Source organism: Trichomycterus rosablanca, chromosome 20, assembly GCF_030014385.1.
Source record: "Trichomycterus rosablanca isolate fTriRos1 chromosome 20, fTriRos1.hap1, whole genome shotgun sequence".
Lineage (NCBI taxonomy): Eukaryota > Metazoa > Chordata > Actinopteri > Siluriformes > Trichomycteridae > Trichomycterus > Trichomycterus rosablanca.
The window spans coordinates 14,645,511-14,789,689 of record NC_086007.1 but is presented as its reverse complement, the minus strand read 5'-3'; the positions used below and the strand labels follow the sequence as shown (position 1 = coordinate 14,789,689).

General features: G+C 41.3%; 2 protein-coding genes across 2 annotated transcripts; both read right to left on the bottom strand.

The window, feature by feature from the left end:
* Positions 1-35,704: 35,704 nt before the first annotated feature.
* rpa1 (replication protein A1) lies at positions 35,705-116,787 on the bottom strand. The gene is made up of 17 exons (XM_063016404.1): positions 116,617-116,787; positions 113,849-113,896; positions 111,453-111,531; positions 109,095-109,203; positions 108,918-109,006; positions 106,382-106,456; positions 102,912-103,029; positions 102,725-102,827; positions 102,574-102,642; positions 100,159-100,351; positions 99,539-99,675; positions 95,148-95,296; positions 71,981-72,110; positions 53,059-53,235; positions 49,367-49,474; positions 47,795-47,881; positions 35,705-36,340 (listed from the first exon to the last, which is right to left on the bottom strand). The coding sequence occupies exons 1-17, from the start codon at positions 116,647-116,649 to the stop codon at positions 36,236-36,238; spliced, it is 1,809 nt and encodes a 602-aa protein (XP_062872474.1). The 5' UTR covers positions 116,650-116,787; the 3' UTR covers positions 35,705-36,235.
* A 4,856-nt stretch (positions 116,788-121,643) lies between these two features.
* Positions 121,644-140,302, bottom strand: serpinf2b (serpin peptidase inhibitor, clade F (alpha-2 antiplasmin, pigment epithelium derived factor), member 2b). Its single transcript, XM_063016469.1, has 10 exons — positions 140,180-140,302; positions 134,546-134,654; positions 133,087-133,189; positions 131,992-132,063; positions 131,631-131,907; positions 129,896-130,039; positions 126,440-126,628; positions 125,465-125,607; positions 123,885-124,089; positions 121,644-122,188 (listed from the first exon to the last, which is right to left on the bottom strand). The coding sequence occupies exons 3-10, from the start codon at positions 133,141-133,143 to the stop codon at positions 121,842-121,844; spliced, it is 1,434 nt and encodes a 477-aa protein (XP_062872539.1). The 5' UTR covers positions 133,144-133,189; positions 134,546-134,654; positions 140,180-140,302; the 3' UTR covers positions 121,644-121,841.
* Positions 140,303-144,179: the final 3,877 nt, after the last annotated feature.

Below are 144,179 nucleotides of genomic sequence, written 5' to 3'. Positions count from 1 at the left end.
TCTCATTTCAAACTGGCATAGTGTACATGGAGCTAAGACATTAGGACCAACCTTGGCTACACTAGCTGAACCAGCCATGTCTAGCACACACTGCATTATGCTCTATAATAAATACATTCCAGGTTAAATATACATCACTGCACTGGGACGTCAGCCATAATGGCAGTGAAGATAAAGAAAGATTATTGCATTGCTTTCTAGTGCGCTGCTGGGAAGCAAACAGGTAAGTAAGAAAAATTGTAGCAGACAGTTATGGGCCATTTCGAAAACTGATTCCTTCAAAGCAAGAGGTTGCAAGGTTAGGAGATTAATTCGATGTCATGTCCGATTGTGTTTGTGAATTCTTTGACGTAGCTGCTGGACCTGAAAGCAAACACAGCAATAAGATTGTCAGCAAGCAGCCCCTTTATTTATCTGACTCCAACTTTGCTTATATTCATGATTCTTTCATCTATTCCAGTTCTCTGTTCTGCCCAGCCAAGCTTTCAGTTCCCATCACCTCTCCAATCATACAGCCTTTACTTAGGACACAGTCCATTGAAAAGCCATCTAATGCCATAATCAATTACAGCTGAATCAATAGCACTTGGCTAGTAAGAGCAAAGGGTGACAGAGTGCTCATTGAGTTGTCAATCAGACACTTACTCTGATCTCTGGGTCTATTCTGTCCTGCTGTTAGACACTCAGAGCTCTTACATTTTTTTAAATACATTTAGGAAAAGACTAATAATCGAATCATTATTTACAAAGATAAATAAATACATTTAATAGATGTAATAAATACAATGTACACTTAAAGTCAAAAGTTTAAATAAACTTGGCAAGTAAGCAGAATTTCGGTTATTTCAATCTTCTTGTCAAAGAATCCTTGTCAATATATACTGTAAATAATGTGTATACGTTTATTGTAAGTTTTCTGAAAATATGGCATTCTGCAACTTGATTATTGATTTAAATGTTTTTTTTTCTTGTGATATTCACAAAAGTACGATGTAATCACCAAAATCATACATTACAACATTTAAATTAGCATTAATTAATTAATTATTATTATTTATTAGGATTTTAACGTCATGTTTTACACACTTTGATTTCATTCATAACAGAAACGGTAGATTCATCAGTTCACAAGTTTATTGTCAAACACAGTCATGGACAATTTTGTATCTCCAATTCACCTCACTTGAATGTCTTTGGACCATGGGATGAAACCGGAGCTCCTGGAGGAAACCCACACAGACACGGGGAGAACATGCAAACTTCACACAGAAAGCACCCAGATTGCCCCACCTGGGGATGGAACCCGGGACCTTCTTGCTGTGAGGCGACAGTGCTACCCACTGAGCCACTGTGCCACCCTAAATTAGCATTAAAACATCTCTGCACAGATGTTTAAAAAACTGACCAAGGCGGTGAAGCAGGATCATCAATACATACAAGGGACATACAAAAAAAACTGTCACCTTATGCTAAGAGGAAATTTATAGAATAAAAACTGTACATTATAATACTGGAACACAGGTGTCAATGTCCACAGTCGGTCAAACTTCACATCAATGTGGTCTTAAAGGATGCCGTGCAAGAAAGAAATTCCCAATTCCCCCTACTTAAGGCTAATCTAAACTAGTTGCTGATTACATGGACAAATAAAGGACATTCTGGCACCCAGGTGGTGCAGTGGGATATTCCGCTAGCACACCAGCGGCGAGATTCTAAACTCCTCGGTTGGAAACCCATAGGCTGGGTGCCATCTAGCGGACATAATTGGCAGTGGCACTTATCAGGGCACGTCTCTGCTAGGGCAGGATGACCGGACTATGTGGGTGGGGTCTTCAAACGCCATCTAAGAGGTGTCTGTGCAGAGTGCATAGGTGAAAAAGGGTTCCGCTAAAAGTTGCGCACAGGTCGGAGGAGGCGTGAGCAGCAAATGCCCACCTCGACTGCAATCAGGGATCCCCCAGCAGTGGAAGACAAATTGACTATGCTAAATTGTGGAGAAAATGGGAGAAAATGCATCAATAAATAGAAAAAAAGACATTCTGAGGGAGATTTTCTGGTCACACGAAATAAAAATGTTTAGAGGACAAAAAATTAGACTTACCCAACATCACTGTACTTAGTGTCAAGCATGGTGATAGTTGTATGCTCTGTGGCAATTCTGCTTAAAGTGAATAAAATGAAGAGGAAAGTTTATCTCAAAACTTTTAAATCTAGCATATGATTAGATGTTTTAAACTGGTTTAATAATGGCCTTTGGAATGATCTTCCCAAGGTCCTGTTCTCAACCCTGTACATAATATGTAGACTACACTGAAACTCAGCTAGTTTATGTACATCCCATAAGTGTTTGATGGGGTTGAGGTCAGGGCTCTATCAAGGCCAATCAAGCTCTTTCACACACAAACACAGTTTCACAATTTCTATAGCAGCCTTTCAGTTGACCCTAAATATGGCCAGATAGAGTTCTGCCAAATTCCTGATTCAAAATAGGCTGCCAGATTATTAAAAAATAATTATTTCAGATAATGCAATGTTCACAGTCAAACAGCAGTGTGCTTAACACCACGTTATCTGGCAGTGCATGATGATCCCTCACTTGTGTGTGGAAGCTCAGCTATGGAACAAAAATTTATATAAGTATACAATTGACAATTCATGTGTTACCAGTCCTTCAGGGGCATTTTTGAATTTTTGAGTAAGAGTCATTTTGGCTGAGCTGGGCTGTTGTTGCTTCCAGACATTTTCACTTCACAGTAACAGTGCTCAAGTCAACCAGAGCAGCTCTGGAAATGAGATGAACTGACCTGTGAAATAATCTTACCCCAGGACAAGTTTGAAATTTAACATGACTCATTCTACTGCCAATCCTTCATTACTGATACTGCATGCCTGTATGCTCAATTTTATGCAACTGTAAGCTTTAAGTGTCAAATATTCAAACTCTCTAGTTAGAAGTGGTGTCTACATCGTGTCTGACCATGTAAGGCATTTTAAACGACAAGTTTAATAATTAAAAGTGGCTTTTTGCATAAGGCAAAGTAAATTAATCAGCTGCAGAATAACAAATAAAGTCATAACAGAGATCTATGTCTCTGATAACAAAAGAAAGTCTGGTTACAAAGATGTCAGACTCATTTATCAGTAAACCCTATAAAACACTCAGTAATTGAAGACTGTTCCATCTGTATCAGGGATTTATTGCAGTGTGTATATTCACAAACCTGGGCTGTACCACAGTGACAAAAGATGAGAAGCTGAAACATGATTTACAGCCCAGAGCAGAACTCATAGTAAACTCTCAATACATCAAGATAATTGTCCGCTGTCTTTCAGGTTATAGCATGGCTATGTAGCATAAAAATGACTATTTTTGGAATTAAGACACTTTATAAAGTAAAATTCTGGGACCACTTAAACGGTAATGTAATATATGACATACTGTATATGCCCCTATATCAATAATAGATTTTTCACATATTTTACCTGTAAGGTGATATATTGTTATAACATACATGTATCCTCTGGCTATATGTAATATATGTAGATATAAGTTTATAACATAAATGAAATACCCATAATAAAATGTGTGTATGTACATACAGTATATTTAACATATCTATAGGTTTTGTTTTTATATGGTATTAATATGTTGTATCCATATATGTTAGCATATTTATTTAATTTATATATGCAATTTTATTAACATAAAAGGCTGGATACCAGCAGGCACGGTGGCTCGGTGGGTAGCACTGTCGCCTCACAGCAAGAAGGTCCTGGGTTCGATCCCCAGGCGGGGTGGTCCGGGTTCTTTCTGTACGGAGTTTGCAAGGTCTCCCTGTGTCTGTGTGGGTTTCCTCCGGGAGCTCCGGTTTCCTCTCACAACCCAAAACATGCAGCCAGGTTAATTGGAGACATCGAATTGCCCTATAGATGAATGTGTGTGTGTGTAGAAAATGTATGTGTGTATGGACTGGCACCCCATCCAGAGTTTTACTGTGTGCCTTGCGCCCATTAAAAAGCTGGGATAGGGTACAGCACCCCACCCCACCATCGCCGTGACCCTAACTGGATGCCAGCATATGATTTTTCTCATTTTCTTTTTTTTTTCTTTCCTTTCCTTCCAATTTCTGCCCGTCAATCATTCTCTCACTAATGCTGGTCCCTGCTCCTGATTATGGAGGATGAGGCTGCTCCACGCCCCCTCCCACACGTGCACAGCAATCAAACATCTTATCACCTACACTTGACGAGTGTAGTGCAGTACAGCGCTGTGTACGGAGAGCCACACGCACTCCTTTCCCATCTCCGTGCAGGCGCCACCAACCAGCCAGCAGAGGTCGTAATTGCACTAGTCTGAGAGAGAGTCCCCATCCGGCTCAATCCCGCCCCTTATCTGAACAACAGGCTAATCGTATTTATATGGCCGTATGTATTTATATACATGTATACACACACACACATATATATACACACACACACACACACATATATATATATATATATATATATATATATATATATATATATATATATATACAGTGTATCACAAAAGTGAGTACACCCCTCACATTTCTGCAAATATTTCATTATATCTTTTCATGGGACAACACTATAGACATGAAACTTGGATATAACTTAGAGTAGTCAGTGTACAGCTTGTATAGCAGTGTAGATTTACTGTCTTCTGAAAATAACTCAACACACAGCCATTAATGTCTAAATGGCTGGCAACATAAGTGAGTACACCCCACAGTGAACATGTCCAAATTGTGCCCAAAGTGTCAATATTTTGTGTGACCACCATTATTATCCAGCACTGCCTTAACCCTCCTGGGCATGGAATTCACCAGAGCTGCACAGGTTGCTACTGGAATCCTCTTCCACTCCTCCATGATGACATCACGGAGCTGGTGGATGTTAGACACCTTGAACTCCTCCACCTTCCACTTGAGGATGCGCCACAGGTGCTCAATTGGGTTTAGTCCATCACCTTTACCTTCAGCTTCCTCAGCAAGGCAGTTGTCATCTTGGAGGTTGTGTTTGGGGTCGTTATCCTGTTGGAAAACTGCCATGAGGCCCAGTTTTCGAAGGGAGGGGATCATGCTCTGTTTCAGAATGTCACAGTACATGTTGGAATTCATGTTTCCCTCAATGAACTGCAGCTCCCCAGTGCCAGCAACACTCATGCAGCCCAAGACCATGATGCTACCACCACCATGCTTGACTGTAGGCAAGATACAGTTGTCTTGGTACTTCTCACCAGGGCGCCGCCACACATGCTGGACACCATCTGAGCCAAACAAGTTTATCTTGGTCTCGTCAGACCACAGGGCATTCCAGTAATCCATGTTCTTGGACTGCTTGTCTTCAGCAAACTGTTTGCGGGCTTTCTTGTGCGTCAGCTTCCTTCTGGGATGACGACCATGCAGACCGAGTTGATGCAGTATGTTGCGTATGGTCTGAGCACTGACAGGCTGACCTCCCACGTCTTCAACCTCTGCAGCAATGCTGGCAGCATTCATGTGTCTATTTTTTAAAGCCAACCTCTGGATATGACGCCGAACACGTGGACTCAACTTCTTTGGTCGACCCTGGCGAAGCCTGTTCCGAGTGGAACCTGTCCTGGAAAACCGCTGTATGACCTTGGCCACCATGCTGTAGCTCAGTTTCAGGGTGTTAGCAATCTTCTTATAGCCCAGGCCATCTTTGTGGAGAGCAACAATTCTATTTCTCACATCCTCAGAGAGTTCTTTGCCATGAGGTGCCATGTTGAATATCCAGTGGCCAGTATGAGAGAATTGTACCCAAAACACCAAATTTAACAGCCCTCCTCCCCATTTACACCTGGGACCTTGACACATGACACCAGGGAGGGACAACGACACATTTGGGCACAATTTGGACATGTTCACTGTGGGGTGTACTCACTTATGTTGCCAGCTATTTAGACATTAATGGCTGTGTGTTGAGTTATTTTCAGAAGACAGTAAATCTACACTGCTATACAAGCTGTACACTGACTACTCTAAGTTATATCCAAGTTTCATGTCTATAGTGTTGTCCCATGAAAAGATATAATGAAATATTTGCAGAAATGTGAGGGGTGTACTCACTTTTGTGATACACGATACACTGTATATATATATATATATGCGTGTGTGTGTATGTATATACTGTATGTGTGTGTGTATACAGTACATGTATATAAATATGTGTGTATATATACTGTATAAATGTTTTTACTTTATTAACCGTATAATTTGTTTTGTAAACTAAACTTAACAAGCTATTCAAAATGTGCTCGATTTTTCTAGACCTCAGAGCAGTATTAATCGAGTTATTATGACTTTCGTACATACTGTACAAGAGCATAGATATTTCTATGGGCCACACATATATGTCAATATATAAAATTGTTCCAATTTCTAATAGGTTTCATATATAGTTTGCACAAATATGTACATATATTTTATATATGAAAATTTTATATATGTACATGTATTACGTTTGCGTATGGGCAGTTTGGCATGTTTTCTCTGTCTGTGTACATTTCCTCTGCATATATCTGGTTTGTTTATGCTCAGTGCAGATTGTCCTCCATCTAGCGGCCACATGATACTGACGTATAAAAGGGGTTAACTAGGTTGCCCTCCTTAAGAGCTTGAAAGCTCAGAGAGGCAGTTGCTGTCACACTGCCCGAAACAACACACTCACCACAGTGAAGCCTGGCATACGCCTCCACTAAAACAACACACTCGCTGTATCAAAAGTGACACATCCTAAGCATAACAGTCATGTATGCCTGCCATGTTTCAGACAGAATGATGGCAGTGATGGTACACCAGCTGGACAGGCTCAACTGACAGGCTTAAATCACCGGTTTAATGCCTTCCAGTTTCCAGCAGAGAATGCTGTAGGTCACCAATCAGCCAATTTAGGGTGAGAAGTAAAGACATTAAGATGAACTAACAAACATTAAAGATCTGAGTGCCTGTGGCTGTAGTGGCCTACTCATTGTCTTATCTGCTTCTTCCCAGACCGTCTTGCATTTTCTGAAGCGCTTATGTACAGAACTGGTGGCTTTCTGGTAATTAGATTGTGTCTTGAGTTGAGCTGTGTTGCTGTCTTCATTTATCTTCCTAATGTTTTTCACAAACGCTTGCCCCTGTTTTTCTGGCATTGCTGCTGCATTTGCTCAGTTTGCAAACATTAGCAATGCTGGTCTGTAAATAACATTCCAGAATGTATATATTTGACAAAATTAACACAATTACCTTGATTACATTTACACCAATCATTAAAAAGACATTTGGAATTATTGGGTACTGGCGTTCTGAAGTAAAAAGACAATCATTTGAAACACTTCAGGTGTGTTTATGCTTTAAAACGATTAAAACGAACCCCGGTGTGATTGCTCTGTGTGCTCTGTGTGGTCGTTACAGTAAGTGTGAAAGCTTCCTTTTGCACCGAATAAGCGTTCTGAGACCATTTAACTCTGGGTCTCTGTCCTCTTCTAAACACATTCTCATGCAATTTATTTCAGATATACACACAATACCAAAGCCATCTAAACAAACCAAACACAGGACATGATGTCACAAGATGAGACACCAAAGACACAGAGAAAAAACAGAGTACCTTCTTTGATATGTTAAGTGGAAGAATTTCTAGTGCTGTTTTGGCTCCTTTATCCATTTTACCAGCTCTTGCTGTGTTTACAGTTGATAGCAATACCATCAGGTATACACAACCCCGATCAGTGCATACACAATTGTAATACATGTACATATACTGATCAGCCATAACATTAAAACCACCTCTTTGTTTCTACACTCACTGTCCATTTTATTAGTCTATCTGTTTCTCTGCATGCTTCGTTAGCCCCCTTTCATGCTGTTCTTCAATGGTCAGGACTCTCCCAGAACCACTACAGAGCAGGTATTATTTGGGTGGTGGATCATTCTCAGCACATGGTGGTGGTGTGTTAGTGTGTGTTGTGCTGGTATATGTGGATAAAACACAGCAGTGCCGAAGGAGCTTTTAAACACCTCACTGTCACTGCTAGACTGAGAATAGTCCACCAACCAAAAATATATCCAGCCAACAGCTCCCTGTGGGCAGCATCCTTTGACCACTGATGAAGGTCTAGAATATGACCAACTCAAACAGCAGCAATAGATGAGCGATCATCTCTGACTTTACATCTACATGGTGGACCAACTAGGTAGGAGTGTCTAATAGAGTGGACAGTGAGTGGACATTGTATTTAAAAACTCCAGCAGTGCTGCTATGTCTGATCCACTCATACCAGCACACCACACACTAACACACCACCACCATGTCAGTGTCACTGCAGTGCTGAGAATCATCCACCACCTAAATATTACCTGTTCTGTGGTGGTCCTGTGTGGGTCCTGATTATTAAAGAACAGGGTGAAAGCAGGCTAAAAAAGTATGTAGAGAAACAGATGGACTACAGTCAGTAATTGTAGAACTACAAAGTGCTTCTAAATGGTAAGTGGAGCTGGAAAATGGACAGTGAGTGTAGAAACAATGAGGTGGTTTTAATGTTATGGCTGATCAGTGTATGTCATATATTACATTTCTGTATAAGCCCAGCATAATGCATTGTTCTGTCAACTGTTCTGTCAACTGTCATGTCACTTTTTCACTAGTTTTGGTTTGATTGTAAATTTGTGATAGTGAACACTAAGCACACCAGGACTAAAATGTAACAAAGTATCGTTTTCTTTTTTTGTCTGAACAAGCTAAACAAACTATGAGTATAAACACACCTTCAATGGGGCACAAATTTCCTGAAAGTAAGAAAAAAAAAACATTCAAGATCTCAGCTGAAATGAAAGCAATGTTTGAGTCATTACATGAAAATGGACCTCTAGGAATTCTTACAATATATTTCTGCAACAATCAGCTTTGGTCAGCCTGCCGGTTTTCTACCCAACATATTGTTTTCTCATAAGTGGCTTCTGAGATTCACCAGGGTGTGATTTACAGGCCTAGGCTGGTGTCATTTTTTAAAAGTTATCCTGGTTTAAGCCAGATAGTGCTTTTTATCAAGCAGCATTGAGACAAATTTCCTTTTATTGCAGGAGAAAGTTAGCCTGTTACCATTACTGAATGATTGGAACACTTACTTGTTGTGAAAAGTCCTTATTTCATTATAGAGGTTATGGTTGACTACAGCTGAAAGTTGTATTACATCCAATAGGACAGTTGTAGCCTATCGGTTAAGGTACTGGACTAGTGAGCAGAAGGTTCCTGGTTCAAACCCCACCACTGCCAGGTTGCTACTGTTGGGCCCTTGAGCAAGACCCTTAACCCTCAATTGCTTAAGACTGTAAGTCACTTTGGATAAAAACTTCTGCTAAATGCCTAAAATGTAAATGTAATGCAATAGTAGTCCATTTTGGTTTGACAGACTCCAGATTTGCATCTTTACACATGTACAGCCCTCCTCTTCTCGTCCTTGCTTCCCGCACGGGCGTCTCTTCTGCCAATTAGGGTCCTTACACAGCGTATGAAGACCCACCCACCAGTATATAGTCCGGTCCCCAACCTGCGGATACAGTGGCCAATTTGTATCTGCTGCAGGCACTGCCAATTATTCCCGCCAGATGGCGCCCAGCCGACCGGTGGCAACGCCGAGCCTCGAACCAGGGAGTTCAGAAACTCGGTTCTGGTGCATCAGCGGAATATCCCGCTGCGCCACCTGGGCGCTTAACAACAGTTTTTACTGAATTAGAAGGGTCATGTTCCAAAGTTAATTAGCATTACAAAGCTTTCTAAACCATTAAATTAAAAATTAATTCTTACCAAATTAAAAATTAGTTGCTGTTAAATTAGTTGCTGTATTTTTAAGATTTTAAATGGCAATAAACTAAAATAAAATAAACTAAAAACCACAAATTGTAAACATTTAATTGGACAAAAAGTATGTTTTAATCCTGCTATGCATTCACTTTTGGGCCCCTGAACAAGGCCCTTAACCCTGTCTGCTCCATGGGCACCGTACAATGGTTTCCAAACAAGCTGAGATATGCTGGAAAAAATGTCATTGTACTGTTCATCTGTATCTGTATATATGACATAACTAATGGTAAAAATCTCAGTTATCAGCAGCAGAATATTGTTGTGTACTCAAACATGGTAATTCCAAAGATACAATTCCAAGCTAAAGTACTATATTTTTAAATAATTTATAATAATAATAATAGTAATAATAATAAGTGGATTCATAGGGAAAGCTTTGGACAGACAAAAATGCTTGAGTGTGTAGTAGACTTTGGAAAATTTTAATTGAGCTGTTTTATCTAGAGGGCGGCACGGTGGCTCGGTGGGTAGCACTGTCGCCTCACAGCAAGGAGGTCCTGGGTTCGATCCCCAGACGGGCCGGTCCGGGTCCTTTCTGTGCGGAGTTCTGTTCTCCCGTGTCCACGTGGGTTTCCTCCCACAGTCCAAAAACATGCAAGACACTGAATTGTCCTATAGGTGAATGAGTGTGAGTATGTATGTTTGTGTGTGTGTGTATGTGTGTCTGCCCTGCGATGGACTGACTGGGATAGGCTCCAGCACCCCCTGTGACCCTAATTGGATAAGTGGTTAAGAAAGTGAGTAAATGAGTGTTGTATCTAGATTTAATATAAGAAATAATAATGGATTTTACCCTGTCTGTTACATCGCAAATACATTGCAGCTGCCAGAAATGTGCAAACTTTGTATAACGTGTAAAGCATAAATTTGGCATCTGCATCTGCTTTTTCTTTGTCCAAGCGTCAATTTTAATGCAGGTTTAATGCAAATTTTCTTGCATGTCATCTTCTTAGCCCTAATGTTTAATTTTTTCTAGAATTTGAAACAATGTGTTTCAATGCAAATAATAAAATCAGCATAAAAATCAGAATATAGTGTTTGGTATTTCCATGTTTACAAACCCATATTAACTAAAAATATGGACATTTTGTAAATAAAAACACGATTCTGTGATTTGTTCATTCTCTTGAATTTTTATTTAGCTGACAAAAGTACAAGAATGACTTTTAATGTTTTTCCAGAAGAATTTGATTATATTTTAAGTATGAACAAGTTCATAAATGTGATGCCTTCAACACAATAAAAAGCACCACTGTGTTACTTCAGCTTTCCCATTAATGGAGCTTTTCACTAGTTTGGGGAAATCACTCACTCACTCACTCACACCCACCCATTAACCTATAGGGCAATTCAGTGTCTCCAATTAACCTGACTGCATGTTTTTTGGACTGTGGGAAGAAACCGAACCTCCCAGAGGAAACCCATGCAGACATGGGGAGAACATGCAAACTCCGCACAGAAAGGACTCGGACCGCCCCGCCTGGGGATCGAACCCAGGACCTTCTTGCTGTGAGGCGACAGTGCTACCTACCGAGCCACGGTGCCACCCTAGTTTGGGAACTGAGGATACTAATTGTTGTGGTTTTGCAAGTGGAATTTTTGCCCATTTTTGCTTTTATACAAGACCTCATTTCCTTAACAGTCTGTGGTCGTTATTGTCTGATTCTCCTCTTTATGATGCACCATACATTTTCAAAAGAAGACATACTTGGACTGCAGGCAGGCCAGTCAAGCACATCTATGAAGCCAGGCCTGGCATTGTCTTGCTATAGTAATGGCAGCATAGGTCTCTCTAACATCTCAATATATGCTTCAGCATCAATGATCTTTTCACACATATACAAGTCACCCATGTCTTGAGCACTGATGCACGCCCACACCATGACAGACGTCAGCTTTTTTTCTTTTTTTTTGCTATTTTACTTATGAATTTTCTCCAACTTTAGCCTAGCCAATTTGTCTTCCGCTGCTGGAGACCCCGATCACTTCAGAGGAGGGTATATTTGCCTGACACACACCCCCCCTGACACGTGCAGAGAACTCAGCAGTGTTTCTGCATAGAATTGATGTTTGGCTTTCTCTCTCTGCATAATAAAATTTTAGGTTGCATTTCTTGATGCAATGCCGGAATTATCACAGAAGCATGAGACATTTATTTAGTCTGGTGCTCTCATGTTTGTCGGATTTGCTGGCTGCTACGTGTTGGCTTCTGGCTGCACCTGATTTCTGACCCCTAGGATCAGAGCTGCCCACCCCGAATATAGACAAAGGTGCAGATCTTGGGGGTTCTAGGTCATAGAAACTTATGGTGATCAGGGATGTTGGGTTGCTGTCGTTCTGCCTCTCTTGTCCGATCACTCAGGTTTGATGACGGTGGGGGAGGTGAGCGCTGACATCCTGTGAAAGCCCTACTGACTGTGTTACCTGCTAGGTCTCCCTTTTAGTGATACTGTAATAATTAGGGGTACCAGAGTCTCATGCTACTCTCTGCAAAACTGACATTTTACTCTTAACAATGTCACATTTTAACTACATCTTCTGTTGTTTTACCCTGAGGTGGTTCTGACGGAAACCTGTTTACCCACCCGAGGTTGAAGACTGCAAGTCTAGGCTGCTGTGCTTACAATGCTGCTCCTGCTAGAAATGACGGAGACCTGGCATGTTTCCACTGGACTGAATAATAAAGAACTGCAATTGTTTACTTTTATTTTTTGCTAGCTTTTATTTCAATTTAATTTGGTGTATGTGTGATTTGTGTAAATTCTATTTAATCAAATTACCCTCTTGGCCACCCAAGGAGGATGGGGGTCCCTGCTGATTCTGGTTCCTCTCAAGGTTTCTTCTTGTATTTTTAAGGGGGTTTTACTTGCAACTGTCGCCCCAGCTTGCTCAACCGAGGTTTTTCGTCTGTTGGTCCTGGATTCTGTAAAGTTGCTTTAAGACAATGCCCATTGTAAAAAGCACTATACAAAAAAAACTGACTTGACAGTTCTCATCTCATGCAATGCTTCAAGGTCACACACATTCAACAGATGGAGATTCTTCTGGTTTCCCTGAATCTTTTTATAATATTGTATAAGGTAGATGGTGACAGAATGATTGGCAGACTTTCTTTTTAAAGTCTGAGCCTTTGGTGGATCCACCTTTCATAATATTCTCACCTGTTACCAATTCACCTGCATACTGACTGTAGTGCATCCCACAGCTGCTGGAGGGTGTGTGGAGGAGGATTCAAAGAGTGAACATGACGATCAAGGTGGTCCCACAGATGCTTAATGGCTTCAAGTCTGGGGAATCAGGGGGCCAGGGTAATCTTATATACCCACCTAGTCAGCTCACAAAATGTGACTTTCTTCATGAGCTGCAGCCGTTGAAAGAAGAAAGAGGTCATGCTAATGTGACTCGACAGTGTATAATAGGTGAGCCATAGATGCAAATTTCTGAACTTAGATGAGCTTCAGATTTTTTCCTTTTGGCTGCTCCTAAATTAGGGGTCAAAACAGCGGATCTGGTCCACATACCAGACTTTTTACGGCAAATTGCCTTCCTGACACAACCCTCTTATTGAGAGAGAACTGACACCATGTGCAGACACCTGACCACCCAATAGCACAGCTAAAATTTTAACTTTAGATCCCCTGATCTCACTGGTAATGGACTAGCGTGCTTTCCTGCTTAAGCCAAATTCACCCGCTCAAAGCCCCCTGAGTATGTGCTTTATTGGAAAGGATAGGAAAGAAAATTTGACTTTTGGCACAAAGGAATTGGCATAGTCAGTTACACAAATGTGTTTACTTGCTTGTTTCAGAAGAAAGTTAGAAATTCATGTACAACCCCAAATCAGAAAAAGTTGAGACAGTATGGACAATGCAAATAAAATAAAAATGCAGTGTTCCTTACATTTACTTTGACTTTTATTTGGTTGCAGACAGTTTGAACCCAGGATATTTCATGTTTTATCAGCTCAACTTCATTTCATTTGTTAATATACAGTGTATCACAAAAGTGAGTACACCCCTCACATTTCTGCAAATATTTCATTATATCTTTTCATGGGACGACACTATAGACATGAAACTTGGATATAACTTAGAGTAGTCAGTGTACAGCTTGTATAGCAGTGTAGATTTACTGTCTTCTGAAAATAACTCAACACACAGCCATTAATGTCTAAATAGCTGGCAACATACGTAAGTGAGTACACCCCACAGTGAACATGTTCAAATTGTGCCCAAATGTGTCGTTGTCCCTCCCTGGTGTCATGTGTCAAGGTCCCAGGTGTAAATGGGGAGCAGGGCTGTTAAATTTGGTGTTTTGGGTACAATTCTCTCATACTGGCCACTGGATATTCAACATGGCACCTCATGGCAAAGAACTCTCTGAGGATGTGAGAAATAGAATTGTTGCTCTCCACAAAGATGGCCTGGGCTATAAGAAGATTGCTAACACCCTGAAACTGAGCTACAGCATGGTGGCCAAGGTCATACAGCGGTTTTCCAGGACAGGTTCCACTCGGAACAGGCTTCGCCAGGGTCGACCAAAGAAGTTGAGTCCACGTGTTCGGTGTCATATATAAAAAAATAGACACATGAGTGCTGCCAGCATTGCTGCAGAGGTTGAAGACGTGGGAGGTCAGCCTGTCAGTGCTCAGACCATACGCCGCACACTACATCAACTCGGTCTGCATGGTCGTCATCCCAGAAGGAAGCTGACGCACAAGAAAGCCCGCAAACAGTTTGCTGAAGACAAGCAGTCCAAGAACATGGATTACTGGAATGCCCTGTGGTCTGACGAGACCAAGATAAACTTGTTTGGCTCAGATGGTGTCCAGCATGTGTGGCGGCGCCCTGGTGAGAAGTACCAAGACAACTGTATCTTGCCTACAGTCAAGCATGGTGGTGGTAGCATCATGGTCTTGGGCTGCATGAGTGTTGCTGGCACTGGGGAGCTGCAGTTCATTGAGGGAAACATGAATTCCAACATGTACTGTGACATTCTGAAATAGAGCATGATCCCCTCCCTTCGAAAACTGGGCCTCATGGCAGTTTTCCAACAGGATAATGACCCCAAACACAACCTCCAAGATGACAACTGCCTTGCTGAGGAAGCTGAAGGTAAAGGTGATGGACTAAACCCAATTGAGCACCTGTGGCGCATCCTCAAGTGGAAGGTGGAGGAGTTCAAGGTGTCTAACATCCACCAGCTCCGTGATGTCATCATGGAGGAGTGGAAGAGGATTCCAGTGGCAACCTGTGCAGCTCTGGTGAATTCCATGCCCAGGAGGGTTAAGGCAGTGCTGGATAATAATGGTGGTCACACAAAATATTGACACTTAGGGCACAATTTGGACATGTTCACTGTGGGGTGTACTCACTTATGTTGCCAGCCATTTAGACATTAATGGCTGTGTGTTGAGTTATTTTCAGAAGACAGTAAATCTACACTGCTATACAAGTTGTACACTGACTACTCTAAGTTATATCCAAGTTTTATTTCTATAGTGTTGTCCCATGAAAAGATATAATAAAATATTTGCAGAAATGTGAGGGGTGTACTCACTTTTGTGATACACTGTACCTTCATTTCTGCATTTCAGGCCTGCAACACATTCCAAAAAAAGTTGGGACAGGGCAATTCATGGCTAGTAATGAGGTGAATAATGAAGTGATTCCAAACAGGTGATGTCAACAGGTGGTTTGGTACAAAAGCAGCATCCAGGAAAGGCTGAGACGGCACTGCATTAAGAACCGTCACTCAACAATAGCTGATATAACCACATGGGTGAGGGATTACTTTGGCAAACCTTTGTCAAGCACTACAATACAGAGTTACATGCACTTAAAACTTTACTGTGCAAAAAAGAAGCCTTATGTTAACCATGTCCAGAAGCAGCTTCAACTTTTCTGGGCTCTGAGGCATCTAGGATGGACCATCACATCGTGGAAACATGTATTGTGGTCAGATGAATCAGCATTCCCGGTCTTTTTAGGAAAAAAATGGATGCTGTGTGCTCCGGACCAAAGACAAAAAGGACAATCCAGACTGTTATCAGCAACAAGTCCAAAAGCCAGGGTCTGTCATGGTATGGGGCTGTGTCAGTGCCCTTGGCAAAGGTCATTTACACTTCTGTGATGGCAGCATTAATGCAGAAAAGTACATTGAGATCTTAGAGCAACATATGCTGCCTTCAAGACGTCATCTTTTCCAGGGACGTCCATGCATTTTTCAACAAGACAATGCAAAACCACATGCTGCACACATTACAAAGGCATGGCTGCGGAAGAAATGAGTACAGGTATTGGACTGGCCTGCCTGCAGTCCTGACCCATCTCCAATAGAGAATGTGTGGAGAATTTTTAAATGAAAAATGCGAGAACGACGACTCCGTACTGTTACATATCTTAAGACGTGTTTGCAGGAAGAATGGGACAAAATAAAAGCTGAAACACTAAATCACTTGGTCTCCTCGGTGCAAAAATGTCTTTTAAGTGTGGTGAAAAGGAATGGCAACTAACTTTTTTTGGAATGTGTTGCAGGCCTGAAATGCAGGAATGGATGTTTAATAATAAATGAAATGAAGTTGACCAGACAAAACATAAAATAACATAAAAAAGGTTCATCCTATCTGCAATTAAATAAAAGTCAAAGTAAATGTAAGAAACTCTGTCACAAATTGTTATGCTGAATTTAAGACTCTTCATTAAAAAACATACAAAATAGAAGCATTTCCATGAATGTCCTGTACAGGTGTGTGTACTTTTCACCTCAAATATATAGTAGGTAGCCTCACTCAATCACCCTGTCCACTAACTAATGCCATTAACTTTGTGCTTAAGGACCAACATAGGGTATCACTTAATTTTTTACAATCACTCTCAACTAAGAGCAAAGAAGTATCAAAGCACACATTCTCATGTTTTGGAAAAGTGGAAAAAAACAAGAACATGTTTTTCTAATAATGCACTGCAAATTGTAGAGTAACACACTGGATGGGAATACTGATGCAGCCGTAAATTGTAAACATTGCCCACATGACTAAAATCATAATTAAATAACATCAGTTAAATGTAAATTCATGTCTCGCAAGTAAGAACAATTCATTTAAACTAAATATAATTTTCCCTAAAGTATAAACTGCAGACTTTGCTGTTGCATTAGAGGAAATCTCTGTACAAGATACAAAAGTATTACTGATAAACAATGCAGGCAATTACAACAGTTATTTGGCTTGTTTATGGCTTGTTTAAATAAGTTTGAGATGTTTTGAATGTGAAACTCTTCGAGTGTTGCTCTGGGTTTTAGACGATCTGTGAATGTGGAGTCTCAATTTTCATTGCCAGTTTTGTCAGTGACTTAATCGAGATGCTAAATCTCATTGCGAAATTGGCAGCTGGCCTTGAGACTAGGGTGTACCCAGTGTTCATGAAATAAACCAAATCATTAACTTCAAATGAATAAACAAATGAATATTACTTGTTATTCAAGGCCTCCGTTTGTGCATGTATCTGTACTAGACAATCAGAACAATTGGTAGTGTTTAATTAAAGCATTCACACAGCCTGACAGAGTCCCTGCAACACAGACATCAGGCTTCTACAAACCAAAATGCAAGACAGAATATTAAACCAAAATTCCCAGCAAGCATTCAGTTCATGTTTACTCTCTCTGGCTCTCTGCCTCTAAAGTATATATTAAACACAGCCTCTCAAATCCTCTTCAATCTCTCAGGGCCAGTCCAAGCCCTTTGACAAGAAAAACATTGGGAAAAAAGTACAGCTGCTCAAAGAAAAACTGCAGTATGAGAGAACTGTAGCGGCAAAAAACTGGGCTGTGCTGATCAGAAGCGAGGCTCGGTAGTGCTCCGCTCACAGGCAGATCGCCACCCAAGGGCCAGGTCCGAACCCGAGCCCCTCCACCACACAATTAATCTGCTGGTTGGTGCAGACGGAGGTCGAGAGCAGGATCGGTTCAACATGCAGAACGCTGTTACACGTCCAAACAGCTGGTAGAGAGATCTGCTGCAGTTTATAGAAGAGACACTGAGCAATATTGGATGTTGCAAACTATGCAGCAGATACAGAGCAGAATGAAGAGTGGAGTGAAGAAAGACTCACCATATAAACTACAACCCCAAATCAGAAAAAGTTGGGACAGTATGGAAATTGCAAATAAAATAATAATGCAGTGTTCCTTACATTTACTTTGACTTTCATTTGATTGTAGACAGGATGAACCCAAGATATTTCATGTTTTGTTTGCTCAACTTCATTTCATTTGTTAATATACCTCCATTCCTGCATTTCAGGCCTGCAACACATTCCAAAAAAGTTGGGATGGGGGCAATTTAGGGTTAGTAAGGAGGTGAAAAAACTAAATAATGATGTGATTCTACACTTGTGATGTCAACAGGTGATTGTAATCATGGTTTGGTACAAAAGCAGCATCCAGGAAAGGCTGAGTCTTTGATGAGCAAAGATGGCCAGAACATCTCCAGTTTGTTAACAAATGTGTGAGAAAATGATTGAAATGTTTAGAAACAATGTACCTCAAAGAAAGATTGAAAGGGATTTGCATATTTCTCCCTCTACAGTGCATAATATCATTAAACCATTCAAGGAATCGGGAGGAATTTCAGTGTGTAAAGACCAAGGGCGCAAGCTTAAGCTGAACGCCCATGATCTTCGATCGCTTAGACGGCACTGCATAAAGAACCGCCACTCAACAATAGCTGCTATAACCACATGGGTGAGGGATTACTTTGGCAAACCTTTGTCAAGCACTACAATACAGAGTTACATGCACAAATGCCACTTAAATCTTTACTGTGCAAAAAACAAGTCTTATGGTAACAATGTCCAGAAGCAGCGTCGACTTCTCTGGGATCTGAGACATCTAGGATGGACCATCACACATTGGAATAAATGACTGCCGAGTACTCTGACCAAAGACAAAGGACCATCCAGACTGTTATCAGCAACAAGTCCAACAGTCAGGGTCTGTCAGTCAGACATGGTATGAGGTGATTTACACTGTAATGGCAGCATTAATGCACACTGAGCATTTAGAGCAATATGTGCCTCCTTTATGACACAATATTTTCCAGGGACGTCCATGCATTTTTCAACAAGACAATGCAAAACCACATGCTGCACACATTACAAAGGCATGGCTGCAAAAGATCGCACTGTTTTTTATTTGTTGTGTGTATTGTGTTGTTTGCACTTGTGTTTTGTGCTGCAGGTTAAATCCCTGTCTCTAAGTCCCACCAGTTTTCAGTGTCCTGAGTTTAAGCCTTAGTTTTCCACTCATGTTGTGTTCCGCTACCTTAATCATGTTCATCTGTTTTGAGTTTGTTCCTCTCCTTGTGTTTACCTACACCTTTACGCTTTTGCATTTCAGTTTGGTGCAAAGTATCAAAGTATGTTATCAAGCCTTTTGTAATTCTACAGCCACATCTTTTTACCATAACCTGCTTCATTTGTATCTTGATTTTATTTGTATCCTGACTTTGCTTAGTTAAACCTGTTTGTTGATTGCCTGACCACTGCATTGACCTTGACCACGATTTTGGATTCTCTATTTGCTTTAAACTTGCATATTCTCAAAAAAAATGCCTCTACAAGCTGCCCTTGGCTTGATTGGCAATAGGTGGCTTAGGAACTGGCAGGAAAACCACACACACACACACACACTAGGTAAACTTTATGTTCCTGTGCAAAAAGTCTATAAAAGGTCAAAAGTATTTTGACACATGTCCATTAGCTTGTTGGATGTTATTTCAAAATTGCTTTAAAATAAAGTGACCTATGGGATCTTCTCAGCTACAACATTAAACACTCTTCTGAGAAGGCTTTTCACAAGACTTTGGGAATTTGTGTTCACTGTCAAACGTCCATTTGTATGGCTGGGCACTGACTTTGGTCAAGAAAGACCCACGGATGGCCGTTCAGGAATATTAAGCCGGATAGGGAATCTCTCATAACTAATGCAGTTACGACCTCTGCTGGCTGACAGAGATGGGAAAAAGAGTGCTGTCAGGGTGTGTCTCTCCATACACAGTGCTGATCCGTATTGCACTCGTCGAATTGTAGGTGACAAAATGCATATGGCTGCTGCCCACGTGTCGGAGGATGATATAAATGAATGATATAAATCTAAAACTCTGTAAAGGTAGTGTGCCTCTGTAAATCAAGCTTATCGACACCTTACAGAGAGATCTATCGAGAGTCAACCATGATGGAGCCTCCCAATCTCTTTTTTCTCCTTAGGTGTTCATGTTAAGAGCAGATACATACTGATCAGCCATAACATTACAACCACCTCCTTGTTTCTACACTCACTGTTCATTTTATCAGCTCCACTTACCATATAGAAGCACTTTGTAGTTCTACAATTACTGACTGTAGTCCATCTGTTTCTCTACATACTTTTTAAACTGCTTTAACCCTGTTCTTCCATGGTCAGTACCACAACAGGACCACCACAGAGCAGGTATTATTTATGTGGTGGATCATTCTCAGCACTGCAGTGACAATGACATGGTGGTGGTGTGTTAGTGTGTGTTGTGCTGGTATGAGTGGATCAGACACAGCAGCGCTCCTGGAGTTTTTAAATACCGTGTCCACTCACTGTCCACTCTATTAGACACTCCTACCTAGTTGGTCCTCCTTGTAGATGTAAAGTCAGAGACGATCACTTAGTGGTCAGTGGTCACAGGACGCTGCCCATGAGGCACTGTTGGCTGGATATTTTTGGTTGGTGGACTATTCTCAGTCCAGCAGTGACAGTGAGGTGTTTAAAAACTCCATCAGCGCTGCTGTGTCTGATCCACTCATACCAGCACAACACACACTAACACACCACCGCCATGTCAGTGTCACTGCAGTGCTGAGAATGATCCATTACCCAAATAATACCTGCTCCGTGGTGGTTCTGGGAGAGTCCTGACCATTGAAGAACAGCATGAAAGAGGGCTAACAAAGCATGCAGAGAAACAGATGGACTACAGTCAGTAATTGTAGAACTACAAAGTGCTTCTATATGGTAAGTGGAGCTGATAAAATGGACAGTAAGTGTAGAAACAAGGAGGTGGTTTTAATGTTATGGCTGACACCCTACAGAGATGGGGTGTTGATCATGTTAACAGCAGACCTGTGAAATGTTAAAGATACACACACCCGTACTCACCCGTCATCCATTACAATTAGATCCAAACTCCTGAGGTCTTTTGTTCAATTCATCTCCATAACACTGTCTATGGCATATAAGAATCCACCAAAAACAAATGTCATAAACTCACCCGAAGAAGCTGTTTTATGTGATGAGAAACCTTCTAGGAGCCATTTAGCAGAGTGACACATTCATGAATTGTGGTTGTGCCCTAAGCGTAGAGATTTTGCTGCAAGAACTATAGAAGTAACTGAATATTCAGTGGATTTTAATTATTCAGGAGGTTGAAAAAACAAAACCGAATACACTGAAGTCTCTAAGCAAAGTAGCAGTCTGCAAGCAAATGCATTTATCACATTTATTACAACTGTCACACCAGGGACGGAAATAGAGCCGAAGAAATTGTTCTACCAAACTAGTGTATATGTTTGCTGTTTTCCTTAGCCATGCTATACAGAGCAAGATCACAACCATACATACAGTGGGGGTGAAAATCCAAAACCAAAAGTAAAAGTTATAAATAATAAATGTAGTATGTTCCCTCTTTTTCTGCACCCGAGCTGACATGAACTCCAGAAGTTTGTGTTTTCCAGCATAAATTTAGTATATTCCGAAATGCAGCTAGTGATGTTACTGAATGCTTGGCTTTTTTCCCATAAATGCTGCTTGGGATTTAGGTCAGGTGACTGTTGAGCTTTCTTAGTGGTTAAACATTTGTAGCAAAGCTCTGAGGTTTGAGATTTGTAATGAAACATTACAAACACCTGCCTAAAATTGTGTTGGTCCCCCTTTTGCTGCCAAAACAGCCCTGAATCATCAAGGCATGGGCTACACTAGACCCCTGAAGGTGTGCTGTGGTATCTGGCACCAAGATTTTAGCAGCAGATCCTATAACTCCTGTAAGTTGTGAGGTGGGGCTAAGTCAAAACCTCAAACTCGTCGTTGTGCCTCTCAAACCATTCCTGAACCATTTTTGCTTTGTGGCAGGGTGCATTATCCTGCTGAAAGAGGCCACAGCCATCAGGGAATACAGTTTCCATGGAGGGTGTACATGGTCTGCAACAGTGCTTAGGTAGGTGCTACGTGTCAAAGTAACATCCACATGTATGGCAGGACACAAGGTTTCCCAGCAGAACATTGCCCAAAGCATCACACTGCCTTCGCCGGCTTGCCTTCTTCCCATAGTGCATCCTGGTGTCATGTGTTCCCCAGGTAAGCGGCACACACGCACCCGGTCATACACGTGATGTCAAAGAGAACATGATTCATCAGACCAGGCCACTTCTTCCATTGCTCCGTGGTCCAGTACCGATGCTCACGTGCCCATTGTTGGTGCTTTCGGCGCTGGACAGGGGTCAGCATGGGTACTCTGACTCTGCAGCTAAGCAGCCCCAAACGCAACAAACTGTGTTACACTGTGTATTCTGACACCTTTCTATCAGAACCAGCATTAACTTCTTCAGCAATTTCAGCTACAGTAGCTCGTCTGTTGGATCGGACCACAGGGGCCAGCCTTTGCTCCCAACGTGCATCAATGAGCCTTGGCCCATGACCCTGTCGCCAACAATGGGCACGTGAGCATCGGTACTGGACCACGGAGCAATGGAAGAAGGTGGCCTGGTCTGATTACCACTATTCCTTCCTTGGACCATTTTTGATAGATACTGACCACTGCAAACCGGGAACACCCCACAAGAGCTGCAGTATTGGAGATGCTCTGACCAAGTCGTCTAGCCATCATCAACTTTGAGGATAAAATGTTCCCTTGCTGCCTAATATATCCCACCCAGAAACAGGTTTCGTGATGAAAAGATAATCAGTGTTATTCACTTTACCTGTCAGTGGTCATAATGTTATGCCTCGTGGTATATATATTCAGTAGTACTAGTGATTGTTATTTGGTGTGTTGCTGTATTGTCTTAAATTTGAATGACACATTTAAAAAACATTCAAATAACATTCTAAACTCTAAAATTTAGAAAGATGATTTAGTATAGAGTAACCACCCCCTCGTTAGTCTGATTACCAACTTGTGGCAGTCCAGATAAAAAGTTTACTTGCACTTGTAAGAAACGTATCACTGCAGTTATTGTGATCCACAATTAAGCAAGCTCAGCTTTATATCACCATGAGCTTACAGGCTGACCATCAGACAAAAACACGCTAAGCAGAATTAACACTATAAGTCATTAAGAGCTTAATGGACTGGATCTCCAGAGTCAAGCAGATGCACTAAAGCCTGGAATCACCAAACCTAAGACAAGCAGCATTATGACTGGATTTTCTTGCTCCTGACACACCCCATTTAACTCATGAAGGGTTTATTAATTGGCTTATGAGTCTAATTAAATGTAGAGAAAGCCTCTCCACTAATTTGAAGAAACCCTGATGTAAACACACCAGCATTGGACTACTGAATAATAATGATACTCTTTTTTACCCTTTGATTGCACTAAGTGAGGAAGGGTAGCTCAGCGGTTAGAGCACTGGGCTATTAATCAGAAGGTTGAGGGCTTACATCCGGCTTTGCCAAGCAGCCACTGATGGGTACTTAAGCGAGGCTTTTGAAACTTTGGGCTCCAGGGGTGCTGTGTAATCTCTGACCTCAGCTTCTCAACAGGCTGAGAAGATATGCAAAGGATGTTTTTTTTTTTTTTTTTGATGAGGTGCTCTGTCCAGGTTGTTTTCCTGGACAATACAGCTCCTCACAATGTGTTTAGGCGATGTTGCCCGTACATTTTATAACAATGAATACCTAACTAAAGCTGATGTAATATAAAACCCCACTTAGTGAACTTACAATGGACTTTTTTCCTTTTCACCTCTGATTTCCCAAGCAGTTTCTCACAGCACCACATCCCAGTTTGAGGTCTTAATCAGGTTAAAAGGTTTTAACACAGAACAAGCAGCGGGAAAGCCACCAGCAACCTGGCATCACTATTCCAGCAGCTTCCTTTATCAGCAGTTCTAAAACATGCCAAGAAGCTCGCTGTGGAGTGAGTTACAAAGTGAGACTGTGTGAGGAAAGGAACTGAGATAATGCTTGTGCTCCTGTTTATTCTGGAGTTCTTATCTCGTATGGGATTTGTTACACACTTCTCGCCAGGTTTCGTTTTTGCTAACTCAATTTGACAACCCATTATCATGAAGCACAGATCAGGAAAAGCTAACGATAAAAAAGTCCGGAAGAGGCACAAGGTAAGCGTCTGTCAGAGCTTCTTTCTAAACAGAAACAGATGGGTGTGAAGCACAAATCCTATCTCCGCGTTTCCATAAATGACACAGATGTCAATTCTGATTCTTAACAGATTTATCCGCTGACAGTGAAATGCCATGCCCTATCGTGAAAGCAGTAAAGCTGAAATTTTTCCATCTTTTAAACCCCGCCACCACCAAGTTGCCACTGTTGGGTCCCAGAGCAAGGCCCTTAACCCTCAATTGCTCATTGTGTTCTGCTCATTGTGTAAGTCGCTTTGGATAAAAGCGTCTGCTAAATGCTGAAAAAATGTAAATGTAAAAATTTAAACATGTTAGGATGCCATCTGGTTGTATAACAAACCACATAGGAACACAACTAAAAAGGAACAGAAGTATTTGTTTTGATTTGATCAAATTTGCTTGTGAACTTGGGTGGCACTACAGTCCATTATGCCAGCCCAGGACTGCTGAGATCCATGTTTGAATCTCAGGGGTGCTATCGACTGACTGGACGTTTACACAGACATGATTGGCTATGTGTGCCATATCATATTCGTCAGCCATATTTGTAATTTTTTGCTAGAAAAGTTGTGCCGCACTGAATGCTGGGATTGTCTTCACCGCTAAGGCAGCATCGAATCCTTCCTCGTTATTCAGGCAAAATACCGTTCAGATTTAAGGTGTCTTATTAGGCAGCATTTTAAGGCATCTAAGAATTCGAACAGCCTTCTTCTTGGGAGCGCGCGTAGGATGGCGTAAAATGCTGTCTATGTAGACAGCTCACTAGGTTTTCGAACAGACCCTATGTCTGAGAGAAGGGTATGGCTTAACCCCTGTGATAGATTGGCTCCAACTTGATACTAGATTTGCATTCAGGTTTATTATAGGTTTATTCTGAGTTATAAGGGCGGCACAGTGGATCGATGGGTAGCACTGTCGCTTCACAGCAAGAAGGTCCTGGGTTTGATTCCCAGCTGGAGCGGTCTGGGTCCTTTCTGTGTGGAGTTTGCATGTTCTCCCTGTGTTTGCATCGGCTTCCTCCCACAGTCCAAAGACATGCAAGTGAGGTGATTGGAGATACAAAATTGTCTGTGACTGTGTTTGACATTAAAAGACTTGAACTGATGAATCATGTGTAATGAGTGACTACCTGTCCTTTCATGAATGTAACCAAATTGTGTAAAACATGACCTCAAAACCCTAATAAATAAATACACTGATGAGGCATAACATTATGACATTATCCTAATGTTGTGTTGGTCCCCCTTTTGCTGCAACAAACTATGCACTGCGCTGTGTATTCTGACACCTTTCTATTAGAACCAGCATTAACTTCTTCAGCAATTTGAGCTACAGTAGCTCGTCTGTTGAATCGGACCACACGGGCCAGCCTTCGCTCCCCACGTGCATCAATGAGCCTTGACCCTGACCCCGCCCATGACCCTGTCGCCGGTTTACCTCTGTTCCTTCCTTGGACCACTTTTGATAGATACTGACCACTGCAGACCGGGAACACCCCACGAGAGCTGCAGTTTTGGAGATGCTCTGACCCAGTTGTTTAGCCATCACTAGGTGGCCCTTGTCAAACATGCTCAAATCCTTACACTTATCCATTTTTTCTGATTCTAACACATCAACTTTGAGGATAAAATGTTCACTTGCTGCCTCTCAATTTCAGTCAGTGGGTTTCTAAATGAGATGCATAGAATTAAATGTACAGCAATACAATCTCCACAGACTAATCCTGGCACTAGAATGGGTCAGCAGCTTTGACCATATCACTGTAACCCCATGCCACCTTCCCAAAATGATTAATTAGTCAAACCACCCCTCCTCTGATCCTCTGACAGTGCTTGAAATACAAACACCTAGAAGCTACAACAGCTGAGCCATAAACTGCAAAGCCACACAAGCTTTATTGTCCCACTGAGACAATACAACAATGCATAAAAAATCGTCTGTCCTTGTGCTGATATTGCATCAGGAAGCAATATTAGCACAATAAGTCATTAAGAGCTTCATGGATTGGATTTTCAGACTCATAAAGATGCACAAAAACATAAGATTACCAAACCTAGAACAAGTAGCATTGTGACTGAAGGCTTTTCTTGCTCTTGAAGCACTCATTCAACTCATGAAGGGTTTATTAATTGGCTTATGGGTCACATTAATGTTGAAAGAAACTCAGAGCAGGAAACAGATCACTAATGTAAAGAAATCTTAATGTATATTACATACATACCAACACTGAATCCTGGAGGAATGATAATAACTTCTCTACCCCTCGGTTGCAGTAACTAACTGGAGGGCAATGGTAGCTCAGTGATTAGGGCTCTGGGCTATCAATCAGAAGGTTGAGGTCTTGAGCTACTGATGGGTACTTAAGAAAGGCTCTTAAAACTTTGGGCTCCAGGGTTGCTGTGTAATCTCTGACTCCAGCTTCTCAACAGGCTAATATGATATGCATAGGAAAGTTTTATTATACTATCGTGAAAACCCCAAATCAGAAAAAGTTGGGACAGAATGGAAAATGCAAATAAAATAAAAATGCAGTGTTCCTTACATTTACTTTGACCTTTATTTGATTGCAGACAGGATGAACCTGAGATATTTCATGTTTTGTCTGGTCAACTTAATTTCCTTTATTAATAAACATCCATTCCTGCATTTTAGGCCTGCAACACGATCCAAAAAAAGTTAGGACGGTAAAGCATTTACCACTTTGTAATGTTCCATTCCTTTTCACCACACTTAACAGACGTTTTGGCACTGAGGATACCAAGTAATTTAGTGTTTCAGCTTTTATTTTGTCCCATTCTTCCTGCAAACAGGTCTTAAGATGTGCAACAGTACGGGGTCGTCGTTGTCTCATTTTTCATTTCAAAATTCTCCAAACATTCTCTATTGGGGACAGGTCAGGACTGCAGGCAGGCCAGTCCAGTACCCGTACCCTTTTCTTTCACAGCCATGCCTTTGTAATGTGTGCAGCATGTGGTTTTGCATTGTCTTGTTGAAAAATGCATGGACATCCCTGGAAAAGATGACGTCTTGAAGGCAGCACATGTTGCTCTAAGATCTCAATGTACTTTTCTGCATTAATGCTGCCATCACAGAAGTGTAAATGACCTTTGCCAAGGGCACTGACACAGCCCCATACCATGACAAACCCTGGCTCTTGGACATGTTGCTGATAACAGTCTGGATTTTTTTTTTTTTCCAAAAAAAAAAGACCTGGAATGCTGATTCATCCGACCAAAATACACGTTTCCACTGTATGATGGTCCATCCTAGAAGCCTTTGAGCTCAGAGAAGTCAACGCTGTTTCTGGACATGGTTAGCATAAGGCTTCTTTTTTGCACAGTAAAGCTTTAAGTGGTATTTGTGCATGTAACTCTGTATTGTAGTGCTTGACAAAGGTTTGCCATGTGGGTATTACTAGCCCTAAATTGCCCCCGTCCCAATTTTTTTTTTTTTTTTTTTTGGAATGTGTTGCAGGCCTGAAATGCAGGAATGGTTGTTTATTAATAAATGAAATGAAGTTGACCAGACAAAACATGAAATATCTCAGGTTCATCCTGTCTGCAATCAAATAAAAGTCAAAGTAAATGTAGGAAGACTGCATTTTTTATTTTATTTGCTTTTTCTATACTGTCCCAACTTTTTCTGATTTGGGTTGTGCATATGACATTATTATTTTAATCTTGACCCTGAATCCAAATCTGGTATGGGACTGTTTAATCACAAGGAGTTAATTGTGGTGGCTGTTACACCAATCTGTCAATTAAAAAGGATGACAGATGTTTGAACTGGTCTTTAATTACAACAGAAAGCTAAAACAAAGGGATTTAGCGTAAATCCATTTGCCAGATAAGACATGCTTGTTTACTTGAGAGTCATTGCTACTTCTTGATGAATTGCCCATGTGCATAACCACTTTTTTCCTTGTAATCAGCCAGAAACATTAATAAATCTGACTAATAAATCTATATCTTATTTTTCAGACTTGGAGAGGATGCAAATGTATCGTCCCATTGGTATGATTTTTTTAAATAAAAAGGACAAAAGTAATGCAACCACTTCTAATGACTGAATTCTTGTGTTTAAACCATAAACAATTGCTTAGAAGGTAATAAATCAATAATTTAAAGGAAATTAGATGCTTCCAGCTTTGCAGCAACAGTATAGGAAATGCCTATCCTGTTCCAGCATGACTGTACCTTGTGCACAAAACAAGGTCTATAAAGACATGAAGAAAAGTTTGGTTTAAAGAAACTCCAGTGGCCTGCACCTCAGCCTCACTGAACTGCTTTGGAATGAAGTGGAACATTAATTGAGACTTTCTTGACCAACATCAGTGCCCAGCCATATGAATGGGTACAAATTATCAAGTCTTGTGAGAAGCCTTCTCAGAAAAGTGGTTGTTGTTATAGTTGAAATGATCACAATATTTTATTTTATATTAATATATCTATTTTAAAACCATTTGTTTTTTTAAATGTCCAACAAGCTTATAGTCAGGCGCTGGCCAATAAGTGTACCTTTATTTTGCAAGCCTCTAATTGCTTGATTCCATTGCAGGGTTCTTCAAAAAGTTTCCACACTTTGTTTTAACTCTATTTATTAAGAATTTCAAAAACAAATGACATCACTTTTCTACATAGTCACCTTCCCCATGCATTTTTCCCATCAGCAAAAAATGTTTTTGGTTGAGCGTGTAGCCACTGATGCACCACTGCTTTCACATCATCATCACATGAAAATCTTCTTCCCCTTAAAGCTTCTTTGAGAGTCCAAAAAGGTGGAAATCAGATGGAGCTAAATCCAGACTGAGCTCTCTATTTGCAAACGTGATTTTGAACTGGTTCAGCGTGTTTCCACCGAAACTGAACTTGCGTTCTAATCTGGCACCACAGAATACTTGGTTTTTCAGCACAAACCGTGACGTCATCTGTGGGTGTGTCAAAGTGTAGAGGTTTGGGTGCTTTCACGTGAGAAGCTGCAAAACCATTGTGCTGTTGACTGACGCTGCACTTCCATCTTTTAAAGTTCATCTGATTGAATTTTGAGCCAGTTTGCCGCTGATATTTTCAAAGGGCCTTAAAAGAGATGAACTGTGTGATATGACGTGGTAAAAGAGACTCGGACATGTGAAAAATAAAGCTTAACATGGCTTGTTGTACTAAAACAACAAGTGATGAGTTTAAGCAGTACAGAGCACTTATAACCAGTAATAACAGAGAGAAATGTAGTGTTCCTGTGTCATATCTGTAGTACATTAAACCACGTTAAGCTTTTTAAACTTTCCTGAGAAGCGAATTCAGAACCCCGACCTGCAGAATCACCACACATGAAGTAAATACAGCTAAACACAGATACATGTATTGCATTTTAGACTGGGTTTGATGGTTATTTCACACAAATGGATGTTCGTGTCGTGAAACTTCCGATGTTCCAAGGCTCAAGCCAAGCGCTGAGCAAGTCGGCTATTAGCTCCGAGGGTCGCTGTGAGAGCGAAGCACAAAACGCTTCCCACATGATGCACTAAAGAAAGCAACAACTGCGACAAACACATCTACGTCTTCTTATCAGCAATAGTTGAGTGATGCTTTTTGTTTGCATAAAAACGAACATCTGTAACAGCAGCACAAATCCTCACAGGTAATCTACACGCTACATCATTATGTTACTACTCTTTACTTTTGTTGCGCAATGCCCACTGTTGATGACGCAGGCTTGGTTCCCAGAAACTGGTGGAAACGCGGGTCAGTTATCTAAAAAACACTGAGGTTTAAAGAAACCTGAACAGAACCGGTTCAAGAACCAGAGTTCTTTTGGTGGAAAAGCGCTATCTCAGTCTCCCAGACACAACCAATTACTACTCCTCATGCACTCACTGTTTCCACTGAAAATATAAAAGTGCGGAAACTGTTTGAAGATCCCTCGTGGTTAAATCATCATTACCATTAGTATTAGTATTAGTATGTGATTCAAATGTATGATTGTACATTTAAATTTTGTTAAAGTTAAATTTCATCAGACCAGAGAATCTTGGTTCTCATGGTTTGAAAGTCCTTCAGGTGCCTTTTGGCAAACTCCAAGTGGGCTGTCATGTGCCTTTTACTAAGGAGTGGCTTCCGTCTGGCCACTCTACCATAAAGGTGTGAATTGTGGTGCTGCCTGGATGGTTGAGCTTTGTCAGAGTGACCCTCGGGTTCCTGCTCACCTCCCTAGCCAAGGCCCGTCTTCCCCGATCGCTCAGTTTGGCCGGGCGGCCAGGTCTAGGAAGATTTTTGGTGGTTCCAAACTTCTTCCATTTACGAATGATGGTGGTCACTGTGCTCTTTAGGACCTGTAAAGATTCAACTATTTTTCTGTACCCTTCTCCAGATCTATGCCATGACACAATCCTGTTTCTGAGCTCTGCAGATAATTCCTTTGACCTCATGGCTTGGAGTTTGCTCTGATATGCACTGTCAACTGTGGGACTTTATATAGGCAGGTGTTGGCAATCCCCAATCATGTCCAATCAATTGAATTTACCACAGGTGGACTCCAATTAAATTGTAGAAACATCTCAGTGAAATTGTACAAGCAGTATCAGTGAAAACAAAATGCACCTCAGCTCACTTTTGGGTGTCATATCAAAGGGTGTGCACACTTGTGTACATATGATATTTTACATTTAGATTGTTAGTAAATTAGCACAAATATCTAAAAGGCTTTCACTTTGTCATTGTGGGCTATTTTGTGTAGCCCGGCTGGGCTGGGCGGCTGCATGGACTACGATTGGCTGTTGTTTATAGGTTAGGATAAGCCAGATAGGGACTCCTCAAAACTGAGTCTAGGGATAATGAGGACAGGGTGTGGCTCTCCGTGCACAAAGCTGATCGGCATATGAACTCGCCTCGTGCAGTCAGCTACTGCACACTTGTCGGAGGGGACGTGTGACAGTCTCGCTCTTCTCAATCGGGGTAGGAGTCAGCTCCAGTGGAGAGGAAGCATAATGCAGTTGGGTAAAAAATTGGACGCACTAAAATCGGGAGAAAAAAGGAAAAAAAAAGCAAGCAAAAAAAAAGAGAAATAAAGGTGTAAAGAAAGGCAGTTACATCATTCAACCTCATCCGGCATTCAGGTTGTTTTCCTGACATTTGGAACAAAAACGTATAACACTGATCCACCACAGTGAAGACAAATTGGACCCAAACAATTTCAGAGGGATTTCAATAACCTGGGAAGAATTCTGACGCAGAAATCAATTGGCTTTTCTTCATATCGTCAAATTATCATACCAGTGAACACATTCACACCCACACACTAATCAACCAACATGATCTCAGTAGGCAAGGACTGACTGTATCACTACAAAGTGGTCATTTTCAGAGCATCAGGAACGGGCAGAAAAAATAATCACAGACTCTTCAGATCCTGGACACAAACTTTTTAACCTTCTACCCTCTTGCAGGTGCTACAGAGCCCTGTACTCAAAATCCAACAGATACAGAAACAGAGAGAGTTTTTTCCCCCAAATGTCATTAACAGTGTTGCCACAAGATCTTGGGATTTGGGGGATTGATTTAGGATTTGGGGATTTTGCACTCAAGCAATTAAAATCTGCAATTTTATGGTCTACAGTCATAAATAAGGAATGACAAAGTGTACTACTACTAAATATGTTTTCGGCATTTAGCAGACGCTCTTGTCCAGAGCGACTTACAGAAGTGCTTCCATAGTAAACATTTCATTACTCTAGTATAATTAAACAACAGTCCAAGAACACAAATCTGCTAAAACCTATTGGAACCAAAGTGTTTTTTTTAATGAATAAGAGTGTTAGTAAGTAAGTAAGTACAAGTCAGCTTAAGTGCTTAGTAAAGAGGTGAGTTTTTAATCGTTTTTTAAAGACAGCAAGAGTTTCAGATGTTCGGACAGACAGAGGAAGTTCATTCCACCATTTGGGTATAATAACCTTTGGTTGCTGCTGACCATTTCTACAACTACTGTACATTTACTTATTTGCTTACATACATTTTCTTGGACGTGAGAACATGATGCTACGCCTGTTGTCATCTGTGCGTTTTACTTCAGTTTTTTTGGTAATTGTGACAGATTGACAGCAAATGATTGCAAGTGATAGCGAATCAGAATAGACAGGACACTGGGTATGATAAAACAAATATTTTTTTTAATATTGCAAGATGTAAATATTAATGCTGATAATGATCCTGCTTTTTCAGTTAACTAGGATTTTTGTTTTTGTGAATAATTGTGAAATACATTTTATTTTATTTTTTTAAATATATTTTCTTTATGCATTTTCTCCTTTTTTTCCTCCTTTTTTTAGCGTGTCCAATTGCCCCATTGCATCACGCTTTCTCTTCCCATCTGTCTGTAAGTCTATTTATCTGTCTATCTATCTGTCTGTCTATCTATCTGTCTGTAAGTCTATTTATCTATCTAAATTTTTGCCAAGCTCGTTAAAATCTGTGCATTGTCTAAATATTGTTTTTGTCTGTAAACTTTACAGACTATACTGTTCCTTGTGTGTGCAAACATGCCTGGTGAATAAAGCTGATTCTGATTTTCAGTGCACTCTCAGTGCAGGTCCTTAGCCTGCAGGTACCTATTTAGCAATAACTGAAAAAAAGAACTGCCTGTAAGAATAAAAAAACAAAAAAAACTAAACACTACACACCCAGTTAAATATAGTGGTGGGAGGTTAATAATATAGTGCTGCTTCTCTGCAAGTAGTCCTAGTGCAATACATATCAGCAAAACAAACGTAAATGGAATAAGGTAGAGCAGAATCTTATCTTAAGTCTCTAATCTTCTGGACTTTGGGTTAGACAAACATAAAGCTAAATAGCTGAACATGAAAGACTCTCTGTAAGAATACACCTCTGGTTTGTGAACAGATGTGGTCTGCAGCTGCACACTTGTCAGGAGAAGGTGTGTGATTGCCTGCAGCTCTCACTCCTCAGTGTACCATTTTGCCCCAGTACAGTTGTCAGAAAATGGTGTTCTTGGCAAAGGGAATGTAGCCCATTTTTTTTTGAGTTTCACTGTGATGATTTGTCAGATTTTAGATGTGCACTATGTGCTAACATAGAAGTTTTGTGTGGGTAAAACAATGACTGTTGTTTCTAAGAGCTTTAACAAGTTTATCTCCCTTTACCATATGCTCTACCAACTGCAGGAAATCTTCCCAATAAGCAGCAATAAACAGCAACATCTTATAATTAAACCAGGTGCAAACTGCATGAGATCCTTCTTTCTGCACTCTTAATATTTTTTAACGTCCAAACCAATTATTTTCTCAGCATAAGGTGGCATTATGTTTTTGCATTACTTAGCAGGTCACTTTTTAATGTACATGTTAATAAATGCAGAATGCAGTAATAAGGAACAATTTACAGCAAAAATGAATAACTGAAGTTCTGACATTGCTTTATGTATATCGACATTATGACCACCTTCCTAATATTGTGTTGGTCTCCCTTTTGCTGCCACAACAACCCTGACCCGTCGAGGCATGGACTCCACTAGACCACTGAAAGTGTGCTGTGGTATCTGACACCAAGATGTTAGCAGCAGATCCTTTAACTGTAAGTTGTGAGGTGGGGGCTCCATGGATCGGACTTGTTTGTCCAGCACATCCCACAGATGCTCGATTGGATTGAGACCTGGGAAATTTGGAGTCCAAGTTAACACCTCAAACTCGTCGTTGTGCTCCTCAAACCATTCCTGAACCATTTTTGCTTTGTGGCAGGTAGCATTATCCTGCTGAAAGAGGCCAGAACCTCCAGTGGCTTGCAAAGCCACGAAATCAGTTGTAATTAAGTTTAAACCAGATCTTTCTAGTTTAACACCAGTGTCTGACCTCAACACACTTTTTACTAAAATAGTCACACCCACATACATGACATCCCATTCTTAATCCATAGAGTTCAATATGTCGGCCCAACCAACAGCTTCAACTCTTCTGGGAAGGCTTTCCAAAAGGTTTAGGAGTGTGCTTATGGGAATTTTTGACCATTCTTCCAGTAGCGCATTTGTGAGGTCAGACACTGATGTTGGACGAGAAGGCCTGGCTCACAGTCTCCACTCCAATTCATCCCAAATTGGTTTCATCCCAGGTTGAGGTCAGGACTCAGTGCAGGCCAGTCAAGTTCTTCCACACCAAACTCACTCATCCATGTCTTTATGGACCTTGCTTTGTGCACTGGTGTGCAGTCATGTTGAAACAGGAAGGGGCCATCACCAAACTGTTCCCACAAAGTTGGGAGCATGAAATTGTGCAAAATCTCTTGGTATGCTGAAGCATCAAGAGTTCCTTTCACTGGAACTAAGGGGCCGAGCCCAACTCCTGAAAAACAACCCCACACCATAATCCCCCTCCACCACACTTTACACTTGGCACAATGCAGTCAGACAAGTACCGTTCTCTTGGCAACCGCCAAACCCAGACTCGTCCATCGGATTGCCAGACAGAGAAGTGTGATTAGTCACTCCAGAGAACACGTCTCCACTGCTCTAGAGTCCAGACGCTTTGCATTGCGCTTGGTGATGTAAGGCTTGGATGCAGCTGCTTGGCCATGGAAACCCATTCCATGAAGCTCTCTACACACTGTTCTTGTGCTAATCTGAAGGTCACATGGAGTTTGGAGGTCTGTAACGATAGACCTCTGCGCACTATGCACCTCAGCATCCGTTGACCCCGCTGTCATTTTACGTGGCCTAACACTACATGGCTGAGTTGCTGTTGTTCCCAATCGCTTCCACTTTCTTATAATAGCACTGACAGTTGACTGTGGAATATTTAGTAGCGAGGAAATTTCATGACTGGACTTTTTGCACAGGTGGCATCCTATCACGGTACCACGCTGGAATTCACTGAGCTCCTGAGTGCGACCCATTCTTTCACAAATGTTTGTGGAAGCAGTCTGCATGCCTAGGTGCTTGGTTTTATACACATGTGGCCATGGAAGTGATTGGAACACCTGAATTCAATGATTTGGATGGGTGAGTGATTACTTTTGGCAATATAGTGTATGTTATGGAAAGCTTTTCCAAAATAGTGAAGGTTATTGCAGCTGGGCTCTCCGTAAGGTCTCCACATACTTTTGGTCATAGTGATTAAGTTTAAATCTTTAGGACTTATGATTTATATAAAAAAGTTATATAAAATTTATATAAAAAGTTATATAAATCACTGGACTGAATATTTCCACAATATACAACTAGATGTAGATATGGGTTTCTCCAGGGGTGTGAAAAAAATAATCTCCACACAAAAACACCTACAAGCTAGAAGCCCACATCAATAAGCTTTTAGTTTGATGCCAGGAATGTATGATGGAAGTTTGACTAGTGTTACTTTTTTCTATTCGAATGATCACAATGAGTCAAGTTTATGTACACTTTTACACTTTAATAAAACCACCAAACAGGGTTTTCAAAACCTTTTATTCTGTTTGTCAAAACACAGTTTTACAGAAAAAAAATAAAAATCTACATAGTGCTTCTGTCTGGGAAGTCTATTTGACTTTATTTTGAAAGGTGTGTGGCTGTATGTGTGGGCGAGCAACGAGGTGGCTAATTTTTTATACAACTGAAATACAAGTGCACACAAATACATTGACCCTTTACACCACTTCCATTACCATATATAAAAAAAAATCACTTATTTATCTCTATATGGAGAGGTGGTCTTGATAAAACTTGCATTGTTACATCTACTCAGTATCAATTAACATGTAGGGCAAATTACACGACTCGGTCTGCACTGAGCACTACAACACAAAAAGAAAAACAAAAGGTAATTAGCATGGTACATTAGAATTAGCAGACTTTGAGACAAAGAAAAACAAACAAACAAAACAAAAACAGCTGAGAATGGCAAGCACATAAGCCGCAGATTATAGGCTGAAGTCCTGCTCCGAGAGCAGAATAGTTAGTGCTGAAATGAACAGCACTGGTTCTACTGCGCTGCCACCTTCCTGATGTTCATGATCAGCCTCTTGCTGTACTCTTTGTGATCCACAGGTTTGGCCTCCACCACAGTCACTTTAATCCGAGATTCATCCTAAACAAATAAACGAGAAAAAAATCATATCACATACATTCAAGCTCACAGTGGATCAAAGTTTACATTTCAGCATTTAGCAGACACCGTTATCCAAAGCGACTTACAATTGAGACTGTACACGTTGCATGCAATTGAGGGTTAAAGTCCTTGCTCAAGGGTAACAGTGGCAACCTGACAGATGTGGAAGATGTCTTGAACCAGTGACCTACCAGTTACTAGTCCTGTACTTTAACCACTGATTGTCCTGTACTTTTTTCTATTTTATTTATGTATTTTCTCCCAATTCAGCATAGTCAATTGTCTTCCGGTGGGTATACTGCTGCTCACGCCTCCTCCGACCCACACCCAGCCCTTAGCGGAAGCCTTTTCCACAGGAGCCTTTCTATCGGCTAATCAGGGTCCTTACACAGCGTTTGAAATGTGTCAGAAATGTGTCTGCTGCAGGCACCTGAGTGCCCCAGGAATATGTTTTTATGAGCTTTTCTGACCTTCAGCATTACATCAACTGCAATTCCGGTTGATTGGGTAGCCCTGGCATGGCAGATGTTCTAAACTGACCAGATATTCTACAAACTGACAAACCCATGTTTGTTTATGGATATTGCAGGGGTGTAACGTTAAAAACCATTAGTGTGGTTTGTTTGTTTGTTTTATTAGGATTTTACATCAATGACAGGACAAATAATTACTGGTTACACAAGGTTCATCAGTTTAAGTTCAATATCGAACACAGTCATGGACAATTTAGTGTCTCCAATTCACCTCACTCATGTCTTTGGACTGTGGGAGGAAACCGGAGCTCCCGGAGGACACCCACACAGACACGGGGAGAACATGCAAACTCCACACAGAAAGGAATCGGACCCAGGACCTTCTTGCTGTGAGGCGACAGTGCTACCCACTGAGCCACTTTCCGCCCAGGTACCAGTTAATAAAGGGTGTGGCTAAAACACGAGGATGGGTTTTCAAACTTTTGACCATTTAGTGTATAAGCAATTAATATGCTGTGTTTAATGTATATCTGGCCAATTATATAAACCTCACTATAAACTTTGAATTTGATGATAATGATTAAAATCCCAAGGTTACCACAACCTGCATCTCCTTTGCTGTACATTCTACTGGCATTGTGCAAAACCCAGATTCAGACCTCCAAAAATGAATCACCCAAAAACATGCTTACATTGCTCTACAATTAGGTGGTAACGTGCTTTACTTCACTGCAACAAATGATTGCTGCTAAAAACGGTCTGTTTTGGTTTATAAAACTAATGGCAAACCGTTATTCTGCTGCTGATGTTTTCAAAGGCTGGACCTTGTTAAAGTGGAAGAGACCCATGCTTTAGTAGTGTGCTCCTCCGACACGTGTACAGTAGCCGACTGCATCTTTTCACCTGCACGAGGCGAGTTCATATGTGGATCAGCCTTGTGCACGGAGAGTCACACCCTGATCCCATTATCCCTCGTCTCTGTGCAGGCGTCAATCAGCCAGCAGAGGTTGTAACTGCATCAGTTAAGAGGAATCCCCTCCTGCACATTACTACAAATAAGCCAATCATTGTTTGTGTAGACACCCAGCCTGCCAGTAGCAGAGCTGAGATTCAAACACGCCAGTTTGAGACGTCAGCTTTGTTGTGCAAGCGTGTTTTACAGCTGCGCCACATGAGCGCCCAGGAGAACGTTTTTTTAATGCATTTTTTCCCCCATTTTTCCTCCCGATTTAGCGCATCCAATTTGTCTTCCGCTGCTGACAGACTTCAGATTTGCATCCAAGGAAAGCACGCCGCTGCCCACGCCTTCTTTACACGTGTACAGCCCTCCTCTTCTCGTCCTTGCTTCCTGCACGGGCGTCTCTTCTGCCAATCAGGGTCCTTACACAGCGTATGAAGACCCACCCACCCGTATATAGTCCGGTCCCCAACCTGCGGATACGGTGGCCAATTTGTATCTGCTGCAGACACCGCCAATTATGCCCGCCAGATGGCGCCCAGCCGACCGGTGGCAACATCAAGCCTCGAACCAGGGAAACTTCAGAAACTCGGTTCCCGCTGTGCCACCTGGGCGCCCTAGGAGTACGTTTTTTAAATATACATATACAGGGGTTGGACAAAATAACTGAAACACCTGTCATTTTAGTGTGGGAGGTTTCATGGCTAAATTGGACCAGTCTGGTGGCCAATCTTCATTATTTGCACATTGCACCAGTAAGAGCAGAGTGTGAAGGTTCAATTAGCAGGGTAAGAGCACAGTTTTGCTCAAAATATTGCAATGCACACAACATTATGGGTGACAAACCAGAGTTCAAAAGAGGACAAATTGTTGGTGCACGTCTTGCTGGCGCATCTGTGACCAAGACAGCAAGTCTTTGTGATGTATCAAGAGCCACGGTATCCAGGGTAATGTCAGCATACCACCAAGAAGGACAAACCACATCCAACAGGATTAACTGTGGACGCAAGAGGAAGCTGTCTGAAAGGGATGTTCGGGTGCTAACCCGGATTGTATCCAAAAAACATAAAACCACGGCAGAATTAAATGTGCACCTCAACTCTCCTGTTTCCACCAGAACTGTCCGTCGGGAGCTCCACAGGGTCAATATACACGGCCGGGCTGCTATAGCCAAACCTTTGGTCACTCGTGCCAATGCCAAACGTCGGTTTCAATGGTGCAAGGAGCGCAAATCTTGGGCTGTGGACAATGTGAAACATGTATTGTTCTCTGATGAGTCCACTGTTACTGTTTTCCCCACATCCGGGAGAGTTACGGTGTGGAGAAGCCCCAAAGAAGCGTACCACCCAGACTGTTGCATGCCCAGAGTGAAGCATGGGGGTGGATCAGTGATGGTTTGGGCTGCCATATCATGGCATTCCCTTGGCCCAGTACTTGTGCTAGATGGGCGCGTCACTGCCAAGGACTACCGAACCATTCTGGAGGACCATGTGCATCCAATGGCGGTGCTGTGTATCAGGATGACAATGCACCAATACACACAGCAAGACTGGTGAAAGATTGGTTTGATGAACATGAAAGTGAAGTTGAACATCTCCCATGGCCTGCACAGTCACCAGATCTAAATATTATTGAGCCACTTTGGGGTGTTTTGGAGAAGCGAGTCAGGAAACGTTTTCCTCCACCAGCATCATGTAGTGACCTGGCCACTATCCTGCAAGAAGAATGGCTTAAAATCCCTCTGACCACTGTGCAGGACTTGTATATGTCATTTCCAAGACGAATTGACGCTGTATTGGCCGCAAAAGGAGGCCCTACACCATACTAATAAATTATTGTGGTCTAAAACCAGGTGTTTCAGTTATTTTGTCCAACCCCTGTGTGTATATATATATATATATATAAAATGCATTTCTCTCCCAATTTAGCAAAGTCAATTTGTCTTCCGCTGCTGGGGATTCCAGAATTTTTGCAGTCGAGATGAGTATATTGCTGCTCACCCCTCAACGGAACCACCCATGCACTCTGCACAGGCGCCTCTATCCGCCAATCAGGGTCCTTACACAGTGTTTGAAGGCCCCGCCCACATATTCCGGTCATCCCTTCCTGCAGGCAACGCCGAGTTTCAAACTGAGGAGTTCAGAATCTTGGTGCTGGTGTGCTAGTGGAATATCCTGCTGCCCCAGGAGTACGTTTTTATGAGCTTTTCTGACCTACAGCATTACATTAACCGCAATTCCTGTTGATTGGGCAGCCCTGGGATGACAGATATTCTACAAACTGACCTGATATTCTACAAACTATGGAGATTACAGGGGTATAACCTTAAAAACCATTAGTAAGGTTTATATAACTAAATCTGCATTCTCACTATATCATACATATGGCAGAATCCTGCAGGTCAATTATGTTGTTTTGTTTACTCGGAGTTAAGTTTTCAGCAACTGGTAAATATGCTAAGAAGTTTGTGAACTGACTCCATTATTCTGTTATGTAATCTAATAATTAAGACTCTAACTATGCCAGGATATGATGGAGCTGTAAATTTGGATCCTGATGCACTGAGATCGAGTGCAAATTTCCCTGAAGGTTAATTTAAAGCTTATTATACAGAGCCCGAAGGAGATCCGGCTATACGCAGCTAAACGTGTTAAAGGAAACTGAATCTACGCTATACCTTTCAGTATCCTTCATATAAACAGCTTCAAGGGCGTTTCACAGTTGCTAGGCAACAACCTTTTTCGTTCAAGGTAAGCTTTCGGCTTGAATCGGCTACTAACATAAGAGAAAAATACACTACATGGACAAAAGTATTGGGACACCCCTTCTAATTATTGAATTAATGCGTTTTATTTACAACAATTGCTAACACATGAATCACATTGCATTAAGAAAATGCTGCGTTATGCTTCCTCTCTACTGGTGCTGACCCCCGCCCCGATTGAGGAGAGCGAATTGACACAAACACACACCCCTCCGACACGTGAGCAGTAGCCGACTGCATCTTTTCAACTGCACAAGGCGAGTTCATATGCGGATCAGCTTTGTGTACGGAGAGACACACCCTGATCAGCATTACTCCTCAGCTCTGTGCAGACGCCATCAATCAACCAGCAGAGGTCGTAACTGCATCAGTTATACAGCCAATCGTTGTTCGTTAAGGGGCCCAGCCTGCCGGATGGCAGAGGCGAGTTTCAAACCGATGAGTTGGAAATGTCAGCTCTGGTGTGCTGGCGTGTTTTACCGCTGCGCCACCTGAGCGCCCCTATATGTCATTTTTATTTTTAGATTTTTAACTTCAGTCAGATAAATAAAGCTTGTAGTTTTTCTGCATTTTACAGAATGTGCCAACTTTCTGAAATTGTTCAATGTTTTAACAGCAGATTAATCTATTGGTTTATGCAATGTATTTCATATTATGACATCACATTTTATAAAAAAAAATCTGAATCACTTTAATGCTTAGACCATGTTTTTTTTTTCTCCAGTTATGTACTGTTTTAAATCACCTGAGGGTTGTTATGTTTTTTTTCTATTAATAAACCAGCTTTAGCTCACATAGTACAAAGATTCATCGATATTTATATATCCTACATCTAGCTTTTTATTTAACTTGCGGGCATTAAGAAGTTCACAAAAAAGCAGAAGTCTTGCCATAGTCAATAGAAGCAGTATCCCCCCCCCCCCCCACCCCCATTGCTATTCTCTTGCTGTTTATACCTCTACAACACTGGCTGGATCAATTTCACCTGCCAGCGGTGGAGTCTTAGAGTGAAAGAAAATAATAATGCTTAAGCATAGCATGACATTTTAATGTAAATCCTGCCTCCATATGAGTAGCAGGAGTTTTCTGTTTTAGCATGAAAATGCCTTGAAACCAAAGCCTTGAACAAATCAAAATCAGACAAAAATACCAACATCATAAATGCTCAGCGCTGAAGTGACCAACCATGAAAAAATGAACTTCATATTCATACGAGTGTAAGTATACAGTCAAGCCGGAAAATCTGCACACCCCTTCCACCTTCTCTACGTTTTATTACATTACAGGCTCATTCTATGACAGATTGAGTTCATTTTTGTCACAAAATAGCCCACAATGACAAAGTGAAAGCAGGTTTTTAGACATTTGTGCTCATTTATTAAAAATCTAAATGTAAAATTTCATATGTACACAAGTGTGCACACCCTTTTACATGACATTATAATATATATATATATATATATATATATATACAGTGTATCACAAAAGTGAGTACACCCCTCACATTTCTGCAGATATTTAAGTATATCTTTTCATGGGACAACACTGACAAAATGACACTTTGACACAATGAAAAGTAGTCTGTGTGCAGCTTATATAACAGTGTAAATTTATTCTTCCCTCAAAATAACTCAATATACAGCCATTAATGTCTAAACCACCGGCAACAAAAGTGAGTACACCCCTTAATGAAAGTTCCTGAAGTGTCAATATTTTGTGTGGCCACCATTATTTCCCAGAACTGCCTTAACTCTCCTGGGCATGGAGTTTACCAGAGCTTCACAGGTTGCCACTGGAATGCTTTTCCACTCCTCCATGACGACATCACGGAGCTGGCGGATATTCGAGACTTTGCACTCCTCCACCTTCCGCTTGAGGATGCCCCAAAGATGTTCGATTGGGTTTAGGTCTGGAGACATGCTTGGCCAGTCCATCACCTTTACCCTCAGCCTCTTCAATAAAGCAGTGGTCGTCTTAGAGGTGTGTTTGGGGTCATTATCATGCTGGAACACTGCCCTGCGACCCAGTTTCCGGAGGGAGGGGATCATGCTCTGCTCAGTATTTCACAGTACATATTGGAGTTCATGTGTCCCTCAATGAAATGTAACTCCCCAACACCTGCTGCACTCATGCAGCCCCAGACCATGGCATTCCCACCACCATGCTTGACTGTAGGCATGACACACTTATCTTTGTACTCCTCACCTGATTGCCGCCACACATGCTTGAGACCATCTGAACCAAACAAATTAATCTTGGTCTCATCAGACCATAGGACATGGTTCCAGTAATCCATGTCCTTTGTTGACATGTCTTCAGCAAACTGTTTGCGGGCTTTCTTGTGTAGAGACTTCAGAAGAGGCTTCCTTCTGGGGTGACAGCCATGCAGACCAATTTTATGTAGTGTGCGGCGTATGGTCTGAGCACTGACAGGCTGACAGACCACCTTTTCAATCTCTGCAGCAATGCTGACAGCACTCCTGCGCCTATCTTTCAAAGACAGCAGTTGGATGTGACGCTGAGCACGTGCACTCAGCTTCTTTGGACGACCAACGCGAGGTCTGTTCTGAGTGGACCCTGCTCTTTTAAAACGCTGGATGATCTTGGCCACTGTGCTGCAGCTCAGTTTCAGGGTGTTGGCAATCTTCTTGTAGCCTTGGCCATCTTCATGTAGCGCAACAATTCGTCTTTTAAGATCCTCAGAGAGTTCTTTGCCATGAGGTGCCATGTTGGAACTTTCAGTGACCAGTATGAGAGAGTGTGAGAGCTGTACTACTAAATTGAACACACCTGCTCCCTATGCACACCTGAGACCTAGTAACACTAACAAATCACATGACATTTTGGAGGGAAAATGACAAGCAGTGCTCAATTTGGACATTTAGGGGTGTAGTCTCTTAGGGGTGTACTCACTTTTGTTGCCGGTGGTTTAGACATTAATGGCTGTATATTGAGTTATTTTGAGGGAAGAATAAATTTACACTGTTATATAAGCTGCACACAGACTACTTTTCATTGTGTCAAAGTGTCATTTTGTCAGTGTTGTCCCATGAAAAGATATACTTAAATATCTGCAGAAATGTGAGGGGTGTACTCACTTTTGTGATACACTGTATATATATATATACATACAGTGGGGCCAAAAAGTATTTAGTCAGCCACTGATTGTGCAGGTTCTCCTACTTAGAAAGATGAGAGAGGTCTGTAATTTTTATCATAGGTACACTTCAACTATGAGAGACAAAATGAGAAAAAAAAATCCAGGAAATCACATTGTAGGATTTTTAAATAATTTTTTTGTAAATTATGGTGGAAAATAAGTATTTGGTCAATAACAAAAGTTCAACTCAATACTTTGTAACATAACCTTTGTTTGCAATGACAGAGGTGAAACGTTTCCTGTAAGTCTTCACCAGGTTTGCACACACTGTAGCTGGTATTTTGGCCCATTCCTCCATGCAGATCTCCTCTAGAGCAGTGATGTTTTGGGGCTGTCGCTGGGCAACACGGACTCCACAAATTTTCTATGGGGTTGAGGTCTGGAGACTGGCTAGGCCACTCCAGGACCTTAAAATGCTTTTTACGGAGCCACTACTTTGTTGCCCGAGCGGTGTGTTTGGGATCATTGTCATGCTGGAAGACCCAGCCACGTTCCATCTTCAATGCACTCACTGATGGAAGGAGGTTTTGGCTTAAAATCTCACGATACATGGCCCCGTTCATTCTTCCCTTAACACGGATCAGTCGTCCTGTCCCCTTTGTAGAAAAACAGCCCCAAAGCATGATGTTTCCACCCCCATGCTTCACAGTAGGTATGGTGTTCTTGCGTTTTTCTTCTTCCTCCAAACACGACGAGTTGAGTTTTTACCAAAAAGTTCTGTTTTGGTTTCATCTGACCACATGATATTCTCCCAATCCTCTTCTGAATCATCCATATGCTCTCTGGCAAACTTCAGATGGGCCTGGACATGTACTGGCTTAAGCAGGGGGACACGCCTGGCACTGCAGGATTTGAGTCCCTCTCGGCGTAGTGTGTTACTGATGGTCCCTTTGTTACTTTGGTCCCAGCTCTCTGCAGGTCATTCATCAGGTCCCTCCGTGTAGTTCTGGGATTTTTGCTCACCGTTCTCATGATCATTTTGACCCCACGGGATGAGATCTTGACCCCAAGGGAGATTATCAATGGTCTTGTATGTCTTCCATTTTCTTACAATTGCTCCCACAGTTGATTTATTCACACCAACCTGCTTGCCTATTGTAGATTCACTCTTCCCAGCCTGGTGCAGGTCTACAATTTTCTTCCTGGTGTCCTTCGACAGCTCTTTGGTCTTTGCCATGGTTGAGTTTTGAGTCTGACTGTTTGAGGCTGTGGACAGGTGTCTTTTATACAGATAACGAGGTCAAACAGGTGCCATTAATACAGGTAACGAGTGGAGGACAGAAGAGCTTCTTAAAGAATAAGTTACAGGTCTGTGAGAGCCAGAAATCTTGCTTGTTTGTGGGTGACCAAATACTTATTTTCCACCATAATTTACGAATAAATTCTTTAAAAATCCTACAATGTGATTTCCTGGATTTTTTTTCTCATTTTGTCTCTCATAGTTGAAGTGTACCTATGATGAAAATTACAGACCTCTCTCATCTTTCTAAGTAAAAGAACCTGCACAATCAGTGGCTGACTAAATACTTTTTGACCCCACTGTATATATATATATATATATATATATATATATATATATATATATATATATATATATATATATATATATATATATATATATATATATATATATATATATATATATATGCATTTTTCTCCCAATTTAGCAAAGTCAATTTGTCTTCCACTGCTGGGGATTCCTGAATTTTTGCAGTCGAGATGAGTATATTGCTGCTCACCCCTCAACGGAACCACCCATGCACTCTGCACAGGCGCCTCTATCCGCCAATCAGGGTCCTTACAGTGTTTGAAGGCCCCGCCCACATATTCCGGTCATCCCTTCCTGCAGGCAACACTGAGTTTCAAACTGAGGAGTTCAGAATCTCGGTGCTGGTGTGCTAGCGGAATATCCCGCTGCGCCACCTGGACGCCCCAGGAGTACGTTTTTATGAGCTTTTCTGACCTACAGCATTACCTGGGACAACAGATATTCTACAAACTGACCTGATATTCTACAAACTATGGAGATTACAGGGGTATAACCTTAAAAACCATTAGTAAGGGTTACATAACTAAATCTGCATTCTTACTATATCATACATATGGCAGAATCCTGCAGGTCAATTATGTTGTTTTGTTTACTCGGAGTTAAGTTTTCAGCAACTGGTAAATATGCTAAGAAGTTTGTGAACTGACTCCCAAAAGTGAGCTGAGGTGCATTTTGTTTCACTGATACTGCTTGAGATGTTTCTACAATTTAATTGGAGTCCACCTGTGCTAAATTCAATTGATTGGACATGAGTGGGGATTGCCAACACCTGCCTATATAAGGTCCCACAGTTGACCGTGCATATCAGAGCAAACTCCAAGCCATGGGGTCAAAGGAATTATCTGCAGACCTCAGAAACAGGATTGTGTCAGGGCACAGATCTGGAGAAGGGTACAGAAAAATTGCTGCACAGTGGCCACCATCATTCGTAAATGGAAGAAGTTTGGGACCACCAAAAATCTTCCTAGACCTGGCCGCCCGGCCAAACTGAGCGATCGGGGAAGACGGGCCTTGGCCAGGGAGGCGAGCAAGAACCCGAGGGTCACTCTGACAGAGCTCCGGCATATCCTTGTGGAGATAAAGATCAACCATCCAGGCAGCACTCCACAAATCACGCCTTTATGGTACAGTGGCCAGACGGAAGCCACTCCTTAGTAAAAGGCACCTAGAGGACTCTCAAACCATGAGAAACAAGATTCTCTGGTCTGATGAAACCAAAATTGAACTTTCTGGCCTGAATACCAAGCGTCACGTCTGGAGGAAACCAGACACCCCATCACCTTGCTAATGCCATCCCTACAGTGAAGCATGGTGGTGGCAGGGAATGTTTTTCAGTAGCGGGACCGGAGCGACTAGTCCTGATAGAGGGAAAGATGAATGCAGCTAAGTACACCGAGATCCTTGAAGAAAACCAGCTCCAGAGCACTCTGGACCTCAGACTGGGGTGAAGGTTTACCTTCCGACATGACAACGACCCGAAGCACACAGTCAGGAGAACAAAAGAGTGGCTTTGGAGAAAGTCTGTGAATGTCCTTGAGTGGCCCAGTCAGAGCCCAGACCTGAATCCAATCAAACATCTGTGGAAGGAGCTGAAAATGGCTGTGTACCGACGCTCCCCATCCAACCTGACGGAGCTTGCAAGGATATGCCAAGAGGAATGGGCAAAAATGTTCAACCTTGAAGCTGTAATTGCTGCCTGCCATCGACCTAGTATTAGGCTAAAGGTGTGTACAGATATGTAACCCCAAAAATAAAATTGCATATTTTCTAAACCCTGTTTTCACTTTGTAATTATTGGTGATTGTGTGTCGGTGTCTATAATCTATTATAGAATGAGTCTGTAACGTAATAAAACGTGGTGAAGGTGAAAGGGGTGTGCAGACTTTCTGACTTGACTGTATAATGATCCACTGGTGGTGTCTGACATTTACGCCTTGTAGCGAACATTATTCCAAGAAAGCAGCAGAAAGCCTCAGGGTTCCCATTTTACATAAAATTTCTGCCTCCTCTGTCTTTAACGCAGGTGGGATCCGTGTTTAAAAAAAAACGAGTAGGAGGGGGTACTTGGCTCCCATTTCTCTAACTATTTTTTCCTAATGTGCCACCACTTTAAGGACACAGTGATCTAAAGTAATCCACACCAGGATTTTTTCTCACCCCACAAAGCCATGGGTAAAACAGGCCATGCTGAGAGTATGAGTCACTTCCACATCTCCGCTAGAGCGCCACCATGCATAGCCGAACAAAAAGCGACGAGGTGATTCTTAAACTCAAAAGGTGCACACCACGGGAGTGTTTCTGCTCAGCTATGAGACAAAACGGCATCTTTTCAGCATTTTCTTTCAAATTCTAGGTTTGAATAAAAATATAAAAATAGCAAACCCTTATAATCTGCACCGCACACGGGTGGGCTGTGTTTCAGCCCATAATGACAGGGAAAGCTTTGCGAGATAATGAGCAACCTCCTACCTTCAGTTGCCTGGTTAAATGATATTATGGAGAATAATACCCAATTAAGGTGGTACTCACATTGTAGGTCTCCAGCTTCACTCGATTGCGGAAGACAAAAGTGTGGAAGTTGGCCTGCTGGAAGACCTCGTCGTAGGTGGCTTCGTTCTGTCCCGAGACAAAAGGAAGGAAGAAAAATAATAGCAAAATAAAGCAAGTTAGTTCTGTTTGGGAGCTTAAACAGAGGCAATTAAATAAAACCTTAAACCAATTCAGTTTGTACCACATACAATACTGTTGTCAAAAAGCCTCCTCAGATTGCTTGTTGTATGTGTTACACAATTTTAGATTAGATAAGTAAACAAAAGGTGTGTCTGAAAACCTAGTGAGCTGCCTTGTTGCCTACTGCCTACCTAGGCAGCTGCCCAAGTAGAGAGGATTCTAATAAGACGCTGAGCTGAACTTATACATTTTTTAAAATACATTTTCTCCCTCTTTAGTGCGTCCAATTGCATCGTGCTTCCTCTCTGCCTATGCCGATCCCTGCTCTGACCGAGGAGCTCGAAGCTAACCCACGCCCCCTCCGACACGTGGGCAGCAAGCCGCATGTATCTCATCACCCACACATTGCCGAGTGTTGTGCCACCTAGCATTGTGTACGGAGAGACACACCCTAAGAGCACTCCTTCCCCATCTCTGCGCAGGCGCCTCCAATCAGCCAGCAGAGGTCGTAATTGCACCAGTCTGACAGAGAGAGACTCAAATCCGGCTTAGTCCCGCCCACCCGAACAACCGGCCAATCGTTGTTCATGTGGCCGTTCAGCCTTCAGCCGGCAAGGCAGAGCTGAGATTCGATACGATGTATTCGAGATGCCAGCTTTTTTGCACTGAATGTTGGGATTGACTTCACCACTAAACAAGCATCGAATGATTTCGTTATTCAGTCAGTTCATAGCTTCGAAACAAGGCACCTTAGTAGGCAGCATTTTAAGGTATCTAAGAATTCAGACTTCTTCGGGGTTCCCAGCAGCGAATTGGCTATGCTAAACTGGGTGAAAAGGGGGGTAAAATGCATAAACAAAAGCAAGTGAATACACCCTGCCAATATATTTGGAATAGATTCTATAGACATATGTCTGGCAGTAAAATAAAACACACTGGAAAGCTTGGTCACTAACGGGTCCAACAGGTCTGTGGGTCGAATTTCTGCACCAGTTAACTGCAGGTTAACCGTTATTGTGGAGGGGAAATGTAGCGTAAAATTACAGAACGAAATCATTTGTCTTTTGTTGCAGTACAGAGTAGAGAGTTCCAAATTGGCTTTGGAAGCAACGTCAGCACAATAACTTTTCATTAGGAGCACTATGGATTGGGTTTTTGTGGCCAAGTAGCCGCCGAGATTGCACACGACGCCAAGCATGGGCTGTAGCGCTGTAATGCAATAAACTTTCTTAATTCGTTATTGATATTTGAAAATTCGGAAACTTGCTAACCCGTGCAGTTTGCGGATCATGTTTCATGTTCACTTTATAAGGAACCACCAAAACCGGCATTTAGACATGACCTAAATTTAGACCAGTGGAAAAGGCTTGTATTGCACTAGAGATACTAGAGAATAAGCAAATAATGAGGAATATAAGAGGGCAGACTTACAGAGTCCTTGAGCTGGCCGACGTATTCCGCTTTCTGGCCCAGAAGAGTCTCGGCACTTTCTTGAAAACACGTCACCCACTGATTATCTCCGAAATCTGCAATATTTGCCTGGAAAAACAGAAAGCTTGCATAATGAGCCGGACAAAAACGTGTCTTTAGCCGGTTGAGATGCAGTCTAGGCAAGATGGGTGAAAATGTACCTAAATTATCAGATTTAAAGAGGGGAGAGGGGGAGAAACCCCTCCTGATGCAACCCTCCAGATCTCAGCAGTAGTGGGTTAGCAAATCTTACTTCAGCACCACTTTGTTTATGCATTTTAACTTTTAGAGTATCCAATTACCCATTTGCATTGCGCTTCTTCTCTACTGATGCCGAACCCCGTCCTGATTGAGGAAAGCGAGACTGACACACACCCCCTCAGACAACATGTGCAGTAGCCGACTGCATCTTTTCACCTGAACGAGGCGAGTTCATATGCGGATCAGCGTTGTGTACGGAGAGCCACACCCTGATCAACGCATTATTCCTGGTCTCTGTGCAGGCGCCATCAATCAGCCAGCAGAGGTCATAATTGCCTCACTTATGAGGAGTCCCTATCCGGCTCCCACCCTGTACAAACAACAGCCAATCGTTGTTCATGTACAGGGGTTGGACAAAATAACTGAAACACCTGGTTTTAGACCACAATAATTTATTAGTATGGTGTAGGGCCTCCTTTTGCGGCCAATACAGCGTCAATTCGTCTTGGAAATGACATATACAAGTCCTGCACAGTGGTCAGAGGGATTTTAAGTCATTCTTCTTGCAGGATAGTGGCCAGGTCACTATGTGATGCTGGTGGAGGAAAACGTTTCCTGACTCGCTTCTCCAAAACACCCCAGAGTGGCTCAATAATATTTAGATCTGGTGACTGTGCAGGCCATGGGAGATGTTCAACTTCACTTTCATGTTCATCAAACCAATCTTTCACCAGTCTTGCTGTGTGTATTGGTGCATTGTCATCCTGATACACGGCACCGCCATTGGATGCACATGGTCCTCCAGAATGGTTCGGTAGTCCTTGGCAGTGACGCACCCATCTAGCACAAGTATTGGGCCAAGGGAATGCCATGATATGGCAGCCCAAACCATCACTGATCCACCCCCATGCTTCACTCTGGGCATGCAACAGTCTGGGTGGTACGCTTCTTTGGGGCTTCTCCACACCGTAACTCTCCCGGATGTGGGGAAAACAGTAAAGGTGGACTCATCAGAGAACAATACATGTTTCACATTGTCCACAGCCCAAGATTTGCGCTCCTTGCACCATTGAAACCGACGTTTGGCATTGGCACGAGTGACCAAAGGTTTGGCTATAGCAGCCCGGCCGTGTATATTGACCCTGTGGAGCTCCCGACGGACAGTTCTGGTGGAAACAGGAGAGTTGAGGTGCACATTTAATTCTGCCGTGGTTTTATGTTTTTTGGATACAATCCGGGTTAGCACCCGAACATCCCTTTCAGACAGCTTCCTCTTGCGTCCACAGTTAATCCTGTTGGATGTGGTTTGTCCTTCTTGGTGGTATGCTGACATTACCCTGGATACCGTGGCTCTTGATACATCACAAAGACTTGCTGTCTTGGTCACAGATGCGCCAGCAAGACGTGCACCAACAATTTGTCCTCTTTTGAACTCGGGTATGTCACCCATAAAGTTGTGTGCATTGCAATATTTTGAGCAAAACTGTGCTCTTACCCTGCTAATTGAACCTTCACACTCTGCTCTTACTGGTGCAATGTGCAATTAATGAAGATTGGCCACCAGACTGGTCCAATTTAGCCATGAAACCTCCCACACTAAAATGACAGGTGTTTCAGTTATTTTGTCCAACCCCTGTAGGTGCCCAGCGCTGAGTTTAAATCTATTTGTCTATTTCTAGGGAAGCGTTTAACTGAGATGTGGCAAAACTTGAGCCGTGTTGGGCTTGCGGAGGTGCTCAAAATTTACCTTATTGAACTTTGACCCAGTTTGCTGCTGACCTTTTCAAAGTGCCTCCAATGAGACGAGCTGTTTGATACGCTTAACGCAACTTACTGTATTAAAACTTACGATCAGTAATAATTAAGAGAAGTTTAGTGTTCCAATGTCGTTCTTTCAATATATTAAACCATGTTAAGCTTTTTTTTTTTTTTACGATAAGTTTTTTGGACTCTGACTCTTTAGAAGCTTAGCTATAAGTACCCTGAGCTAAGTTTAAAAGTGAAATAGTAAAAACAATTCAGCTAAACACAGATACATGTGGAGGCAAATCTGACATTTTGGGGGCTTTTTTCAGTGCTGAGATTCTGAGTTCCCGGGTTCAAATCTCTGCTACCAGTCGGCTGGGCGCCCTCTAGCAGGCACAATTGGTTAATGCCTGCAGCAGACAAAACTGGCATCCAGTCTGCTGTGTGGGAAAAGACCGGTGGTGTTATCAATGCTGTTTGAAGGACCTTGGTTCCCCAGGGTGCCTGTACTGACAGTGGGGGAGCGCAGAGATCGGGGCGTGGCTCTCAGTACTCAAAATCAACCTCACACGCAAATTCACCAAAGTATGGGTGAATAAGAAAGGGTTGGTGGACTGCGCGCACACATCGAAGGAAGCGTGCGTGGGGCGAATATACAGCCTCCTTGGCCGCCGTCTGGGTCCCCCAGCAGTGGATTGGCTATGCTAAACTGGGTGCAAAAGGGGGTTTGTTTGTTTATTAGGGTTTTAACGTCATGTTTTACACTCTGTGGTTACATTCATGACAGAAACGGTAGTTTACACAAGGTTCATCACTTCTCAGGTTTATTTTGAACACAGTCATGGACAATTTAGTATCTCCAATTCACCTCACTTGCATGTCTTTGGACTGTGGGAGGAAACCGGAGCACCCGGAGGAAACCCACAGACACGGGAGGAACATGCAATCTCCACACAGAAAGGACCCGGACCGCTCCGCCTGGGGATCGAACCCGGGACCTTCTTGCCACCGTGCCGCCGAAAAAGGGGGTAAAATGGATAAAAGCAACTGAATAAACCCCACCAATATGTTTGGAATAATATTCTACAGACAGATGGTTGGCAGTAAAAGAAACTACACGTATAACACAAGTTTTAAAAGTGAAACAGTGAGGAAGATCCAGCTATACACAGATCCATGTGGATGCTTTCAGAGCGAATTTGACTGTTATTCCACACAAATGCAGATTCGTCTCATATTAACACTTTGATGGCATTTTACCGCACCGCTTAAGCCAAGCTGAACAAAGCGATGTGCATAAGGGTAAAACGCTTCATATGTAAATGTGCCCTAAGACTTGGCCAGTTTACTTTAATTTGAGATGTTAGAGTGCATTGGGCACACAAAAAAACCCTGAAAATCTGTGGCCATTACATTGCTTATTTTTAGCACTCAATTCAAACCCAAAACAAGCGATGTTTACCAGACAGTAACTGTTAAGAAAATAAAAGCTGGCCTTGTAGCTTAGACATTATGTACTACTAAACAAAATAAATCTGAGCAATGCTGTGCTTAACCAAGAGGAAAGAAAAACGAACAACAATGCATAGGTACACAAAGATAAAGGAGACAAGAACAACAAAGAGGTGTGAAGAGAAAGTAGTGAAGCTAGTAATGCAAACAGAAACAGATTAATCCCTGAACAGGAGGAGATTAGATTGGCTTACAGAGAGCATGAGACGATATTTGAAGTCAGGAAACTCTTTGTCGCACTTCTCGCAGCGGTACATGCCGTTCTGCTGGTCCACCACCTTCTTATTGCAGTCTTTGCTAGGACAGGCTTGATACAGACAGTTCTCCTTGCGCATATACACAATGGTGGCAATACAGGTGAAGTAATCAGCCTAGAAAGAGATTACAAAGACAGATACAGATACATCACACACGGATACAGGTACTTGTAGAACCGTCTTAATGAAAGTGAGACTATGAGGCTATTTATTATTCAACATGCAGACATTTACATAACTGTAAGCGTACTTCATTAATCAAACATTTACAAGCAGCCGATAATAAATGAACTTGTAAAAATACGAGGAGAGCTATATACACTGATCAGCCATCTCCTTGTTTCTACACTCACTGTCCATTTTATCAGCTCCACTTACCATATAGAAGCACTTCGTAGTTCTACAATTACTGACTGTAGTGCATCTGTTTCTCTACATACTTTTTTTTAACCTGCTTTCACCCTGTTCTTCAATGATCAGAATTCCTACAGGACCACCACAGAGCAGGTATTATTTAGGTGGTGGATGATTCTCAGCACTGCAGTGACACTGACATTGTGGTGGTGTGTTAGTGTGTGTTGTGCTGGTGTATGAGTGGATCAGACACAGCAGTGCTGCTGGAGTTTTTAAACACTGTGTCCACTCAATGTCCACTCTCTATTAGACACTCCTACCTAGTTGGTCCACCTTGTAGATGTAAAGTCAGAGACAATCGCTCATCTATTGCTGCCGTTTGAGTTGGTCATCTTCTAGACCTTCATCAGTGGTCACAGGACGCTGTCTACGGGGCGCTGTTGGCTGGATGTTTTTGGTTGGTGGACTATTCTCAGTCCAGCAGTGACAGCGAGGTGTTTAAGAACTCCAGCAGCGCTGCTGTGTCTGATCCACTCACTAACATACCACCACCATGTCAGTGTCACTGCAGTGCTCAGAATGATCCACCACCCAAATAACACCTGCTCTGTAGTGGTCCTGACCATTGAAGAACAGCATGAAAGGGGGGTAACAAAGCATGCAGAGAAACAGATGGACTACAGTCAGTAATTGTAGAACTACAAAGTGCTTCTATATGGGAAGTGGCGCTAATAAAATAAATTGTGAGTGTAGAAGCAAGGAGGTGGTTTTAATGTTATGGCTGATAGGTGTATATTAAAACGTCAATCTGCACGGTAACTGGGTGTAAATGAAACAGCTCCCATAGAGTGATACTTGGCAATTACAGCAGCCAGATAGAAAAATTACAGTAATTTAGATGTTTTTACCTTTTAATCAAATGCTTAACCTTTTTGCTCTCAATCTTATTTGCTCAGCTAGAAGCTTTCTTTCCTTGTACTTTGCTCATATATTTGGAGATCAGGATATTATTATTACTTTTTTTTATCTTATTGATATTTAATAATGGTTGTAGGTATATTTTTTAAAGAGAGTTCCCACCCGTGCCTTCCAGGTTGGTGTTGTAGATAAGAGTAGGAATGTTGATTGTTAAATGCGTTTTTCATGTGAACAGCCAAATCATTTGGACAGTGGTAGTGTAGTACAGGGTTTCTTTGCTGGAGATTTGTCTGTTTGTCTTTTCTATTATCATATCCATCACACCGATCAGGCATAACATTAAAACCACCTCCTTGTTTCTATACTTACTGTCCATTTTATCAGCTCAACTGACCATATAGAAGCACTTTGTAGTTCTACAATTACTGACTGTATTCCATCCGTTTCTCTACATACTTTTTCAGCCTGCTTTCACCCTGTTCTTCAATGGTCAGGACCCCCACAGAGCAGGTATTATTTGGGTGGTGGATCATATTCAGCAGTGACACTGACATGGTGGTGGTGTGTTAGTGTGTGTTGTGCGGCTATGAGTGGATCAGACACAGCAGTGCTGATGGAGTTTTTAATCACCTCACTGTCACTGCTGGACTGAGAATAGTCCACCAACCAAAAATATCCAGCCAACAGCGTCCTATGACCACTGATGAAGGTCTAGAAGATGACCAACTCAAACAGCAGCAACAGATGAGCGATCATCTCTGACTTCACATCTACAAGGTGGACCAACTAGGTAGGAGTGTCTAATAGAGTGGACAGTGAGTGGACACGGTATTTAAAAACTCAAGCAGCGCTGCTGTGTCTGATCCACTCATACCAGCACCACACACACTAACACACCACCACCATGTCAGTGTCACTGCAGTGCTGAGTATGATCCACCACCTAAATAATACCTGCTCTGTGGTGGTCCTGACCATTGAAAAACAGTCAGTAATTGTAGAACTACAAGTCCTTTATATGGTAAGTGGAGCTGATAAAATGGACAGTGAGTGTAGAAACAAGGAGGTGGTTTTAATTGCAGCCCTTAACTGCAACTAGTATGAGAACCCCCCTCCCCCCCCCCATTTTAAATATTGCATGAAGCAGACTTTAAAGTTTGAAATCTGTATGAAAATATTATATTATGTAAATGTAAAAAAAACTAACAAGAACGAAATGTAGCTGGCATGCTGACATAAAGAAATACATTAGGCTATATTCCCATGACTGATGGATATACTGTTATATGGTTACTGTGACAACCATAGTCCTTTGTTCATTTATTCAAGATATTTAAAAGATGACATGAATAAACAAACGCTGCTTTGGTGCAAGCCTAGCGGCAGGGTGAAAAACACCTAGAGGGAGCCTGCGTGGGGGCTCTGAACTAAACGAATGCAGAGGAACCCGGGCAAACAACATGAGAAGTGCCACTAGGACTGCTGATGAAAGGAGCCGTGCCGAATCTGCTGCTTGTTGTGCTTCCTAAGTAGAGCCTCCAGAAAAAATGAAGACAGACACTTGGCCGGGGTGAAGGGCGCCGCAATGAGCAAGTCTGGGGAAATCCACGAGGAACGAAGCTCGCGGTGGAAGACGCTCGGCCGCGGACGCCGCCGTTTTAACATCCGCCCGTCATAGAACGCGAACCGAGCAGCCGAGAGCGGACGAATTCAAAGCCCAGACACGTTCCGGCTGAATTTGAAGTCACCCAGGGGATGAATAAACAACTCAAAACTGTGCTTTTCATAATCAGCATGTTTTTATATTTATATAGCCGTATTTATAGTGCAAATTTGACTCTCTAATGAAAGGCAAGGAACATTTTGCCCTTCGGAACTGGAACTGTGTAAATTCAACATGCAAAGGACTTTCATTCCTGTTTAGGCTAAAATCAAAAAACAAGCCTGGGGCAAAGTCTTACCTTTGAGCTTTTTTATTTTAAGGAAATAAGAAAAGAATAAAACAAGACAGCTTACTGCAAAAATAACCGATTTTACCCTAACAGCATTTCACTGACTGTTCTGTCACTATAGTTTGGATTTTTAACCCCAATTAACTTCTAGAAGAGGAGGAACTCAGATTCGATGTTGCTTCAAATCGATCAAAAGCCCCCAGGAGCTGCTGAGTGACAATACCATTACACAGGAGAAGAATAACCAGCACCTAATACAGAAATCACTGGAAATGACTGGAATTTCATCTAGTGGAAGTTGGATTTTAATAATTCGGCCTCTCTAAAAGCAATAATTAATCTAACAAATGAATATATAATCATTTTCCTATTTTATTGATGCATTTTCTCCCATTTAAGCGTAGTCGATTTGTCTTCCGCTGCTGGGGGATCCCTGATTGCAGTCGAGGTGGGTATATTGCTGCTCACGAATCCTCCGACCCCCACGCAGCTCTTAGTAGAACCCTTTATTTACCCATGCGCCCGTCAATCAGTATTACTTTACATTTTCAGCATTTAGCAGACAATTTTATCCAAAGTTTTAAATCGAGGAGTTCAGAATCTCGGCGCTGGTGTGCTAGTCGAATATCCACTGTAAGCATTTTTAAGGGAAATAGACAAAGACAGTACAGTGCTGGCTAATTTTGCTTGGTCAGTCTAAAATCTATAAGTAGTGATACTGTTTAGGGCAACGTTCCCCAACCTTTTTTGCACCATGGACCGGTTTAATATAATACATAATTTCACGGACCGGCAGGGAAGGGAGGATTTAATATTATTTAATAATATTGCTCACAAACGATGTAAAATGAGCTGTTTTCGCTGCAACGAGACGCTGCTCCCACCTGGGGTGACAAGACAATAACACCCGAAATAAAAGCAGTGAAAATCTCTAATTATTCCTTCTTTCTGTGCTGCCCAGTAACAAATAGCCCACGGATGCCCGGTGGTTGGGGACCACTGGTTTAGGGTACAAACTCAAACTGGTGAGTCAAGAGGTCAGTAGGGAATACAGGAAGTAGGAAACAACAATACATATGGGTACATAATTCAAATATGCAAATTAGTAGTCACACCTCCCAAATGATTTTGTTGCAGAAATCAATTTTAAAATGTGTTTCTTGTTTACAAAATACAGTGGCAATAAACGGCGCTCTGTTGGAACGTATCTTCGTGTGTTATTTGCTTTACACACAAACAATGGCCTTATTTACATTAAGTGTTATTTACATTAAGCAACAGTAGTATCAGATCGGATTACACGTTTTTATTTCCTTCCGATATCCGATCCAGTGATTTGGGCCAATATCGGACCGATACCGAGTATCGGATCAGTGCCAGCCCTAGTCAATTCCCATCAGAGGTCACAGATCAATTTAAGGCAAGGGTGAGAGCTGAAGCTAAGATGTATAAAATGTCACTAATTAACCAGTGTTATCCAATTAATAAGACTATGTTGTACATAGTTTAACGTTTGTGTGTAGGCTTTTTTTTAGTAGTCTTGTTATAATCAGAAAGAAAATGAAAGACGGTAAAGACCCGTGTTCCATCTACAGCTTTGTCAGCATTTAAAAATAAGCTTCTCGGTCCTAGGATCCTCAGAGCTTTAAAATATATAAACTGCAGGCAGTTGGGTTCTGACTTTAATCATACAGCACTAGCTTCAGCGCAGGAGCACTTTTTAGTCCCTTTTATTTTTTTCCTGTGATATTGGAAAGCTTTATGTTGCTTTTGTAGATATTACAGTACAAATTATTCCCTTTAAAATAGTTTTTCTCTGGTCTGTATCTGATGATTCTCTTTTAGCATCCTTTTTTTGGCCCTATGAAATTTGCTGTAGTTTTTAAAAAAAACTTTGAGCAACATTTTATTTTTATCCTCTGTAAAGACATTCATAAAAACTGTGTGTGTAGGTAGCAGTCCGTTTAAAAAAATTTAATATGTATTTACGCATTTTCTAACTTTCTCTCCCAATTTAGTGTAGCCAATTAGTCTTCCACTGCCCTGGACCCCAATCGCATCCGTGGAGAGTACATTCGCCTCGCAGATGAATGCACAGTACACACTCCTTCTTATTCCCCTATACTATAGTGGATTTGCACATGAGGCCAGTCTTGCGCATGGAGAGTCATGCCCTTTTTAGACCTGTCTTTTCCCACACAGCAGACTAGTGGCCAATTTTGTCTGCTACAGGTACTGCCAATTGTGCTTGGTTGGGAGTGCTCAGCCGACCGGTAGTAGAGATGAGTTTAGAATCCCAGTGCTGGTGTGCTAGTAGAAAATCCAGCTACGCCATGTGGGCGACTGCGCATTTCGTTTGTTTCATTTGCTTTTAGCTCCCTGTTTAAATATACACCGATCAGCCTTAACATTAAAACCACCTCCTTGTTTCTACACTCACGATCCATTTTATCAGCTCCACTTACCATATAGAAGCACTTTGTTGTTCTACAATTACTGACTGTAGTCAATCTGTTTCTCTACATAAATTTTTAGCCTGCTTTCACCCTGTTCTTCAATGGTCAGGACTCCCACAGGACCACCACAGAGCAGGTATTATTTAGGTGGTGGATCATTCTCAGCACTGCACTGACATGGTGGTGGTGTGTTAGTGTGTTGTGCTGGTATGAGTGGATCAGACACAGCAGTACTGCTGGAGTTTTTAAATGCCATGTCCACTCACTGTCCACTCTATTAGACACTCCTACCTAGTTGGTCCACCTTGTAGATGGAAAGTCAAAGACGATCGCTCATCTATTGATAGAACTACAAAGTGCTTCTATAGGGTAAGTGGAGCTGATAAAATGGACAGTGAGTGTTAAAACAAGGAGGTGGTTTTAATGTTATGGCTGATTGGTGTAAAACATGACTGAGTTTCAGATTAACAAGTCTTGCCTCAAGTCTGCCCAGATTAACAACTCGCCTCTTGTAGGTGCTCCTATGTCCACTATTCAACCCTTACTACTCATTCAAAATGCACCTGCTCACCTGGCTTCCTATAGCTGCCTGCATTCAGTTTAAAACACTGATGCTCGCCTACAAATCCAAAACTAGACCAGCCCCAAGCTACCTTCGAGGTCTAATAAAAACCCCTCTCTGTACCACGCAACCTCCGAGCCACTAGTCTCGCTCAACTTGATCCTCCACCCAGAACTCAAGGAAGACAAGCATCAAGGCTCTTCTCTGTACTTGCACCCAAGTAGTGGAATGAGCCTCCCTTGTCTGTCCAAACATCTGAGTCTCTCACGGTCTTCAAAAGACGATTAAAAAACCTCCTCTTTACTAAGCACTTAAGCTGACGTGTACTTACTAATGCTCTTATTTATTTGTTGCATAAAAAAAAACCTTCTAACAGGGTTTCAGCAGACTTGTATTCCTGAACTGTTGTCTACTTAAAATAAGAGTAAGGTAATTTTACTATAGAAGCACTTTTTCAGGTCGCTCTTGATAATTGTAAATGTAATGTCTTTATTTTTTATTTATTTATTAGGACTTTAACGTCATGTTTTACACACTTTGGTTACATTCATGACAGGAACGGTAATTACTAGTTACACAAAGTTCATCAGTTCAAGTCTTTAATGTGAAACACAGTCATGGACAATTTTGTATCTCCAATTCACCTCTTGCATGTCTTTGGACTGTGGGAGGAAACCGGAGCTCCCAGAGGAAACCCACACAGACACAGGGAAAACATGCAAATTCCACACAGAAAGGACCTGGACCACTCCACCTGAGAATCGAACCCAGGAACTTCTTGCTGTGAGTCAACAGTGCTACCCACCGAGCCGCCGTTAATTAAAACAAGTAGATGCAGTCTGTATTTTAAAGCTTATTATAGGATGACGAGTGAAGTTCTACCTCTGATCTACATCTGTGACATGCAGTCAGACTCTATACTGACACAAAACAGCTTCCATTTGGGATTTTAATAGTACAGTCAATCATGATTTAATCATAGGTGCGTAAGAAGGTCTTTTTTTCCTCCGAAAGAAACCGAAAGTGATCATCAAATTGGCAGTCTGAGCTCTTGTGTGTAGAGATCTGTACCTCCACTCAGAGTTCAAATCAAGCGTTAGTTGTCAAAAATGAACTTAAATGACCTTTTTAACTGATTAATCCTTTGTTTCTGGTATCTTTGCCTGTATGTTTAATAGATTTAACACATGGTTCATACACCGACCAGGCATAACATTATGACCACTGACAGGTGAGGTGAATAACACTGATTCTCTCTTCATCACGGCACCTGTTAGTAGGTGGGATATATTAGGCAGTAAGTGAACATTTTATCCTCAAAGTTGATGTGTTAGAAGCAGGAAAAATGGGAGAGCGTAAGGATTTAAGCGAGTTTGACAAGGGCCAAATTGTGATGGCTAGACGACTGGGCCAGAGCATCTCCAAAACTGCAGCTCTTGTGGTGTGTTCCCGGTGTGCAGTGGTCAGTATCTATCAAAAGTGGTCCAAGGAAGGAAGAGTGGTAAACCAGCGACAGGGTCATGGGCATCCAGAGCTCAATGATGCACGTGGGGAGTGAAGGCTGGCCCGTGTGTCCCGATCCAACAGACGAGCTACTGTAGCTCAAATTGCTGAAGAAGTTAATGCTGGTTCTGATAGAAAGGTGTCAGAATACACAGTGCATCACAGTTTGTTGCGTATGGGGCTGCATAGCCACAGACCAGTCAGTTAGGAAGATGGTCATTATGTTATGCTTGATCGGTGTATACAGCACAAGCAGCAGGGTTGAATGAATGAATATTTAAATCTGTCCATGCCAGTCACTAATCCTTATAGCTATCACATCAGTGCTACACATTACTGTGTGTATCACTGATCATCTACAGAGGCTCGGTGTTAAATCTTTTTGCTGCTCCTCTCTAGTGTACACTTAGTGGGCAGCTGTTCTACTTGCATATTTTACACAGTAAACAAGAAAATATAGTGTATAATACATTTAGGTTATTTGTCTTGCAGGACAGTTAAAAACGTGCCAGGAATTGGGGTAGGTTAGTTACTTCTGTCCTACTTCTGGCTTCTAATTTAGAGATCCTATCCTATTTCTTTCTTTATTTGTTTATTTATTAGGATTTTAATGTCATGTTTGTTTTACACACTTTAGTTACATTCATGACAGAAACGGTAGTTACTTGTTACAGAAGATTCAGTTAAACAGTCATGGACAATTTTGTATCTTCAATTAACCTGGCTTCATGTTTTTGGACTGTGAGAGGAACCTAGAGCTCCCGGAGGAAACCCACATAGACACGGGGAGAACATGCAAACTCCACACAGAAAGGACCCCTCCACCTGGGGATCAAACCCAGGACCTTCTTGCTGTGAGGCGACAGTGCTACCCACCAAGCCTCCATGCCGCCCTTACTATCCTTTAAAACAAAAAAACAAATATATACAATACAAATGTGTGTACAGTGGAACCTCGATTTAACAGACGAAAAGGGGAGAGCACTGGTCTTGATTTGGATTAGAGGATCAACTGAAATTCTGCCCCAAAATCTGAATTCGGAAGCTCCGATTGGTTTATACAGCTGTTGTTCAAGGCCTAAACCATGACTGATCCATGGAGTTGTTTACACATGACACCATAATGAAACAGAGTAAGCAAAACGAATGAATCTTTACCATAGATAAGAGCACAGCTCCCTGATTCAATTCCAATGAATCATTCATTTGAAAAGAGTCGTTTCTGACTTGTTTTTATCGCTCATGCCCGAAAGAGAGCGTGCTGAACAGTGCTTTAATGCTCTGTTTTAAACGTTCTCAAATGGTAACCTGTGTATCGTAGGCATACTCGATAGAAAAAATATGGTCGTTTTCAATATTGTGTAAAAAGTAATATCGAATTTATTGATATTTGCGATATACCTCCCAGCCCTATGTTTCCACTGTATTTACTTTTATCAGTCTAACAAAAAAGCCAATGAAAAGCAAAGTACTAAATGTCTTTCTGAACACCTATAACCACAAATCAAGAAAAAGACAGTATTTTGTGGTACCAAAGGACACCGCTCACATTTTAATTATGCAACCATGTCTAAAAATCACTTGGTGACTTAATAACAGAGGTCTAACAATACACTGCATCTCGCTCTTGGTTTATTATTCTTTATGAGGTGTGTGTTACATCTAACACACAAGACATGCAGAGCAAAGGGTATCGCATATTGCATGACTGACAGCACATGAGACGACACCTACCTGCCTTGACTTTTAAGTAGTGTTCCAATACTATTGCATTTCATGTATTAAACCTAAATAGTACAGGTAGTTCCTGGCAGTTCTGCAATCTCAAAGATTATAAAACTGTTCTCTACATGTGACAGAATAATTGGCACGGCCACACAGTTCTTTACAAAAAAGTTGACAGATTAAATATACACGCAGCAACTTTAAACTTCACATTAATAATCAAATAAATAATCTATTACGCTCTGTAACTATGTGGCGCTTTATGAACACGTCAAACCACGAATCCCCCCTAATAAATGGTACCATGATGTCCACAGAGTACAGCTAAACAACTGGAAACAGCTCATAGATAAAGACCAATGTTAAAATGCAATAGTAAGGGACATGTAGGTCATGGGAGTGCTGTCATTTCAAAGATTTATAAAACTGTTCCCTTTCTGTGACAATAATTGGCACACCCACACACTGTTCTTTAAAAAAGTGATGGGAACATGCAAGGGCTTAAATATCCATGCAGCAACTTAGAAGCTTGAATGATACACTGACTAGGCATAACATTAAGACCACCGAGCGGTGAAGTGAATAACACTGATTACCTCCATCACGGCACCTGTTAGTGGGGGGGATATATTACGCAGCAAGTGAACATTTTATCCTCAAAGTTGATGTGTTAGAAGCAGGAAAAATGAGCAAGTGTGAGGATTTGAGCGAGTTTGACAAGGGCCAAATTGTGATGGCTAGACGACTGGGTCAGAGCATCTCCAAAACTGCAGCTCCTGTGGGGTGTTCCCGGTGTGCAGTGGTCAGTATCTATCAAAAGGAACAGTGGTAAACCGGCGACAGGGCGTGTCATGGGCAGCCAAGGCTCATTGATGCACGTGGGGAGCGAAGGCTGGCCCGTGTGGTCCGATCTAACAGACGAGCTACTGTAGCTCAGATTGCTGAAGAAGTTAATGCTGGCTCTGATACAAAGGTGTCAGAATACACAGTGCATCACAGTTGCTGGGCTGTTTTGGCAGCAAACGCGGGACCAACACAATATTAGGAAGGTGGACTGAACTTGGCATGGGGTCCTAGTTTATGGTTGGTGATTAGTATTAACTACAGCTGGTAAATCCTGTGTTTATGAGGCTAGTTTGACTGCATCTATTAGATAAAACCACAAGCATAACAACCTGAAAGTGAAAAAAGACAAATACATGGATTCCCAACCAAATCAAAGCTAAACCTCTTTCTTAAAGCCAAGATAATCACACTGAAACTCTTATTTTGGACACATAAAAACAAGTTAATTGGGTTTAGAGAGCAGTGGTCACTCAGCAGTAAAGGTACTGGACTAGTGATCAGAAGGTCTGGTTCAAGGCCTGTTACTGCCAAGCTGCCATTTACCCCTTTTCCACCAAAAAAAACATGGTTCTTGAACCGGTTCTGTTCAGGTTTCTTAGAAGTTTACTCAGCGCTCGGCTTGAGCAGTGAAACATCACTAGAGTTCCACAACAGGAACATAACATCTGTGTGAAATAAACATCAAATCTACTCTAAAATACAACATGTATCTGTGTTTAACTGGATTTACACGTGTGGTGTTGATGCAGCTCGGGGAGTTGAAAAAGCTTCACGCTTTATTTTTCACGTTAAGCATTTTCAGTTCTGTCCGGGTCACTTTTATCACGTCATATCACACAATTCATCTTTCAAAAGGCGCTTTGAAAATATCAGCAGCAAACTGGATCAAGATGTAATCAGGTGAACTTTAAAAGATAAAAATTCAGCAAATAATTTTTTTTTAATTTTAATTATATTTTATATAATCCTATTTTATAATTATATTATTATTTTTTCCCACTTTTTTCCCCCAACTTTTATCCCCATTCTAATCGTGTCCAATTACCCTGATTGCGTCCTCTATACTGATTCGACCCTTTTGCCTTTTGACTGAGGACACCACTCAACTGACCCTCTCCGGCACGGTCAGTACAGCCTGCATTTTTCACCTGCACGAGCCGAGTTCATACACCGAGAGACACTGCGCACGGAGGGTCACACCCCCCTCAATGTTATTCCTCAGCCCTGTGCAGGCGCAGTCAGGCAACCAGCAGGGGCCGCAGTTGTACCAGTTATGAGGACCTATGGTCCGACTCTACCCCCAAGCCAAACGTTGTTCATACTGCCGCCCAACCCAGTCGGAAAGGTAGAGCTGAGTTTCGATACGATGCATCTAGAAACCCAACTCTGGTGAGCTAGCGTACTTTACCGCTGCGCCACCTGAGCGGCAGGCATTCTGATTCTTAAAGAAAACATGTTTACTCTGGGGGAGTGGTAGTTAGTGGTTAATGTAGTGGACTAGAGGTCACTACCAAGTGACCTCTGTTGGGGCGCCGCAACAAGAATCTTTATCCTCAATTGCTTGCACCGTATCAGTCACAATTGTAAGTTGCTTAATGTCGTAAATGTAACTGGAAGAGACAATAATGCTTTGAAGAGCTAAAGAGGATGGCGAGCAACAAGACAGATAGACACAATTAGAGAAACCGTGAATGAGCCAAAGAGCCTAAAGACCCAAACAGAGGACGGGATACTCTGGAGGAATATTTTCCATACGGTCGTCAGGTGTCAGAATCATCCTGTTGGTTCAGTGGTAGCCTAGTGGGTAGACCCTTGGACCATTAATCGAAAGATTGAGAGTTCGAATCCCAGCTCTGCCATTCAGCCACTGTTGGGTCCTTGAGCAAGGCTCCTAACACTCTCTTGCTCCAGGGGTGCCATACAATGCTATAATCGAAACTAGCTGGGATATGTGAAAAAAGAATCTTATTGTATTGTACACCTGTCCTGACCCAATGTCAACATAGTAACAAGTTACTTACATGATAAAATCTGGAATTAACAAGGTGATCTGCTTCTTTCAACAAAAGTCACAACCAAGTGTCAGGACGCAATAACGTCTTGTACAGCGATCTGATCTTGTACAGCTACCCCGGCCAACGAGAGCAAATTTATCATCATTTATCTGAAGTATAATCTCTTCATTATCAAGCTCAATAAAGTCCCACTAATCTGTCTCCTCAATCACCATGATAAATGTGAATAATGCACAAGTGTATACCCAAGTAAAGCCAGGTGGGAGGGACACTGCTGTCTGCGATTAATCAGAAATAAATGAAGCTGTGGCTCAGTAGCATCTCATTTTGTTTTTTATATTGTACTACACTGACGCCTGACTGATAGACGACGATGATAAGGTTGGCTTTTACAAGAGATCTGAAATGAGACTCTCAGTATTTCATTTCAGTTTGTCAGAATTAGAGTACTGATTAGGGATTTAAAATGGAAGCTACAATACACAGCACAGCCTACCTTAATAGTTGAATGTAAACCTAGAACGTCCAGCAACGGTCACAAATACTAGGACCAATTAACCAGTTAACGTGAGACACGAACACTACACCAATGTAAGGTAGGGCCTTACATATAGCAGGGGTTTTCAACCTGTGGGGCAACCTGAGTACCTGTCCAGGGGGCGTGGCATTACGAGATTTTTTTTTACTTCTAAAACTAAAGCAATTCATTTTTCACCCACAGGAGACATATTCGATTCGTCTCACTGACCACGCACACACGCACGTTTAAGGTTATCCAGTTCAGTCCGAAAAAGAACCTTAAAAATAGGGCTAACAGTGAAGATAAACCGGTGACAAAACAATGACTGCTGTTATAGAACGTGTGTGTGTGTCTTTAAGAGAGGTGTAGGAGATGCTCTGTTCACAGTGTCGCTATAAGTGAGTCAGGAGTCAATTCATTTGAATCGAATCGTAAGTTTCTTTTCTCAGTTATCTCTCTGTGTTTACTGTTATTAATGAATGCTGCGGTTATAAATAAACACCAGTTACAGGAACATTCTGTGTGACTCACTTACCTTAAAAAGCTCAGGCTAAAAAGCTCGGTAACCGAGTCAGACTCGTTCTGCCTGTGGAGCTAAAGGTTTTCAGTCAGTCAGAGCAGATGATCCTGAACTGACGAACTTAGTAACTGATGTACTTTTGCCTCTGTTTGGCTCTGTGAAGTAACGTTTTCTGTTCTCATCTACATCAAAAGCAAGAACCGCTCACGATTTACCAAAGTGAACCACGAATTTATATAATGTGCTCATAGAATTGACTCAGATGGGATCGGGCTGTATCGGGGGTTGGGCGCAGATTCGCGGTTGGCACACGGAGGGGGGCGCATGTCCAAAAAGGTTGCCCGACATATAGGATAACAATTCCTTTAAGAACGCCCCATGGGTGCTCAAAGGCACAGTGGTAAAACACGCTAGCACACCATCTCAAACTCGTCGGTTCGAATCTCAGCTTTGCTACGGGCAAGCTGAGTGCCTACACGAACAATGATTGGCTCGTTTGAAGAAAAGGTGCCGGACGGGATTCCTCATAACTGATGCAATTATAACCTCTGCTGGCTGATTGAACCAGCACTGACATCTCGAACTTGTCTGTGCAAACAAGGATTGGCTCGTTTGCAGGAAAGGTGCAATTACGACCTCTGCTGGCTGATCGATGGAGCTTGCACAGAGACGAGGGAAGATGGAGAATCTCCATGCGCAAAGCTGATCCACATATGAACCCACCTGGTGACAATATGCAGTCGGTTACTGAACGTGTGTCTGTCACGACTCTACTCAATCAGAAATGGAGGTCAACATCAGTAGAGGGGGAGAGTAATGCAATCGGGTAATTGGATATGACTACATTAGGAGGACAATGCAAATGTAATGCAATTGGGTAATTGGGAAGCGTAATGCAATCGGGTAATTGGATACAGCTGGATTGGGAGGACAATTGGGCGGGGGAAGACATGCCTCTCTAACATCTGTGACATTTCAGGAAAATTGGTTACAGCACCTTGGAGGACCTGCCTGTACACAAACGGGTATAGTACATGTTGTACATGTCGAGTTTACACTGTGGCTTTAGCTGTTTGAGGAAATGTAACTGGTAAACATTTAAATCCATAAATGATAAATATTAAATTAGTTGGAGCTTTTTTGTTTGTTTTAAGCCCAGACTCACATTAGTAATTGGACTCACACAGAACATACACTGATCAGCCATAACGTTAAAACCACCTCCTTGTTTCTACACTCACTGTCCATTTTATCAGCTCACCTTACCATATAGAAGCACTTTGTAGTTCTACAATTACTGACTGTAGTCCATCTATTTCTCTGCATGCTTTGTTAGCCCCCTTTCATGCTGTTCTTCAATAGTCAGGACTTTCCCAGGTCCACTACAGAGCAGGTATTATTTGGGTGGTGGATCATTCCCAGCACTGCAGTGACACTGACATGGTGGTGGTGTGTTAGTGTGTGTTGTGCTGGTATGAGTGGATCAGACACAGCAGCCCTGCTGGGAGTTTTTAAACATCTCACTGTCACTGCTGGATTGAGAATAGTCCACCAACCAAAAATATCCAGCCAAAAGCACCCCGTGGGCAGCGTCCTGTGACCGCTGATGAAGGTCTAGAAGATGACCAACTCAAACAGCAGCAATAGATGAGCGAGCGTCTCTGACTTTACATCTACAAGGTGGACCAACTAGGTAGGAGGGTCTAATAGAGTGGACAGCGAGTGGATACGGTATTTAAAAACTCCAGCAGTGCTGCTGTGTCTGATCCACTCATACCAGCACAACACACACTAATACACCACCACCATGTCAGTGTCCCTGCAGTGCTGAGAATCATCCACCACCTAAATACTACAGGGTAAAAGCAGGCTAAAAAAAGTATATAGAGAAATGGACTAGTCAGTAATTGTAGAACTACAAAGTGCTTCTATATGGTAAGTAGAGCTGATAAAATGTACAGTGAGTGTAGAAACAAGGAGGTGGTTTTAATGTTATGGCTGATCAGTGTACGTCAAAACAAGCAATAACAACAACAACAACAACTAAATGTGGTCAGTGATGTGGGGATGTTTTTTTCTGCTGCAAGAACTGGCCATCTTGTCCATGTGACTGTCATAATACCATTTGATAAGGATTGTTATGCCTTCTGTCATGAAACTGGACTTTCCAGCAAGAATGATCCCAAGTACAATGCCAACCAGTCAACCAAAGCTTGTGAAGGAATAAGTCCAGTATCCTCCTGAAGTGGCTCTCAGACTCCAGATCCCATTTAATCCCATAGAAAATCTTTGGTGGGATTTTAAGAGAGCAGCCACAGCAGGAAAGCCTCAAACCTCACTGAGCTGGAAGCTTTTGCATGTGAAGAATGAGTGAGGATTACACAGGAGAGGTGTCAGAAGCTTGTTAGCACTTACTGAAATAGCTTATGAAAGATTATTAGAGGTTTAAGGCAAAAGGATGTTCCACCAAGTACTGAGGCTGGGGGTTGAACAGTGCACATGGACGTTTGTATTAATAAACATTCTCTCTGTTTACTGAGACCAAGGCTTTGGTTGTAAATGATTTATACTACAAATCATTATAGTCACATTCACATGAGAAGCATTTAGGACTTCACTCCCTGTGAGTCTTGGCGCAAATTGCTGCTTTGTTCAGCGCTTGGTTTGAGAGGTGCGGTAAAACGTCACCAAAGTGCGAATATGAGACAAATATGCATTTGTATGGAGTAACAAAATCCACTTTTTTTTTTCTTCCCATATTTTCTCCCGATTTAGCGCATCCAATTTGGCAAGGAGAGCACGCCGCTGCCCACGCCTTCTTTACAGGTGTACAGCCCTCCTCTTCTCTTCTGCCAATCAGGGTCCTTACACAACGTATGAAGACCCACCCACACATAGTCCGGTCACCACCCTGCAGATACGGTGGCCACTTTGTATCTGCTGCAGGCACTGCCAATTATGCCCGTCAGATGGCGCCCAGCTGACCGGTGGTAACACCGAGCCTCGAACTGGGGAGTTCAGAAACTCGGTGCTGGTGTGTCAGCGGAATATCCCGCTGCGCCACCCGGGTGCCACAAAATCCACTCTTCTTGACTGTTTCACTTTTAAACTTGTGTTATAGCTCGAGGGGCTGAGAATTTGTGAGAATTAGCTTTTTCGAGAGTCTAAAATGCTTATTGTGGAAAAAAAAGCTTAATGTGGTTTAATGCAGTGGTCCCCAACCACCGGGCAGCGAAAAAAGCATAGGATTCACATAGATATTTAATTCTATAGTTATTCTATTTTAAATCCTCCCACCCGTGCTTGTCCGTGAAATTATATCTTACATGAAACCGCAAAAAACGTTTGGAACTGCTGGTTTAATGTATTAAAAGAACGACATAGAAACACTAAACCTCTCTTAATTATTCCACTAATAAAATTCCTTGGTCGTTAAGCTTTTTTCACGTTAAGCGTTGTTCGTACAGCCTAAGTTGCTTTTATAGAGTCATATCAAACAGTTGATCTCACTGGCAATGCCTTTAAAATGTCAGCGTCAAAGTTCAATTAAATGAACAAGTAGCACCGCCTCACTTAATAGGAAACAGCAGCACAGCCAGTGCAAAAGCAGTTTCGCCGCTTCTCATGTAAATGCGCCCTAATGGTTGGCCAAACCTGACAAAATCATTAATGGCTATACAGTGGTACCTCCAAAACTCCATGTCAGTTGGTTCTGGGAGTGTCATCGAGTTTTAAAGGCGTTGAGTTAAGGTATTTTTTCTCATAAGGATGTATGGGAAACCTGTTTATGCGTTCCATGGTCAGTGTAATGTAAAATAATGGGGTTTGTTTTTGTTTTATACATTAAAAACACAAATATAATATACAAATACTGAAACACAATTGAAAACAGTTAAAAATCAATATAAAAATACAAGAAAACCCGTCTTTATTGTTTCCTTATGCTTCTTAATAGTGGAGATGCTTGATCTTGGAATACCGTATTCCGCTCAGTAAAGGCGCATTCACATGAGAAGTGACAAAACTGCTTTTGCGCCGACTGTGCCGTTATTTCAAATGTGTGTGCCGGTGCACAAAACTTAACACGATTTATTGTACTAAAACAATGAGCAATAAATGTCATTAGTGGAGAGAACTTATGAGCAATAAAAATTAAGAGATTTAATACATAGTTCCTTTAATACAGTCACTTGTGCTTTTTTTTTTTTTTTTTTACGATGAGTTTTAGATAGGGATGTCCCGATCACGTTTTTTTGTTCCCGATCCCGATCATTAATTTTGATCCCGATCCGATACAGAGTCTCAAACCGATACTTGTATTTTCTAGATATTGTCTAGATAAGAACTAGATAATACTGCTCACACAGTGCACACTTCAAGTACATTACAGTTATTCAAATTAATCCAATGTATATGTTTAACAACTGAATAGCTCTGCAGTGCTGTAGGAAAAAAAATGCCTGCATCCAAGCTATAGCTTAATGTTCTTTTATTTTTACAAAATAAAAGTAAACAAACTTAGTGCAGCATTGTAGTAGTAAAACTAGAACACTCACAATGAAGAAGGTTCTTTTAGAGGAAAATCAGCATCTCTGCCGTGTTAGCGGACAGCCGGTTCCTCTTCTCATCATATAATAATAAACTCGCTGTATTCGGCTCAGTGTTTATTTTTTAGGTGCCGTATCAAATCGGTAGATCGTTTGGTTAAAATGTTTATGAGCCACCGTACTTGTAGGCGTGTTGTAACTAAGCCAATCGGAGTGCTTGATACTGAGATGTCGTTCAATCTTGTAACTCGTGCTGTATGTTATGGTCCTGAAGTTTTCATACTCGGATTAAAAGTTATTGTTTTGTAAACCGGAGTGATCCTTGACTCACACACCGTATAGATAGTAAAATTCTACAGTAATGAACGCAGCTCTGCTCCTACCGCCTCGTGAAACGCTCGCATTGCAGACATTACACTTCACTGTTGGACTCTCCGTTGACGACACCTGCTTGACCGCTGACGTAAAACGAAGGATCGGACTTAGGATCAGGCTTAGTAAAGCCGATACCGATCAGTTAAAAAATGCCTTGATCGGGCCCGATTCCGATCTTTGAGATCGGATTGGGACATCCCTAGTGTTAGACTCTCGGAAAAGCCGATTCTCACAATTTCTCAGAACCCTGAGCTATAACACAAGTTTAAAAGTGAAACAGTGAGGAAAATCCAGCTAAACAGATACATGTGGACGCTTTAGGAGTGGATTTGATGGTTATTTCACACAAATGCAGATTCGTCTTACATTCGCACTTTGCTGAAGTTTTTCAGCACCGCTCAAGCCGAGCGCTGAACAAAGCGGCTGTTCATTGTTAATTTGAAATTAAATTAAAGAAAAAAAGCTGAACACAACAAGTTTAAGGGTACAAATTCTCCACAAGATTTCAACTTAAGGGACGTGGAGTTACAAGGTATCGATGTATTTGCAGGATAACATTATTCTTACCTTATCTCCATGACCCAAGTGCTCATTCTTGACATCTGCTAGGGTCTTCCAGTTGGTGGGGCCACCTCCTCCACCTCCCCTCATTTCAGTCATGGACTGTCCATCTAGAGCATGACCCTCCTTATCATACCTGTCGATATATAAACAAACACACGTCTGAGTTTGTAAATTCTTAAGCTTTATTAATGTTTGGTGCCGCTGGTAGCCTGCTATCTTAATGACGTGGCTTGGGGGACATCAAACCCGCAATAAAAACCTGAGCGAGCAGATCTAGCTGGAGAGAACGAAATGAAATCAACTGCAGCGATGGCAGCACAAACGCGAATCGTAAAATGAATCAACAGCACGGGACAGTTGAGCGGGAAGGGGTCAGGGTCAGGGATGGTGAAATTAGAAACCTATTTTCACAGACCGCCCGGGGTTCTCCGGACTGACTGTGAGGAAAGCGCATGGGAGGGTGGAGAGGAAAACAAACCCCAGTCAGGTAGGGAGGGCGTGTGAGGGATCAATTAAAAAAAAAGTTCTAATGTATGGGCTGGAGGGTTGGGATGACCGATATATACGAGGCTCGGATCTTATCCTGGGAGGCACAGGTGCTTCATTTTAAATGCACCCATTAATGCATTAATGAGGGGGTGGGTGGTCCTGGCATCTGGGTTTCTGCCAATTTGACTTTCCCCTGAAAAATGAATTTCATTCTCCAGCATGGCACAGAATGCCTTATTGCTAGCTAGCCTTTTTCCTGCTTTAACACATTCGCTCGTGTTGAAGTAATGAGCTAAATATAGTGTATCTAATAACTTGAAATGTAATCAGCCTACTTCTGATTAAAAGCGTTCTGTTTCCTGTCACACCCACACGCCTGTAATAAACATGGAAAACCCAGGATATTAAAGTCAAACATGCTTACAAGACAACTGAGCCGTCACATAAACGGTTACACGAAATAGACAAAAGTATCGAGACACCGTGTCTAATTTTTTTAGACACTTTTGTTTAAGCCCTAAGAACTGCTAACCGTGTGTTTGTTTGGGGTTATATTCATGGAAAGATACATTATTCTTTGGGCCCTAATATATTTGGTTACATTTTTTTGGCGCTATCTTTAACCTGAGATTTTAGATACATGGTTTCAGTCCAGTGTTTGTAAGAAAGTTGAGAACTTTGTTTAAATGTTCTTTTAAGGATGTTTGTATCTGGGGCATTTAATTAAAAGATGCTTAAAAGATGCTTACAAGTGTAATAAGTCAATTATATTTATTTATTAGTATTTTAACGTCATGTTTTACACACTTTGATTACATTCATGACAGAAACGGTAGTTACTCATTACAAGTTAAACGTCAAACACAGTCATGGACAATTTTGTATCTCCAATTCACCTGACTTGTATGTCTTTGGACTGTGGGAGGAAACCCACGCAGACACGGGGAGAACAAATTCCACACAGAAAGTATCCGGACCATATCTAATACATCCATCCATCCATCTATCTATCTATTCCATCCCTCTATATATCTATCTACCTATTCTATCCTTCCTACCACCTACCTACAAACCTACCTACCTACCTACCTACCTATCTAATCCATTTCTCTATCCCATTCATCCATCCATCCATCTATCTATCTAATCCATTTCTCTATCCCATTCATCTATCTATCTAATCCATCTAATCCATCCAATCCATCCATCCATCCATCCATCTATCCATCTATCCATCTATTTATCTAATCCATCCATCTATCTATCTAATACATCCATCTATCTATCTAATCCAATCCATCCATCTATCTATCCCATCCATCCAATCCATCCATCCAATCCATCCATCTATCTATCCCATCCATCCAATCCATCCATCCAATCCATACATCTATCTATCCCATCCATACATCTATCTATCCCATCCATCCATCTATCCCATCCATCCAATCCATCCATCCCATCCATCCATCTATCCCATCCATCCAATCCATCCATCTATTCCATTCATCTAATCCATCCATCTATCTAATCCATCCATCCAATCCATAGATCTATCTGTCTGTCTGTCTAATCCATCCATCCATCTATCTAATCCATCCATTTATCTAATCAATCCATATATCTATATAATCCATCCATCCATCTATCTAATCCATCCTTCTAATCCATCCATCTATCTAATCCATCCATCCAGCCATCCATTTATCTATCCCATCCATCTAATCCATCTATCCTTCCATCCAGCCATCTAGTCAATCCATATATCTATATAATCCATCCATCTATCTAACTACTCCATCTATCCATTCATATATCTAACTATCTAATCCATCTAATCCATCCATCTAATCCATCCATCCATCTAATCCATCCATCCATCCATCTACCTATCTAATCCATCCATCCATCCGTCTGTCTAATCCATCCACCCATCTATCTAATCTTTCTGTCTCTTATCTATCTCTAAGATATGCTTGGGTTAAAGAAACTCCAGTGGCCTTCACAGAGCCCTGACCTCAGCTCCACTGAACAACTTTGAAATAAACTGGAACATCAATTGAGGCTTTCTTGAATAACATCAGCACCCAGCCATTCAAATGCATGGGCACAGATTCCCTCAAACATACTTTAAAGTCTAGTGAGAGGCCTTCTCGGAAGAATGGCCATTGTTATAGCTAAAAAGATCACATAAAAGTCAATCTGTTTTAGAATGGGATGTTGTACAAGCTCATAGTCAGGTGTCCAAATACTTTGTGGTAACATGCATGTACCATATATGGATCACAACTGCTACAAGCAATGACAGTTCTGCCCTTGAAGCAATTGCACTAAGAAGCCTTGCCAAGCTAGGTGAATCATTTTATCCTCATATAAAGGTTTATTTTAATTTTACAAATCTAAACTGATCCAACTTCCCATTGCTCGTGTGATTAAGGAGGACAGGAGAGCTCACACCTCCTTTGACATGTTTTTACCAGACAGTAGAGGATTTTCACAGAAGGGCCTACATGCATGGGGAACCCACGGTGCACTTTCTGTAATCCTTCACCACCTGTGCTAGTGCCTGTCGCTGTGTCTAATGAGCGATTCACGATCCAGCAATAAAAACACATACGATTGCTTGGACAAAATGTTTTTTTTACTCTTTATAAAATGAAAATCTACAAAATAGTTGAAATCTCTTATTGACTCACTTTATACAATCCCATAATGATGTAAAACCTGCTTGATTGTGGCTCCCTCTACAAACAGGTCTTCCATGAAGCAGAAACATGGATGGGTGACACTGTCCAGTTAAGTGAGCTTGACATTGGAATAAGCTTACAATAGGGTTGGGCAAAAAAATCAATAATGATAATCATAAAATCCAATTCAGTTTGAGTTTAAGGATCATGCTTGAGGGACTTTTAATAATTAATACTGTTTATGTTTTCTGACCGCTGTTTAAGGGAGCTGCATGGGGTCCAAGTTACTCGAGCAACATTGTAAATAAACCCCAACTCCCACTGTACAATTGGTCAGTTAAATCAAACTCACATTTTGTTCAGTTGTTCTCAGCCAGAGCAAACGCACAGTTTGGATAATCAGATTTAACAGAGTAAACATCATTTACAACCAAAATACCCATTTTTTTTTTTTCTTGTGGAAAAATTTAGCGCGTCCAATTTCATCCCATCAATCATTTTCTCACTAATGCCGGTCCCTGCTCCTGATTGGGGCTGACGAGGCCGTTCCACGCCTCCTCCGGCACGTGCACAGCCAATCGACCGTCTCATCATCCACACTTGACGAGTGCAGCGCGGCAGAGCACCGTGCACGGAGGATCACACACTCCGCCGCACCCCCTCCCGTCTCCATGCAGGCGCCACCGACCAGCCAGCAGAGGGCGCAACCGCCCCAGTCCTGAGAGAGAATCCCCTCCGGTCTCAAATCCCTCCCCCCCCACCTGAACAACAGGCCAATCGTTGTTCATATAGCCGCCCAGCCTCGACCGGTGAAGGCGGAGCTGGATTTGAAACGACGCACTTTCGAGATCCAGCCCTGGTTGCAGCGCGTGTTTTTACCCTTTTTTTTTTTTTTTTTTTTTTTTTTAAAGAAACAGTCTATGTTTGGACATTTGAATGTTTTCCCTCAGAGTGCCAAAAATTTCGGGACAGAGGAGGTTAAAACTTTGTCTAGCCTGGTGAATATTTTGGCTGTATACACACATTCACAAAATAATGGATTATATTCTTAACGGAACACACACACACACACACATTTGGCCTAATTTTAAAGAACAGAATCAGTTGGAGCCTAGTGGTTAAGGTACTGGACTAGTAATCGAAAGGGCACTGGTTCAAGCCAGACCTTTGCCAGGTTGCCACTGTTGGGCCCTTGAGCAAGGCTCTTAACCCTCAATTGCTTAGACAATACACCGTCACAGTACTGTAAGTCGTTTTGGATAAAAGCGTCTGCTAAATGCCATAAATGTAAACGCAGAAGCTAAGTTAAGAAATGATTATGATTCTATGTTGCCGTGTCGTAGGTCTGGGTCGCAGTACCACGATTGACCCTATTCTTTAGTTTCTCAATGGAAACAAAGAACTATCAAAATATTACACTCTCTGGTCAGTATTAATGTGACAGATTCTGTCGCCTCACAGCAAGAAGGTTCTGGGTTTGATTTCCAGGTGAGGCGGTCTGGGTCCTTTCTGTGTGGAGTTTGCATGTTCTCCCCATGTCCGTGTGGGTTTCCTCTGAGTGCTTCGGTTTCCGACCACAGTCCAAAGACAAGTCGTCAGGTTAACTGGAGATACAAAAATGCCCCGTGATGGAGTAGCAACCTGTCCAGGGTGTTTCCTACTTTTCGCCCAGTGAATTGCACCCACCACAACCCTGACCAGGATAAAGCAGTGGTAAAACAGACAATGAATGACTGATACAAATACGGCCTTTTAATATTGTAAATGATACTATTGTTTCACAATGTGCTTTTAGGGTAACAAAATAAGCAAACTTATATACCTTGTTAAAAAATAGCCATTCAAAGCTTTCAAATACAGAGACTGTAGGTGTTAATGATGCAAAAATTAGCGTAATTTGCATATGAATAGCCTGCATACTCAAAGTCAGGAGCGTGAAAGTGGTAGTGATAAGTGATTTAGGTGAGTACTAGTTTCCCCAGTTTGTGACATCAATGGACAACACAAGATATAACATCAAGATGAAGATTTATACAATGTAGATGGCAGTTGCGATCACTAAGACAGGAACAGAACTGGCACGTGCACATTAAAAGTGGGTCAGGGTGAGTCACATTTCAGCACTGTTCACTCTGCATGTTCACTACAGCTTGTTCTTTCTTACAGAGTCTGAATTACTTTAACCAACAGAATTAAATGAACAACGACTAACAATGGATATTAAAAAATCTACACATCGCTGTTACAATGCAAGGTTTTAGTGCAAGGTTTTTTTTAGGTGGAGTAATGCGGTTGCATAAATATACACACCATTGACCTAATACTGTTGACACAGCTTCTGGTTTTATGACAATGTTTAGTCTTTTTGGGTAGGGGTCTATCAGCTTGGCACGTCAGCTTTGCCCACTCTTTTATGCAAAAGCTCTCTAATTCTGTCAGACTGCGAGGTGCTTCAGGTCACCGCACAGATTTCCAATTGGATTCAGGTCTGGGCTCTGGCGGGGCCATTTCAAAACTTGTTCCCCTTCTGCTAAAGCCATTCAGGTAGGTTCAGGAGGTATTCAGTTTTGATAAACAGTTATGATAAACATCTGATTAATCCATTAATATGCATAAAAATAATAATAAGACATGACCAGACTAGGCAAAGGGGGGGTCCATGTGGTTGCATAAATATACACACCCATAACCTAATACTGTTGAAGCACCTTCTGATTTTTATGACAATGTTCAGTTTTTTTGGGTAGGGGTCTATTTGAATGGCACATCTTGGCTTGGCAATCTTTGCCCACTCTTATATGCAAAAGTTCTCTAATTCTGTCAGACTGAGAGGGCACCTCCTGTGCACCACCCTCTTCAGGTCACCCCACAGATTTCCAGTTTGATTCAGGTCTGGGCTCTGGCTGGGCCACCTTCTAGTGAAGCCTTTCTTTTGTTGATGAGCAGGTATGATTGGACGGTATTTAGTTTTGTGCCACATATAAACATCAAAGGCTTAAAGGAACATCTGATTAATATGCCAAAAATATGCCATTAATATGCCCAAAAATAATGGTAAAATATGCCCAGACTAAACAAAGAGGGGTAATGTGGTTGCATAAATATACACACCCTTAACCTAAGGGTTGACGCAGCTTCTGGTTTCATTTAGTCTTTTTGGGTAGGGGTCTAGAAGCTTGGCACATCTTGGCTTGGCAATCTTTGCCCACTCTTTTATGCAAAAGCTCTCTAATTCTGTCAGTCTGCAAGGGCACCTCCTGTGCACCACCCTCTTCAGGTCACCCCACAGATTTCCAATTGGATTCAGGTCTGGGCTCTGGCTGGGCCATCTTCAGGCCCAGCCTGAAGATCAGGAGGTATTCAGTTTTGTGCCACATGATAAACATTAAAGAATTAAAGAAACATCAGTTTGATCCATTATAATGCACAAAAATAATAATAAGACATGGCCAGACTAAGCAAAGGGGGGCATGTGGTTGCAGAAATATACACACCCTTAACCTAATGACAATGTTCTGGCGTTTTGTGTAGGGGTCTATCTGCATGGCACATCTTGGCTTGGCAATCTTTGCCCACTCATATGCAAAAGCTCTCCAAATCTGACAGATTACAAGGGCACCTCCTGTGCACCAGCCTATTAATTGGATTCAGGTCTGGGCTCTGGCTGGGCCATCTTCTAGTGATGCCTTTCTTTTGTTGATGAGCAGATAGGTTCAGGAGGTATTCAGTTTTGTGCCACATGAAATACATCAAAGGCTTAAAGAAACATCTGATTAATCAATTAATATGCCCAAACATAGTAATAAGACATGGCCAGACTAAGCAAAGGGGAGGAATGTGGTTGCATAAATATACACACCCTTAACCTAATACTATTGAAGCACCTTTTGATTTTATGACAATGTTCTGTCTTTTTGAGTAGGGGTCCATCAGCATGGGACATCTTGGCTTGGCAATCTTTGCCCACTCTTCCATGCAAAAGCTCTCCAAATCTGATAGATTACAAGGGCACCTCCTGTGCACCACCCTCTTCAGGTCACCCCATGGATTTTCAATTGGATTTAGGTCTGGGCTCTGGCTGGGCCATCTTCTAGTGAAGCCTTTCTTTTGTTGAAGAAAGGTGGGTTCAGGAGGTATTCAGTTTTGTGCCACATGATGAACACCAAAGGCTTAAAGAAACATCTGATTAATCAATTAATATGCCCAAACATAGTAATAAGACATGGCCAGACTAAGCAAAGGGGAGGAATGTGGTTGCATAAATATACACACCCTTAACCTAATACTGATAAAGCACCTTCTGATTTTATTACAGTATTTGGACTTCTTGGGTAAGGGTCTACCAGCATAGCACTTCTTGGCTTGGCAAGCTTTGCCCAATCTGTCAGACTGCGAGGGCACCACCTGTTCACCACCCTCTTCAGGTCACCCCATGGATTTTCAATTGGATTCAGGTCTGGGCTCTGGCTGGGCCTTTTTAAAACTTGATCTTCTGGTAAAGCCGCCGTTCAGGAGGTATTCAGCTTTGTGCCACATCATGAACATCAAATGCTTAAAGAAGCATCTGATTAATCCATTAATATGTCAAAAAATAACAATAAGACATGGCCAGACTAAGCAAAGGAAGGTGGGATAATGTGGTTGCATAAATATACACACCCTTAACATGGTACTGTTGAAGCACCTTTTGATTTTATTACAGTATTTGGACTTTTTGGGTATGGGTCTATCAGCATGGCACATCCTTGGCTTGGCAATCTAATACTAACCTAATACACCTTCTGATTTTTTTTTTATACATTGTTCAGTCTTTTGAGTGGCATGGCAATCTTTGCCCACTCTTTTATGCAAAAGCTCTCCAAATCTGACAGATTACAAGGGCACCTCCTGTGCACCACCCTCTTTAGTTCACTCCACAGATTTTCAATTGGATTCAGGTCTGGGCTCTGACTGGGCCTTTTTAAAACTTGATCTTCTTCTGGTAAAGCCATTCAGGTAGGTTCAGGAGGTATTCAGCTTTGTGCCACATGATGAACATCAAAGGCTTAGAGAAACATCTGATTAATCCATTAATATCCCAAAAAATAACAACAAAACATGGCCAGACTAATCAAAACAATGAGAGAACAGGAAGCAAACTGATTACCAAGAGAACAGGATGCAAGTCCACCAAACCTGCAATGCCATCTAATGGGCAACTTGCAATACAGCAGCGTCATGCAATTCACCACGGCATTAAATTTAAATATTAATTGATGCCAAGACTGTAACAAACTGTGACATGTATTACATTTGAAACCCTAACATAGGGACCATCACAATGAATAGTGACTTACGTTTGGGCAGCACACACCCAGAAATCAATTTACTGTTAGATGAGGTCTTGTTCATGCACACTAAAAGCTGGAGCAAGTATAAAACATTAAATATAGAGAATATTTAAACTGAATTTAATATTAACCAGCTATTAATAATTGAATACATAAAAAGAAAGCAAAGATTGTATGGTAGAGCCACTTCACAATATTTAGTGCTCATTTCGGGCTTATCCGTAGTCATTCAAAGAGACTGCTGAAACATCTGACAGCATCCCGTCTGGTACATCAGAGCAGCCTCGAATACTGAGAAACTGAGAGTATCGAGAGCCTAAAAGCTCTCAACAAACTTTGAAGTGTAAGAGCAGGACGTTATGTAGCAATGTAATTATCGTATGGAGAAATGAAAGGATCAGTCTGTTTTACATCAGAAAACATCCGAATGCATTTAATATTTGTTAATTCTCTCGAGATGTGCGAGTAATCAAACCTAGCAGTATCATTATAACCACATCAATGGCAGATCTGAATTAAGCCATAATGACAGGCAAGCATTGCATCACAGTAAAGTTAAGACCATGGCGGGGCTACTAGGTATACCCCCCCCCCCCCCCCAATCCTATCTAGTCGTTTTCCATTTCATGATTGTAATTCCTCTATCACTTGCACCTGACCGAAGAGACTCCGTGGTCTAGTTCCGATGCTCACGTGCCCATTGTTGGCGCTTTCGGCAGTGGACAGGGGTCAGCATGGGCACCCTGACTGGTCTGCGACTATGCAGCCCCATACACAGCAAACTGTGATGCAAAGTGTATACTGACACCTTTCTATCAGAACCAGCATTAACTTCTTCAGCAATTTAGCTCGTCTGTTGGACCGAACCACACAGGTCTTGGCCGCCCCATGACCATGTCACCTTGGACCACTTTTGATAGATACTGACCACTGCAGACCGGGAACACCCCACAAGAGCTGCAGTTTTGGAGATGCTTTGACCCAGTCGTCTAGCCATCACAATTTGGCCCTTGTCAAACTCGCTCCAGTAATTATGCTTGTCCATTTTTCCTGCTTCTAACACATCAACTTTGAGGATAAAATGTTCACTTGCTGCCTAATATATCCCACCTTCTAACAGTTGCCGTAATAAAGAGATAATCAGTGTTAATCAATTCACTTGTTTTGTCAGTGGTCATAATGTTATGCCCGATCGCTGTACTGGAGGGAAGAATCAGGATACCTGACGATGCTGTTTATGAGTACCAGTTATCTAGTGCATTTGAGCAATAACAGTTTCAGTGTAAGTGGATGTGAGCTTACTTCAAGACTTACTAATTCTGACCGCCAGTAATAATGATTACAGCTCGTATTAACAAGCAACTCAACGTGTGCTTGCACTGGCTTTGTCTCAAACCACACCGTCCATAGTAGAGTAATAAACTAGCGTACTAATTATGTACACTACTTAAGGGGCTATTTTGTGGTTTGAGATTAATTAAAATGTTATGTCCTCAATAGTCTGTTCTTCATAAATGCTCTACTTAACATTTGCATAGAGCTAAACTCCGCTCGAGTGTTGCACCACCGCGGCTCTGTCCAATTTGCGGCACCAGTGGTTGCTTCTCACCGAGTCACCCTACACACGCCAAGATACGGTCACATTTAATTAAAACTTTTCTAACAACTTGGTCACACTATGTCCCACACTATGCAAGTACTCAATAGAGAGGGTCAAAGTCAGGTTGTGTACTTGACAACGGTAACAATGGCTGAATCAGCAAATCATTAATGTCTAATGGAAAAGCAATGGAAGACCTCATCTATTACTCGCCAAGCACTCATTACGCTACACACACACACTACACACACTACACACACACCTATGTATGAACATCAGCAAGTCAAGAGAACCCAACAGCAATTCATCCCCACCAGAGATGCACAAAATAATCCTGCCTCTTGATTTAAGCTCCAAAACTCTTAATTAAAACCCCTAATTGAGCATTCACAGCTCCAAGCGCAAGATGATGGGCATGTAGGATCTCAAACCTATGCACAACTGGGAGCAAACCAGAGATCTTTAGGCTAGAGTCCGAGTCGAGTCACGAGTCTCTAGGCTAGAGTCCGAGTCGAGTCACGAGTCTCTAGGCTAGAGTCCGAGTCGAGTCACGAGTCTCGGCTAGAGTCCGAGTCGAGTCACGAGTCTCTAGGCTAGAGTCCGAGTCGAGTCACGAGTCTCTAGGCTAGAGTCCGAGTCTCAAGGCTAGAGTCCGAGTCGAGTCACGAGTCTCTAGGCTAGAGTACGAGTCGAGTCACGAGTCTTTAGGCAAGAGCACGAGTCGAGTCACGAGTCTTTAGGCTAGAGTCCGAGTCGAGTCACGAGTCTTTAGGCTAGAGCACGAGTCGAGTCACGAGTCTCTAGGCTAGAGTCCGAGTCGAGTCACGAGTCTCTAGGCTAGAGTCCGAGTCGAGTCACGAGTCTTTAGGCTAGAGCACGAGTCGAGTCACGAGTCTTTAGGCTAGAGTCCGAGTCGAGTCACGAGTCTCTAGGCTAGAGTCCGAGTCGAGTCACGAGTCTTTAGGCTAGAGCACGAGTCGAGTCACGAGTCTTTAGGCTAGAGTCAGAGTCGAGTCACGAGTCTCTAGGCTAGAGTCCGAGTCGAGTCACGAGTCTTTAGGCTAGAGCACGAGTCGAGTCACGAGTCTTTAGGCTAGAGTCCGAGTCTCAAGGCTAGAGTCCGAGTCGAGTCACGAGTCTTTAGGCTAGAGTCCGAGTCGAGTCACGAGTCTTTAGGCTAGAGCACGAGTCGAGTCACGAGTCTCTAGGCTAGAGCACGAGTCGAGTCACGAGTCTCTAGGCTAGAGTCCGAGTCGAGTCACGAGTCTCTAGGCTAGAGTCCGAGTCGAGTCACGAGTTTCTAGGCTAGAGCACGAGTCGAGTCACGAGTCTTTAGGCTAGAGCACGAGTCGAGTCACGAGTCTCTAGGCTAGAGTCCGAGTCGAGTCACGAGTCTTTAGGCTAGAGCACGAGTCGAGTCACGAGTCTTTAGGCTAGAGCACGAGTCGAGTCACGAGTCTTTAGGCTAGAGCACGAGTCGAGTCACGAGTCTTTAGGCTAGAGTCCGAGTCTCAAGGCTGTAGTCCGAGTCGAGTCACGAGTCTTTAGGCTAGAGCACGAGTCGAGTCACGAGTCTTTAGGCTAGAGCACGAGTCGAGTCACGAGTCTTTAGGCTAGAGTCCGAGTCTCAAGGCTAGAGTCAGAGTCGAGTCACGAGTCTTTAGGCTAGAGTCCGAGTCGAGCCACGAGTCTTTAGGCTAGAGCACGAGTCGAGTCACGAGTCTTTAGGCTAGAGTCCGAGTCGAGTCACGAGTCTTTAGGCTAGAGTCCGAGTCGAGTCACGAGTCTCTAGGCTAGAGTCCGAGTCGAGTCACGAGTCTTTAGGCTAGAGCACGAGTCGAGTCACGAGTCTTTAGGCTAGAGCACGAGTCGAGTCACGAGTCTTTGGGCTAGAGTCCGAGTCTCAAGGCTAGAGTCAGAGTCGAGTCACGAGTCTTTAGGCTAGAGTCCGAGTCGAGTCACGAGTCTTTAGGCTAGAGCACGAGTCGAGTCACGAGTCTTTAGGCTAGAGCACGAGTCGAGTGACGAGTTTTTAGGCTAGAGTCCGAGTCTCAAGGCTAGAGTCAGTCGAGTCACGAGTCTTTAGGCTAGAGTCCGAGTCGAGTCAAGAGTCTTTAGGCTAGAGTCCGAGTCTCAAGGCTAGAGTCAGAGTCGAGTCACAAGTCTTTAGGCTAGAGTCCGAGTCGAGTCACGAGTCTTTAGGCTAGAGCACGAGTCGAGTCACGAGTCTTTAGGCTAGAGTCCGAGTCTCAAGGCTAGAGTCAGTCGAGTCACGAGTCTTTAGGCTAGAGCACGAGTCGAGTCACGAGTCTTTAGGCTAGAGTCCGAGTCTCAAGGCTAGAGTCAGAGTCGAGTCACGAGTCTTTAGGCTAGAGTCCGAGTCGAGTCACGAGTCTTTAGGCTAGAGCACGAGTCGAGTCACGAGTCTTTAGGCTAGAGTCCGAGTCTCAAGGCTAGAGTCTGAGTCGAGTCACGAGTCTTTAGGCTAGAGTCCGAGTAGAGTCACGAGTCTTTAGGCTAGAGTACGAGTCGAGTCACGAGTCTTTAAACTAGAGTCTGAGTCAAGTCACGAGTCAATCAAGCATTTCATTAACAACCATTTGTGTGACGCTGCAAGCTAAATAACAGCATTTCTTACTAAAAATTAAAATCAGAAGGTCTGATTGGTTCAGAAAGCGGTTCTTAAAATCATTAGTGCCAATTCTGTAGGAGCGTTCCATTCACATTATCTGTTACTGTGAAGTGCACTACGTAGGGTATTCCACCATTTTAAGTAGGGAGCGACGCTTCATCACTTCGCCGGAAGCTGGAACATTTACCCATTGTGTGCATTGTGGGTTAAGACGGCCGGAGCGTTATCAGAGAGCAGAAAATGACACGATCAAAATGATGTCGGATCATAGTCATATATATATATATGACTGTCACATGTATGTAACTAATGTTGCTGACTTGTGCTGTCCACAAGTCATTTTTTGCGAGTCACGAGTCGAGTCTGAGTCATCTGAAACGAGTCCGAGTCGAGTCTGAAGTCGCTGTATGTGCGACTTACGTGCGCCTCCCCATCTCTGGAGCAAACACAACACAACAAATGTTGTGATCAGCCACATTCGACCGCCCTGCTTATGTAAATAGAGAAATCACGCCCCCTAAACATAATTACCCACAAAATGTTACAGGCTTTAAAACAAGACTTTTATTGCATATCAAGTGCTGCAGAAAAAAAATGCACCGAGTTAGTTCATTCATTATTTATTGCTTTCATCTTATTTCCCTGAGGGACAGAAAGCATGTTATTGGGTTGTAAATAAATGAGCCACATTGAGTGAAATTCATCAAACCTTCAAGACACTCGCCTTTATCTCAGACTTCAGCCTGGCTTGTTAGATTGAGTGTTAAGACCTATGGTCAGACAGCTCAATCGATGTTCGGCTGAGTGAGGGGAAAGTTTAGCCGGGGACACAAAGCCCATGCAATGACTACTACAAAAGTGCATTTTATTTATTTATTTTGTCCTTTTCCCCCTTATCCTTCCAATCTAGCTGTATCCTATTCTATTATTGTAACTTCCTCCACCACAGATCCCCACCCTGACCAAAGACATGTGCCCTGACTCCAACACCCGTGTAGTCACTAAATGTTTTTCACCTGCCACACGGGGGCTCATTATGTTTGTTTGTTTATTGGGATTTTTACGTCATGTTTTACACTCTTTGGTTACATTCATGACAGAAACGGTTGTTACTCATTACACAAGGTTATTCAGTTTACAAGGTTATATTGAACAGTCATGGACAATTTTGTATCTCCAATTCACCTCCTTTGCATGTCTTTGGACTGTGGGAGGAAACCGGAGCTCCCAAAGGAAACCCACGCAGACACGGGGAGAACATGCAAACTCCACACATAAAGGACCCGGACCACCCTACCTGGGGATCGAACCGAGGATCTTCTTGCTGTGAGGCGACAGTGCTACCCACCGAGCCACTGTGCCGCCCTGAGGGCTCATTATAGAGCCATATTATTCACTATTCTGTTGTATTTAGTAAAGTTATGTCTGTTGTCTATGTATGTCCATTACATATGTTGTACATTTGCTTTCGTGCTGTTAAACAGTTCCTTCATGGTCTTTGCTAGGGTCTATTGTCTCTTACGGTCATAAATATGGTGCTACTAAATTAACAAGAAAATGTGCTTAATTTCAGACCACAGAATTGGTTGGGAGTTTTGCAAACTTAGTTACCCGAGTAGTGTTTTAAGCTGCTTGAGACTAACATCTTGGACATTTTGTACCGATTGCTAGTGTGACCAAGCGTCTTTAGAGTTTGCTGAGTGTATAAAGTAAGAAATAACCTGTACATAGACAAACTATCAAAAGCATAATACTTAACTGGCTCGTTCTTTTGAGGTGCAGCACAGACTACAGAGAGTTGATCACGTGTGTAGAGAAGCACACTTTTCCGTAGACTATAGAATCCCCAAAGGGACAAAATGCACTCAACACAAACACATACATCAAACAGTGTCAGCACACTTCACCACAGAAAAGTCTGTTACACTAGCTTAGTTATGATGACGTATGATTGCTAGGACGCTTCATATTGCGTCTTGCGTCTCACATGCGCTACGCGAATCGCTCAACACAAACCTTAAATTTTTAACTTCACAGCAAATTTCATTTCACAGAAAACAGCTCGTCCGTGTCGCGATTTTGACGGCCATGAACTAGGCAGGGCCTTAGTCATAAATGATACTGAGTGTGGGATGCTGCATAATATGGGACAGCTTCACCTTTTATCAGAAACGTGTGTTATTCTGATGTGTCCAATATGGCATCTTGTGTACAAAGTGCCTTTTGACCTTTTTATTATTTAGTTCTAGCCTAGTGATAAGATTGTCCTCAATGTTTAATCACTGTTATAGCTTTTAACATTGTCAACAGTGAAAATGGAATAAAAATATGAACACAGAGAAAGTAACATGTAAAGGATGTACATGTGAAACCTGACTAACTTATTTATTAGGATTTTAATAGGGATGTAACGATTCACCACAATACAGTTAATAACCGATTCAAAAATTTCATGATTCAAATCGATCCGACATGTCAAATGAATAGATAATTACTTTAAACAGCAAAGGGGGCTGGCGCTATACACCTTGCCTTGACGCCACTGGCGCTATACGCCAGGTTGCCAAATTCGAGAATTTTCAGCTAAATTGGGCTTAATTAAAAATTGTTTTGCATAGTTTGTACTTACCTCAGAAATAAAAGGGCATTCATTATATAGATAAATAAAAGATTAAACACAAATACAGTATTTTGTGTTTTTCAAAGAGAAGTAATAAAAGGAAACTATCATAATTTGTCTTCAATTTCAGTTTGAAAAAAGAGTAGAGTGTATCGTTACATCCCTAGATTTTAACGTCATGTTTTACACACTTTTGTTACATGCATGACAGGACAGGTAGTTACTGGGTAACACGAGACTCATCAGTTCAAGTTTAATACCAAACACAGTCATGGACAATTTTGTATCTCCAATAATCTAGCTAGTATACCAACAGTACTGTATTACATTGTATGACAAACATCTGTTTATCCTTGCTGCATACAGATGTTTTATCAGAACAACATAGAATACACATTAGCTTATATGTATATCATTGTACCAACATGGCTGATGGCTACACCAATTAAGAACAAAGTAAATACTAATACCTTATTATAGTAAAATGGCTCACTATGGATTTACCTACACTACTAGCATTTAATTCTGTTTACACCAATATAGAAGTGCTGATATCTGCTTATTTTCACGTTATTAGCTGATCATGCTAATAATATAGCATGGACATTTATTTACATTTAGAACGGTCATTTAATTATGTGCAAAGATATTGGTTAGTATTGGCAAAACTTCGATAGTAACTACTCAAATTAAGCAAAAGCACCTGGTTCAGGACAAGCCTGTCAAGCTTATTAGCAAAGGTAGCCAATTTTCAGACTGTGGAATATTTTCAGACGTCTATACTGTACGTTTAAAGCAATTTGTCATTCACTGGCTAATAAGCACTTTGTTGCTGAAAATGCATCAACTTTACAAATCAGCACTATAATTATCCCACTGATGGAAGATTTAATCAATACAATATGGTTACATTGACACAAACGGCTGGGCGATAACGTTATTGTAATACAATATAAGGTCAAAAGTATGAAAACCCCGCTGTTAATTATTTCAGTGCATTTCAGAGTTCAGTCGCTTCAGCCACAATAATTGCTAAAGTCTCGCAATGTCTGGGCTCGAGTTTGGAGACAAACTTAAGTGCCAGCCCACCCTAGGGCATGAGTCAATCTACCCACTGGCATTATTTTGGAAAATGGGAAAAACTTTTACTGAAATGGTGAGTGCTTACCAGAGATGTTCACAAGTTCACAAAATACGAGTCCGAGTCGAGTCACGAGTCTTTAGGCTAGAGTCCGAGTCGAGTCACGAGTCTCTAGGCTAGAGTTTGAGTCGAGTCACGAGTCTCTAGGCTAGAGTCCGAGTCGAGTCAAGAGTCTCTAGGCTAGAGTTTGAGTCGAGTCACGAGTCTCTAAACTAGAGTCCGAGTCGAGTCAAGAGTCTCTAGGCTAGAGTCCGAGTCGAGTCACGAGTCTTTAGGCTAGAGTCCGAGTCGAGTCACGAGTCTCAAGGCTAGTCACGAGTCGAGTCACGAGTCGAGTCACGAGTCTCTAGGCTAGAGTCCGAGTCGAGTCACGAGTCTCTAGGCTAGAGTCCGAGACGAGTCACGAGTCTTCAGGCTAGAGTCCCAGACGAGTCACGAGTCTTTAGGCTAGAGTCCAAGTCAAGTCACGAGTGTTTAGACTCCATAATACTGCTTACCTTAGCTTATGTTGTTCCAGATACTATTAAATTTACAACCGTGTGTCCCATTACCAATATAATCCGTTATTTTGTGTAAATGTGCTTATAATTAAAAACCTCCAAACTTTTCCCGGTTGTGAAGTAAAACACGAACTCGTTAGAAAGCCGATCGAGCGTTTCATTGACGCATCATCTGTGGGACGCTGCAAACTAAATACATGCAAATAACAGCATTTCTTACTAAAAATTTTAATCAGAAGGTCTGATTGGTTCAGAAAGCGTTTTTTTCCCCATCATTAGCGCCAATTCTGTAGGAGCGTTCCATTCACATTATCTGTTACTGTGAAGTGCACTACGTAGGGTATTCCACCATTATAAGTGAGCTTGCAATCCAAAAGAGGGAGTAGGGAGCGATGCTTCATCACTACGCCGGAAGCTGGTTGGAACATTTAGCCATTGTGTGCGTTGCTGGTTAAGACGGCAGAAAATGACAGGATCAGAATGATGTCTGATCATACATACGTGTATATATATATATATATATATATATATATATATAAAATTGTCACACGTAACTTACAGTGTATCACAAAAGTGAGTACACCCCTCACATTTCTGCAAATATTTCATTATATCTTTTCATGGGACAACACTATAGACATGAAACTTGGATATAACTTAGAGTAGTCAGTGTACAGCTTGTATAGCAGTGTAGATTTACTGTCTTCTGAAAATAACTCAACACACAGCCATTAATGTCTAAATAGCTGGCAACATAAGTGAGTACACCCCACAGTGAACATGTCCAAATTGTGCCCAAATGTGTCATTGTCCCTCCCTGGTGTCATGTGTCAAGGTCCCAGGTGTAAATGGGGAGCAGGGCTGTTAAATTTGGTGTTTTGGGTACAATTCTCTCATACTGGCCACTGGATATTCAACATGGCACCTCATGGCAAAGAACTCTCTGAGGATGTGAGAAATAGAATTGTTGCTCTCCACAAAGATGGCCTGGGCTATAAGAAGATTGCTAACACCCTGAAACTGAGCTACAGCATGGTGGCCAAGGTCATACAGCGGTTTTCCAGGACAGGTTCCACTCGGAACAGGCTTCGCCAGGGTCGACCAAAGAAGTCGAGTCCACGTGTTCGGCGTCATATCCAGAGGTTGGCTTTAAAAAATAGACACATGAGTGCTGCCAGCATTGCTGCAGAGGTTGAAGACGTGGGAGGTCAGCCTGTCAGTGCTCAGACCATACGCCGCACACTGCATCAACTCGGTCTGCATGGTCGTCATCCCAGAAGGAAGCTGACGCACAAGAAAGCCAGCAAACAGTTTGCTGAAGACAAGCAGTCCAAGAACATGAATTACTGGAATGCCCTGTGGTCTGACGAGACCAAGATAAACTTGTTTGGCTCAGATGGTGTCCAGCATGTGTGGCGGCGCCCTGGTGAGAAGTACCAAGACAACTGTATCTTACCTACAGTCAAGCATGGTGGTGGTAGCATCATGGTCTTGGGCTGCATGAGTGTTGCTGGCACTGGGGAGCTGCAGTTCATTGAGGGAAACATGAATTCCAACATGTACTGTGACATTCTGAAACAGAGCATGATCCCCTCCCTTCGAAAACTGGGCCTCATGGCAGTTTTCCAACAGGATAACGACCCCAAACACAACCTCCAAGATGACAACTGCCTTGCTGAGGAAGCTGAAGGTAAAGGTGATGGACTAAACCCAATTGAGCACCTGTGGCGCATCCTCAAGTGGAAGGTGGAGCAGTTCAAGGTGTCTAACATCCACCAGCTCCGTGATGTCATCATGGAGGAGTGGAAGAGGATTCCAGTAGCAACCTGTGCAGCTCTGGTGAATTCCATGCCCAGGAGGGTTAAGGCAGTGCTGGATAATAATGGTGGTCACACAAAATATTGACACTTTGGGCACAATTTGGACATGTTCACTGTGGGGTGTACTCACTTATGTTGCCAGCCATTTAGACATTAATGGCTGTGTGTTGAGTTATTTTCAGAAGACAGTAAATCTACACTGCTATATAAGTTGTACACTGACTACTCTAAGTTATATCCAAGTTTTAGTTCTATAGTGTTGTCCCATGAAAAGATATAATAAAATATTTGCAGAAATGTGAGGGGTGTACTCACTTTTGTGATACACTGTATGTTGTTGACTTTTGTTGTCCACAAGTCATTTTTTGCGAGTAACGAGTGTGTGCGACTTACGTGTGACTCGAACTCGGTCCCCATCTCTGGTGCTTACTGTACATGCAGTCTTACTAAGTGTGTTTGTGGCCTGCGTTGTTTGTTTGATTCCTAACACCATATCAGCTGCTATGGCTATTATCATGGCTGAATAATTTATTCTGTCTTTAAAAAGTCAAAGTGTGTTGTGGTGTGACTTACAGGTAGGGCCCTACTAAATTCAAGAAAAAGAATAAAGCAATAAGCCACGAGAGGCCGTGCATTACTGTGATTTTAGCACGGGGATGACGTTTTTGGCACGACGCGAAGCGGAGTGCCTAAAACTTCTTTCCCCGTGCTAAAATCTTAACAGTAACGCACGGTCTCGAGTGGCTTATTGCTTTTATAAAACAGCGGTCAACATAAAATATAATAAATACAACAATGTTTAATTCAACTTACAATAAAGCATTCTTCCGCGACGCAAAATAGTTCGATTAACAGTGTTGCTAGGCAACATGAGGGCGAAAATAACATTATTTTTTTCTATTCAGTGGCGTATTAATATGGAATGATGTGAGGTGGTCATAGGTTTTTAGCTGCTTTACACATTCTGGACATTTTGACTAACCGATTGCTAACTGAATTGCCATAGGAATGCTAATGCAACAGACCCTTCTGTAGTGTAGTGTGCTGACAATGTTTGATGTATGTGTTTACATATTGGGTGCATTTTATTCCTTCGAAGGATTCCAAAATCAATGGAAAAGTGTGTTTCTCTACACACGTGATCATCTGTGTAGTTTGTGCTGTGCCTTAAAAGCACGAGTGAGTAAAATATTATGCTTGTAATGATAGTTTGTCTATGTACAATTTATTTTTTACTTTATAAACTCAGCAAACCTTACAGACGCTCGGTTACACTAGCAATCACCTCATAGTAAAATGAATCGATATTCACTTAAACAGCAGAGGGCACTGACGCTATACACCTCACCTGGTTGACGTCACTGGCGCTATACGCCTGGTTGACAGATTCGGGGGTTTTCAGACAAATTGGGCTCAATTTCAAAATTATTTTGCATAGTTTGCACCTACCTCAGAAATAAACGGGCATTAATTATTTAGATAAATTAAAGATAATCACAAATACAGTATTTTACTTGCTTTTCTTTTTAAGCGAAATAATAAAAGGAAACTTAATTTCTTTAAACTTAAGGTCATAATTTGTCCTTAATTTCAGTTTAAAAAAAAAAATAAAAAATCTGGAAAAAATCGTATCGTGAATCGCATCGTGGGTAGAGCTTATTTCACGGTCTGTGAATTTAGTAGGGCTCATTTATAGGTAACACTTAAAGGGTCTGGCTTGAGCAAACTGACCTGGTCCACAATGTTTAAGAGCCACTGTGTTCATTAAGTCATTATTACACTGCTTTCTGCAGTGGGCATTTCAGACCTGCATCTTCGGTCCCATTACACACAAGTAATACAGAAGTCAGTGAGGGGAAGAGACATCAAGAATAAAAAGGGTAAAATAAAGGGCAGTCACATTTAGTGTTTAAATTTGGATATACACTGAATGGTCAGAAGTATGTGGACACCACTTCTAATGGAGAAAATCAACTACTCCAGCTATACCAGCTGCAAACAGATGGATTAAATGTCAGCATGTAAAAATAATCAGTGCTTAGTTGTAACTCTCAATACAGAGTTCTAAACCATCGCTGTACTACATATATGCAGCTTCATAAATTGGGTTACTGTGTGTGGGGGAATGTTAACTTACTCTAGAAGTATTATTGATACTTAGAAAGTGTAGATATATTTAGGGCATGATTGCCAGTAGTCATATTCCAATATTCCAAGAATACTGCTACAATGGAATGTTACTGGACAGTGGTGTATGTGATAAGAAGTGCGTCAAGTACATTGTATGACCTCCAAACCCAGTTTTAGCTGGTTTAGACCAGTTCCCATGTTTTGGCTAAGAATCTTACACTGTCATACAAGGTCACTGATGGGAGTATAAGGGATGATTATTTTCTTTCCATCTTATCGCGTTCACAGTTTCTCTATGTGAGACTGAGTAGAAAAGAGGTCTATTCTTGTCTACAGAGAATTATCACACTGACAATCAAACCTAAGGTATTTCAGTAAAGGTTTTTTTTCTTCACAACTACTATAACCCAGTAAAATGTGTATAAACAGTGTAATATTACTTCACAGATTAAATCAACAGTAAAAAGTAAATAATAGTAAACATTTTTATTTCTGGCCTTAGCGTGAGAAAAGGAAACACCAATCATGTAATGGGTTTTTGATTGTCGAAGATTAGGAAGTCACTATGTTTAAAGGTAATCTTATAAATATACACCGATCAGCCATAACATTACAACCACCTCCTTGTTTCTACACTCAATGTCCATTTTATCAGCTCCACTTACCATATAGAAGAACAGTTCTACAATTACTGACTGTAGTCCAGCTGTTTCTCTGCATGCTTTGTTAGCCCCCTTTCATGCTGTTCTTCAATGGTCAGGACTTTCCCAGGACCACCACAGAGCAGGTATTATTTAAGTGGTGGGTAATTCTCAGCACTGCAGTGACACTGACATGGTGGTGGTGTGTTAGTGTGTTGTGCTGGTATGAGTGGATAAGACAGCACCGCTGCTGGAGTTTTTAAACACCTCACTGTCACTGCTGGACTGAGAATATCCAGCCAACAGCGCCCTGTGGGCAGCGTCCTGTGACCACTGATGAAGGTCTAGAAGATGACCAACTCAAACATCAGCAATAGATGAGCGATCGTCTCTGACTTTACATCTACAAGGTGGACCAACTAGGTAGGAGTGTCTAATAGAGTGGACAGTGAGTGGACACGGTATTTAAAGACTCCAGCAGCGCTGCTGTGTCTGATCCACTCATACCAGCACAACACACACTAACACACCACCACCATGTCAGTGTCACTGCAGTGCTGAGAATGATCCAACACCCAAATAATACCTACTCTGTGGGGGTCCTGACCATTGAAGAACAGGGTGAAAGTAGGCTAAAAAGGTATGTTAAGAAACAGATGGACTACAGTCAAAGTGCTTCTATATGGTAAGTGGAGCTGATAAAATGGACAGCAATTGCAGAAACAAGGAGCTGATCAGTGTATATTTAAGCAATAGAACATGAGAGGGAGTGTGTTATCGCAAATAACACACGACCTCAAGTGTTCTATTGCTTTTATACAACAGTTTTTATGAAATAAAGGAAGAAAATAAATCAAAGAAGCCCTGAATTTCATATTAAATATGCTTTAATATTGACAATACCTTCCGCCAAAAAGTAGTTCCACAACGAATATTAAGTTTAACACTACAAAGCAAACATCCCAAGTTGCAAAAACTCATTTCAGGGAGGTAAGAACAACAAGAAGAAGAAAGCAAGAACCTCCGAAGGGAAAAAAAGAAATAAAAAAACCTCTCGCACACACCAAAGGCTATGGATGAAAACAGAACTACTAGGGCTTAACTAACTGTGCGCGTTACAAACACATTAATGTTCCCTACATAGTGCACTAGATTGTGTATCAGATCATGGATATATGTTCCCTACATAGTGCACTAGATAGTGAATTAGACAATTAGTTATGTTTCCTACAGTGTGCTAGATTGTATATCAGATAACGGATTAAAAACGCGACCTGGAAAAAAAGGCTGTGTCGCCTGCGTGCGCGTTAGTGTGCATGAAGCTTGTCGTTAATGGCAACGCGTCAGCGGAGTAATACCATTGTGGTGTGAAAAGACTGTGCTGTTATCACGAATATCAGCACGTTTAGAACGCTTCTCAACCAATCAGATTGTAAGGTCGGAACTACCTGTTGTATAATTCCCTATAAATGTTACATACTTAAAGTAATTTCCTTTCCTTTTCCTTTGAAAAAACTCCTTTCATTTAAATGGACTAAGTAAACATATCAGCAAACCATACCCGGGCAGAATTAACTTACCAGCCTCTCAGCTTGTACGCCTCAGGAATGTCTGGGTTAATCATCAGTGTGCTGCTGTAGAGCGTGGATAAAGAGCGCCCTCCAAAATCAGAGAGCCTGGCACCCTTTATGGCCAAGATGGGACTGTCAGTGCCATCGAATGCCTCAGCCTAAAGGAAGAAAATGGAGAGGGATTAGCACTCACCACGAGGATATTTTGCTGTCATTCAGAGCAAATTCGATGACCGAACGTTAAGCGGTTGTATGCTGCAGAATAACAAGCTTTAGCCCCAATTTTCAAGTACAGATCTTTTAATCTAATGCTTGGAAAGGCTGTCAAACGAATCCGAATACTGATTAATAGTGGGTGAATCTTACAAGGTGGTGCGGTGTTGATTTTTCTTTTCCCAGCATACATTAGGACCCAAGACAAAGTAATAAAACTTAGTTAAAGCAGACCCCGACCTAAATTTACAGCCATGAAAATCGTGTCACAGCTGTTTCCCATGCAATATGCAATTTAACATAAAATTCTAATTGAAGTTTAGCATTCAAGTGCTTTGCGTTTACTGGTTAATTTAAACTGAGGCGGTCCTAGCAATCCTACGGCAATTTAGTTAGCAATCAGTTCACCAAAATGTCCAAAATTTCTAAGTCCAAAAGTCTAAAGCAGCTAAAAACACTACTCGAGTAACTGAGTTTGGAAAACTCCCAACCAATTCTGTGGACGCAGGACGGAGTGGGGGGGTCAAAAAAGGGACGAGATTTTTCAAACACGAAGCCTCACACCGTTGCTGGATGTTTTAGGTTTACATTCAATTATTAAGTTAGGCTGTGCTGTGTATTGTAGCTTCCATTTATTCTTTAATTTAATTTATGAGTGTTATTTAATGACTGCTGTGAAATGTGGCACTTGTAAAATAATGAACAAACAGACAATGTGTAAATAATAAGGTGCTTTGCAAGTACAGTAGACCCCTGAGTTACGAACCGTTTACCATACAAAGATTTTGGGTTACGAGCGATCTTTTTTAACTTAACATACAGTGGATTACGAACCAAAATTCACGTGACGAACAAGTTGACGTTCTCTCTCTCTCTCTCTCTCTCTCTCTCTCTATATCTCTATATATATATATATATATATACAATAAAGAAGTAAATAATAGAGACATATGAAAGTTATTGTTGTTTCTGATAAGATACATTTTATAAAAAAAGAAGGAAATGTATTATGATGTATGGTACAGCACACGTACTGTACTGAAATGTGGTGTTTTTTATGTACAGTACAGTACTACTACTGTATATTGTTGTTTATTATTGTTTATTACAGTAATGTCTATTCTATAATTTAAGATTTAAGGTTTGCTGAAATATACTTGTATTTATAACAAAAAAGACCATTTAAGACAGGGGTGTCAAACTCATTTTCACCGAGGGTTACATCAGCATTATTGTGGCCCTCAAAGGGCCGATTGTAACGTATCCTGCTGTGATTGCAGTCTGTTGTTTTTCTTAGAGGCTGAATTCTGCATTTATATTGTCCTCCTTTACCACAGACACAGCCTCATAACACAAGAGACGCACCGTTTTCTCTTCCTGAAGCACAAACTTCTGCTTAATTTTCTTACTTATCTTCTTGTACATTTTGGGATTATGTGTAAATATGTGTAACATCATCTACTGGCGGGATGTGTCACTTTGCAGGTCACAAAATCAGCATGCATTTTGAGAGATGCAGTTAATGTAGGATTTTACAGTGTATTTTAAGACAATTGTTCTGCCCTCACTAATAGTTTATCCCCCTTGCTCAGCTAGACAGACAGACAGACAGCTCTCTTCAGAATACAGTCGGTTTTATTTGCTTCCCAGCTGTGTGATACACTGTGTGCACCAGAATGAAGTAAAAATACAAACAATAAAAACAATAAAGAACTTAATACAATAAAAGCTCACAGCTGTAGTCAAGTGTTTCATCTGGTACAATATGAGCTTTAACCAAACGTAAAATAGTGTTAACGAGTTAGCATTTAGTGTAAAGATACTAATTGCTATAGTAACGGTAACAACCGTATTTAATTACGGTAAATTTCTAACTAAAACGCTGTGCTATACTCACTAAACATTTACAAACAACTGAGAATATAAACGCCACTACTTACAGACGATGCTTTGGTATTATACTGCAAGATAATTATTTATATTTATTATTATTGTTTACATTACTACCCGCGTTCTTTTGCCGTAAAAGTCACATGGCTTCTCAGCGAAGGTCAAAGTTAGTTGCCATGACTACGATGTCACCGGTTGCCGTTTAAAGGCGCAGGTGTCCCATTAAATTATAAGTGCGTCTCTGTAACGACTCGAACCATCACAACAATCGTACAGTCGTTTAAGCTCTCGCGGGCCACAGAAAATGACGTGGCGGGCCGGATCTGGCCCGCGGGCCGTGAGTTTGACACCCCTGATTTAAGACATGAGAGAGGTTAGGTAAGGGGGGGGGGTTTGGGAGGTCTGGCAGGGATTAATTCTATTTACATTATTGTTTAAGGGAAAAATAGGTTTAACTAATGAACATTTTGACTTAAGAACAACCCCTCGGAACCAATTAAATTCATAAGTCAAGGGTCTACTGTGTATTAAGTTCTGCCCAAAACACAGACAGCTGCTTTAGACAGGACACATACATTTTGTCTTTGTGTGCTTAAAAACAGCATTTTAATAATTAATCATTTCTTTACAGATAGCTGATTGCTAGGTGTCAAATAACAGTACTTAAAGTAAAGAATACTTCTGAATAAACAATACTTGGATAAAAGCATAGCGTTAAAAATATATAAAAAAACGTAATCAAAGGTCCATGGATAGGGTTTATTTCTGAAACTTATTTTTATGGTTCATATCCATGATTCAGTGTGTGTTCTTTGCATGGTAGACTTCATAAAGCCCTAAAGCACATAGATAAAAGTAAAAGTAATTTCAGTTCATGGTATGGAAACGCCACCAGCCATGGCTTCAGCTAGCAATTCCCACCAACTTTAGAACTTGGATGACAGTGGAATTACTATCACTGAGCAGATTGATTTAAAATCTACCTATCTACCTATCTATCTATCTATCTTTTAACGCCGTGTTTACTCTAGTGAGTTATATTTATGGCAGGAAAGGTTTATGTGGGTGCTTTGTATCTGTTACGTAATCTCTGATATTATATGTGTATTCCTAATTTAGTATTTGTAATGAAGTATAAAAGTTTTTCTGTTTTTCCAAGGTTAAAAATGTCTTTCATTCTTCCGGTTATGGAGATTTTTTTGTCTTTCCCTTTGGTATTTAGGGCACTCAGTTAGTATGTGTTTAATTGTGATGCGTAATTGGCAGGATTCACATTGTGGGGCATCCTCCCCCTTTATCAAGTGGGAGTGTGTGAGTCTGGTGTGTCCAATGCGACATCTGGAGTAGATAACTTGATCTTTATGTTTATCTGGGTATGATTTATGGCAGATTTCATAAAGCTTGTTCTGTGTTAATGTGTTCCATTCTGTCTGCCATTTGCTATATACATATTCTACCGTAATGGCAGCGCATTATTATTATTATTATTATCATGATTGTGTATTGGTCGCTATTGCCGTCTGTGTGTGTTCTTGTGCCCTCCCACTGCCAGTCTGTTTCGTAGGATCGACAAATGGATCGCCGATCCGCTTAGAGGTTGGGCTGGTATGCAGCCAATCGATCGCAGCGCTTCTGCAGCAGCAGATGTCACACCAACCTATCAGCGCGGCCGATCCAGGAGTGGAGGCGGGACTTAGGGCTTATGACTGAAGCCGATCATTCACTCGGGAGCTCACTGGCCCCCCCGGTTGTGTGCTCGTAGGCTATGGATTAGGAAGTTGTATTTAGTGTTGAGGCTGTTTTGATCTGCGTTTTTGTGCGTGTTCGTTATTGCAGTTGTTTGTGTTTGTCATCTGTCGTAAATAGCAGTAAATTGTAAACAGACCTGTAAATAGAACCCCTCTGTTCGTTCTTTTGACACCTGTACATACCATTCTGCACGTATTAATATAAACTTTACAGTTACATTGCATGAGACTCACAAGACTTTTGTTTATCAGAAAAGATTTAGAGACTTCTCCATACATTGTTACCACCTTTACCCTAGACCGGGTCATAACACACACACACCGATCTCCATGCTACTCTACTTCTGCACAAGCACCTCGGGCTGATAACCCCATGCACTTATTACTCCGTTCTTTTCCCACAAATTTGATGGCCAATTTTGTCTCCTGAAGGCACGGCCAAGTGCGCCAGCTAGAGGGCGCCCAGCCGACCGGTAGCAGAGCTGAGATTCGAACTGGGGAGTTTAGCTTTTTCTCATTTTATTTAAGCCCCACAGCTCAAAGTCTTACCTCTTTTCCCCACATGGTGACTTGGATAACTCTGCCAGACATATCCATCAGCTGGATGTTCCTCTTGGATACCTCGCGACTGTTCTTGGTTGTGATACGCGTCACATCCTCCACGTTCTTGCACACTCCAATCACATCTAAAAAAGAAATGACAAGTGCTTCACATTAAATCCTGATAGCTTGCACCTCTAGTTTCTCTCGGCAGCTTTCATAATCCGCTTATCTAATTATGTTCCGAATCATTTCAGCTTTATTGAGAATATTACTCGAATAACCATCATCTGAAATCACGGCGGAAAAACCTGCCTGCTACACATTACCGCGTTCCTGCTGCTTGCTGCTATTACTATAATTACTATCGTACTTCTTTATTTCTTATACTAAGCAATGACTGAGAAACGAACCCCCACCCCACCCGCCAAAAGGGACTGAAAGTTAAATTGATCCTAGGGCTATTACTGTCACCCGATTTATTAATACTGCATTCATCACCTCTGTTGTAATTACTTCAGCTTCATGGGCCAGTGGTGCATCAATCTCGCCCGGCTACTGGTTCTACTAATGCTAATTTTCAGAACGTCTTTTATTACTGATGACTATCGCAGGAGTGCCACACTCACCCACTATGGCGTCCTTATCCCGGGCCTCCAGATCGCCGATGGACACGAAGTCGCACTGCACCATGGGGACGTCCTGGCTGTCATCGCAGGGTATGATTGTTGACTCGCCATTTAGGGTCATCTCGTAGTCGTTCTTCAGAGAGCAGAACTGTTTGTTGGCGATCTTCAGGGTTCCTTTAGAGAAGTAGTACACCTGCCATAGAGAATAAAGAAAAGCAGTGACTTTGGGCACTCGGGTGGCGCAGCCGTAAAACACGCTGGCACACCAGAGCTGACATCTCAGACTCATCGGTTCGGTTCGAAAAGATGCAGTCGGCTACTGCACACGCGACGGAGGGGGCGTGTAGTAGTCACAGCTCTCCTCAGTCAGAATGAAGGTCAACATCAGTAGAGGGAAAGCGTAATGCAATAGGGTAATTGGATACGACTAAATTGGGAGGAAATGGGGGGGGGGGGGGGGGGGGGGGGGTGCAAAAAATACAAATTCATGAGTTCACATACACTAATCAAGCACTTTATTAGGAACACCTAAAGAATGGACTTTGTGGGAAGACAAAAACTGACTGTGGCTTGTTTGTTGCTCTTACAATTTTGTTACCACCCGTACATATAATGGAAAGGGACCCCAATAGGACACACACTGACCAGATTCTGTGTGTTATATAACTTAAATAACATGAATAGTACTGTATTTTACCGATGAGTGTATCAGGTGCAGCAGTGTTGTTGGGATTTTTTTTTTTTTTAAATACTGTGCACATTTCGCGGCCTTTTTATTAGAAACAAAGACCCTTGATGTGCAGCTAAATCTAAAGCCATGTTTCTATATAACTAAAGAACGTGTTGGTCACTCTCAAGCATTTTATTAACAGACAGTATATGATCACAGAACGTGGCTGGCTTTATATTTTTGGTTGTGGCACAATTCTCTTCCCAGATGTTTAAAATTGCACCAATACACCCTACGATGGCATTAACCATGTAAGTGTCATTGCAGTGCTGGAAATGGTTGACTACCCAAATATGATCTGGACAGTGGATGTCCTAAAGTGGTCCATTTTTAATTAATAGATGGGGTAACAAGGGGTGGAAAATTCCATCGTACAAGACAGACAGGTGATAGTCAGTAAATGTTGACGATACCGCATACATTTACTAATCACAAATAGCTGTGGTAGATCAATGATAAGGGATTAGATTCATTATCGCAAGGTTGCTTGTTCAAGACCTACCACTGCCAGGTTGACAGATGCATGGACAAAAAACCCCTGTTAAGCAAGTCAAGAGCAACAGTGGCAAGAAAAAAACCCTAAATATTACAAGACGACTCAACAGGGACCCATCCTCCCTGGGTGGCCTAGAGAAGCGGTTCAACCAGCGGCCACGGCTCACTATTACCCCTTTTCCACCGACGCGGCACGGAGCCCGTTCCGGTTCCCGAACTTGACTGTGAACCGGTTCCGCGTGTTTCCACTGGAAAAAAGAGGTTCCAGACAGCGAACTAGCGGGCCAATCTGGCACCACAGAATACTTCGTTTTTCAGCCGGAACCGTGACGTCACCTGTGGGCGTGTCATGTTGTACAGCACAGCGACAGCAACAATGGCGTCAGCTGGTGTCTCATATGGAGCTTAATGCTGCATTTTTATCTTTTAAAGTTCACCTGATTACATTTTGATCCAGTTTGCCGCTGATATTTTCAAATTGCCTTTAAAAAGATGAATTGTTTGATATGATGTGGTAAAAGTGACCCGGACAGAACGAACACCGCTTAACGTGAAAAATAAAGCGTGAAGCTTTTTCAACTCCCCGAGCTGCATAAACACCACACGTGTAAATCCAGCTAAACACAGATACATGTGGTATTTTAGAGTAGATTTTATGGTTATTTCACACAGATGGATGTTCGTGTTGTAGAACTTTAGTGATGTTTCACCGCTCAAGCCGAGCGCTGAGTAAATCGGCTATCTGTGCCGAGAGTCGCTGTGAAACCGAAGCACAAAACACTTCTCACGTTAATGAACTACAGAAAACAACAACTGAGACAAACACGTCACGTCTTCTTATCACCGATTGTTAGATCGATGCTTTTTGCATAAAAACGAACATCTGTAACAGCAGCACAAATGCTTCCACATAATCTACACGCTCCGCCATGATATTACTTCTCTTAACTTTCGTTAAGTAACGCCCACCGCTGATGACGGAGGCTTGGTTCTCAAAAACTGGTGGAAACGCGCGTCGGTTCTCTACAGAACACCAAAGTTCAGAGAAACCTGAACAGAACAGATTCAAGAACCATGTTTTTTTTGGTGGAAAAGGGGTGTATGTGGCCTCAGTGAGCACAGTGTGGGGTCCTGTTGCATGTTATTGAAAAAAAGTAAGATAAAAAAGCATTTGCTAAATGCTAACTTACCTTCCCTTGTTCGATGATGGAGAAGAATCTGTCGACCTCCTGATTAAAGCCTGTCACTCTGATTTCACCCTACAAACATCAATCGAAGAGGTATTAACCACTACATAGACAAAGTTCCCTGAAAAGCTGATTTAAGACATTTATTTCTTACGCTTTCATCAACAAGCTCCATGGAGAAGAGCTTTCCGTCCCCTCGAGAGTTGCTCCAGGTACGAATGGCACTCTTGTTGGTGATTCTTGCTCGAATGGTCCATCTAAAAATAACGTTTCAATCCATGAGTAGCACTACACACTGTGATGGCAAGCAAAATAAGCTTAGATCAGATATCTGTACTCACTTCGACTGGTAGGGATTAAGGCTGGCGATGGGCACTACTTTTGAGGTGCCGCCTGGTGTGCCGGGTGCGGTCATGGGCTTCTTTCCAAAATCCCGAGCAGGGCCTTTGTTCATGGAGCCTAATGTGAACAGAGTAAAAAAAAAACCACACGGTTTTCGTTTTGTCTTTTTTATGAAACTTCCAGAGTAAGATGGATTGTTTTGCCTGGGTCACAGTAAAAAAGAAATCATGGATAATATGTGGGTGGCCTAAAAAAAGTCTGAAAAAGACTGTGCTAGACTTGCATTTCCCCCCAGTTTTCCTCCCAATCTAGTCATATCCAATCACCCTATTGCACTTCCTCTCTACTTATGTTGATCTCCACCCTGGTTGAGGAGAGCCGTGACTAACACGTCCCCTCCGCCACGTGTGCAGTAGCCGACTGCATCTTCTCACCTGCACAAGGTGAGTGCATATGTGGATCAGCCTTGTGTATGGAGAGTCACACCCTGATCAGCGCATTATCCCTCGTCTCTGTGCAGGCGCCATCAATCAGCCAGCAGAGGTCGTAACTGCATCAGTTATGAGGAATCGCCTCGGACACCCTGCCCTTGAACAACAGCCAATTGTTGTTCATGTCGGTGTCCAGCCTGCCGGATGGCAGAGCTGAGTTTTGAACCGACGAGTTCGAATTTCAGCACTGGTGTGCTAGCGTGTTTTACCGCTGCGCCACCTGAGCGCGACTGTACAGAGTTTTAAGATGGGACTAAAAAAAGCATCACCTGAACAACATAAAATCAAGTTATTTGCACAAATTTTTAAACCAAGTGTAGACTTATTGAATGAATATTGCTTAAAACTTAGTTTTAATTCTTGGCTGGTAAGACTTTGAAACATTTACAGTTGATTCAGAATGTTCTTAGACCCTTTGACCTTTTACACTGTTAATAATGTTGTAGATTTGATTTAATTACTATTACTTAATTACTATCATCACACAACCATCTATTACTGAATACTAATCTCTCTTAACATAAGTATCCAGACGCTTTACTCAGGCACTCCAAATTGTGATTTGGTACATCCTGTATTCTTTAATTATTTTTGCTATGTGGGTGCCCAGGTGGCACAGCGGGATAATCCTGGGTTAGAATCTCAGCTCTGTTACCGGTCGGCTGGGCAGCAGACAAATTTGGCTTCCAGTCTGCTGTGTGGAAAATGCCAGACTAGGAGGGTGGGGTTGTCCACGCTGTGTAAGGACCTTGGTTGCCCAGGGTGCCTGTACAGTAAGCGGAGGAGAGCAGAGATCGGGGCGTGGCTCTCTGTAAGCGATGCCGACACCAAGCACAAATCCACCAAAGTATGGGAATAAGAAGGGAATGGTGGACTGCGCACACGTCGGAGGGAGTGTGTGTCAGGCGAATGTACACCCTACTTGGACGCCGTCAGGGTCCCCAGTAGTGAATTAGCCACACTAAATTGGGAGAAATAGGGGGTATATGCATAGAAATACAACAAAAAATATTTTGCTATATATGGAACTATGTCCACTTGTTGGAATATTAATTGATTGGACAGAGTTTGGAAATGCACACAATCTGGATCTCCGCAATCAAACTGTGGCAAAACATATCAAAACAATATCTAAGGCTTTGAGTGTCTCCAGGTCCACAGAAGCCTTAATTTTAAATAAGAAACAGTCTGGATCAATGCTGAACATTCCTGGAGCTAGCCCTCCGGCTAAACTGAGCATACGAGACAGAAGGATCCTGGTCAGGGAGGTAAAACGGATCTACAGCTTGTGCTGGCACCTTGCCCAGACAGCAAGGGTTGTTGTAGCAGTGACAAAAAGGTAATTCTCCATCTGGCCTTTTCTCCCTTAACACAGCCAATTGGGTTTGTTGAGCAACTAACCAGGCAAGTGGTACTGCTGAGATGCAAAAATGAGGTGGACTGAAGTATTAGACTGCTGTGCCGTGCAGGCACCTGGCATTCGGAATACTTTGGCCAGATGCCTATTAAAGAAAATGTCAGCAATTTGAGCACAAAAGTCAAGCCGTGTACTGACCAATGAAGGGCATTTAAGTTTTATGTGTCAGTGGTTCATAAAGTTTAACTGTGTATATTCAGGATATTCCGAGTTCAAATCTCAGCTCTGCTCCCGGTGGGCTGGGTGCCCCCTAGCAGGCACAATTGGCAGTGCCTGCAGCAGACAAAAATTGGTCACAGGTCTGCTGGGTGGGAAAAGACTGGACTAATAAGAGGATGGAGGACCCTGTTTGCTAGCCTGAGGTGCCTGCGCAGAAGTGGAGACTGACTTCACATGCAAAGCCAACGGAGTATGGCGAAAAAGAAAGGGTCGGTGGACTGCGCACGTGTTGGAGGGAGCACGTGTCAGGCAAATATACCCTTCTCAGATGCTATCAGGGTTTCCAGCAGCGAAAGACTAATTGGCTACACTACAACTGGGAGAAAATATACAACATCCTATTAATAAAGGTACTATTTAAGGCCTTTATATTGTTGTTCAAAAAGTAAGACAGTTAAGGACTCAAAAACAACAATCTCCACTTCTATGCAATGCCATATCCACAGGCTGGGCACCTACACAGACATGATTGGCTATGTCTGAGAGTGGGTGGGCCGAAGGGATCTCTAATTACCACTGCAATTGCAGCCTCAGTTGGCTGGTCGATGGTGCCTGCATAGACACAGGGAATAATGCAGAGCAGTGAGTGACTGTCCGTGAATTGGGAGATAAAGAAAAAAATATGCATAAATAAGGCATCAATCATGCCAAAACAGTGTAAGAAACTACATTATATAAACAATACAATACTGAGCAACAAAAAGCAGAGTCTTAACCTGCAGACATGAACAGAAGTTCTTCCAGCAAAAAAAACCCAAAAGACAAAAAGCACACACTCTTTTTGTACAGTCTGCACACAGTCTGCTTTGAATATCTTTATTCCAAAAGCAACTCATGCTGGCTGATCCAGGTGTCAGCACAGGTACTGGAGGTACACCCAGAGCATACCATGACACTTTATGAGAATCTGCTGCTGGCTGGTGTAAAGAAGTGGTCAGCAAATACACGTGTCAGAGTGAGTGTGGCTTTCCTTGACCAGTGTGGGGCTGATTCAAGCGGCAAAGTAATTGTAGTGGAGATTTGGACATAGCTACATTGGACGCAAAAGCAGAAGGGACCGTAATAAAGTGAAAAATCTAAAAAACAAATGAATGAAAAACAAAATTAGAACTGATTGTTGAATGAACATTAAGTTTGTGGCTAATTCTGCCACCTGGTGGACAAATTTGTGAATAACTGGCCAAATAATAAACACATTTCACTGTTTACTAACGCTCGGGTCCCACTGAATTGTGTAACGATCTTGTTGCAAATGAATAAAACCGTACAGTGGTTTGCATAATACACAAACTGAACCAGAACAAACTGAAGTAACTTCATATACAACATTGATGAGATTTACCAGTGCCTCCATTCTGGGGTTGGAGTGGACGTGAAGTAGGTGCACTTGCTGCAGACTGTGGAGCTTTTGACTGACCTTAATAAACAACACAAAACAAAAGTGAATTATTGCACAGCTGAGTTCCAAAGCTGCAGTGAAGCTAGATCAAAATTTAAAACTCTACAGTCATTAAATGTAAACATAAATTGTAAAATAAATACTATATAATATATATGCATTTACATTTTTGGCATTTTAGCAGACCAAGAACCTTCTGCTCACTAATCCAGTACCTAACCGCTAGGCTACAACTGCCCATATATGGAAATACTATGTAGTCGAGTAAATACAGTATAATGCATTCAAATCTTATATCATAATAGTGTTTACCGAATCACCCACTGCATCTTGATAAACAAAAGTTTCAAGTTGAAAATCTTTGATAAAAATTGTGTATTTTGTTGGGAAGAAAATAAAACAATGCTCAATGGAAACCAAAATCATTAACCCATTAAGGCCTGGATTTAAAATTGCAACGAAAATAAAAGTAATAAAATTTAAATCACCGTGTGATCAAATTTCCGGTAAATTCATCAGCTCATACTGTGGGCATAACTGTCTGGGCACTGTGTCTAGGGGGTACTGGATCAGGGCATTAGTGAGTGCTAAGACACTCTACTTTGTGGCACTACTTAAGCTTTTCCTGACACAGAGATGGCTAAAAATATTGTAAATATATCTCAACTCAATTAAAAATCTACATTTATACACATACAAATGTAAGCAAACAAATCCTTCATACCTGACTATTCAATGTGTTGGAATGTAAATGGTTAAAAGGGTTTAAGTAGCCTCCGTCACCCTTTGTGAGATTTTCAGAGGGCCGAGCAATAGGAATTTAATAAGATCAGTTTTAAATGACAGTAAAACTGACCAATCATAATGTCCGTCTAAATAAGGTTGGCCTCATCTTTTTTTTTTAATCCATTGTAGCTTTTTTAAATGTGCTTCAGTTCCTATATTGATATTCAGCATTACAGGGCAAGCATGGGTCCAGTGTCACAAACACTGTCTTTTACAGCAAGACAAAAATGCCCCCTGGACAGGGTGCGTCAAACCAACACACACTCATTTATCCACTCACTCACACATACAGGTGACATTCAAACCCGGAGAAAAGTCACACAGACATGGGGAGTGCATGCACCAGTTCGTTCTAACCTGTAATGAATTGCATTTCTCAAATTGTCCACTAGGTGGAGGTAACAAACCCCAAATAAAAAAAAGTGGCCACATTTCATGTCTATCACGTTGACCTGTTTGTTTGTTTATTAGGATTTTAACGTCATGTTTTACACTTTGGTTACATTCATGACAGGAACGGTTACTCATTACACAAGGTTCATCACTTTACACAAGGTTATAGCGAACACAGTCATGGACAATTTAGTGTCTCCAATTCACCTCACTTGCATGTCTTTGGACTGTGGGAGGAAACCGGAGCTCCCGGAGGAAACCCACGCAGACACGGGGAGAACATGCAAACTCCACACAGAAAGGACCCGGACCGCCCCACCTAGGGATCCAACCCAGGACCTTCTTGCTGTGAGGCGACAGTGCTACCCACTTAGCCACCGTGCCGCCCTCGTTGACCTGTTTGAATGAGGCGCGATCTACCAGCGGTAGATGGCGATCGACTTATTGGGCACCCCTGGTCTAAATGGATGGGCTCTGTTTCTACTAACTTTGAAAAGTTTCACCAGCTGTGCCCACTGCAGTATGATCTGTCTGCAGAGACACGTGGGCATGAGTCTTGTTTTGAACTCCAGCTCGACAAGGGACAACCAGTATTAATGTGATTGTAATTTGCTTAATATAAATAGATGCAAATATTGTAATATTACAAAATATAAAGACTATAATGTATTAGAATACCGTTTTTTTTAAACAAAAACACACGTGAGAAGTGACGAGAAGTTTAATGATACCACGTCCAAAAACGCACGTCAACAATATGTGGACGGGGTCTTCAAACGCTGTGCAAGTACCCTGATTGGCGGATAGAGGCGCCTGTGCAGAGTGCATGGGTGGAAAAGGGTTCGGTTAAGGGCTGTGTGCAGGTCAGAGGAGGCGTGAGCAGCTATATACCCTCCTCAACTGCAAAAAATCAGGGATCCCCAGCAGCGGAAGACAAATTGACTACATTAAATTGGGAGAAAATTGCATAATATATATATTTTTTTAAACATGCAGACGCATCCATACTGGCGCAAACTGGTCCCACCCTGTGATAATACATAAAGGTTCCGCCGTTCAATTTTTAATAATATAAATGCATACAAAAGTTTGCCTGTTTAGGTTACAAACTCATGCTGATGCACAGAGGGTGGGGGTAAAAGTGTATTTCAAGATGACTTTGCTCTCAGTTAGAATCAAGCATCAGCTGTTAATTGAAATGACTTTCCTGACCAACAGAATTAGCCAAACAATAACTGCTTTGTCAGTCACCGTTTAACCTGGTATAACTGACATCTCTACTAGTTTAGTATGTACTCACCCTCTACATAAGCAGTTGGGTCTCCGATTTTTCCTGGCATCTGATCTGCCGGCTTTACCACCTCCATGTCCAGTATGATGACCACAGTCCTAAAGGGTACAAATGACTTAATACCCAGTGGAAAACACAATTCCAGCTTTATATGAGAACCTTAAGACCCCAATAACAACCACTGACCGTCCATCTTTAAGCACATTGGTGACGCTTTTCTTCAGCAAACATACACAGTTGGGAGCAACGAGGTTTTGTTCAGCCAGAGAGTTCAGTGATGTGGCAAGCATGAAGGCTGCACAAAGAGAGAAAAAAAAATCAGACAAGCAAGTAGGGGTGGGTTTATAAAATAGATTTTTCGATTTTAATCGATCTTTATTTGAACGATCCGATATCGATTCATATAAATGCGAGATCGATTTTTTAAATACGCCCCTTTTTACGGTGCACACGGAAATCTATTACTATTGTTACCCCCTTTAATTTCACGTGACCAGCCACTGTTTTTTCATGCAACGAGATCTGACCTGCACATCAGTTTAGCATGGCAGAAGCTCAAGTTATGACCACTACACAACTTTTTGCACTGATTTTCGCTCGGCTCTGGATTCGGGAGGAACTCGGTGTTCGCTCTGCGATCAAAACTCGGCTCTCAATCAATGTGAGAAACAGCGAGGGGAAACACAGGGGAGAGGTTGGAAACAGGTGGTGGAGCGCAATATAGTTTCTATCAGAATATATCAGCACACGCGAGATCGTTCTCTACAAAACAAAATATTTATTAACCTCCAACTCACTACAGAACGATCCATGCTGCTCGTGTTGCCAAATCCACTCAGATTCATTTATTTCATCAGCGCACAAACTTTGATTGCTCGCTACTTGTTGATGTGCATGTTTGGACGTGGTATCATTAAACCTTTCATCACTTCTCACGCGTGTTTTCGTGACAAAACGTAGTTTTGGAGACCAGAGAAGCTCGCCTGTGATTCCCCCTGGTGATGGATGGTGTAGTGTAAAACTCCCCATCGCCGATCAGTCGTGTAGTGTGAACATTACAGTGACCAGGTGTTAATCAGAGTGTCGTGTAGTGTAAACTTGGCATAAGCTGTACAACAGCCAGGTGTATGTTTACATTACATTTACAATGTTGTAGCATGTCAGACAAATGGAAGAAAACAGTAACATTCATTTTTTATTATTATTTCATTTGTCTGACATGCTACAACATTGTAAATGTAATGTAAACATACACCTGGCTGTTGAATGTTACTGTTTTCTGTTTTGGATTAATTATTTATGTAAACAAAATACACAAATATTTTTAATAATGAGTGTTCTTTGTACAATTATCACATTCGTTCTCTGAACATCTGTACATATGTAAACAAAACCTGTTAATGTAACTCAAATATGCCTAAATGTGTTGAATCGAAATTGGATCGAAAATCGAAGATCGAATCGGGACCTGGTGAATCGGAATCGAATCGATCCAGGAAATTGGTGGCGATACCCAGCCCTACAAGCAAGTGTTAAACAGGACAGACAAGCCTTATACATACATGGCGGGTGCTCTGGTGGCCCAGCGGTGAATTACGCTAGGTTCGAATACCCAGTGATGCTCTCTACATGACATGATTGGCTATGTGGAGGTGAGAAAAGGGGTGATCAAGGCCCCACAGTGGACCTGTCTGAAGTCTGTGTATGTAAATAAACACACATAAACACACACAAACACGGTATGGCCAAAAGTATTTGGACACTTGACCATGAGCTTGTTGGACATCCCATATCAAAAACTAATTATATTAAAGTAGAATGACTTCTGTGCAATTGTTTCAGCTATACACAGCCAATTTTCTGAAAAGGCTTCACCAAAAGACTATGTCTATGGGAATTTTTGCCCATTCATTCATTCAAGAGAATTGGTATGTCTGGGCACTGAAGTTGGTCAAGAAAGCCCGAAACGATGTTCCAGTTCATTCCAAAGCTGTTTAGTGGGGCTGGAGTCAGAGCTCTGTACAGGCCACTGGACTTTCTTTAAACCGAACTTTTCTTTACCTCTTTATAGGCAGCCGTAGCCGAGCGGTTAAGATACTGGACTGGTAATCGAAAGGTTACTGGTTCAAACCCCATTACTGCCAGGTTGTCACTGTTGGGCTCACTGGGCAAGACCGTTAACCCTTAATTGCTTAGACTATATACTGTCACAGTACTGTAAGTCACTTTGGATAAAAATGCTGAAAATGTAAATGTGCTTTGTAGTGGCAGTTTTAGGAGCTGCAAAGTTGGAAGTATATAATTTCCTCCACATAAGTAGCTGTTGAGGCTAAAAAAACATGAATTCAATAGTTAAAAGGTGTGTCCCAGGACAGATATATATAAAGAAATAAGCATCACATTATTCAAATATCAAATAAATTGTAAGTTGCAGCCCTAATGTCAGAACCAATGAATACACTAATTATAAATCCATCAAATTGTTATCTCCTCTATTAACAAAATATAACAAATTGTAAGGTAAAAAGATGTTACACAGCTTACAGGACATTGTGTGCAGTCCATCACTCATCATGAGACGAAAGCGGACCGGTCCATTCCCTGAATCAAGCTTCCGGATGTTCTACAGACAACAAAAGGACAAATGTAACATTTAATGTGAAATACCTGCAAAATTACAATGACTTCCTACTAATATACACCGACGAGGCATAACATTATGAGCACTGACAGGTGAAATGAATAACACTGATTAACTCTTCATCACGGCACCTGTTAGTGGGTGGGATATATTAGGCAGCAACTAAACATTTTATTCTCAAAGTTGATGTGTTAGAAGCAGGAAAAATGTACAAGCATAAGGATTTGAGTGAGTTTGACAAGGGCCAAATTTTGATGGCTAGACGACTGGGTCAGAGCATCTCCAAAACTGCAGCTCCTGTGGGGTGTTCCCAGTCTGCAGTGGTGGGGCGAAGGCTGGCCCGTGTGACAGACCAGCCACTGTAGCTCAAATTGCTGAAGAAGTTAATGCTGGTTCTGATAGAAAGGTGTCACGAGTCAGGGCTGTTTTGGAGACACGAGGAGAACATGCAAACTCCTCACAGAAAGGACCCTGACTGCGCCACCTGGGGATCAAACCCAGGACCTTTTTGCTGTGAGGCGACTGCTACCCACAGAGCCACCGTGCTAAAACTAGAACTAAATCAAAAGTGAATCGCCTTGATTATGGGCTGCAAAATGTAAATGTGCGCCTGAGGGACCAAGCCATTTTAAAGTTTCATTCCACCAAATCTATTTTTCTGTGGAATTTATTTAACATCACATTATTTAAATGTTTAAATGAATTAACTTGTTTGAAGGCTGCAGGTTTGCAGGTCTATAAAGCCATGCCATTAATACTTAGACTTAAAACGTAAACAAGGCTTTATAAAGAAATGTATCAGCTCTAAATAAAAACATGCATCAGAAAACTTCACTAAACTGCTCCTGAACTAGAGAACAAACTTGTCACAATGTCACAATGTATTTTAATAATAAGTTACCAATTGTTCCTGAGCTATGTTGTGAGTCACACACACAGCTTCTGCCATAAAGGTCAGGGATATATTATAATCAGGCTTTCTGTATTAAAGAATAATAAATCAACATAAGACCCTCATTTGGGTTTAATTATATAGTGTGCATTACAGAAATCTGGTACAGTAGCTAAGCAAAATCCTCAGTACACTACTAACCAGTGGCAGGAGAGATGCAAAAAAGTTCTAAAGAGCCTAAATGAATTTAACAGACAATGTAGTAGGCTGTCAAACTACAATCCGCTATCCATACAATCTTTATGAGGAATAATGAAGATCGGTGCATGACTCTCCGTGCACGATACAGATCTCCATATGAACCCGTCTTATGCAGGTAAAACAGATGCAGTCGGCTACACCTTGTGTGTTAGTTAAAGCACTTCTCGGTCAGCCGTTGAGGTGGAAATACAAAATGGGTTATGGAAATCACTAAATTGGGAAGAAAATTGGTTGTGCTGTAGATCCTTAGATCTTAAGTTTTAAGATGATGCGGAGACCTATGGCTGACGCGTCTTCCGATGCATAAACTCGATGCATAAAAAAGCAAAAAAGACTGCACTTTTCTTTATACGTCGAACTTTTATTTAACTATAAACATATAAAGTAACTAAAAAAATGCATGTACTTGTAAAACATCACATACAGTGTCTAATTATTCTAACAAATGAATCTAAATTACCAGACACGGTCAGAAAACCATTTGGCTCCATCCTAAATTATCTTAAATCTAACCTGCACACTCGCACTCAGTATAGCAAGTGAACATGCAAAAATAACAAGGATTCATATAAACAAATGTGGACTTCCAAATTCAGAAATAACAAAATGATTTCAATACAAACATATCCACATATGAATATAGCCTAAACATAAAAAAAACTTAAATTATTACATTTTCTATGGGCATTTTGGCACCTACATGTGCAATTATTAATATAGTGTAAATACAGTGCTTAACTTGGAGCTGGGCAATTTTTATTTATTTATGTATTTATTTACGCCACTTTACACACATTATTGTATAACATATACAGTACATTACAGTACATTATTTATAACATGACCGGTGTTGTGTTCAAGTCATTTTTCCCTTGTTTTTATCTGTCCATTTATATTTTTGTTTTAATTTTTGTTCCTGCCATGAAGTTTAAGATTGCTCTTGTTTTCTTGGTTAAGGGTTTCTTTAACAGTTCTAGGTATTTGTAGTTGTTGTCTCTCACTGGTGTATTTGGGGCATTCGATCAGAATATAGAGCTGGACAATAAACCAAACCGTAATGCTGACATAGTAACTATAATTTAACTGTTTTACAACAATTACATCAATGAACACAGAAAAACAGTGCAGTGGCCAGCAGATACTTACAATCAGCTGAAGAACTGGGTTTGTTACTTCAGTACCTTTGGTCAGAGCCTGAAATGGAGATAAATGTTAATATTTGAATTAATAAATTTAATGTAATATTTATTTAATTAAATATTTAATGAAGTGTTAATCAATTTAAGATAAAGCACGAAATGTCAGAAATTGTTACTTCATTAGTAGGGGTTGTGGGAACAATTTTGGTTGTGTGTTTGCGTAATTAAATTTTAATTGCGTGTTTGATGGGGTTGTGTGATGAATTTTACTTGCATTTTTAATAGAGGTTGTGTGATGAATTTTAATAGCGTGTTTGATAGGGGTTTTGTGAATGAATTTTAATAGCGTGTTTGATAAGGGTTGCGGGATGAATTTTTATTGCGTGTTTGCTATGGTTTGCATAACTGAATTATAATTGCGTTTTTAATAAAGGTTGTATGATTAATTTTAATTGCGTGTTTATTAGGGGTTGTATGATTAATTTTAATTGCGTTTTTAATAAAGGTTGTGTTATTAATTTTAATTGCGTGTTTAATAAAGGTTGTGTGATTAATCTTAATTGCGTGTTTATTAGGGGTTGTATGATTAATTTTAATTGCGTTTTTAATAAAGGTTGTGTGATTAATTTTAATTGCGTTTTTAATAAAGGTTGTATGATCAATTTTAATTGCGTGTTTATTAGGGGTTGTGTGATTAATTTTAATTGCGTGTTTAATAGGAGTTGTGTGATTAATTTTAATTGCGTATTTAATAGGAGTTGTGTGATTAATTTTAATTGCGTGTTTATTAGGGGTTGTATGATTAATTTTAATTGCGTTTTTAATAAAGGTTGTGTGATTAATTTTAATTGCGTTTTTAATAAAGGTTGTGTGATTAATTTTAATTGCGTGTTTAATAAAGGTTGTGTGATTAAATTTAATTGCGTTTTTAATAAAGGTTGTGTGATTAATTTTAATTGCGTTTTTAATAAAGGTTGTGTGATTAATTTTAATTGCGTTTTTAATAAAGGTTGTGTGATTAATTTTAATTGCGTGTTTAATAGGGGTTGTGTGATTAATTTTAATTGCGTGTTTAATAAAGGTTGTGTGATTAATTGTAATTGCGTGCTTATTAGGGGTTGTATGATTAATTTTAATTGCGTGTTTAATAAAGGTTGTGTGATTAATCTTAATTGCGTGTTTATTAGGGGGTGTATGATTAATTTTAATTGCGTTTTTAATAAAGGTTGTGTGATTAATTTTAATTGCGTTTTTAATAAAGGTTGTATGATCAATTTTAATTGCGTGTTTATTAGGGGTTGTGTGATTAATTTTAATTGCGTGTTTAATAGGAGTTGTGTGATTAATTTTAATTGCGTATTTAATAGGAGTTGTGTGATTAATTTTAATTGCGTGTTTATTAGGGGTTGTATGATTAATTTTAATTGCGTTTTTAATAAAGGTTGTGTGATTAATTTTAATTGCGTTTTTAATAAAGGTTGTGTGATTAATTTTAATTGCATGTTTAATAGGGGTTGTGTGATTAATTTTAATTGCGTGTTTAATAAAGGTTGTGTGATTAAATTTAATTGCGTTTTTAATAAAGGTTGTGTGATTAATTTTAATTGCGTTTTTAATAAAGGTTGTGTGATTAATTTTAATTGCGTTTTTAATAAAGGTTGTGTGATTAATTTTAATTGCGTGTTTAATAGGGGTTGTGTGATTAATTTTAATTGCGTGTTTAATAAAGGTTGTGTGATTAATTGTAATTGCGTGCTTATTAGGGGTTGTATGATTAATTTTAATTGCGTGTTTATTAGGGGTTGTATGATTAATTTTAATTGCGTTTTTAATAAAGGTTGTGTGATTAATTTTAATTGCGTGTTTATTAGGGGTTGTATGATTAATTTTAATTGCGTTTTTAATAAAGGTTGTGTGATTAATTTCAATTGCGTTTTTAATAAAGGTTGTGTGATTAATTTTAATTGCGTGTTTAATAGGGGTTGTGTGATTAATTTTAATTGCGTGTTTATTAGGGGTTGTATGATTAATTTTAATTGCGTTTTTAATAAAGGTTGTGTGATTAATTTTAATTGCATGTTTATTGGGGGTTGTATGATTAATTTTAATTGCGTTTTTAATAAAGGTTGTATGATTGATATTAATTGCGTTTTTAATAAAGGTTGTATGATTGATATTAATTGCGTTTTTAATAAAGGTTGTATGATTAATTTTAATTGCGTGTTTATTAGGGGTTGCATGATTAATTTTAATTGCGTTTTTAATAAAGGTTGTGTGATTAATATTAATTGCGTGTTTAATAGGGGTTGCATGATTAATTTTAATTGCTTTTTTAATAAAGGTTGTGTGATTGTGTCATTTTTTATAAACAATAAGAGCCAACAGATTTGGGTTAGCAAGCTAACTCACTAGCTACTTATTATAAGCCATTTTTTGGTACTGTACTTATATAACTTGTAAACTCTGTAAATGGAAAATTCTAGAAGAAGCGAGCTGTTTATTTAGCAGAACAATCTCTCTAGCTGACATGAACTGTTAACATGCAACAACAGTCCCGTAGCATATAACTACATCAGCGCTATATGTAAATTACATAGTAGGTAGCATTATAAATGTAAAAATACACTATTACATACATATATATCTATCTATTATAGCTAGCTGTAATATGTTTTACTCTACACGCTGCAGTAGCTTGGTTGTATAACTCAGAGCGGCCCAGCAGTACCAATTGCGTATTTATTACATTTACCACAATAATATCCCGTCACTTACCTCTATTGCGCCCTCCGACAGTTTAACACTCATGACTTCTTAAAGGAAATGTTGGGTTTAGAAACAGAAATACACGGTGGTATGAGGTGGTATGATGTGATGTGAGTTCAGCTGGATTTAGAGAACCGCTCTGCTCCTGCGTTTTGTTTCGCACAACACTCGTGGCGCCAAACTTTTACCCAAAACGCGCCAAGCTCACTACTTCTTCCTACTTGCTACGTCACTTCTGGTTGTTAGTAAGCACACGTGATTAGGACACTGAGGCTGCATCTGAAATCGCATACTTCCATACTGAACAGTACGCGAAAGCAGTACGCGAGAGCGGGTAGGTACTGTACTAGAAACAGTACGTACTAGATTCCAGCCAGTTCGCACCGCTCGCACCGGTAAAGCAGTAAGCTCGTTCCTTATTTAAAGAAACAGTATACAGTAAACCTTGTTTATTAGGATTTTAACGTCATGTTTTACACTTTTGGTTACATTCATGACAGGAAACGGTAGTTTATCTTCACACAAGGTTTATCAAGGTTATATCGAACACAGTCATGGACAATTTAGTATCCCCAGTTTACCTCATTTGCATGTTTTTGGACTGTGGGAGGAAACCGGAGCATCCGGAGTAAACCCACGCAGACACGGGGAGAACATGCAAACTCCACACAGAAAGGACCCGGACCTGCCCCACCTGGGGATCGGACCCAGGACCTTCTTGCTGTGAGGCGACAGTGCTACCCACTGAGCCACCGTGCAGCCTACAGTACACATAACAGTACATTTAATATACTGTATATGAACATATTACCAAAAATATGCTTTAATATTAATACAACAATAACCAGTATATGTTCAACAATAAAATAATAAAAATGTCAAATACAAAAAACAAAACCAGAGGAATTACAAATCATTTAAGATATCTTGTTCCAATAGTATCACATATAAAATACAAGAGAAAATAAAATAAAATCCTCCTTAGAAATGCGTTATCTTTATATAAATCAAAAGTTAATAGTTAACAATCGACATGATTTCTTGTTCAAAAAGGGGCTCAAGGAATTGACTGTTTGCAAATATGTATTCAAAACTGAATTTATAAAAGAAATAAAAGATGGCATTTTTGGTTTTATCAAATACACCAATCAGCCATAACATTAAAACCACCTCCTTGTTTCTACACTCACTGTCCATTTTATCAGCTCCACTTACCATATAGAAGCACTTTGTAGTTTGTTTCTCTGCATGCTTTGTTAGCCCCCTTTTATGCTGTTCTTCAATGGTCAGGACTCTCCCAGGGCCACTAGAAAGCAGGTATTATTTGGGTGGTGGATCATTCTCAGCACTGCAGTGACACTGACATGGTGGTGGTGTGTTAGTGTGTGTTGTGCTGGTATGAGTGGATCAGACACCGCAGCGTTGCTGGAGTTTTTAAACACCTCACTGTCACTGCTGGAATGAGAATAGTCCACCAATCAAAAATATCCAGCCAACAGCGCCCCTTGGGCAGCGTCCTGTGACCACTGATGAAGGTCTAGAAGATGACCAACTCAAACAGCAGCAATAGATGAGCGATCGTCTCTGACTTTACATCTACAAGGTGGACCAACTAGGTAGGAGTGTCTAATAGAGTGGACGGTGAGTGGACACGGTATTTAAAAACTCCATCAGCGCTGCTATGTCTGATCCACTCATACCAGCACAACACACACTAACACACCACCACCATGTCAGTGTCACTGCAGTGCTGAGAATGATCCACCACCTAAATAATACCTGCACTGTGGTGGTCCTGTGGGGGTTCTGACCATTGAAGAACAGGGTGAAAGCAGGCTAAAAAGGTATGTAGAGAAACAGATGGACTACAGTCAATAATTGTAGAACTTTAAAGTGCTTCTATATGGTAAGTGGAGCTGATAACATGGACAGTGAGTGTAGAAACAAGGAGGTGGTTTTAATGTTATGGCTGATCGGTGTATATGCAAAACATATATTGGCTTTTAATTGGAATGTCTTTACCAATTTTTTTTTTTTCAAAAAACAAAACACAACCACCCAAAAGGAAAAGGTATAGACACAATCAAAGAATAAATGATCAATCTACTCACTAAAGCTTTAAGGTAATAAATCGAATTAATCTAGCATTAACTGGGTAACATCTGTGAAGTAAGCTCTTTCAGTACGCAAGTGTGCTGTATGCACACAACCTTGTACGTACTACATCCGCCATCATACCGACATCACGTGATGCATGACATCACATCACCAGTTACAGTGTATCACAAAAGTGAGTACACCCCTCACATTTCTGCAAATATTTCATTATATCTTTTCATGGGACAACACTATAGACATGAAACTTGGATATAACTTAGAGTAGTCAGTGTACAACTTGTATAGCAGTGTAGATTTACTGTCTTCTGAAAATAACTCAACACACAGCCATTAATGTCTAAATAGCTGCAACATAAGTGAGTACACCCCACAGTGAACATGTCCAAATTGTGCCCAAAGTGTCAATATTTTGTGTGACCACCATTATTATCCAGCACTGCCTTAACCCTCCTGGGCATGGAGTTCACCAGAGCTGCACAGGTTGCTACTGGAATCCTCTTCCACTCCTCCATGATGACATCACGGAGCTGGTGGATGTTAGACACCTTGAACTCCTCCACCTTCCACTTGAGGATGCGCCACAGGTGCTCAATTGGGTTTAGTCCATCACCTTTACCTTCAGCTTCCTCAGCAAGGCAGTTGTCATCTTGGAGGTTGTGTTTGGGGTCGTTATCGTGTTGGAAAACTGCCATGAGGCCCAGTTTTCGAAGGGAGGGGATCATGCTCTGTTTCAGAATGTCACAGTACATGTTGAAATTCATGTTTCCCTCAATGAACTGCAGCTCCCCAGTGCCAGCAACACTCATGCAGCCCAAGACCATGATGCTACCACCACCATGCTTGACTGTAGGCAAGATACAGTTGTCTTGGTACTTCTCACCAGGGCACCGCCACACATGCTGGACACCCTCTGAGCCAAACAAGTTTATCTTGGTCTCGTCAGACCACAGGGCATTCCAGTAATCCATGTTCTTGGACTGCTTGTCTTCAGCAAACTGTTTGCGGGCTTTCTTGTGCGTCAGCTTCCTTCTGGCATGACGACCATGCAGACTGAGTTGATGCAGTGTGCGGCGTATGGTCTGAGCACTGACAGGCTGACCTCCCACATCTTCAACCTCTGCAGCAATGCTGGCAGCACTCATGTGTCTATTTTTTAAAGCCAACCTCTGGATATGACGCCGAACACGTGGACTCGACTTCTTTGGTCGACCCTGGCGAAACCTGTTCCGAGTGGAACCTGTCCTGGAAAACCGCTGTATGACCTTGGCCACCATGCTGTAGCTCAGTTTCAGGGTGTTAGCAATCTTCTTATAGCCCAGGCCATCTTTGTGGAGAGCAACAATTCTATTTCTCACATCCTCAGAGAGTTCTTTGCCATGAGGTGCCATGTTGAATATCCAGTGGTCAGTATGAGAGAATTGTACCCAAAACACCAAATGTAACAGCCCTGCTCCCCATTTACACCTGGGACCTTGACACATGACACCAGGGAGGGACAACGACACATTTGGGCACAATTTGGACATGTTCACTGTGGGGTGTACTCACTTATGTTGCCAGCTATTTAGACATTAATGGCTGTGTGTTGAGTTATTTTCAGAAGACAGTAAATCTACACTGCTATACAAGTTGTACACTGACTACTCTAAGTTATATCCAAGTTTCATGTCTATAGTGTTGTCCCATGAAAAGATATAATGAAATATTTGCAGAAATGTGAGGGGTGTACTCACTTTTGTGATACACTGTATATCAATTTTAAAATAAGACAAAATTAATTGTCATTCTTCACAACACTACTCATAACGTTATTCAGGGTTGTACTTAAACATAACAATTTTAATGTTTGTCTTACTCTGCTTTCCACCATCCTTCTTCTTCGCTACGATTGCCTTTGCAGCTCCAGTTGAAATATGGGATAGATGATCGGACCGCAAGTAAGCATTGTTTGCATAGTCCAATCTTGGCACCACCCTAGCCTAACCACATCCTAAACCTATCACCCAATCCTCAAACTAGCTAATCTCTGATACTCAAGACACACTTGTGGCTAGTTTCTTAGACAAATATTAGTTATAATACTAAATTTAAAAGTTTTGTACTAAAGAACTGTCATGATCTGGGTCTTTTCCGTGTGGAGTTTGCATGTTCTCCCTGTGTCTGCGTAGGTTTCCTCCGGGAGCTCCGGATTCCTCCGACAGTCCAAAAACATGCAGTCAGGTTAATTGGAGACACTGGATTGCCTTATAGGTGAATGGGTGTGTGTGTGTGTGTGTGTGTGTGTGTGTGTGTGTGTGTAATGGACTGGCGCCCTGTACAGGGTGTTACTGTGTGCCTTGCGTCCATTGAAAAGCTGGGATAGGTTCCTGTGCGACCATAATTGGATAAGCGGTTAAGAAAGTGAGTGAGTGCCGCTCAGGTGGCGCAGCGGTTTCAGGTGGAGTTGGGGTTTCGAACACATCGTATCGAATCTCAGCTCTGCCTTTCCGACTGGGCTTGGCGGCAGCATGAACAACGATTGGCTGTTGTTCAGGGTTAGAGGGTGAGAAAGTCGGATCACAGGTCCTCGTAACTGGTGCGACTGCGGCCCCTGCTGGCCGACTGATGGCACCTGCACAGGGCTGAGGAATAATGCTGATGGGGGTGTGGCCCTCCATACACAGTGCCCGTCAAGTCCATGGACTCGACTCGTGCAGGTGAAAAATGCAGTCTGTACTGACCATACGTGCCAGAGGGGGCGTATGTCAGTTGAGAGGCGTCCTCAGTCAGTGGTGAAGGGTCGAATCAGTATAGAGGACGCAATCAGGGTAATTGGACACGACTAGATTAGGGGGGAAAAATTGGGGGGAAAAAAAGGGAGTGAGTGAGAGTGTGAATACTATTCATGAACAACACCGTTTAACAGAAGAGGCTAAGTGTCACTTAATTAAATATGTTTTATTTAATTATTAACACAGGCTTTTACAACAATATTTAACATGATATGTTTGACCCAAAAGTCATTTACAAAGAGAAATTGATCATTTTATAAAATTCTAATGTCGTTTGACATCCAGCACATGTCCATTAAACATTTATGGATTGCCGCAGGTCTCATGTTAATCTTAAGCTGCCTTTTACTTGGGTGGCTTGCCAAAAGATTTTGGATCTTGCTTGTCGACAGGAAAATCTGCTTTATCTGAATGGCCTGGACTCTGTGTCATGGCAAATCCTCTAGGGTTTGGATTGGAAATAACCCCCAGAAACAGTGGTGCATGTGTGGAGTCTTCTATAAGAGCCAAGAAAAATGGATGATTGACTATAAATGAGGGATTGGAGCGTGACACTGCTACACTGGTTGCTGCGGCTGCCTCTGCACCTTCCTCGTTGATCTCCATACTGGACTTGTGCTGTACACTGGAAACCAGCAGTGGGCCCTCTGAGATGCCAGCTAAATTGGGATTAGAAAACAGATGTCCTAGGCCTGAAAAAAACAGCACAGGTAACCATTAACCAGGTTATTATTAAAATATAACTTTATTACTATGACCACTGGTAAACTTATCGTGACATGTAGTAAATGACTCTACAACAGACAGTGGTAGCCTAGTGGGTAGAGCTTTGGGCTGTCAATCAAAAGGTGGAGAGTTTTAATCCTAGCTCTGCCATGCTGCCACTGTTGGGCTCTTGAGCAAGGCCCTTAATCCTCTCTGCTCCAGGGGTGCCATACAGTGGCTGACCCTGCGCTCTGACCCCAGCTTCTAAACAAGCTGGGATATGCAGAAAAATAATTTTGTTGTACTGTACACCTGTTTACACTGATCAGCCATAACATTAAAACCACCTCCTTGTTTCTACACTCACTGTCCATTTTATCAGCTCCACTTACCACATAGAAGCACTTTGTAGTTCTACAATTACTGACTGTAGTCCATCTGCTTCTCTACATGCTTTGTTAGCCTGCTTTCATGCTGTTCTTCAATGGTCAGGACCCCACAGGACCACTACAGATCAGGTATTATTTGGGTGGTGGATCATTCTCTGCACTGCAGTGACGCTGACATGGTGGTGGTGTGTTAGTGTGTGTTGTGCTTGTATGAGTGGATAAGACACAGCAGCGCTGCTGGAGTTTTTAATCACCTCACTGTCACTGCTGGACTGAGAATAGCCCACCAACCAAAAATATCCAGCCAACAGTGCCCTGTGGGCAGCGTCCTGTGACCACTGATGAAGATCTAGAAGATGACCAACTCAAACAGCAGCAATAGATGAGCGATCATCTCTGACTTTACATCTACAAGGTGGACCAACTAGGTAGGAGTGTCTAATAGTGTGGACAGTGAGTGGACACGGTATTTAAAAACTCCAGCAGCACTGCTGTGTCTGATCCATTAATACCAGCACAACACACACTAACATACCACCACCATGTCAGTGTCCCTGCAGTGCTGAGAATGATCCACCACCTAAATAATACCTGCTCTGTGGTGGTCCTGACCATTGAAGAACAGGCTGAAAGCAGGTTAAAAAAGTATGCAGAGAAACAGATGGACTACAGTCAGTAATGTAGAACTACAAAGTGCTTCTATATGGTAAGTGGAGCTGATAAAATGGACAGTGAGTGTAGAAACAAGGAAGTGGTTTTAATGTTATGGCTGATCAGTGTATATCCCTCGTTGCTGTCATGGGTAGAAGTACCATGTGTAAAACTGTCTTCCCAGGGGCGAATGGGATCTTCCAGCAAGACAATGCGACACGTCACATGGCGAGAAATGTCTGTCATTGGTTGGAAGAGCATGACCAAGACTTCCAGTACTACCCTGGCCCCCTAATAACCCAGACTTAAACTCAACTGAGCATCTGTGAGACCACCTCGATTGTTGTGTTCACTCTATGGATCCTACCCCACACACCCTCCAAAATCTGTGTCAGCCTACCAGGACCCTATTGAGTCACGCCCAGCTCGTCTAGTTGCTGTCCGTGCTGCACACGTACGATACTCAAAATATGAGCTGGTGGTCCTAATAATGTGACTCGTCTGTGTATGTACCAGATATATACTTAATAATGTAAGTTTTCAGACTTAGATATATAGGCAAGTAGATAGATAGATAGATAGATGGATGGATGGACAGAGACAGACAGATAGACAGACGGACAGACAGAAAGTTTTTTCTCACCCATGCTTGTCAGAACCTCTTGAAGATCTTGAGAGAAATCTAAGTTGAATTTGGGGAGTTTGACCTGCATGCTTCTCTCCCGTGGGAAGCGTTGATATAGATCTGAGATGTTAAGTTTGGCTGCAATAGCTGATACGTTCACATGTCCAGTCATGGGCATTACAATAACCAGGCTCATATTCCCTTTAAATGGAAAACGGGCAACCTGCAGAACAGTTAGAAGCAAAAGATAAGTCATAATATAGTCTTACATTCCTATTTTAAAAGGTAGGTTAACAAACTGACATTTCCAAATTACAATTAGTATGTAACATTGCACAAACGTACATACTATTGTTGTGAATCTAAAATAATCACAGCAGTGTTGCTGTTCTAATGTGACCATAAGTGTAATTATTTATTTATTCATTGTCTGTTTTACCACCACTTTAGGCGGCACGGTGGCTCAGTGGGTTGCACTGTCGCCTCACAGCAAGAAGGTCCTGGGTTCGATCCCCAGGCTGGACGGTCCGGGTCCTTTCTGAGCGGAGTTTGTGTGTTCTCCCTGTGTCTGCGTGGGTTTCCTCCCACAGTCCAAAAACATGCAGTCAGGTTCATTGGAGACACTGAATTGCCCTAGGCGGCACGGTGGCTAAGTGGGTAGCACTGTCGCCTCACAGCAGGAAGGTCCTGGGTTCGATCCCCAGGTGGGGTAATTGGAGACACTGAATTGCCCTATAGGAGAATGGGTGTGTAGGTGAATGTGTGTGTGTGTGTGTGTATGTGTGTCTGCCCTGAGATGGACTGGCGCCCCGTCCAGGGTGTTACTGCATGCCTTGTGCCCATTGAAAAGCTGGGATAGGCTCCAGCACCCCACCCCGCGACCCTGATTGGATAAGCGGTTAAGAAAGTGAGTGAGTGAGTGAATTGCCCTATAGGTGAATGAGTGTGTGTATGTGTGTGTGTTTATGTGTGTCTGCCCTGCGATAGACTGGTACCCCATCCAGGGTGTTACTGTGTGCCTTGCACCCATTGAAAAGCTGGGACAGGCTCCTAATTGGAGAAGCGGTTAAGAAAAGTGTTTTACCACCACATTATCCTATTAAGGGTCGCGGTGGGTACAATTCACTGGGCAAAATGTGGGAAACCTCTTGGGCAGGTCGTCAGTCCATAACAGGGCAAACACACACACACATCAAACAGACACACATTAACACACACTTTAGTAGGCTAATTGGTTTCTCCAATTGGCCAGGTGTACTTGTCTTTGGACTGTGGGAGGAAACCGAAGCTCTCAGAGAAAACCCTACACAAACACAGGAAGAACACACAAACTCCACACAGAATCGAACCCAGGACCCTCTAGCTGTGAAGGGACAGTGCTAACAGCCTAGTCACTATGAGCATAATTAATAGTCTAGACTTACATTGTTGTTATTGCACCTCTAAAACGAATGCCATGATTTTTATTTTAATGATACATGATAATAATGATACACACTATGGCACACCAGAGGTATTCAGTGAGTGTAGGGACTGAAACATACATATTTACTTTACCCAAAGGTGATAAGCACTAAACACAAAGGAAAAAATGTTACCTGGGCATCAAGTTCATTATAGGTAAAAACACTGAGTGGGTATTTTGGCCCAAGCATCATGTCAACATCTACGATTTGGTATTCATTGATATAAAAAGGTTCAGTGGTGGTGAAGTCAGGATCAAAGCGACGAAGCCACTCCCCTGAAAGGTAAAAAAAAAAGGAATGCAGGAATTATTACTCAGTCTATCCTAGTTATGCCATGATGATACTTTTGGTGTACTAGTCTATTACTAGTCTCCAAACAAGAGACACCTGCTCACCAAAACTGAGCAATTGTTGATGTACATGATATGGACTCATGCCAAAATCTAGTCATCCTTCTTGACAATCAGTCACACCATTAAAATGATTATAAATGTAAAACCGACCAGGCATAACATTATGACAACTGACAGGTAAGCCGGCAAAGGCAGTGTGATGCTTTGGGCAATGTTCTGCTGGAAAACCTTGGGTCCTGCCATCGATGTGGATGTTACTTTGACACGTGCCACCTACCTAAGCAATGTTGCAGACCATGTTGCAGACCCTGTACACCTGGTATTCCCTAATAGCCTTTTTGAGCAAAATAATGCACCCTGCCACGAAGCAAAAATTGTTTGAGGAGCACAACAACGTGTTTGAGATGTTGACTTGGCCTCCAAATTCCCCAGATCTCGATCCAATCGAGCATCTGTGGGATGTGCTGGACAAACAAGTCCGATCCATGGAGGCCCCACCTCACAATTTACAGGAGTTAAAGGATCTGCTGCTAACATCTAGTGGAGTCCATGCCTCAATGGGTCAGGGCTGTTTTGGCAGCAAAAGGGGGACCAACACAATATTAGGAAGATGGTCATAATGTTATGCCTGATCGGCAAGAGCATGTAACATTATGTTTTGAGTTAGTCTGGTCATATTCATTCGTGTTATATGGTTACTGACACACACTGACATGTATGATGGATTTTCCTGATTGAGAACATCTAGTATTACCTTTGTAGTGCACAGCATTGATAAGCATCATGACAAGGTTAGAAGGTAGACTGGACAGGAAGTCTGTCACATAACCATGTGTGGACTTCTCCACCCACTCATTGATCTCCTCCAAGTCTGTCAGGGGTGTGGGCTTGGAATCATATATTTTCAACGACTCTTCAACAAACTCCTGCTTTGGCTTAAATCCTTTGAAAGAAAACATTTAAATATTTAGCACACATGGTATTGTCTAATATGCTCTGTATGGCCAAAAGTAGTTTATATCACCAAAAGTATTCGCTCGTTTGCCTTAATCCATAGGGTTTAATATGTTGTCGGCATAATCCCCCCTCCACCAAACTTTACACTTGGCACAATGCAGTCAGACAAGTCCCGTTCTCCTGGCAACCGCCAAACCAAAGACTCGTCCATCGGATTGCCATACGGAGAAGCGTGATTCGTCACTCCATCAACATTTTGGATTTACACCACTGCGTCCGACGCTTTGCATTGTGCTTGGTGATGTAAACCCATTCCATGAAGCTCTCTACACACTGTTCTTGTGCTAATCTGAAGGCCACATGAAGTTTGGAGGTCTGTAGTGATTGACTCTGCAGAAAGTTGGCGACCTATGCGCACTATGCACCTCAGCATCCGCTGACCCCGCTCTGTCATTTTACGTTGCCTAACACATAATTCCTGAGTTGCTGTCATTCCCAATCGCTTCCACTTTGTTGTAATAGCACTGACAGTTGACTGTGGAATATTTAGTAGCGAGGAAATTTCACGACTGGACTTGTTGCACAGGTGGCATCCTATCACGGTACCACGCTGGAATTCACTGAGCTCCTGAGAGCGACCCATTCTTTCACAAATGTTTGTAGAAGTCTGCATGCCTAGGTGCTTGGTTTTATACACATGTGGCCATGGAAGTGATTGGAACACCTGAATTCAATGATTTAGATGGGTGAGTGAATACTTTTGGCAATATAGTGTATGTTGAAACATGATCTTTTAACATTCTGTTCAAAATATGGGCAATAACATGTACAAATGGCATTTCCAGAAAAGTTGGGACATTTTGTAAAATGTAATAAATCTGTGGTTTGTTAAACACATTTAGAATTTGATGCCTGCAACACACTCAAAAAAAGCTGAGACAGAGGCATGTTTAGCACTTTGTTCAATCACCTTGTTTATTAATGAGACTTTTTAATCGTTTGGGAACTAAAAACACTTAGGTTGCAGTTTTTTATGCATTTTCTCCCCATTTTGCTCCGGATTTAGCTCACTTAATTTGTCTTACGCTGCTGAGGGATACCCGATTAAATCCGAGGAGAGCACGCCTCTTCCGACACGTGCACAGCCCTCCTCTTCTTGCCCCTGCATTCTGCACAGGCCTCTCTTCCGCCAATCAGGGTCCTTACACAGCGTATAAAGACCCACCCACCAACACATAGTCCGGCCCCCACCCTGCAGATACGGTGGCCAGTTAGTATCAGCAGCAGGCACTGCCAATTATGCCCACCAGATGGTGCCCAGCCGACCGGTGGCAACGCCGAGTTTCGAACCGAGGAGTCCGGAATCTTGGTGCTGGTGTGCTAGAGGAATATCCTGCTGCGCCACCTGGGCGCGGTTGCAGTTTTGCAAGTGAATTTTTTGTCTATTCTGGCTTAATACAAGACTTGTCTGATTCTCCAATTCATGATGCACCATACATTTTCAACAGGAGACAGATCTGGACTGCAGGCAGGCCAGTCAAGGCACACTGTAACACCCTGTCCACCGCAAGGCAGACACACATACACACACATACACACACATACACACACATACACACACACACACACACCCATTTACCTATAGGGCAATTCAGTGTCTCCAATTAACCTGACTGCATGTTTTTGGACTGTGGGAGGAAACCCCCACGGACACGGGGAGAACATGCAAACTCCGCACAGAAAGGACCCGGACCGCCCCGCCTGGGGATCGAACCCTGGACCTTCTTGCTGTGAGGCGACAGTGCTACCCACCGAGCCACAGTGCCGTGGAGTACTCAAATCAATTTATGACCACAGAACACAATTTTACTGTCTTTCAGTCCATTGAGATGAGCTCAGGCCCAGAGAACTCTGAGGTGTTTCTGCAGAGAATTGATGTCCTGCTTTCTGTTTGTGTAATAGAGTTTCAGGTTGCATTTTTAATGCATTGGTGGACTATGCTAACTGACAACAGTTTACTCCTGAGCCCATGTGGCTATTTTTATCACAGCAGCATGGCACTTTCTCATGCAATGTTGTCTGAGGGCTTTGCACATTCAGTAGTGGTTTCTGTTCTTGCCCTTAGTCTTACACAGATTAATATTTCTCCAGATTCCCTAAATCGTTTTAAATATTATGTAATTCTCAATCTTGCATTGAGAAATGTTTTATTTGAACTGACTGACAATTATTTCATGAAGAGCCACAACCCATCATTGCTTGTACAGACTGAGCCTTTGGTGGATTCTCCATTTATAACCAATCCCTCGCCATCAATTCACCTGCTTATTGTGGAATGTTGAAGAGCATTGTACCATCAATATTCTATCAACTCATGCTTATTTTCTTTTGTCCCAACTTTTTTGGAGTGTCTTGAAGGCATCAAATCCTAACCGTGTTCATATTTGTTCATATCAGTGAAAACATTGGATTTTTTTTTTCTACTTTTGTCAGTTAAATAAAGATTCAAGAAAAGTGCTGAGGGCAGTTGTAGCCTAGCGGTTAAGGTCCTGGACTAGTATTTGAAAGGTTGCAGGTTCAAGCCCCACCACTGCCAGGTTTCCACTGTTGGGTCCTTGAGCAAGGCCCTTAACCTTCAATTGCTTAGACAATATAATATATACTGTCACAGTACTGTAAGTCGCTTTGGATAAAAGCGTCTGCTAAATGCCTAAAATGTGAATGAATTGCATTTTACAAAACGTCCCAACTTTTCTGGAAATGGGGTTTGCAGTTAGCCCTTCCCAACTTTGTGGCAACAATTGTACTCATCTGGGAAGGCATTTCACAACATTTTAAATGGTGTTAGTTCAAGTTTGTGCCCATTGAGTCAAAAACATTTCTAAGATCTGGCACTGATGTTGGACAAGCCGGGCTGGCTTGCAATTGATGTGTTAATTCATTCCAAAGATCTAGAGTGAGATGAGGCTACTGGAGTTCCTCTATACCAAACCTCTCAATAGATCATAATAGATCTTATGTGCATGGTGCACAGTCATGAAAGATCCCAAACTGTTGCAAATAGGTTAGGACCACATATATTATACGTAATTAATTTTATGCACTTACTAGCATTGGGTGTGGCTAAAACACCTGAACTAAATAATTAGGAGTGTCCAGATTTTGTTTGCTAAATAGTGTACGTTGTGCATCTTAATTCAGGAGAATTTGTATTTGTATCTGTCTGAGTACAAGAGTCGTTTTCCTTACTCACCATGGGCCAGGTAGATGCGGCTGGCAATTTGCAGGCTGTTTCTGCGGACGTGGCGGAGAAGTTTTTTCAGTGATTTGTGGTAGCATGGCACTGTGTTAGCATGCAGGCGTTGAAGAAGTAGTTCTTCCGTTTCATTTTTCGCTCCTGATGAGTGGGAACAAGAACATAACGTTAATTACCATCAGTTATCAAGTATTTATGAACATGTGTGCTAGTGATTAGATTTATAGCCCAAACCATACACAAAGTTGCCAGGTTATAAGAAACTGCCCTTGTATATGACCACTCTGCCTTATCAATAGAATAAGGAAACATTACAGCACAACCACACACCAGATATTATTGTGTGACAGACCATTCTCAGCCCAGCAGTAACACTGATATGGTAGTATGGCTTGACTGATATATAATATAGTTGGCCAAAACTATTGGGTAACTGCACAGTCTTGTAGGATATTAGCTGTTATCAGGCTGATAGAGCATTGTCAATCAATAGATTAGGACAACTCACCTCACACACAGTGAACCTCACTATTTAGATGAAATGCTGATATTATAGCCTCTAATAAAAGCATTTAATAACATATACTATCACATGGTTGGCAAAAGTAAAATCATCCATATTTTTAACAAGTATATATGAGCTATTGGAGCTGCATAATTTTTCACTCATCAGTTTCTATAAGCCATTATAATGCTATATTACTGAGGAGGGCATTTTCTGGCAAAAGAGGAGGTATTAAAATAGTTTCAGAAAATCATCAGATTAATTAAAAGGCACACTAGATAAGTGCACTTCTCGCAGTTGTAATTAATTTTACACAGCATTTTACATTAATTATATATTTTTTAGTTCACAAAGCACATTTTTAAAGTCAATTGTTGTTCCAGCTTCAAGTGAAACCAGTGGTACTTGTAGTTTCTATAAAAAACTTTTAGATAACCAAAAGGGCATCAAAATGTGCCAATCATTTAACTAGTGATTTGCACATTGTACACATGTTTGAGCTAAGAATAACGATGTTTTATATATCTGTCAGAGTGTGCTTGAGGAAAATGTAAGACCATCTGTCCAAAAACTGAAGCTGAAGAAGAGGTGGATCATGCAACATGACAACGACCCAAAACATTTCAGTAAATCCACCAAGAATGGCTCAAAAGAAAGAAATTGAGAGTTCTGGAATGGCCAAGTCAAAGCCCGGATCTTAATACTATTGAGATGCTGTGGGGCGATTTGAAACGGGCTGTGCATGCAAGAAACCCCTCAAACCTCACACAGCTGAAGAAATTCTGCATGGAGGAGTGAGAAAAACTCTCTCCCAGTGGATGTCAGAGACTGGTAGATGGTTATTGGAAATGTCTAATTGAGGTTATTTCAGCCAAATGGGGAAATACCAGCTATAAGGGCATAGGGTGTCCTAACATTTTCCTCACAATACATTTCCATTTTTGTTCATTACATTTTACAACCTAAAATGTTTAAAAGTAATTTTTTTCAGTTTTATTTGTTTAATGATATAAGCTCCATCTCTCAGTACTGTTCAAATGAAGCTCAAATGTCCATATTTTTAAATATGTTCAAAAAGACGAAGGTTCTCATGGGGTGTCCTAACCTTTTCACATGACTGTATATGATTGGTGTAACTAATAAAATGGTCTAGTCTAAGCACGCATTCTTAATGAATTTGCATACAAGTGTGTTTCCATTTGAGCCAGCAAAAACAATAAAACATACCCAAAGCCAAATGTGAGAGAGCTAACGACACACTGAGGGGTGAGATAATGACATTGGGTTGTTTCTGGTTTGTCTTCATGTTTTCCAACAGCTCCAGCCCAAATTTCATAATCCCACTGCCTATGGCTTGTCTGATGACTGTAGGACTCAAATGCCCACAGAGCTCCTCCAGGTCTTCCTCCTCAGAGCTTTCACCATTCTCATCAGTAGAGGTACAGGTTGCAGAGCCACCTGGAGGTAATTCTTCTCCGTTAGGGGTGTTGGAGCAATCCAAATTCTGTAAGAAACAAAAATGTAAGTCTCATGAGGTGATTAGATGAAGTGACTTGGGAATTTATTAGTGAGTGAAGGAAGTTTTTACTGGTATGGGATTGCTGGGCATCAGGGGTATGAGAGGAATCGTAGGGACCTTTTCATCTTCTGAAACAACTTCCTGTCAGATAATGTAAGATCAGATTAGTTAATATAACACAGAGCGATGGTATGATAAGTAGAACATATTTTACACCCCAAATCAAAAAAAGTTGGGACAGCATAGAAAATGCAAATAATAAAAAAAAACACACAGAGTTTCTTACATTTACAACCTGAGATATTTCATGTTTTGTCTGGTTAACTTAATTTAATTTATTAATAATCATCCATTCCTGCATTTCAGGCCTGCAAAAAAAGTTGGGACAGTAAAGCATTTACGATTTAGTGTTTCAGATTTTATTTTGTCCCATTCTTCCTGCAAACACGTCTTAAGATGTGCAACAGTACGAGGTCGTCGTTGTCGCATTTTTCGTTTCAAAATTCTCCACACATTCTCTATTGGGGACAGGTCAGGACTGCAGGCAGGTCAGTACAGTACCCGTACCCTCTTCTTTTGCAGCCATGTCTTTGTAATGTGTGCAGCAGGTGGTTTTGCATTATCTTGTTGAAAAATGCATGGACGTCCCTGGAAAAGATGACGTCTTGAAGGCAGCATATGTTGCTCTAAGATCTCAATGTACTTTTCTGTATTAATGCTGCCATCACAGAAGTGTAAATTACCTTTGCCAAGGGCAGACCCTGGCTTATGGACTTGTTGCTGATAACAGTCCAATCTTTCTTTAAGGTACATTGTTTTTAAACATTTCAATAATTTCTTGACAAACTGGAGATCCTCTGATCATCTTTGCTCATCAAAAACACTTTCCTGCTGCTTTTGTACCAAATCATGATTACAATCACCTGTTGACATCACCTGTTTAAAATCACATAATTATGTAGTTTTTTCACCTCATTACTAGCCCTAAATTGCCCCCGTCTCAACTTTATTTGGAATGTGTTGCAGGCCTGAAATGCAGGAATGGATGTTTATTAACATATGAAATTTGAAATAACATATGCTGATTTTCATTTTCCATACTGTCCCAACTTTTTCTGATTTGGGCTTGTATATAGTGTATGTATATATACTGTATATTTTTACCATCCAGCCTTGCTTGCAGTAACAGAGGAAGAGGAGTGCAAGTATTCTTAAATCCATGTCTGAACCTTCAGGCTGAATTCACTGTAAAGCTGTTCACCTGTTTCTATTCATTACATACATAGGAAATGTGTAACTTTGATATGAAATGACATATAAAGAATAAAAATACAACAGTTATGACTTTGCTTCAGTGTTGCCAACTTAGCGACTTTGTTGCTATATTTAGCGAGTTTTCAGACCCCTCTAGCGACTTTTTTTTTTTTTTTCAAAAAAGCGACTAGCGACAAATCTAGCGACTTTTTCTGGTGTTACTGGAGACTTTTGGAGACTCGGAGGTGAAAGCACGTATCGTTCTACACTTATTGTCCTCAAAGAGCAGCGGGTGCTGCCGTTCTGTTGATTTATCCTACCGAACATGCGCACATCAGTTTTTGACTCGTTATGTGGAACGCCTATAATTCTGTGCTACCTTTGCCCAATTTATTTCTGCTAGCGGTTAGTAATGTGTGGTTTTAGTTTTAATTCCTTTAAAAGTTTAAAGATTAAGTGTATGTAATGCCCATATTTTGTGACTTATTTTTTAACTATGCAAGGTGATCAAATTGGCAACACTTAATTGCATACAGTTGAATAACAGTTGTTTATCTAATGCTATGTGTTAACGTTTTATTTAACCACGTTTATACATGCGTTCAGTGATTTTAGAGCGTTTTTCATACATCTAGGGAAGCCAATCATTTTTAAATAACTATCTGCGACCTTAACATAACGACAACACAAGAGGTATTCAGTTATTTTTCAGTTTTGTGATTTCTTAGCTGTTCAACTGGTACAGTAAAGGTTGTGTCTAATAAAGTTCATTACTGAGTGAATATGTTGAGCATTTATTACGTTATCTTGTACTGTATCGTAAAACAATTTTGTTGCTTTTTCCTTGTCAGTTCTGTTCTAATTATTTGTTCCTTATTCCATGTTTTTTGTAGCTATAGATAAGATCTGTGTGATCTATAGTTTTCTAACTGGGATTTTATCCAACAGGGTATGATAAATCACGGAGGCAAAACCTTAGAAGATATTCCTCATAGAGGGTTAGCATATTATTTACTAAATAAGTATACTGGCTAATTTTAATTTAATTTATTTAAATTTAATTAAAATCCTAATAAATAAATTTGAGATATATGTCTGAGATACAGATCAATGGATCTATCGAGATGTGCTACCTGTAGTTTATAATAATATTTAGACCTATCGACATGTGCTAACGCTTATGCAAATTAGGCGATTACATCATTTAGCGACTTCTAGCGACTTTTTGGACAGCCAATAGCTACTTTCCTTACTGAGGAGTTGGCAACACTGGTTTGCTTGACATTTATATCTGTTTAGAGTTGCTATAGAGTTCAGATCAGAATACACCACCATATAAAATAAATCAAACATAATAGAATTGTTTTACCTTAGTGCAGATACTTCAACAAGTTCAAGTAATATTGAGTAACAGGATATGAAGGTAGTTGCTCCTGTTGTCTTTGAATGTGTACTTTCTTGCTTCAGCTAGTTAGTATCTAAATGACATAAGGTTTTATAATTAGTAAATGGGTCAGACTCAAAAAGCTCAAAATAGATCTGCATGCATCAAGTACAAAAACATTTTATTGCTTAAAGGCATATATTCAGTAAGCATTTATATATATATTTTGTTTATGCATTTTCTCCCTTTTTCTCCCTTTTAGAGCGCCCGATTGTGTCATACTTCCTTCCTTTCCACCCATGCCGATCCCCGCTCTGATTGAGGAGAACAAAGCTAACCCACACCCCCTCCGACACGTGGGCAGCAGCCGTATGCATCTTGTCACCCACACTTTGACGAGTGCAGTGCATCAGTGCATGTGTACGGAGAGACACACCCTGACAGCACTCTTTTCCCATCTCCGTGCAGGCGCCATCAATCAGCCAGCAGAGGTCGTAATTGCATTAGTTATGAGAGAGACCCTATGCGGCTTAATATCCCACCCCTACCTGAACAACAGGCCAATTGTGGCCGCTTAGCCAAGTCGAATGGCAGAGCTGAGATTCGATATGATGTATTCGAGATCCCAGTTTTGGTGTGCTAGCGTGTGTGTTTTACCGCTGCACCAACTGAGCGGCCTTCAATCAGCAATTTGACAGCTCAGAAAAGTGTAATATTACACTAAACATGAATAACACTGATTATCTCTTCATCACAGCACCTGTTAGTAGGTGGGATATATTAGGAAGCAAGTGAACATTTTATCCTCAAAGTTGATGTGTTAGAAGCAGGAAAAATGGGCAAGCGTAATGATTTGAGCGAGTTTGACAAGGGCCAAATTGTGATGGCTAGACGACTGGGTCAGAGCATCTCCAAAACTGCAGCTCTTGGGAGGTGTTCCCAGTCTGCAGTGGTCAGTATCTATCAAAAGTGATCCAAGAAAGGAACAGTGGTAAACCGGCGACAGGGTCATGGGCTGCCAAGGCTCATTGATACACGTGGGGAGCGAAGGCTCCGATCCAACAGACGAGCTACTGTAGCTCAAATTGCTGAATGGTTTGAGGAGCACAATAACGAGTTTGAAGTGTTGACTTGGCCTCCAAATTCCCCAGATCTCAATCCAGTCGAACATCTGTGGGATGTGCTGGACAAACAAGTCCCATCCATGGAGGCCCCACCTCACAACTTATAGGAGTTAAAGGATCTGCTGCTAACATCTTGGTGCCAGATACTATAGCACACCTTCAGGGGTCTAGTGGAATCCATGCCTTGACTGTTTTGGCAGCAAAAGGGGGACCAACACAATATTAGGAAAATGGTCATAATGTTATGCCTGATCGGTGTATATATATTGATTGTGCTTCAAAATACAAATAGTATATTCAGAATTTGGCATAAACATTTACATTTTCAGCATTTAGCAGATGCTTTTATCCAAAGCGACTTACAAATTATGACTGAACATGATTTTTGAGCAATTGAGGGTTAAGGGCCTTGCTCAGGGACCCAACAGTGGCAACTTGGTGGTGGCGGGGCTTGAACCGGCAACCTTCTGATTACTAGTCCAGTACCTTAACCACTGAGCTACCACTGCCCTAAACAGCATGAATCCATGTGTAATGACATAAAAAAAAATGCATTTTTGTTTAGTTTTAATAGTAAGTAAGTAAATTTTATTTATAAAGCACTCTTAAAACAACTTACGTTGACCAAAGTGCTGTACATCGAATAAGCTTACATAACACAACATTATATTAAAAAAGTAAGAACCAAATAAAAATACAGAGTAAGAGACAAAATAAAACAGATACAAATAGACTAAACAATTAAAATTAACACGGCTCCTCACTGTTCAAATGCCAGCTTATAAAGGTATGTTTTTAGGAGTGATTTAAAGACAGCGGCCGAAGGTGCTTGTCGAATATTAGGAGGTAGAGTGTTCCATAGCCTCGGAGCATAAACTGCAAATGCACGATCACCTTTTAGCTTCAAACGAGCCCTAGGAACAGTCAACAAGTTCTGAGTGGCTGATCTTAAAGATCGCTGTGCGGTTGCGGGAGAAAGCATACCACTGAGATAAGCCGGGGCTTGACGATTAAGCGCTTTAAAAACAAATAAAAGCACTTTAAACTGAATCCTGTGCTGAACAGGCAGCCAATGTAGTGAGGCAAGGACTGGTGTAATATGGTTTCTTTTCTTGGTATTAGTCAGTAACCTTGCTGCTGCATTCTGGACCACCTGCAAGCGCCGCAACAGATACTGACTAATCCCAATATACAGAGAATTACAGTAGTCAATTCTTGCAGAAATGAATGCATGAATAACTTTTTCCAGGTCAGAATAGCAGAGAAAAGGCTTAATCTTCGCAATATTTCTGAGCTGGAAGAAGCTATTCCTTACCACAGAGTTGATTTGTTTATCAAATCGGAGGTCAGAGTCAAAGATAACACCAAGATTTCTCACAGATGTTTTGACACATGTAGACAAGTGACCACAATCTGTAAGTGTTGTTGATGACCATGTGCATTCTTTTATGGGCACATGCTGAGTTAAGTCAGCATTCAATAGCATTCTTAGTCAACAGATCTGATTCCAACACAGCACCTTTGGGATGTTAATGTGCAAATGTCAAATCTACAGCAGTTACAAGATGTGCTCATGTCAACATAGACCATAGGTTTTAACCCAGTATTGCTAAGTTGTTCCTCAAAAGGTTGTGAGTGACCGCATATACACCGATCAGCCATAACATTAAAACCACCTCCTTGTTTCTACACTCACTGTCCATTTGATCATCTCCACTACAATTACCATAGTCCATCTGTTTCTCTGCATGCTTTGTTAGCCCCGTTTCATGCTGTTCTTCAATGGTCAGGGCTCTCCCAGGACCACTACAGAACTGGTATTAGTTGGGTGGTGAATCATTCTCAGCACTGCAGTGACACTGACATGGTGGTGGTGTGTTAGTGTGTGTTGTGCTGGTATGAGTGAATAAGACACAGAAATGCTGCTGGAGATTTTAAACACCTCACTGTCACTGCTGGTCTGAGAATAGTCCACTAACCAAAAATATCCAGCCAACAGCTGACAACACTGCATTGAAAATCAACTATCTTCTACAACAAATAAATCACATGGGTGTAAACATAATTTGTAAAATCCTTGCTGCAGCTACAGATGCAAGTTAAGAGTTTATTATGCAAAGTGAAAGCCACAAGTCAACAACGTCCAGAAACACTGGGCTCATGCTCATTTAAGATGAGCTAACGCAAAATGGAAATGTGCTGTGGCCTGATGAGTCCACCTTTATTTTAAATTGTTTTTTGAAATAATAGACATCATATTATTTAGGCCAAAGAGGAAAAAAAACATTCCAGTGGTTACCAATGCGAAGTTCAAAAGCTTACACATCTGTAAAGGCACAATTAATACTAAAAGGTATTAAGAACAGCATTTGCTGTTATCTATACAATATCTTTTCCCTGACGTCCTTGTTTGTTTCAGTAAAACAATGCAAAGTCACATTACTACATATCATTAACCACAAAAGCATGGCTTTGTAGTTATAGAGTGCAGGAGCTATGAAGAGCAATGTCTGACAACAGATCCTGGACTGCTGAGAAGCAATTGGTGCCCTTAGTATTTGCAGACAACAAAACAATGTAAAAGTGTGGTAAACATGCCTCTGTCCCAATGTTTTTGGAATAAGCAATTTGTGCAAAAATGGGCAGTAATAGCTCGGTGGTTAAGGTACTGGACTAGTAATCAGAAGGTTGCCGGATTAAGCCCCACCACCGCAAAGTTGCCACTGTTGGGCCCCTGAGCAAGACCCTTAACCCTCAATTGCTCAAAATAGTTTTCAGTCATATTTGTAGTTTGCTTTGGATAAAAGCGTCTGCTAAATGCTGAAAAAATGTATATGTGAATGCATCAAGAAACGTGACCTGCAATGCTTTAGAGCAGTTGTAGGTTAAGGTACTGGACTAGTAATCAAAATTGATTCAAGCCCCACCACTGCCAGGTTGCTGCTGTTGCTCTTGAGCAAGGCCCTTAACCCTCAATTGCTTAGACAGTATACTGTCACAGTACTGTAAGTCGCTTTGGATAAAAGTGCTGCTAAATGCCGAAAAATTTAAAATGCAAAAAAACGTTAATACAGGTCAAAAATAATTAACAAATTAATGCTGTCTGGCTTTAACTTTTTTTGGCATTCAGGATGTACTTTTTTATATTTTTGACTATTGCATTTAAGCTTCATTATTGAACAAAATCTTTCGTAGTTTATTTCTTTATTTTCTTCTAACATTTTAACTAAAATTATTGACAAACTAAATTGGCCTATATTTGTTTAACCTTCCCATAAAGCACACTCAGCACTGCAGTTACAATGACATGGTGGTGGTGTGTTAGTGTGTGTTGTGCTGGTATGAGTGGATCAGACACAGCAGCACTGCTGGAGTTGTTAAATAACGTCCTCCCTCATCTATTGCTGCTGTTTGAGTTGGTCATCTTCTAGACCTTCATCAGTGGTCATAGGACACTGCCCGCTGTTGGCTGGATGTTTTTGGTTGGTGGACTATTCTCAGTCCAGCAGTGACAGTGAGGTGTTTAAAAACTCCATCAGCATTGCTGTGTCTGATCCACTCATACCAGCACAACACACACTAACACACCACCACCATGTCAGTGTCACTGCAGTGCTAAGAATGACCCACCACCCAAATAATACCTGCTCTGTAGTGGAGCTGGGAGAGTCCTGACCATTAAAGAACAACATGAAAGGAGGCTAACAAAGCATGCAGAGAAACAGATGGACTACAGTCAGTAATTGTAGAACTACAAAGTGCTCCTATATGGTAAGTGGAGCTGATAAAATGGACAGTGAGTGTAGAAACAAGGAGGTGGTTTTAATGTTATGGCTGATAAGTGTAGTAACTATGTCTAACAGAACAATCATAATTGCTCAGAATATTTTATTGTAATTTTGTAGCTTAAACCAACAAGCAATTTTGTCCACTCAAATACTAATCAAGCTCAACAGTGCCTCCAGACATGGCTATAATCAACATTTTATTTTAACCCATCCTTTTATATTAAAAAATTAGAATACAATTTAATCCATCAACAAAATCATGGCTTATCTAAAGAACGCAGTTGCATTAATGTAACAGTTCATGTAAAAACAAATGTTCAAGTAATTGCTTTTTTCTTCTTAAATTTTCTTCTTATATCTGAACTGGTAAACTTTAATCCCCTTATACACTACCACATCAGTCCACATTGTAATTGGCAGAGGATACTTTGTACAATTATATGGGATATCCTATTTTTTGGTGAACCTGCTTTTTAGTCTATTTGGTCCTGTCTGACAGTTTGCAATAGATCAATAAACACACTAATTTAATTATTTATCTCTTCTGTGAAGGTCAGTTCAGGAAATTCAGCTTAAGGCTTGCACGCTTGATTCTTATAATTAACCCAAAGTCTTAAAGTATAACCCTTGTTAAACACCCAATCATCTATCTAAACTATTATTTGCAGTGACTGTTATGTACAATATGATAATAAAATGAAACCTACCTTAAATATTTAGAGTTGACCGGGCCATTCAGTTCGAAATTGTGTAGAAGACGAATGGTCAATAGGAAAACTGTCCTCTCTTAAAAGTTTGGCTGTCGCAGAGTGTGCGGTTACAGATCAACTTTCATTGATCTGTGCTGCCTATAACTCACATACATGTAAATATTGAGACAGATCTGCACAAACTGCAAGCGCAACAGATATGCGGAGGGTGGACGTATACAAACCTGAGACTATGTAAAGCGGGCTGGACCATGAGCTGATTTAACACTGAGCTGGTTTCTGAGTAACATGTTTGCTGGAAGCACTGGGTGAGGGGTAAGCCAGTTCAATAAGCCATAACAAGAAGAACTGTAGATAATAAACAGAGGAAGAATTATAATAGTGGGTATTGGAACATATACAGTTTGTGAATTAGTTTTGGAAAAGGCAGAACATATGATTCATTATTTAGCACAGCCATGCACACCCCCACAATGCTCTGCAAACTGAGAGACATTAAATGGTAAACATTCAAAAGGACTTTGCCCTATTAGGCCAAGATCTGATTTGGGTTTGAAAAGCAAATCCTCAATAGAGTAGGTAGATAAACAGTGGTTGTTCTACTTACATTCAAAATAAAATGTTTGCAAACACTCTGGTAATACCCCAAATCAGTACAAAAAAGTACAACCCCAAATCAGAAAAAGTTGAGACAGTATGGACAATGCAAATAAAATAAAGATTCAGTGTTCCTTACATTAACTTTGACTTTTATTTGATTGCAGACAGTTTGAACCCAAGATCAACTTCATTTCATTTGTTAATAAACCTTCATTCCTGCATTTCAGGCCTGCAACACATTCCAAATAAAGTTGGGATGGGGGCAATTTAGGGCTAGTAATGAGGTGTAAAAAACTAAATAATGATGTGATTCCAAACATATGACGTCAACAGGTGATTGTAATCATGGTTTGGTACAAAAGCAGCATCCAGGAAAGGCTGAGTCTTCGATGAGCAAAGATGATCAGAGGATCTCCAGTTGCGTGAGGAAATTATTGAAATGTTTAAAAACAATGTACCTCAAAGAAAGATTGGAAGGGATTTGCATATTTCTCCCTCTACAGTACAGTGCATAATATCATTAAACTATTCAAGGAATCGGGAGGAATTTCAGTGCATAAAGGCCAAGGGAGCAAGCTTAAGCTGAACGCCCGTGATCTTCGATCCCTCAGACGGCACTGCATCAAGAACCACCACTCAACAATAGCTGATATAACCACATGGGTGAGGGATTACTTTGGCAAACCTTTGTCAAGCACTACAATACAGAGTTACATGCACAAATGCCACTTAAAACTTTACTGTGCAAAAAACAAGGCTTGTGTTAACCATGTCCAGAAGCGGCGTCCACGTCTCTGGGCTCGGAGGCATCTAGGATGGACCATCACACAGTGGAAACGTGTATTGTGGTCAGATTTTTTGGAAAAAAAGGATGCCGTGTGCTCTGGACCAAAGATGAAAAGGACCATCCAGACTGGCACATTTATCAACGACTTGACGACAAGTAAAAATCAGGGCAAATAATAAATGACACAAATTTTCTACCCATCAATCTACAACCAATTACCCATAAAGACAAAGTGTTAACATGTTTATAAAGGTTTGAAAATGAATTAAAAATCAAAAACTGAAATCTCCTATTGACAGCTTCTTTTCTGCCTTGGATATGTATCAGCAATCTGAATTATAGGCAGTTCATCCCATTCTTCATGACAGATCCTCCAAAGCTCTGTCAGATTGGATGGTGTGCATCTATGAATGTCATCTTCACGTCTCTCCACTGATGTCCGATGGGGTCAGTCTAAACCACTTAAGAACATTAAATGGTTTTTCTTGGCTGTATGCTTTGGGTCACTAAAGTGTTAAACGTTGAACTGTTTCCCCCATCCAACATGTTCTCTCATCTCATTTGTGGTCTAATAATGTTTGATTCTGACCATGAGAAATATTTAAAACCATTTTTTATATTTACGACATTTAGCAGATGCTTTTATCCAAAGTAAATTACAATTGGAACGGAATACAATGCAATTAAGGGTTTAAGGGCCTTGGCATGAAACTGTGACCTTCTGATCATTAAGTTAGTACCTTAACCACTAAGGCACTGCATCAAGAACCGCCACTCAACATTAGCTGATATAACCACATGGGTGAGGGATTACTTTGTCAAACCTTTGTCAAGCACTACAATACAGAGTTACATGCACAAATGCCACTTAAAACTTTACTGTGCAAAAAATAAGCCTTATGTTAACCATGTCCAGAAGCGGCGTCAACTTCTCCGGGCTCGGAGGCATCTAGGATGGACCATCACACAGTGGAAACGTGTATTGTGGTCAGACGAATCAGCAGTCCAGGTCTTTTTTGGAAAAAAAAGACGCCGTGTGCTCTGGACCAAAGACGAAAAATTTAGGGTTAAAGCCTTGGTCAGGGGTGCAACACTGACAACTTGGTGGTGCTGGGGCATGAACCTGTGACCTTTGGATCATTAAGCCAGTACCTTAACCACTAAGGTACAGTAGCTAACCATGACAGTCACACCCATGCGGCTCTTCAAAGAGGTATTATTGCTGCTGGCACAGTGGGTGGAACTTGTCATAATGCTAGCGATAACAAATCCCACCCATTTAGAGAGATGATATGATTGGTCAATTATACTCTGTGAATAAACTGAATTGCTTTACTTTCTAAGACTGTATAGCTGAACCACCAATTAGCAACAGTAAAAAGTGATCTTTTCTATTTAACCCTTCACATTCCAACACAAATTGAATAGGCAGGTATAAAGGATTTATTTGCTTAGATTTTTATTTGTTCGATTGCTGATTGTCAAGTTATGAGTAGTATTATAATGTTATTATATATAATATTATTTTAAGAATATCTTAGGCCATCTCTGATGGCTCCCCTCTGCTAAGCTACCACTGCCCACCATTATTAATGCAGAAAGCAGTTTATTAATTCTACAGCATATGCTTGTATGTAAGTTTGACATAGAAGCTACAAAGAAAAATCAGTTTATTGGAATGAATTTTAGGAGTAATGAACTACTCTGTGCAATCAGTACTACAGCTGCTAGATTAGAACTGTGTAATATTCTAAGACATGAATACATGGAATGAATTGTGGGAAATACAAACAAAATGATTTTGAATTATTCAGCATGTCACTTAAGAAGGTCAAAATCTAGGTACTTATAGGCATACCATTCTGCAATTCTGATCTACATCTAAAGAGATGTAGTTTATATCAATGTACACTGATAGGTCAAAATATTAGAACCACCCGCCAAAATTTTGTGCATGCAATTGCCTATTCTGTAACAATTGTGCATGTCAGTCAGGGATACATTCATTGTTGCACTAATTGAAGTTACTTCTAGTTCACAGGTTAAATGCACCAGATATGATGCATCATAAAGTGACTTGGATAAGAGCCAAATCATTATGGCCAGAAGACTGGGTTAAAGCATCTCCAAAACAGCAAGGAATGTTCACAAAAAGCTGCATTGAGGACCTGAAAAGGGACAAGCCACAAACTGCTGACAGGTTGATGGGCAGCCAAAACTTAATGATCCCAATAAGCATGTGGTGTCTGGTACTGCAGATAATTTTAATCCTGGTGTTTCACACCACACAGTGCATCAAACCCTTCTGGGTGAGGGGCTGCGTAATTACAGGCCCATGCTAGCACCAGGATGCACGGTAGGACGATCCACAGCATCGAAAAGACCTGCACGTACCGCACTAGTACCAGATACCAGATACTACAGGACTCCAGATGTTTGGTGAAGTCCATGTTTTGACAATATGAGGTGGGTGGTCCTAATATTTTATCTCATCAGAGTATGTTATACACCGATCAGATCAGCCATAACATTAAAACCACCTTCTTGTTTCTACACTCACTGTCCATGTTAACAGCTCCGCTTACCATATAGAAGCACTTTGTAGTTTTA

Bases quoted from the DNA above. Each gene is read 5' to 3' on its own strand.
- rpa1 (XM_063016404.1), bottom strand. From the start codon at position 116,649: ATGAGTGTTAAACTGTCGGAGGGCGCAATAGAG. The intron at 100,352-102,573 runs GTAAGTTAGCAT...TCTCTATGGCAG, and splicing joins CCATCATCGAACAAGGGAAG to GTGTACTACTTCTCTAAAGG. The intron at 49,475-53,058 runs GTAAGCCAATCT...CTGTTTTTCCAG, and splicing joins AATATCGTCTCATGCTCTCT to GCAAATATTGCAGATTTCGG.
- serpinf2b (XM_063016469.1), bottom strand. From the start codon at position 133,143: ATGGATTTAAGAATACTTGCACTCCTCTTCCTCTGTTACTGCAAGCAA. The intron at 130,040-131,630 runs GTATGTTTTATT...CCCACTCATCAG, and splicing joins TCTCTCACATTTGGCTTTGG to GAGCGAAAAATGAAACGGAA. The intron at 124,090-125,464 runs GTAACATTTTTT...ACTGTTCTGCAG, and splicing joins ATAATGAACTTGATGCCCAG to GTTGCCCGTTTTCCATTTAA.